The 104116-nt window shown below is 39.9% G+C and overlaps 2 protein-coding genes and 1 non-coding gene across 9 annotated transcripts; 1 reads left to right on the top strand and 2 right to left on the bottom strand.

Moving 5' to 3' along the window:
* Positions 1–24288: 24288 nt before the first annotated feature.
* Positions 24289–25161, top strand: OR2H10 (olfactory receptor family 2 subfamily H member 10). Its single transcript, NM_001389988.1, has one exon. The coding sequence runs from the start codon at positions 24289–24291 to the stop codon at positions 25159–25161; it is 873 nt and encodes a 290-aa protein (NP_001376917.1).
* Positions 25162–33652: 8491 nt separating this feature from the next.
* NLRP3 (NLR family pyrin domain containing 3) lies at positions 33653–83076 on the bottom strand. Of its 7 annotated transcripts, NM_001102219.1 has the most exon segments (11): positions 33832–34430; positions 37635–37805; positions 38263–38433; positions 58979–59149; positions 60180–60350; positions 67806–67973; positions 73585–75340; positions 75848–75952; positions 80322–80624; positions 80810–80871; positions 82836–82848. In NM_001102219.1, coding segments are annotated over 9 exon segments (3096 nt in total). In that variant the 5' UTR covers positions 80605–80624; positions 80810–80871; positions 82836–82848; the 3' UTR covers positions 33832–34330.
* A 4140-nt stretch (positions 83077–87216) lies between these two features.
* LOC112447650 (U6 spliceosomal RNA) lies at positions 87217–87323 on the bottom strand. Its single transcript, XR_003035830.1, has one exon. It is a non-coding gene; the product is annotated as a U6 spliceosomal RNA (small nuclear RNA).
* Positions 87324–104116: the final 16793 nt, after the last annotated feature.

The raw sequence follows: 104116 nt of genomic DNA, 5'->3' as shown, positions 1-104116 counted from the left end.
CAGCTGCTCCAGTATGCAACACTTGAAGAAGCAGACCTTCATATCCCTCTGGAACACCAACATCAACCCAGCAGCTCTCCTTTCTCAGAGGCTGAGATTCAACCCCATGGGACCCTCTTCCAAAGATCCAATAAATCCAACTCACCTGCTAACTGAAGTTGCTTCCCCCATGAAACCTTTGTTTTTCTCTCTCTTGTCAAGTGGACAATCACTAATCTAACCATTTGGTTTCTATCATGACTGTACTCAAAGGGGGCAAAGACAATACAAAGAGTGCATAGGGTCAGTGTAGAAAAAAGTGAAACCAATGTTAGTGGAGTGTAGACTTCATAATATGTCAAGGTTGGACATAGAAGCAAGTCAGTGGAGTAAAAATGAATCCTTGTTAATGCATTTCAGATCATTGCCCAAATGTCCATGAATATAATTCATTGTCATCCTCATCCATACTCAGTGTCAGCCATGCCACGGGGGAATGTCATCCCCCCACTGTGTCCACCAGGAAAGGCAGTAGTTTGAAGCAGTCTCTCCACCTGGAAAAATATTGCAGTCAACAGTTTACTGCATAACATCCATTTTTTTAAGGATAAAAATCTAAGCTTTAAAAAATCCTCTATAGTGAGAGAAAATGTCAAAGGACTAAATCTTCAGGAAAAACATGTAGCAAAATAACGCTCTGAGATATACTTTTATGTTTAAAGCCAATGGTTTTATTGAGGTGTTACTTCATATCACACAATTCATTCATTTATAATGTACAATTCAATATGACACCTAAAGCACAAGCTACAAAATTTTAAAAATAAACAAATGAAACTGAAAATGTTCTGCACAGCAAAAGAAACCACCAGAGAAATGAAAAGACAACCTAAGGAATAGGAAAAAATATTTGCAAACAATATATCTAATACAGGGTTGATATTCAAAACATATAGAGAACTTGTACAACTTAATAAAAAAAAAAACCCAATTAAAAATTGGCAAGAACTTGAGTAGAATATATGAAAGGCTAAAATGTACATGGAAAGATATTCGACATCACTAGTCATTAGGGAAATGCAAATCAAAGTCACGGGAAGCTATCACTTCACACCTGTTACAATAGCCATCATCAAAAAGCCAAGGGCTAAACACTGGCATGAATGTGGAGAAAAGGGAAGATTTGTGAACTATTGGTGGGATAGTAAATTTTTTCAGCCCCTACTGAGGTTCTTCAAAAACATAAAAATAAAACTACTATATGATCCAGAAACTCCACTTCAGGGATAGGAATATATCCAAGAAATGAAAACACTAACTCAAAAACATATTTGCAGTTATGTCTATAGCAGCATTAGTTACAATAGCTATGACTTCGAAACAGTCTAAGGGTCTATCAATGGAAGAATGGATAAAGAAGTTGTGACATAGATATAAGTATAGATAGAGATAATGAAATATTATTCAGCCATAAATAATGAAAAAGTCCTGTCAATTGTGATCTGAATGGACCTTGAAGGCATTATGCTAAGTGAAATAAATCAGACCAAAAAAGACAAACATTATATAATCTTAGTTTATGTGTAGAATCTAAATAAAAATAAAACCTCATAGAAAAAAGAGGTAAGACTTGTGTCTGGTGAGAAAGAAGGAGGTGAGAGAGGGAACTGGAGAAAGGAGGCCAAAAGACACAAAGCTCCAGTTATAAGATAAATAAGTAATAAGAATGCAATGTACAGTGGGATGATTTGAGAGAATAGCATTGAAACATGTATATTACCATATGTGAAATAGATCGCCAGTCCAGGTTCAATGCATGGGACAGGGAGCTCCAGGCTGGTGCATTGGGAAGACCTTGAGGGATGGGATGGGGAGGGAAGTAGGAGGGGTTTCAGGATGGGGAACACATGTACACCCATGGCTGATTCATGTCAATGTATGGCAAAACAACACTACAATATTATAATTAGCCTCCAATTTAAATAAATTTTTTAAAAAAGAATGCAAGGTACAACATGAAGACTACAGCTAACATAGCTGTATGCTATATAGGAAAGTTGCTAATAAAGTAAACCTTAGAGTTTTCAACACAATGATTTTTTTCCTTCTTATTCCTTCTTTTTTATTGTTTCTATATGAGAAGATGGATATTATTGAATCTATTGTGGTAATCATTTCATACATATATAAATCAAACTATAAAGCTGTACACCTTGAACTTGTATAGTGAAGTATGTCAACTATTTTCAATAAAACTGGAAAAATGGAAAATTCAATGGCTTTTAGTATATCTACAGATTTGTAAACTCAGCACAATTTTAGATTTCTTTTCTTCAAAGAATGCTCACTCTCCTTAGTCATCACACTGCTAAAAGTTCATTCCACCACACCCCTAGTCCTAGGCAACCATCTATTGTCTGTCTCTATAGATTTGCCTATTTAAGACACTCCTCTGAAATATTTGAGGTGCATTTTTTCTTCCCAGTGATTACTGGTACCCTAGAGTTTCCCCACTGAGGCTGAAGCATCTGCTGTTTCAGTGGTGTAAAGAAACCATTCTTAACTTTGACATTTATCTTTAAAAACCTAAAGGAAAACAACCCTGAAAATTCATTGGAAGGACTGATGATGAAGCTGAAGCTCCAATACTTTGGCCACCTGATGCAAAGAGCTGACTCACTGGAAAAGACCCTGATGCTGGCCAAGATAGAAGGCAAAATGAGAAGAGGGTGGCAGAGGATGAGATAATTAGATAGCATCACCGACTCAATGGACATGAATTTGAGCAAACTGTGGGAGATAGTGAAAGACAGGGAAGCTTGGAATGCTGCAGGCCATGGGGTCGCAAAAAGTCAGACACAACTTAGTGACTGAACAGCAAAATTCAGTTTCTCAACAAAATTTCCTGGAAATTGTTCTACCCTTTCCATATGGAATAGTTTTGGTACTCTTGTCAAAAATAACTTGACCCTATATGTGTGGTTTTATTTCTACATTCAATATTTTATTTCATTGTTTTATATAACATAATTTCTATATATGTGGAATAATTACTTGATAATTATGATTAAAACTTTAAGAACCATAGAGTCTATGTAAAAGAAAAAAAAAAACTAAGTGGAAAATGTGGCCATGATTATTTGAGGGTCAGGAATTTAGGCAGGACTCTACTGAATGGTTCTTCACTGACATCTGCATGGTCCCAAAGAATCAGAGTCAGGAGCTCTGGCTTGGTGTGGTGTTCCATAAGAGCTAATAGGAAAAGGATACACATTCAAACTTTCAAACTTAAGACTACAGAAGCAGGGACTTCCTGATTATCCAGTGGCTAAGACTCCATGCTCCCAATGCAGGGGAATTACTAAGTTATTAAGATCAAACCTGGGTTTGATCCCTGGTCAAGGAATTAGATACCACATGCTGCAACTAAAGATTCTGCACACCACAGTGAAGATTAAAGATCCCCATGCAGTCAAATAAATTAATTAATTAAAGTAATATATACTTTTTTTAAAAAGGACTACAGAAGCAGAAGTCAAAACTCAACAAGAAATGACCATTTTCCACCTTTTCCTCCCACATATAGTCATGCACTCCCTCATTCTCTTCATTACCTGCAAGGTATTTGTCTTTGTCCTTCTTACTTTCTTTTCAGTCTCCCCATGTAGTTTCCCAACTAAACAACTTCAACCTGAGAAGAGAATGCAACATAACCAAGCACTTTGGTGGTTGTGTTCTAGGATGTTGGTCTCTCTGCTGGTCAAGGTAAAACTCACCCCCCAGCCTTCCTCTCTAATCTACCTCCTAACCCACCCTTGTGGCAGGTGGCCTGACAATTTGGTGCATGAGAAGAGTTTCCCTAGTACTCCAGACTTACATATTTTTACAGAACCAAATGAAGGAGATGAAAATGGGTAGGCAGCAACCAGAAACAGCTATGTTGATAACTTCTCTGTTCTTCCAATAGATATATAAACCCTGGTTTCACAATGGTACCAAAATATGCATTCACTATTCAGAGGTGTTTTTATTTCAGGCATTGGCATCTGCATTATGTAAGTCATTGTTATTAGTAGTTACTTGATAGTGTAGCCATAACAAAATCTAAGTGGCAAAGGGAAGGTGCAGGCATCCTCTAGTCCAAGGCCACAGTATAAAGGAAGAGGAAATGGAGTGCCCCAAAATAAGGTAATATTCACAGGCTTCTAAATGATAACTAAGTGATAACTGATCTGAGATGGAAACTTAGGAAATATGTTTGTGCTTTTTAGAAACATGGCACTACCCCTCTAGCATTTTGTGGATTTTGGCTTTTGTAAAATTTTTTGTACTTTGTGCCATGAAGTAAGAGAAAGAGAAAACCTACAGATAGATCTTTCCCCCTTGATGTTTTTCAGCCTATCATTTTGTCTCTACCATAGGAAAAAAAGAAGCTTCTCTTCTCTGTAGCTCAGTCGGTAAAGCATCTACCTGCAATGCAGGAAACCTGGGTTCAATTCCTGATCCCCTGGAGAAGGAAATGGCAACCCACTCCAGTATTCTTGCCTGGAGAATCCCATGGACAGAGGAGCCTGGCAGGTTACAGTCAATGGGATCGCAAGAGTTGGACACAACTTAGCGCTATCTTTCTTTCTTAGGAAAAAAATATGTATATAGTTGGCTTTGCATTTGTCCTTATGTACATACATAAAACTATGATGGTGACTACTGCAGGAAAACAGAATGGAGTTAGAATGAGAAAGTTTAATGCTTCTTTTTACATAAACTCAGTATACATGAGGGGGCTTCCCAGGTGGCACTATCAGTAAAGAACCCTCCTGCCAATGCAAACGATGTGGGTTCAGTCCCTGGGTCAGGAAGATCCCCTTCTCCCCCTGGGAGAAGGACATGGTAACCCACTCCCGTATTCTTGCCTGGAGAATCCCACGAACAGGGGAGCCTGGCAGGCTACAGTCCATAGGGTCCCAAGAGTAGGACACAGCTGAAGCAACTTAGCACACATGCACGCAATACATTAATTTTCTTTTATAAGGACATATATAATTTATTTTGTGCATGTGTTCAACTGCTTTTCACATTTTTCAGTTTCCATATCAAAAATTTTAATTTACACTTAAAACAATTTTTGGTTACAAAAAAAAACTACTTGGTTGGCCAAAAAGTCATTTGAGTTTTTCCTTAACATCTTATAGACAACCTAGACAAACTTTTTTTTGCCACAGTAGCACTTTTCAGCTGACAGAATTTTTAAAAATATTTGGATCAGTATTATAAACACAAAGATGACCCACCAGTTGAAGGATACATATAATTTAGAATATAAATATTCTAATATAAATATTAGAATATATAGATACATATACATATACATAGAACATACATATACATAGAATTATAGATACATATAATTTAGAATATAAATATTAGAATATAATTTAGAATATAAATATTCTTTTATATATACATATAAAAGAAGTATTTTCTCCTGAATCCGAAAGTCTTTTCTGAGTATCTTTACATTTTTGTCCATGAGGAAGAAATCACTAGATTCTGAATCCAAACACCAGACTAGGGAAAGCATGAGAATGGGACCCAAACTGAGAAGGCTCCAAGGTCAATAGGATTTATTGAGTTTTCTGCTTACTGAATGGTTTAAAAACAGTAAAATCTAACTTAGATGAACAGAAAGACAGAGGGAAAGTCCCTTAAGGTGGATATCTATAAATTTTCCATCTCTAATAACTAGGAGCATATATGGTTAGGTCCCAAGGTGATGGAGAACTCACCATAGGAGACATTCAGACTCAAAGCTGATTTTCTTCTGGGAAGGGAGTCCCAGTTGCCTCATCAGTCTCAGCAAGCTGAGGCTTCTTGAAATAGGCAGGAAATTTCCACAGCACTAGTACTGTCATCTCTTCATGATTCTGTGCCCAGGATGCTAACAAAGACAGGTCTCTAATTTCAACCTTTCTTCAATGACCATGGTGTCCTGGAGGTAAGTCATTTATACCCTTGCTAAGGCTATGATCAAACTTGGGCTGAAATACTATAAAAAGCACATGAGAAGGGAAAAGGAACATGTGATGCCTTTGGGAATGGCTATGATTAGGTACATCGAGGGGAAAAGTAAACTTACTCCATGCACAAAGAACAATATGAGCAAATCACACTGGTAAAAATAAAAATAAGAAAACCAGAACTGTCTTACGAAGTATGAGGATGTGAAGTTCAAACATGATAGGATATTATTGAGTTATGAGAAAGAAGGAAATCCTACCATTTGCAACAACATAGATAGAATATGAGGGCATTATGTTAAATGAAATGTCAAGACAAAAGTAGGTAAATACTATATGATATCACATGTGTGGAATCTAGAAAAACTGAACTCACAGAAACAGAGTAGAGTGATGGTTGCCATGGGCTGATGGGTGCAGAAATCAGGGAGATGATCAAAAAGTACAAACTTACAGTTAGAAGGTAAATGACATCTTGGAATCTAATTTATAGCACAATTATAGTTAAAAGCATCATATTATGTACTTGTAAGTTACTAAGTCTGTAGATCTTAAATGTTCTCACTAAAACAAAAACAAAGAGTAATTATGTGACATAATGGACCTATTATTGAGGTTTTGGTGGTAACCATTCTCAATATATAAGCATATCAAATCAACACATTGTACACTTTAAACTTATACAGTGTTATATGTCAATTAAATCTCAATAAAGCTGGAGAGGCAGGGAAAAGAAGCAACTTCATCTGAAAAAAAATTATGCCCAGAGTACTTGAAGGCAGAACAGTTAGTCAAAGGATAAAAGCAAGATTTCTCTTTCTAAAAGACTAATTAACCTGGATTTAACAGTGGTCAGCTGAATGAGGAGAAGGCAAAGGCACTCCACTCCAGTACTCTTGCCTGGAAAATCCCATGAACGGAGGAGCCTGGTGGGCTGCAGTCCATGGGATCTCGAAGAGTCGGACACGACTGAGTGACTTCATTTTCACTTTTCACTTTCATGCATTGGAGAAGGAAATGGCAACCCACTCCGGTGTCTTGCCTGGAGAATCCCAGGGATGGGGGAGCCTGGTGGGCTGCCATCTATGGGGTCACACAGAGTCGGACACGACTGAAGCAACTAAGCACCAGCAGCAGCAGCTGAATGAAACCCAATGAGAATGATTACCATTTTTTGTGTGTGGAAGATAGCATACAAATATTTGTGGGAATGCTATTTTTTAATTAATAAAATTCATTTTCAGAGAAATTTTAGGTTTGCAGCAAAATGGAGGGTAAAAGATTCCCATATATTCACTCCCCCTATACATGAATAATCTCCCCACTATCAACATCCCACATGACAGTGGTACATTTGCTACAACTGTTGAATCTACAGTGATAAATCATTATCAAGAGTTTACCTTGAGATTCACTCTTGGTGTTGTACATTCTATAGATTTTGATAAATGTATAATGATGCATATCCACCACTATAGTATTGTACTATAATTTCACTGCCTTAAATATCCAATATGGTCTGCCTGAGAAAATGGTCTTTGTTTGAAAATTCTGTCAGTGATTTGTCTGTCTTTGCCTGGATTTATAAAGTGAGGAAAACATACAAATCAACATTTTCTATAATCATTTTGGACATTTTTACTACCAATTAGCTTGTGTTATAACCAAAAGTTTATCACAATAGATACAGTTTATCTGTGCTTCACAACATTATGATTTTTGTGTAATGCTTTGTATTCATTTTACATTAAATTATTTTCCAAATAAGTAGTAGAGATAGATGTGAATTCACCAAGGATGAGCCCAGTTCCACTCAAACCAATAGATTTTAAGACTGATGCTTTTGCATTGCAGTATTCTGACAATTCTCCCCAGATGATCAGCTCTACTGGTCATGCAGAGTATGTGGTCCAGGACGGGTGAATTTCTCAAAACCAAGAAAGGCTAAGGAGAGTTCATGGAGAATGGCAAAAAGTGGGGCTCCAGACTGCTAGTACATGGCAACTGAGAACCAGAAAGGTGATAAAGTCAATCGACATTTTCCACCTCCTGGGATCTGTTATTGCCCCTCACTCTCTATAATCTCTGCCCCGGTGTACATGCCAGCTTTCAGCATCAATGACGTCATTGTGTAATCGGAATACTTTATGGCAAGTGGATCTACATTTGTTCACTCAAGAGTGCTCTGGAAAAAACATAGGTTCTGGTAAGAACAAAACAAGTAAAAGAAGTTTCCACAAATTCTTGGGTCCTCAAGGATTTGTAATAACCAGTGTTGCGAAGATTGACAGGAATAGCTGGAGCTTTGATTAGAAGGGTCACAACATCTGTGAAAATAAAGAGTTTCAGAAGTTTATCACTGATAGACTAAACATTGTATGACTGAAGATTTGCCATTATAGAATAGGATGCTGCAACACAGATAATGGATGATGCTTTCTGAGCTTCAAGTACAAGGACCAGGGTTTCTAGAACAATATAATCCTAGACCTGGAAATATTATATTTCATTGTTTATAAATTATTGAGTTAGAGGCTACAGATAAAGTGAATATATTTCAAATAAACACATAGTAATTAAGTGTTACTCGCTCAATCATGTCCAACTCTTTGAGATCCCAGGGACTGTCACCCACCAGCTCCTCTGTCCAGAGGATTTCCCAGGCCAGAATACTGGAGTAGATAGTCATTCCTTTCTCCAGGAGATCTTCCCAACCCAGGGATTGAACCAGGTCTCCTGAATTACAGGAAGATTTCTTGACTGTCTGAGCCTCTAGGGAAGCCCCAAAATAAATAAACCACAAATAAACACATCAGTTCAGTTCAGTTCAGTTGCTCAGTCGTGTCCAACTCCTTGCAACCCCATGAATCACAGCACGCCAGGTCTCCCTGTCCATCACCAACTCCCGGAGTTCACTCAGACTCGCATCCATCGAGTCAGTGATGCCATCTAGCCATCTCATCCTGTGTCATCCCCTTCTCCTTCTGCCCCCAATCCCTCCCAACATCAGAGTCTTTTCCAATGAGTCAACTCTGCATGAGGTGGCCAAAGTACTGGAGTTTCAGCTTCAGCATCATTCCCTCCAAAGAAATCCCAGGGCTGATCTCCTTCAGAATGGACTGGTTGGATCTCCTTGCAGTCCAAGGGATTCTCAAGAGTCTTCTCCAACACCACAGTTCAAAAGCATCAATTCTTCAGCGCTCAGCCTTCTTCACAGTCCAAGTCTCACATCCATACATGTCCACAGGAAAAAACATAGCCTTGACTAGACGAACCTTTGTTGGCAAAGTAATGTCTCTGCTTTTGAATATTCATAGTGGTGAACAAAATAAACTCTTCATGGAGCCATTAAGTGATAGCTGAGTACTCCCCTAGAAAATAAAGTAGGATTACCACACAGATCTCATGACACCTAACATTAGAGACTTCCCCTATCAGAAGTGCAGAGCATGTATCAGTAGCATGTTATGTTGGAAAAGAGAAACTTGGAGCTACAAGGGAACAGAGATAATTTAGATGAATATATATATATATATATATATATATATACACACACACATATATATAGCTAAGGAGTCAAGGAATATGGTAAACGGAAGGCAGAATTCACCAGAAGGAAACTTAATCTACCTTTGCTACATCCCTACTATAGCATGGCCCAGAAACTACCTCTTCCCTTCATATATTTCCATAGTGCCATGTTAAGCTAGCACATTCCAGATTCAGCTTCCAGCTCCAAGTAGGTATCTCCTACCTGAATCGATCACAGGCTGGAGGGTAATGAGAAAATGAATGAAACATAAATTCCTCCTTGAAGAAAATTATATTGATACAGAAATGCATCATAAGGACTGTTTTGGGATAAATAATATCAGTTAGAAAGTAAATAAACGTAGTCACAAATATTGAGCAATAATTAATATCAGCATTATTACTGAAAAGTATTAATGAGAAACAGATACTGTTATGATGCCTGCTTTGAAAACCAGTGGTCAGAAATGGCGCTGTTGTCCTAAGTGTTAAAAAATGGGCAAAAAGAAAAGAAATGGCACCTTTTTAACTGAAGTTGCAAAGTGATAAATATTTAGTGAGTGCTTTACTTTGAAAGTCCCTTAGAGGGATGCTGAAATGAATTAGGTGAAGTTCTTGTGTCAGGGAAGTGAAAATCTCATAGGCATATATGACAACTTTCTTATTCAAAGGGCTCAAGCTCATTGTGTATATTTCCCCTAATTGAAAGTTCTATGCATTTTTGGAAGCCAGAGAAAGTAATATCTGTGAATAATGAGCAGAGCAATTTGGTATTTACTTGGAGTTTCTGATACCAGAGATTTGTCACAATATGTCAACATTTAGGACTGCTATTTAGAAGAGAACACAATAGATAATTGTCACATGAGAATGAAAATGAATCTAGTATGAAATTAGATGAATAAAAGTATAAATAGATAGGATGCATTTTTTTAAATTATCAACTATTAATGTAAGAGAACTACAGTAGGAGTGCTTGGGTGATACAAATTGAAATTGTCAGCAATCCAAGTATTTAAGATTTAGACCAGGATAGAAATGTGAATATATTAAAGTCTTTGATAGCAACCAAGATAACATTTTCCTAGATTTCAAGTAGCTGAAATAACACTAATCTCCATTTGGCCTCAGAGGTGGCAGGCACCATGATGATATGATCATCAGAGTAGCCAGAGGGCATCAGAAAGAAGCTCGCTGCACTTGTACAAGGACAGGTTCAGCATGATGCTAGCTAATGGCAGGGCTGTGGGGAGGTATCAGAAGATGGGAAATAATCAGAGATCCCTAGCAGGGTGAGGAGGGGACCTAGTTATGACTGTTCATCTAATTAATTAAATTTATGCTATGGGAAAGTGAAGGTCCTAAGCAGATGGAGGAGAAGGAGGATGAGAGAACAGCCATTTCCCAGAGGACTGTGTGTGAAGCTCAGGACTTGCTGCAGCATCCTAGCATGAGGGAAGCCGGACCTGCACTGCTAGTAGTGAGTAATGAAGAGGAAAATGCCAGGGAACACTGCCAGTAACACAAGGGAAAGTTTGGGCATGCACTTAGCTTATGTGTTTAGCAGGGAGTGGAAAAGCTTCATTATTTCTCCTATGCCATACTTTATATCATTATATTATATCCGACTCAGAAACACTTTATGATTCCCCAAAATATGCACAAAGTCCAGGTGAGACATTGCCCTTCCGTCAATGACTACCTCTTTTGTTGTTAGTTTTCTCTTTTATGTTTTCCTGGAGTATAGGATCATATACATGGATTCTCTATTCTTCTCCACCACCTGTAACCATGACTTCCTTTAGTTTAGGCCCTGAATGGGGTTTCCATGAATTATCAAGACTAGATAAGTAGAAAGACAGGGGAGGAAAGGCAAGTTAGGGACCAGCATCCTGAGGAGGAACCACAAAGCCGGCACCTCAGGGTTTTGGCGGAGGTTACATCCTAAGTGCAGCCCATTAGACCACCCAGTGCTGGTTAGAGAGGAAAGACCTGCAGTGAAGGGTAGGATGTCCTTACCCTTTTTCTGACCCACCTCTCACAAGCAACACCATCAGTAAAATCAATCCCTCCTAGCATCAGAGTCTTTTCCAATGAGTCAACTCTTCACATGAGGTGGCCAAAGTACTGGAGTTTCAGCTTTAGCATCATTCCTTCCAAAGAAATCCCATGGCTGATCTCCTTCAGAATGGACTGGTTGGATCTCCTTGCAGTCCAAGGGACTCTCAAGAGTCTTCCTCAACACCACAGTTCAAAAGCATCAATTCTTCAGCGCTCAGCTTTCTTCACAGTCCAACTCTCACATCCATACATGACCACAGGAAAAACCATAGCCTTGACTAGACAGACCTTTGTTGCCAAAGTAATGTCTCTGCTTTTGAATATGCTATCTAGGTTGGTCATAACTTTCCTTCCAAGAAATAAGTGTCTTTTAATTTCATGGCTGCACATAGACATGTATTATTAGGAAAAAATCACAGGCAGCTCCATGGAGTTGGGGGTAAAATGGGACAAGCATATCTTATAAGCTAAAATGTTTTGGAAGGAAGATCAATTAGCCAAGGCTTTTCCAGATGTGGGAAGAGAGTATCTAAGAGGCTGCTTGTTGCCAACCTCTGAGCACCTGCACACACACTGACAAAAAGTACGTATCAGCTCACAAAATCTTCGTGGCTTCATTACTGCTTGATGGAAATGCCATTCAGTGACACAACATTAGATGTCGAATTCTGCTCACTAGCAAAGAGTAGATATGCCTCAGGATGAGTACAGAAATGGATTGCTTTTGGGGGAGGGGGGTGGTAGAGGGAGTGGGATGGGTGCAGAGTTCCAGTTAGAGTAAACAGATTTCAATCAAAATCACTTACATAGAAGCTAAAGGGCAGCCTTGATTCCAAAGAAGAGATTAGAAGAATCATTTAATGCTACTACCAAAGGATGGCAAGGGTTGAGGTGTTTTGTGGAGGCTTTATTGCAGTTTTACTGAGTTATAGTTAACATACATCACTGCGTAAGTTTAAAGTGTACAGCATAATGGTTTGAGAGACATACATTATGAAATGATTACATGCTTCATCTCGTATAGATAGTATAAAAAGAAAAAGGGAGAAAAAAATCCTATCCTTGTGATAAGAACTCTTAGGATCTGTTCTTAGTAACTTTCATGTACATCATAAAGTGAGAGTCTAATTGCTCAGTCATGTCCTACTCTTTGCAACCCTATCGACTATAGCCCACCAGGCTCCTCTGTCCACGGAATTCTCCAGGGAGTGGATAGCCATTCCCTTCTCCAGGGGATCTTCCAGACCCACAAACTGAACCCAGGTCTTTTGCATTACAGGCAGATTCTTTACCATCTGAGCCACCAAGGAAGCCCATTATAAAACAATGTTAACTATACTTATCATGTTGTATTATATCCCTTACTATTCATTTATCTTATACTGGAAGTTGGTACATTTTGACAACCTTATTCCAATTCCTATTCCCCCAACCTCTGCCTCTGGTAACAACAAATCTGATCTCTTTTTATAGGAGTTGTGTTTCGTTCTTTTTGCATTCCACATTTAAATGATATCATACTGTATTTGTCTTTCTCTGTCTGACTTACATTCAGAAAACGAAGATGATGGCATCCGGTCCCATCACTTCATGGGAAATAGATGGGGAAACAGTGGAAACAGTGTCAGACTTTATTTTTCTGGGCTCCAAAATCACTGCAGATGGTGACTGCAGCCATGAAATTAAAAGACGCTTACTGCTTAGAAGGAAAGTTATGACCAACCTAGATAGCATATTCAAAAGCAGAGACATTACTTTGCCAACAAAGGTTCGTCTAGTCAAGGCTATGGTTTTTCCTGTGGTCATGTATGGATGTGAGAATTGGACTGTGAAGAAGGCTGAACGCCGAAGAATTGATGCTTTTGAACTGTGGTGTTGAGGAAGACTCTTGAGAGTCCCTTGGACTGCAAGGAGATCCAACCAGTCCATTCTGAAGGAGATCAGCCCTGGGATTTCTTTGGAAGGAATGATGCTAAAGCTGAAACTCCAGTACTTTGGCCACCTGATGTGAAGAGTTGACTCATTGGAAAAGACTCTGATGCAGGGAGGGATTGGGGGCAGGAGGAGAAGGGGATGACAGAGGATGAGATGGCTGGATGGCATCACTGACTCGATGGACATGAGTCTGAGTGAACTCTGGGAGTTGGTGATGGACAGGGAGGCCTGGCATGCTGCGATTCATGGGGTTGCAAAGAGTCAGACATGACTGAGCGACTGATCTGATCTGATCTGATCTGTCTGACTTATTTCACTTAGCATAATGTCCTCAAGATACAATGACATGCTGCAAATGGTAGGATTTCCTATATATATAGGAAATCCTATATATATATATATATATATAGGAAATCCTATATCACAGCTGCTTTATCCATTCATTCAACAGACAGGTTGTTTCCAGGTCTTGGCCATCATAAACTCTGCTACTATTAGCATAGGAGTGTAGATATCTTTTTGAGTTATTGCTTTCATTTCCTTTGGCTCTATTGCCAGAAGTGGATTTGCTGGATCATACGGTAGTTCTAATCTTAATTTTTTGAGGATCTCATATATGTTTTCCATTATGTCTGCACCAGTTTACAATCACACCAACAGTGCACAAATGTTCCCTTCTCTCTATATCTTTGTCAGCATTTGTTATCACTTGTCTTTTTGTGATGGTCATTCTAGCTGATGTAAGGGGATATATCATTGTAATTTTGATTTACATTTCCCTAATAGCTTGTGATGTTTAGCATTTTCTTGTGCTTCTATTGGCTTTTTGTATATCTTCTTTGAAAATATCTATTAAGGTTCATTCAGTTCAGTTCAGTTCAGTCACTCAGTCGTGTCCGACTCTTTGTGACCCCATGAATCGCTGCATGCCAGGCCTCCCTGTCCATCACCAACTCCCAGAGTTCACTCAGACTCATGTCCATCGAGTCAGTGATGCCATCCAGCCATCTCATCCTCTGTTGTCCCCTTCTCCTCCTGCCCCCAATCCCTCCCTGCATCAGAGTCTTTTCCAATGAGTCAACTCTTCGCATCAGGTGGCCAAAGTACTGGAGTTTCAGCTTTAGCATCATTCCTTCCAAAGAAATCCCAGGGCTGATCTCCTTCAGAATAGACTGGTTGGATCTCCTTGCAGTCCAAGGGACTCTCAAGAGTCTTCCTCAACACCACAGTTCAAAAGCATCAATTCTTCGGCCTTCAGCCTTCTTCACAGTCCAACTCTCACATCCATACATGACCACAGGAAAAACCATAGCCTTGACTAGACGAACCTTTGTTGGCAAAGTAATGTCTCTGCTTTTGAATATGCTATCTAGGTTGGTCATAACTTTCCTTCCAAGGAGTAAGCGTCTTTTAATTTCATGGCTGCAGTCACCAACTGCAGTGATTTTGGAGCCCAGAAAAATAAAGTCTGACACTGTTTCCACTGTTTCCCCATCTATTTCCCATGAAGTGATGGGACCGGATGCCATGATCTTCGTTTTCTGAATGTTGAGCTTTAAGCCAACTTTTTCACTCTCCACTTTCACTTTCATCAAGACGCTTTTTAGTTCCTCTTCACTTTCTGCCATAACGGTGGTATCATCTGCATATCTGAGGCTATTGATATTTCTCCCCGCAATCTTGATTCCAGCTTGTGCTTCTTCCAGCCCAGCGTTTCTCATGATGTACTCTGCATATAAGTTAAATAAGCAGGGTGACAATATACAGCCTTGATGTACTCCTTTTCCTATTTGGACCCAGTTTGTTGTTCCATGTCCAGTTCTAACTGTTGCTTCCTGACCTGCATACAAATTTCTCAAGAGGCAGGTCAGGTGGTCTGGTATTCCCATCTGTTTCAGAATTTTCCACAGTTTATTGTGATCCACACAGTCAAAGGCTTTGGCATAGTCAAGAAAGCAGAAATAGATGCTTTTCTGGAACTGTCTTGTTTTTTCCATGATCCAGAGGATGTTGGCAATTTGATCTCTGGTTCCTCTGCCTTTTCTAAAACCAGCTTGAACATCAGGAAGTTCATGGTTCACGTATTGCTGAAGCCTGGCTTGGAGAATTTTGAGCATTACTTTACTAGCATGTGAGATGAGTGCAATTGTGCAGTCGTTTGAGCATTCTTTGGCATTGCCTTTCTTTGGGATTGGAATGAAAACTGACCTTTTCCAGTCCTGTGGCCACTGCTGAGTTTTCCAAATTTGCTGGCGTATTGAGTGCAGCACTTCCACAGCATCATCTTTCAGGATTTGGAATAGCTCAACTGGAATTCCATCACCTCCACTAGCTTTGTTCGTAGTGATGCTTTCTAAGGCCCACTTGACTTCACATTCCAGGATGTCTGGCTCTAGGTCAGTGATCACACCATCATGATTATCTGGGTCGTGAAGATCTTTTTCGTACAGTTCTGTGTATTCTTGCCATTTCTTCTTAATATCTTCTGCTTCTGTTGGATCCATACCATTTCTGTCCTTTATTGAGCCCATCTTTGCATGAAATATTCCCCTGGTATCCCTAGTTTTCTTAAAGAGATCTCTAGTCTTTCCCATTCTGTTGTTTTCCTCTATTTCTTTGCATTGATCACTGAAGAAGGCTTTCTTATCTCTTCTTGCTATTCTTTGGAACTCTGCATTCACATGCTTCTATCTTTCCTTTTCTCCTTTGCTTTTCACTTCTCTTCTTTTCACAGCTATTTGTAAAGCCTCCCCAGACAGCCATTTTGCTTTTTTGCATTTCTTTTCCATGGGGATGATCTTGATCCCTGTCTCCTGTACAATGTCACGAACATCCATCCTTAGTTCATCAGGCACTCTATCTATTAGATCTAGGCCCTTAAATCTATTTCAGGTTCATTACCTATTTTTAATTGGATTATTTGGTGTCTTTTTGTTTGTTTGTTTGATTGCTTGGTTGGGATTTCCGGCGATGTTTTGCTCTTTTTTTTTTTTTTGATATTGAGTAGTATGAGTTTTTTATATATTTTAGATATTAACCTCTTATCAGATAAAGGATTTGCAAGTCTTTTTTCTCCCATTTTGTTGGTTATCTTTTAACTTTGGTGAACATTTCTTTTAGCTGTGCTGAAGTATTTTAGTTTTATGTAGTCACGTTTATTTTTTATATTGCTATTTATGCTTTAGGTGTCACATTTTTAATATTGCAAAGACCTATGGGGTTTTCTTCCCTATTTTTCCTCCAGGAGTTTTATGTTTCAAGTCTTACACTTAAATCTTTAATCTCTTTTGGATTAAGCTTTGTGAGCTGTATAAAAAAGTTTCATTCTTTTTACATATGAATATTCAATTTTCCTAGCACCATTTATTGAGCTCTCTTATTGTTGGCTCTCTTGGCAAATGTTAGTTAAAAGTATGTACTAAGTTTGTTTCTGGGCTCTGCGTTCTATTCCAATTATTCATTAGTCTGTTTTTTTGCCAGTCTCATACTGTTTAATTTCCTAATTTTATACTATAGTTTGAAATGGAAGTGTGAAACTTCTCACTTTGTTCTTTTTCCTCAAAGTGAAAGTGATAGTTGCTCAGTTGTGTCCGTACATTAACTTTGTATCCTGAAACTTTAATGACTTTGTTAATTTGATTGAATAGTTTTTAGATGGTGCTTTTAGGATTTTCTATACATAAAATTCCCCTTCATGGATCACTGCCTTGTTGTAGCAAAGGGGCTTGCATAACTCAATGAAGCTATGAACCATGCCGTCATGCAGGGCCATCCGAGATGGATGGGTCATAGTGGAGAGTTCTGACAAAATATGATCCACTGGAGGAGGGAATGGTAAACCACTCCAGTATATGTGCCGTGAGAACTCCATGAACTGTATAAAAAGGCAAAAAGATATTGTTGTAGCCAAACACCCCGGGAAACAAACTCACTCAGAAGGACAGTGCAGATAGTGGAGTGCAGTTTATTACACCAGCAGGTCCAGGGCAGAGTTTCCTCTTTAGCCAGGGACCCTGACCATTTTTTGTGTCTGCCTTTTATACCTAGTGTGTATGTACCCAAGCCCACATTCCCAGTTTTCTCAAGTCTGCTCTGGAAAATGTTAGAAGGAGATATAATTAAGTTACAGTCATGTTTCACATTCTGAAAGCCAACTAGCTATGCAGTGTAGCCCACATCAGTAAGTACCATTAAGATTACAGGAGGTATTCAATAACATAGTAAGCTATCGTATTTTTCTTCTCCTAAGGACTCTAGGTATGAGGTCAGCCTGGTCTAGTGTTCATCCATCCAGGAGGCCTGCTCGCCCATTGGTATATTATCTCCATGGTTACCAGATGTGTAGTCCAGAGTTCATTAAAAGTATAAGGTGGAGTTGGAGACGGCAATGGCACCCCACTCCAGTACTCTTGCTTGGAAAATCCCATGGACGGAGGGCCTCATGGGCTGTAGTCCATGGGATCACTAAAAGTTGGACACGATTGAGCGACTTCACTTTCACTTTTCGCTTTCATGCATTGGAGAAGGAAATGGCAACCCACTCCAGTGTTCTTGCCCGGAGAATCCCAGGGACGGGGGAGCCTCGTGGGCTGCCGTCTATGGGGTCGCACAGAGTCAGACATGACTGAAGCGACTTAGCAGAAGCATAAGGTGGAGTTAGTTCAGTCTGGGCGATCTGCTTCTTCCCTTCTTCAATATGATACTGAAAGATGAGCCATTCAGGTCAGAAGATGTCCAATATGCTACTGTGGAAGAACAGAGGACAAATACTGATAGCTCCAGAAAGAAGTGCCTGGGCCAAACTGGAAACGACACTCAGTTGTGGATGTGTCTGGTGATGAAAGTAAAATCCGATGCTGTAAAGAACAGCACTGCAAAGGAACTTGGAATGTTAGGTCTATGAATCAAGGTAAACTGGACCTGGTCCAGCAGGAGATGGCAAGAGTAAAATGACATCTTAGAAATTAGTGAACTAAAATGGATGGGAATGGGTGAATTTACTTCAGATGACCATTATATCTACTACTGTAAGCACGAATCCCGTAGAAGAAATGGAGTAGCAAGAGTCTGAAATGAAGTGCTTGGGTGCAACCTCAAAAATGACAGAATGATCTTGGTTTTTTCCCCAAGGCAAACCATTCCACATCACAGTAATTAAAGTCTATGCCCAAACCACCGACGCTGAAGAAGCTGAAGTTGATCAGTTCTATGAAGACCTTGGGCTTCTGTGATAGCTCAGTTGGTAAAGAATCCACCTGCAATGCAGGAGACCCTGGTTTGATACCTGGGTAGGGAAGATACACTGGATAGGGGATAGGGGCTCAGCTGGTAAAGAATCTGCCTGCAATGTGGGAGACCTGGGTTCTATCCCTGGATTGGGAAGATACCCTGGAGAAGGGAAAGGCTTACCCACCCCAGTATTCTGGCCTAGAGAATTCCACGGACTGTATAGTCCATGGGGTTGCAAAGAGTCAGACACGACTGAGTGACTTTCATTTCACTTCATGAAGACCTCCTAGAATTAACAACAAAAAAAATTTCTTATTCATCATAGAGGATTGGAATGAAAAATAAGAAATCAAGAGATACCTGGAGTAACAGGTAAGTGTGGCCTTAGAGTACAAAATTAAGCAGGGCAAAGGCTAACAGAATTCTGCCAAGAGAATTCACTGGTCATAGTAAACACCATTTTCTGAAAAGAGATGACTTTACACATGGGCATCACCAAATGGTCAGTACCAAAATCAGATCAATTAAATTCTTTGTAGCCGAAGATGGAGAAGCTCTCTATACAGTCAGCAAAAACGAGACCGGGAGCTGACTATGGCTCAGATCATGAACTCCTTATGGCCAAATTAAGACTTAAATTGAAGAAACTAGGGAAAACCACTAGACCATTCAGGTATGACCTAAATCAAATCCCTTACAATTATACAGTGGAAGTGACAAATAGATTCAAGGTATTAGATCTGATAAACAGAGTGCCTGAAGAACTATAGACAGAGGTTCATAATATCGTACAGGAGGCAGTGAACAAAGCCACCCCAAAGAAAAAGAAAGGCAAGAAGGCAAAGTGGTTGTCTGAGGAGTCTTTACAAATAGCTGAAGAAAGAAGAGAAATGAAAAGCAAGGGGAAAGGGGAAAATACACCCAACTAAATGCAGAGTTTCAGAGAACAGCAAGGAGAGACAAGAAGGCCTTCCTCAATGAATAATGCAAAGAAATAGAGGAAAACAGCAGAAGGGGAAAGACCAGAGATCTTTTTAAGAAAACTGGAAATATCGAAGGAATATTTCATCCAATGATGGGCACAATAAAGGACAGAAAAGGTAAAGTCTTAATAGAAGAAGAGATAAAGAAAAGATGGAAAGAATACACAGAAAAACTGTACCAAAAAAAAATCTTAATGAACTGGACAACCACGATGGTCTGGTCACTCACCCAGAACCAGACTTTCTGGAGTGTGAAGTCAAGTGAGCCTTAGGACATGCTGTCAATAAAGTGAATGGAGGTGATGGAATTCCAGCAGAGCTATTTAAAATCCTAAAAGATGGTGCTATCGAAGTGCTGCACTCAATATGTCAACAAATTTGGAAAACCCAGCAGTAGCCACGGAACTGGAAAAGATAAATCCTCATGCCAATTCTCAAGAAGAGCAGTATTAAAGAATATTCAAACCACCGGACAATTGCACTCATCTTCCATGCTAGTAAGGTTATACTCAAAATCCTTCATGATAAGCTTCAGTATTGCATGAACTGAGAAAACCAGATATTCAAGCTGGGTTTATTTTTTTTTTTCACCATATATTTAAGGTTTCTTTATTAAAAAACACATAGGGGATGCAAATAAGAAGATATACTTTGAATCTAAGCTTGCAGATTACACCTTTTCTTTAATAGCCTGATTTGCTGAAAAAGTATATGATAAATTGTTGAAAATGAAGGCTGTTTTTTCAGTAGTTACTGAGTTTTAAGGTTTCCTTGGTGATGGTAAATAATCTGCCTGCAATTCAGGAGACCCAGGTTTTATCCCTGGGTGGGGAAAGACTCCATGGAAAAGGAAATGGCTACTCACTCCAGTATTTTTTGTCTGGAGAATTCTATGGACAGAGGAGCCTGGTGGGCTGCAGTCCACGGAGTCGCACAGAGTTGGACATAAATGAGCAACCAACACTTTTACTTTTTCACTCAGTGTTAAATTCTAAGATGGATATTAACACCACATATACATACATACATATATGATATTAAAATAACAATTGATTCAGACTCATCAGATTCATACATACATATATTAAAATAACATTTGATTCAGATATATATATATTTATTAAAATAGCAATTGATCAAAATAACAATAGCTTAGACTCATTAAAACAACTTTCTTGTTAAGTAATAATTATTTTTCTTCCCTCACACAATTCATTTCTCATCTAGATTTTTCCAAAGAAGGCTATGTTATTGTCACAGACCCTTCTGTTATTAGAACTTAGGAGGTCATTTCTTATAGAGTAAAATGTCTCATACTTACATGGAGATTTCCAAAGATTTAGCATCTTTATTAGTTCTTAAGATCTACTATGATATCATTGCACAGAAAGTCAACTTCTAGTCAACAATTTTAAAATAATCTGACTCTGGATGTTCAGAACTTTAGTTAGCTCTCAATTGCTGTAACTGTGGATTTTTTTTACTCCTCTCTTGAAAATACATATCAATAAAACCAGAAAGCAACAGTCATTCACTGGCAAGTAAATAGCTGCCACATTGTATATGTTTTATTTAGAGCACCAGTGTTTTGGTCATTAAATGGAGGCAAAATGATTTGTGAATACTAAGTGCCCTGCAAACAGGTATTAGCATCTATGAATTTTGCATGCCACTTGGACTAGGCTGTTAATCAAGCTGGATTTAGAAAAAGCAAAGGAACCAGAGATCAAATTGCCAACATTTGTTGGAACATAGAGAAAGCAAGGGAATTCCAGAAAGACATCTACCTCTCTTTCATTGACTACGCTAAAGACTTTGTCTGTGTGGATCATAATAAACTGTGGAAAACAAAGAGATAGGAATACCAGAAGATCTTACCTGTCTCCTGAGAAACCTATATATGGGTCAAGAAGCAACAGTTAGAACCTTGTAAGGAGCAACTGACTGGTTCAGAATTAAGAAAGTAGTACGACAATGCTGTTTATTGTCACCCTGTTTATTTAACTTATATGCAGAGTACATCGTGCAAAATGCCAGGATGAATGAAACACAGGACGGAATCAAGATTGCTCAGAGAAATATCAACGACCTCAGATATGCAGATTATACCACTTTAATGTCAGAAAATGAAAAGGAACTAAAGAACCTCTTGATGAGGATGAAGGAGGAGAGTGAAAAAGCCAGCTTAAAACTGAATATTTAAAAAACCAAGATCATGACTAGAGAAGGAAATGGCAACCCACTCCAGTATTCTTGCCTAGAGAACTCCATGGACAAAAGAGCCTGGTGGGATACAGTCCATGGGGTCACAAAGAGTTGGACACAGCTGAGCGACTAACACTGAAGATCATGGCATCCAGTCCCATCACTTCATGGCAAATAGAAGGAGAAAGAGTAGAAGCAGTTCCAAATTTCCTCTTCCTGGGCTCTAAAATCACTGTGGATGGTGAGTGTAGCCATGAAATTAAAAGATGATTGATTCTTGGGAAAAAAGCTATGACAAAACTAGACAGTATGTTAAAAGCAAAGACATCATTTTGTCAACAAAGGTCCATATAATCCAGGCAATAGTCTTTCTAGTAGTCATGTATGGATGTGACAGCTGGACCATAAAGAAAGCAGAGCACCAAAGAATTGATGGTTTTGAATTGTGTGTTGGACAAGACTCTTGAGAGTCCCTTGGACAGAAAGGAGAATAAACGAGTCAATCCTAAAAAAAATCAACCCTGAATATTCATCAGAAAGACTGATGCTGAAGCTGAAACTCCAGTACTTTGGCCATGTGATGTGAAAAGCCAACTCTTTGGAAAAGACTCTGATGCTGGGAAAGATTGAAGACAGGAGAAGAGGAAAACAGAGGATGAGATGGTTGGACGGCATCACCAATTCAATGGACATGAATTTGAGCAGCCTCCAAGAGATGGTGAGGGACAGGGAAGCTTGGCATGCTGCAGTCCATGGGGTTATGAAGAGTCAGACATGACTTGGCAAATGAACAGCAACACAGAATTAAATCATCTTCGAATTAAATCATCTGCAAATTGGAATCCTTTCCAATTCTATTGCCTTTTGTATGTCTTTCATGCCTGATTCCTCTGGCTAGGACTTGTAGAACTATGAGTGGTAAGTGAGTGAACCCCCTGTATTATTCCTAATCTTAAAGAAAAAGCTTTCAAACTTTCACCATTGAGTATGATGTTAGCTGTGGACTTGCCATATATGGCCTTTATTATGCTGAAATAGGCTTCCCTGGTAGCTTGCTGGTAACCAATCCACCTGCAATACAGGAAAAGACCCTGGTTCAATCCTTGGGTCAGGAAGATCCCCTGGAAAAGGGATAGGCTACCCACTCCAGTATTCATGGTCTTCTCTGGTAACACAGATGGTAAAGACTCTGCCTGCAGTGTGGGAGACCTGGGTTCGATCCCTGGGTTGGGAAGACCCCCTGGAGGAGGACCTGGCAACCTAGTCCAGTATTCTTGCCTGGAGAATTCCCATGGACAGAGAGGCCTGGAAGGCTACAGTCCATAGGGTTTCAAAGAGTCGGAAATGACTGAGTGACTAAACACAGCACAGCATGCTGAGATACTTTCCTTCTATACCTAATTTGTTAAAAAGTTTTATCATGAACAGATGTTGAATTCTATAAAATGATTTTCTGTATCTATTGAGATTGTCATATGATTTATCATTTCATTTTATTAATGTGTTGTATCACACTGATTGATGTACCTATGTTGAATTATCCTTGCATCCCAAAGCCAAATTCCATTTTGTCATGGTGCATGATTCTTTAATGTGCTGCTGAATTTGATTTACCAGCATTTTATTGAGAATTTTTTAACCCATAGGTATCAGGGATATTGGTTTTAGTTTTCTCTTCCAGTAGCATATCTAGAATCTGACTTTGGTATCAGGGTAATGCTGGAATCATAAAGTGAGTATGGGAGTTTTTCTTCACCTTTGATTTTTTGGAAGAGTTTGAGAAGGTTTGGCATTATTTGTTCTTTGGGTATTTGATAAGATTCACCAGGGAAGCCGTCTGATTTTGGGTGTTTCTTAGTTGGGAGAGTTTTGATTATTCATTCAATCTCCTGACTAGTAATTGGTCTATTTTGATTTTCCATTTCTTCCTGATTCAGTCTTGGTTGTTTGTATATTTCTAAGAATTTTTCCATTTCTTGTAGGTTGTCCAGTTTTTAGCATGTAGTTGACTGTAGTGGCAAGGGTTAAATTTTGAACATTCACTTACCATATTCTTGGCTTCTAGGAAAATGCTAGAATTATCCAAGTTTGAAGAAATGAACAGATGAAAATATCCAAAAATTAACAGGATGAATAAAAGGTCAGCAAAACATCAGAAAAAATATTAATATAGGATAATAGAGACAGTTTTCTAAAATCACAAATCACTTTTCTCTGCTACCTCTAGGTGATATTCTAATTGATGTCTTGCTTCTTGCAGTCCCAGATGGGCACTAGATGGACATGTCAATGGCACCATCCCAGATGACTTCATCCTTTTGGGTTTTTCAGATAACCCCAGCCTTGAAATGACCCTTTTTGTGACTGTGTCTATCTCTTACATGGTCACCCTAATGGGCAACACCACAATCATACTTCTGTTCCACCTAGACCCCCACCTCCACACCCCCATGTACTTCTTCCTCACCAACCTCTCCCTCCTGGACCTCTGTTTCACCACCAGCTGCATTCCCCAGATGCTAGTCCATCTCAGGGGCCCAGACAAGACCATCAGCTACCTGGGATGTGCAGTCCAGCTCTATATCTTCTTGGGACTGGGAGCTGCTGAGTGTGTGCTGCTGCTGGTCATGGCCTTCGACAGATATGTGGCAGTATGCCGACCCCTACACTATACAGTCATCATGCAGCCTCGAGTGTGTCACAAGCTAGCATTTTTGGTCTGGACAAGTGGGATATTTGGCACCTTGGTGCAGTCACCCACCACCATGAAGCTCCCCTTTTGCCATCATCACCGGGTGGATGACTTTGTCTGTGAAGTCCCTGCACTGATCCGTCTGGCCTGTGGGGACACACATTCCAATGAGCTCCAGATTTCTGTTATTGGCTCTGTTTTCCTGATGGTGCCACTCCTGCTCATCCTTATCTCCTATGGTCACATTGCCCGGACAGTGTTGGCCATCCAGTCCCATGAAGGGAGGAGGAAGGCCTTCCAAACCTGTTCCTCTCACCTGGTGGTTGTTTTCCTCTTCTACTGCACAGTCACTGCTGTCTACATCCAGCCCCGAAGCCATTTTTCCCAGAAGGGAGGAAAGTTTCTAACTCTTTTCTACACTGTGGTGACCCCCACTCTCAACCCTCTCATCTATACCTTGAGGAACAAGGACATGAAGGGGGCTCTCAAGAGGCTATTTGGGAAAGACAGAACATCCAATGTGCAGTAAGCAAATCAGCTCAGATTCATGAGCTAATTTGTCAGCCTTTGTCCAGTTCAGTTGCTCACAGCATTAAATGTGTGGTATTTCTTTTGTGGGAACTCTCAATTGTCAACAAGAATATGAAAGGTCAAAAGCCTTGTTTGTCCAGACAGAAGATCCATCAATACTAAAATCTGATGCATCCTGCAATATTGTTCTTAAATTTAAATGGAAGTGCAACATTGTTCCCATCAGGTTACCAGCACATAATAGACACCATATATTTTATTTTTTTCAGTTTTTATTGGAGTATAGTTGCTTTACAATGTTATGTTAGTTTCTGCCATACAGCAAAGTGAATCAGTTATACATAGACATATATCCCTCATTTTTAGTTTTCCTTCCCATTTAGATCACCACAGAACACTGAGTAGAGTTCCCCGTTCTAGAGTAGCTTCTTATTAGTTATCTGTTTTATATATAGTGGTGTATATATGTCAATCCTGATCTTCCAATTAATCCCATTTCCTTTCTCCTTGGAATCCATAAGTTTGTTCTCTATGTCTGTGTCTCTATTAAAAGAGAGAACTTATTATAAGGAATTATTAACTAGCTATTGAAGGAAGGAAAGGCAAAAGGAAGTAGCTACAACCCCTAGCACTAAGGAAGCACAAGAAAATGACTGAAATTGCTAAATCTGACTATTGAAAAGAGCAACCTCAAGATGCCACCAAGCAACAAGCAAGGTCACCTGGACAGGCTTTTTCTACCTGCAAAGGTTTTCTTTCAATGGAGACCAGTTAGACCAACTCCCGCTCATTGTCAGCACCATTGGGTTTACCTTCTGTGCTGTTTCTTTTAGTAATACCTGGTTGGGAGACTGCCTTCGAAGGGATAGTATCTATAATAGTAAGTGGAAATCTTGACCAATTTTCACAGCTAATGACATCACCTCAGTTTTGGCCCTAAAAATGGATCTGCTGCTGCTGCTAAGTTGCTTCAGTCGTGTCCGACTCTGTGTGACCCCATAGATGGCAGCCCACCAGGCTCCCCCGTCCCTGGGATTCTCCAGGCAAGAACACTGGAGTGGGTTGCCATTTCCTTCTCCAATGCATGAAAGTAAAAATTGAAAGTGAAGTCGCTCAGTCGTGTCCGACTCTTTGCGACCCCATGGACTGCAGCCTACCAGGCTCCTCCGTCCATGCGATTTTCCAGGCAAGAGTACTAGAGTGGGGTGCCATTGCAGGCTGCATCAATTCTGGCTGATAGGTCTCTGGGCCAGATATTCCAGGACTGGGAACAATTTGAACAACAGGAATTAAGAAGGGAAAATCTTATTAAGTTATGTCACCCAGTTTGGCCACAATATCAGTTCGGAAATTGAAAATGGAATGAAGTACACTGTGTTCAAATTTTCATGGCCTTGCATTTAGGTAATAGAACCCAAAAAGAAGTTAAGGCATGTGTAACTTGGAGGGATAAATCCAGGAAGTACATAGAGGACATTTTAATAGACCCTCCCTACAGGACCATGCAGTCAGTATACTTAGTTGGGAATGAGGCCATCCGTGAGGGAAATCCACAATGGAATTACTTGGTGAATTCAATTGATAGAAATAGATGGGACCATATGATTACCCATTTAATAGAAGGTATGAAGAAACTTACAGTAAAACTTGTTAAATATGAAAAGGCAAAAGAGGTCCAATAAGGGTCAGATGAAAATCCTGTAGTATTCCAAAGGAGACAAGTGGAGATTTTTTAAAAGTATACAAACATAGATTCCTCCTCTCCTGAAGGACAGGCCCTTTTGGATTCCATAGGCCAGTCTTCCACAGACATCAGGCACAAAATTCAGAAAGTGATTTCTGAATCACTTCAGTGTGAGTTGTTCCAATTAGCTTATTCAGTTTCAATAATAAGCATATGGACTTAAATGCTGAATGCACCCAGAGAAATATTTGAAAGGCCCAAATGTTGGAAGTGGCTTTTTCTGCTTGGAGAGGCCCAAAGGGGAAGCTGGTTTTTCTGATCCAATCTGGCCCTGGCAGACCAGCCGGCTTACAAGTACCCAGGCAGGACTAGAGTACTCCATGCACATGAAAGGGGCACTGGATGAAGATTGCAATCAAGGAGACCCTGGCAAACAAGCAGCACATTGGAAGAAGGAATGCCCCAGATGCCAGAGAGTGGTGGGTGGCCCCTGGGCCATCGATAGTTTTGCAATCAGAAGACTGAAGGAATCAAAAAGTAGCTCTGACTAAAGATACCATCTACCTAAGTAATGTAAAGCCTTGGGTGGTCTATAGATTTTTTTATTTTATTTTATTTTATTTTATTTTATTTTTTAACTTTACAATATTGTATTGGTTTTGCCATATATCAAAATGAATCCACCACAGGTATACATGTGTTCCCCATCCTGAACCCTCCTCCCTCCTCCCTCCCCATACCATCTCTCTGGGTCGTCCCAGTGCACCAGCCCCAAGCATCCAGTATCGTGCATCAAACTTAGACTGGCGACTCGTTTCATACATGATATCATACATGTTTCAATGCCATTCTCCCAAATCATCCCACCGTCTCCCTCTCCCACAGAGACCAAAAGACTGTTCTATACATCAGTGTCTCTTTTGCTATCTCGTATACAGGGTTATTGTTACCATCTTTCTAAATTCCATATATATGCGTTAATATACTGTATTGGTGTTTTTCTTTTTGGCTTACTTCATTCTGTATAATAGGCTCCAGTATCATCCACCTCATTAGAACTGATTCAAATGTACTCTTTTTAATGGCTGAGTAATACTCCATTGTGTATATGTACCACAGCTTTCTTATCCATTCATCTGCTGATGGGCATCTAGGTTGCTTCCATGTCCTGGCTATTATAAACAGTGCTGCGATGAACATTGGAGTACACGTGTCTCTTTCAATTCTGGTTTCCTCAGTGTGTATGCCCAGCAGTGGGATTGCTGGATCATAAGGCAGTTCTATTTCCAGTTTTTTAAGGAATCTCCACACTGTTCTCCATAACTCTTTTGTGACCCTGGGGAATGTAGCCCTCCAGGCTCCTCTGTCTATGGGATTTCCCAGGCAAAAATACTGGGGTGGGTTGCCATTTCCTCCTGCAGGGGATCTTCCTGACCCAGAGATCAAACCCACCTCTCCTGCACTGGCAGGTGGATTCTTTACCACTGCACCATCAGGTAAACCAGTCTTTTCTGTAAATATTAGTAAAAAGATTTAGCCGTCTAGAAAAATGAGTTTGATTTGTTCCATCTGCCAGAAGCCTAATTGCAATCCAACAGTTTGTAGCTGATGAGTTTTATGATATTGTACCTGACTCAAGGCTGAAATTTTGTAATGGGAACTATGAGACCTCTGTGTGTGTGTGATTGTTAAGAATTTGTGTGTTACCGCTGCATGGTATTGCCAAAAATTAATTCAAAAGAGTTCTATTTAATTGGCTTAAAGGAAATTGAGTGCTTATACAAATACTCAGAAATAGAAAATAATCCAGCCAGAATAAATTTCAGGTTCATATCATCTGGAAAATATTCAGTACTAAACTCATATTTAGTACTAAATGTGGCTTAACCTTGTTGAATTAATATATACATGTCTTTAGAGTCATCAGTGTTAAGTACAGAACTTCTGTTGTACCTATATTTACTAGAGATCAAATAAGACCTTATTCTGTTACAAATTTGTTAACAGGAAAGGTGAACTTAATGTGGAAAAAACTTTTAAAGAAAGTAGAATGTGTGTTTTCAGTAAAGAAGATACAAGGAATGAAATTGTATTTTATTAAGGGAGAAGAAAGTAACTCTGTCTTAAAGCTGACTATTTCTGAAGAGAAAAAAATTAAGTGATATATATAGAAAATGATGGGAAGGTTTTTGGAAAGTGGGCCCTGAGGAAAGTGTTTTGTGCATTGTCAGGATTGACTGTGTTTAGGATAAATTTAACTGAGTAATGAATTTTAAAAGTAAGCTGATGTAAGACTTGAATGGGCTTCCCTGGTGGCTCAGACAGTAAAGAATCTGCCTGCAAATGCAGACCAGGGTTCAATCCCTGGGTTGTGAAGATTCCCTGGAGAAGGAAATAGCAACCCACTCCAGTATTCTTCAATGTGGCTTTTCTCTCTGTTAAGAAGACAGGAGACCCAGGTTTGATCCCTAGATAAGGAAGATACCCTGGAGAAGGGAATGACTGCCTACTCCAGTATTCTTGCCTGGAGAATTCCATGGACAGAGAAGCCTGGTGGGCTACAGTCCATGAGGTCACAAAGAGTCAGTTAGCAACTGAGCATGCACACATACATACATTGTGAAACAATCATCTCAATCAAGCTAACTAACATATTCATTATCTCACATAGTTGCACTTTTCCTTTTGTGTATACATGTGTATTTGCGTGAGCTGAGAACATTTAAAACCTACCCTCTTAGCAAACTTCAAGGATACAACTCAGTATTGTTAACTATAGTCACATTGTTGTACATATAGCTTTGCTTTTAAAGTTTGTCTTCATTACATTTGTAATTTATTTGTATTATATAAGGCAGAAATATAATGTTTCTATGTACATGGCTGCTTGTCCCAGTCAGGTTCATTGACTAGTCTTTCCTTTTCTCAACGTTTTTGGTGTCATAAATCATATTACCATGCATGCCTATGCTTGTGCATGAATTCTATCCTGTTTATATTACATCAGTCAGTTATTAATCTCTAGTGTGTCAAGTTCTGCTATGTTGTTGAGTTTCTTCCAGATATGCTTTGATTCTTATTTTTCATATTCATTTAAACATTATCTTGCTCAATTCTGTGGAAATCTCTGTCAGTATGTTAATAACAATTGCACTGAATTTTAGTTTGAGGGGAGGGATAATCAGCAGTGAATGCTGCTGAATCTTCCCATCCATGAATATGACATATCTCTCAATCTCTCCATTCATTCAGGTCTTCTTTTGTATGATTTTTATACAATTTTTAAGAAATTTATTCCAGGTGAATATTGACTGAAAGAAAAATATACAAGTTAAATTTTATTCAAGATCTTACTGAGGACTTTAGCCCAGGAGACAGCCTCTCAGATACCTCTGAGGAACTGCTCCAAAGAGGTAGGGGAAGAAGCCAGTATACATGAGATAAATCCAAGACAAATTCTTAAAACTGAAGGCCTTAGGGAATGAGTGTAGCTAAGAATACATCTTGGTAAAAGATTATTGCTAGTCACAAAGAAAAAATATCTCAAGTTAATGATTACTGTGCTTTTTTATGTAAGGTAAGATGAAAGAAACTGGGTTTATTAAAATTCTTCCTGAGATACATCTAACTAAGAAAACTGTTTGCCCACAACACAAAGCACCTTGTAGTCATCTTTAATTTCCTCTGTCTGAAGCACAGAGTGCACTGTTGGTCAATGACTACAGTGGATGTAGTAATTCAATTCAATTTAATTTGTAGACTTCAGTTCAGTCGATCAGTTGTGTCCGACTCTTTGCAACCCCATGAATCGCAGCACACCAGGCCTCCCTGTCCATCACCAACTCCCAGAGTTCACCCAGACTCATGTCCATCGAGTCAGTGATGCCATCCAGCCATCTCATCCTCTGTCGTCCCCTTCTCCTCCTGCCCCCAATCCCTCCCAGCATCAGAGTCTTTTCCAATGAGTCAACTCTTCGCATCAGGTGGCCAAAGTACTGGAGTTTCAGCTTTAGCATCTTTCCTTCCAAAGAAATCCCAGGGCTGATCTCCTTCAGAATGGACTGGTTGGATCTCCTTGCAGTCCAAGGGACTCTCAAGAGTCTTCCCCAACACCACAGTTCAAAAGCATCAATTCTTCTGTGCTCAGCCTTCTTCACAGTCCAACTCTCACATCCATACATGACCACAGGAAAAACCATAGCCTTGACTAGACAGACCTTTGTTGGCAAAGTAATGTCTCTGCTTTTGAATATGCTATCTAGGTTGGTCATAACTTTCCTTCCAAGAAGTAAGCATCTTTTAATTTCATGGCTGCAGTCACCATCTGCAGTGATTTTGGAGCCCAGAAAAATAAAGTCTGACACTGTTTCCACTGTTTCCCCATCTATTTCCCATGAAGTGGTAGGACCGGATGCCATGATCTTCGTTTTCTGAATGTTGAGCTTTAAGCCAACTTTTTCACTCTCCACTTTCACTTTCATCAAGACGCTTTTTAGTTCCTCTTCACTTTCTGCCATAATGGTGGTGTCATCTGCATATCTGAGGTTATTGATATTTCTCCCGGCAATCTTGATTCCAGCTTGTGCTTCTTCCAGCCCAGCGTTTCTCATGATGTACTCTGCATATAAGTTAAATAAGCAGGGTGACAATATACAGCCTTGATGTACTCCTTTTCCTATTTGGAACCAGTCTGTTGTTCCATTTCCAGTTCTAACTGTTGCTTCCTGACCTGCATACAGGTTTCTCAAGAGGCAGGCCAGGTGGTCTGGTATTCCCATCTCTTTCAGAATTTTCCACAGTTTATTGTGATCCACACAGTCAAAGGCTTTGGCATAGTCAAGAAAGCAGAAATAGATGTTTTTCTGGAACTCTCTTGCTTTTTCCATGATCCAGCAGAGGTTGGCAATTTGATCTCTGGTTCCTCTGCCTTTTCTAAAACCAGCTTGAACATCAGGAAGTTCACAGTTCACGTATTGCTGAAGCCTGGCTTGGAGAATTTTGAGCATTACTTTACTAGCAATTGTGCGGTAGTTTGAGCATTCTTTGGCATTGCCTTTCTTTGGGATTGGAATGAAAACTGACCTTTTCCAGTCCTGTGGCTACTGCTGAGTTTTCCAAATTTGCTGGCATATTGAGTGCAGCACTTTCACAGCATCATCTTTTAGGATTTGTAGACTTGGATGGTGACAAAAATTATCTTTGCTTTTCTTTTGCCTGTACACTTAATAACTTTTATTGCTATGATTAATAGGATTTTGTTATATTTTAAGTGGCAGGTGTTTAGAAATAGTATTTCTTTTTAATTATTTAAACTTTTTATTTGGAAATAACATCATAGGTACATAAAAGATGCATGAACAAGAACAGTTTAAAGGATAATTTAATAACTCCCCCACCCCAACATCTACCCATTATTAACACTGACATTGACATTCTTGAATATAGTCTCCTTTACCTTTTCATAGAACTTCCTCATTTGGAGTTTGTGTGGTGTTTGCTAATTAAATTTTGGGTTCTCAACCAGAAACACGCAATAATTGATATCAGTTTCTCCTCAAGTCATCTTACCTGAAAGAAGGCGTCCATCTGCCCTCCCTGATATTTTTTATTAGATGGTCAGGGTACTGTCTAGTTTCTGCTTTTTATATAGTTAGTATTTTTCTTTTGCAACTGATTAGCCAATGTAAAAAGATAATTTCAGACTACATAAGAATCCTGCTCATCATTTAAATTTCCTATTAGGTTTTAGCACCCATTGCTGCTTCATGCCTGACTTAATTTTTACTATGATGATTGGAAAGAATGATTTCTTTCCAACTGTTTGTATTGATGTTTGCATATTGATTTTCTATCCATCATCTTTACTTATTTTTTAGCTCTCCTAGTGAGGAAAACTTCATGGATTTTTCCAAGTTAATAGTTATACTGTGGGGTCTTTATTCAGATATTTCTCTTGACCTTTGAGAGGTAAAATCTTAATTCAATTTTGAGAGCCTAGTGCACAGAAATGTTTCTATCTTTCCAGCTTAACTGTGTGTTTCTAATTATATTTTATCCTGAATGTCAAGGTATTTTTAGCAGAGAGGCAGTCTGCAATACCTCACTTTACTAAGATGCAAAAATACAAATATTGAGACTAGAGTTACTCAAAAGCGCTGGTACTACAGACGACAAAGACAAAGACTTTGCATCAGAATATAAATCACATACTGCTTCCCTATTGAAAGAGTCTTACCATGAAAAAAAGTTAGCTCATCTAAAAAAGCAGTTTTGATCCCTGGGTCTGAAAGATCCCCTGGAGAAGGAAATGGCAACCCACTCCAGTATTGTTGCCTGGAGAATTCCATGGACAGAGGAGCCTTGAGGGCTATACTCCATGGGTTGCAAAGAGTTGGACATGATTGAGTGACTAATTTTCACTCTTTTCAGAAATCCAATGGCTACACTTTGACAAGCAAGGTCTAGATGACTCACTTGAAAAAGGAAATAGTATTTCTATCTTGAACAATTCCATGTGGTTCGAGAGTTTCTCCATGTGTGGAAAAGTAATTAATCAATACATATTAATGAGTTAATGCTGTGTGAAGTGTGATAGATGAAATGCTCTTGTGATGAGATAAATCCAAGACAAATTCTTAAAACTGAAGGCAAAATGCATTTTCTACATAATACTTCTGTTTATGAATATAGGCTCCATCTACTCTAAAATTTTCCTTTGCATGATTTTCAACCTCCTGTCTTACCAGAACTGAAATTTCAACCATCAGAGTTAGAGGGATTTTTTTCCTCATTCATTACAATTGAATCATTTAGCAAAGAGATTTTTTTAATACATGAAGCAATTTAATTTATCTTTAGTAGTTTAGATAAATAAGTAAAAGGCTTTCTAGGCACCCTCTCTTAAAACCAAGGAAAGGAAACAATTTAACTCAATAAATACAATAAAGATTTTTTTCTATTTTCAAAACTTCCAACCAGCTATAATACAATAAAAATCAGTTATTTTATTAGAATATATAACAGTTAAAAAATTAAAAATAAATAAGTTGCTGCCACAAAATTGCAGCATAATATATAGTTAACTCATTCTGTTATGGTCAGTTAAGAGAAAGATGGCAGGAAAGATGATATAGTCAAAGAAAAAAAGTGGGGAGAGGTACAAAGGAAAGGAGAGTTAGAGTAAAAAGAGAAAAAGAAAGAAAAAGTGTTTTCCTGAATGAGTTAGATACATGAGGTCACCAAGAGGAACACATCCTCTGACTGAGCCACTTCGGTAAGAACTGTATCATTTGATGATTTTACTGCACTGGTGTCTTCAACCTAGGGGTAAAGGAGATTCTCACATTCACCAAGCAGAAGGACCATCAGCAAGTTTTCACTCTTCCTCACTGGACCAGAAGAATTGCAGAGAGGTGATCTTAATGCTGAAGGAGGAATGCTCACTACCACTTGTCCACACCTGAATGGCAGAGTGCTTCCACCACTACCGAGAAGGCTCAAAGACAATGGTTAATTCAGGCTTTTCTTCTTGAAGTGTTTCTAGGGCACGTTTTGTGTCATAGTTGAAATACATTTCACACAACCTATAAAAGCAAAAAGAGAGCCTTGGATTACACTCTTCAAATGAACACTTTGAGAGTTTTGGGCTTTAAAAATCTGGTCTCCTCTCTTAACCTCATACTTCTAAGCTTTCCAGTGCTACATATCATGCCTAATGTGATTTCTGTTACATTTTTAACCTTCATGTTTGGAAATGTTTAAAAGTGCAAATATAAAGAGAATAGTATAATTAATCCTGCCATCTAGCTTTGACAGTTAACAACTCATGGCCAGTCTTGTTTCATCTATTACCCACCCAACTCCTCACATCAGTGGATTATTGTAAGCACAGCAGTTCAAGCATCTATAAATATATCAATGTGTGAAATGAAACAACTTTTAAAAGAGAATTACAATGCAATTATCATACCCATAAAGGTTAACAATAACTTTCACATATCAATATATGTCCAACCAGTGTTTCAATTTCCTCAATGGTCTGATAAAATTTTTATATTATGTTAATTTAATCAGGAGCCATATAAAGCCCACACATTGAGAATTCCCTGATGGTCCAGTGGTTAAGATTTGGTGCTTTCACTCCTGTGGTTTAGGTTCAATTCCTTGTCAGGGAAACAAGTTCCCATAAGTCACAGCCCACCCCTCCACTCTGCCAAAAAAAACCCACATATTGTAATTTCTTGGTACACCTATCAATGATATGAGTTCTTCCTCCATCTCTCTCTCTTTTTTTTTTTTAATCTCCCTTACAACTTAAGTAAGAAATTATGCTATTTGTCCTGTATCATTTCTAGTAATCTTGATTTGGGTATGTTACGGATGCTTTATGTTCCTCAAAATTCATATGTTAAAGCCTTAACCCTCAATGTGATGGTATTTGGAAATGGAGCCTTCAGGATGTAATGAGGGTTACATGAGTTCATGGGGATGAGTCCTCAAGATGGGATTAGTGCCCTTATAAGAAAAGATACCATAGCATGTACTCTCTATCTCTGTCTCTGTCTGTCTGTCTTTCTCTCTGTGTACCACATAAGGGCACAACAAGCCCAGAGGAAAGCTCTCTGCTGCTGCTGCTAAGTCACTTCAGTCGTGTCCAATTCTGTGTGACCCCATAGATGGCAGCCCACCAGGCTCCCCCGTCCCTGGGATTCTCCAGGCAAGAACACTGGAGTGGGTTGCCATTTCCTTCTCCAATGCGTGAAAGTGAAAAGTGAAAGTGAAGTCGCTCAGTCATGTCTGACTCTTAGCGACCCCATGGACTGCAGCCTACCAGGCTCCTCCGTCCACGCGATTTTCCAGGCAAGAGTACTGGAGTGGGGTGCCATTGCCTTCTCCAGAGGAAAGCTCTCACCAGAAACCAAATCAGCCAGCACCATGATCTTGGATGTTCCACCCTCCAGAACTATGAGAAATGAATGACTATGATTTGTTTAAGGCATATAGACTATTCTGTTTTGTTATGGCAGCCTAAGTTCACAAGGCAGGTTGACTGCATCCATGGATTCCCCAGTCTGCGTTGAGCTTATCCCTCATCTCCAGAGTGTCCTAAAGATACAGATAATAAGTAAACAAGCAAATGATATAGCTTATATGATGGTGTTCAACACAGTGGAGGAAAATAAGCAGAGAAGAGGAAAGGCATTGCTGGGTTGCTATTTTCATTAGGATGGTTATAGTCAGACTCACAGAAAAGACCTCTGAGCAAAGGATTTAAGGATTCACAGGAATAAGACACGTGGACATCAAAGTGTAAGAAGTCCTAGGCAGAAGGAACAGCAAGTGTATAGTGTCAGAGGTGACACTGTTTTTTGAAACAGCAAAGAGAACAGTGTGAATGGAGAAGGAACTAGGGTTAGAAGATGACTGCAGAAATAGCAGGATTATGTGGGGCCTTAGACACTGCCATGAGTTTGTGGCTCTTGCTTTGTGAAACAAGCATGCTAGTAGGAGTGATATGCTCTGACTCACATTTTAGCTATACCCTCCATCTGCAGTGGTAGATGCAGAATAGCCTAGTAGAATGCCATCAGGACAGTCCAGACAAGAGGTGACAATGGCTTGAACCAGAAAAGGACCTGTGAAGCTAGCAAAAAGTGGTCAATGAGTGGGCATGCTGTGAAAACAGAGCTAAAAGGACATGCCAATGGACTGGATATTCACATAAAGAAAAAGTGTCAAAGACAACACAAGGCTTTCTGTACCTGAACAGTTCAGACTGAGTTACCATTGACTGAGATGGGTGAGAAACGGATTTTACACAGAGGGGACAGCACAGGTTTGGGTTTGGACACGTCAAGTTTGGATGGCTTATTAGATATCCAAGCATAAAGGTGAGACAAGCATTTAGACATGGAATTCAGGGAGATATGAACTGGAGGGAGGGGTACAGCACATATGTGGTAAAACCAGAAGACTAGATGATATTTAAAAAAAAAAAAGCAGAAAGTATAGAGAAGAAAAATTAACTCAGATTGAGTTCTGGGTATTCAGCATGCAAAGGTCAAGATGAGGAAGAGAAACCAGAGGAGACTGAGCAGAAATAGCCAATGTAATAGGAGAAAATTCAGAGTAGAGTATGTCGTCCCTAAAACCAAGTGAAGGAAATGTCTTTCGTGAAGGATGTGATTACCAATGCTAGCAGAAGTTACGAAACTAATTAGGAAGCTCTTACTAGAGAGGTAATCAATGAGTGGCTTAGTGGTATCATTGATGATGGAAGGGAGCGGATGGTCCCAACACCCTGAAGATAGGCCAAATTTTATGAATTTGTTATCTTGATATTTCTGGAGCACTTTTCAATTAGAAATTCTCAGAAACAAGATGCACAACACCCTACTATGCAAGGACTTTTACAATAGATGGGTCTAATTTTACAAAGTACAATACCTTGTATAGAAATGTAATTCTATTTAGCTACTTTCTTTGCGAATTGTTTCTTTCAAGAATATGGATGGAAAGTCTTTTCACACCCAACTGAAATTTAGTTATTCCAAACATCTGGACGAAGTTGAATATGGAGTTCATGACTCACATACAGTATATAGTAAAAAAAAAAAAAAAATCTGCAATTGAACAAGGCTCAACCTTCAGACTGAGCAACTAAACTGAACTGAACTGAATAACCTTACCCAGAGTGCAAATGAAGCCATCCTGGATTTTGGAAACTGCAAAAATTTTTCTTTAGCACTGTGAGCCCTGCCATACAAATCTCTGCAGGGCACACTTACCTCAGGCTTTTCAGGAGGCAGCCCTGCTGTTTGAGCACTTCACAGAGAAGCATGACCCCCAGATCACCCAAGTCGTTGTTGCCTAGGCACAGCTTTCGCAGGCTCTGGTTAGAAGTTAGAAGTGTGGAAAGATCCCAGCAGCAGTGTGATGTGAGGCTGCAGTTGTCTAACCTGCAAGAAAGAAGGCGACTTTTTAAAAATGTCCCCTTAATTATCCTACACAGGTTTCCCAGATCTTAGCCTGTAATGTTTCAAATGTAGGAAAAGCTCAGGATTAACAAGCTTTGAACTGCTTTATGTGCCAAGAGTTATTCTCTCTTCTTTAAATGAGAATATTTTTTCCAATCTACTGGATTGTGCAGATCAAATTAGTAAGAGCAGTTTGTGAAACAATTCTTCCCAATTCTGTGCCTCCTCACAAATTTTCCTAAAACAAAAGTGCGTACCAACCCCAAGGAACTCTAGTATTCACCTTTACACTATCTAGAAGTACAGCTCCTCCCAGTACCATAATCCTGTAATAATCCAAACCCTAGGAAGACGTATCGCTTCTCATCATTCTCCCAAACTACCCCATTCCCTGGGGCCACTATGCATTCCCATCACCATAATAAGCTAAGAGACTTACTCCAACACCTGAAGCTTGCAGTTGCGGTGCAAGAGTCCCTCACAGAGTAGCTTGACCCCCATGTCTCCAAGAGCATTGCCCTGTAGGTAAAGGTGGGTGAGATTCTGATTTGTACTGAGCACTGAGGATAGAGCTGGACAACAACCTGATGTAAGGCCAGAATTCACCAACCTGTGGAAGGAATAAGGAAAAGAAAATTCAATGTGGGGTGGGGAGGATAAATCAGGAGCTTAGGATGAACATACACACACTACTATATATAAGATGATAACCAAAAGGACTATATAACACAAGGAATTCTACTCAATATTCTGTGACAACCTATATAAGAAAATAATCTAAAAAAGAATGAATATAGGTATATGTATAACTGAATCACTTCACTGTACACCTGAAGCTAACACATTGTAAATCAACTGTACTCCAATAAAAGTAAAATAAATTAAAAAAAAAAAAAAAAAGAATCCTCAATGCCCAACCTTTCTTGGACATCACACAGCTGTCTCAACATAGGAATATCATCTTATCTGAAAAGTTTCATCCCTCAACTTACAGACCAGAAGCCAGCATCTTGAATATAATCTGTAAACAGTATGACTCCTTATCTCTGGCCTCATAAAAGATACAGATGATGTCTAAGCAGATGCTTTCCTGGGGTCAATAGAAGAGACAGAGCAAAAGCAAACTGATTCACATTACCTCCACATTTCTCCTTCTTCATACATATATTCCCTCTGGCTATACATGTTCCTCACAACCACTTCTTCAAGAAAGACATCCCAGATTATCTCTTACTATTAATACTAATTCTCATTATTTTTATATTAACAGTGCAGAGACTACCTTATTTGATTTTTCTATCAACTGGGCAAGGGGGCAGTGTAGCTCTAACTGTAGAATATTTTTTTACAGATGAGAAAGCTGAAGCTCATCAAATCATGTTCCCCTTAAGGTCAAAGAGAAAGTATTTGGAAGAGAAGGAACCTATACTAACACCTTCTAGAATCATCCCCTGCTCCGTTGCCCCTTCTATCCACCTCATACTATGTTCTGCACTATAAAGGGCCTCTCAGAGCATAAAGCCTAGTTTTGCATTATACTCAGTAAAATTAAGACTGTTGATGTACGACTACTCTTGGGTCAAGTTGAGCATACACCATATATTTGTGAAATGTATACCATATGTTTGTGAAAAAGCATTTCACAAGCTGCTCAACTTTATAACTAGATAATATTATAATATAGCATTATCACCCAACAACATCATGAGGGCTCTGAAATAGAGAGCTGTGTCACTTCTGAAAAGAAGCTCAGAGGGTGGTATAGTACACAGAAAGTCACAATGTGAGACCTTGAACAAAGCCTTTATTTAAGAGTATCTCATGCAGGCACATTCCTTTCTGCCAGAACCCTTAACCATGATATGTTTTTAAATTCTAAGGTGTCTTGGAATCAGGAAAAATAGAAGAAAGTCATTCAAATAGTATAGCATGAACAGATGACCAAAAGGAAGCAGAAGTACTTACCCACCCACTGGTCTCCATCTTCCTAGTTAAGGATGAATCACAACAAAAAGACTGAGTAAGCAAGGCAACGAGGGAAATGAAGCCCGAGATGGTGAGCAAAAGAAACTGAGTGGTTTATAGCAAGTTTTATCTCCAGCTAAGAAGAATTTTATCAGAGGATCTTTAGTGAACATGCAGAAGGGTTTTTCAGGACTCCTGGCTGTTAAAATGAACGTTTGTAGTCCCTTACCCCCAAATTTCATACGTTGAAATCTTAACTCCCAATGTGATGGTATTAGAATGTGGGGCCTTTGAGATGTGATTAGGTCTTGAGGGTGGAGTCCTCATCATGGGATTAGCACCCTTATAAAAGAGACCCCAGAGATTTGCTTTGCTCCTAATACAATGTGAAAAAACCAGAGTGGCTGTATGTAAGGCAGGAACAGAGTTCTTATCAGGAACCAGGTGATCTACAGGCCTAACCCTAACCCTAACTTTGGATTTCCAACCACCAGAACAGTGAGAAATAAATATTTGTTGTTTGAGCCACCCAGGCTGTAGTATTTTTGTTATTGCAGTCCAAATGGACTAAGATACTGGCAAAGATGAAGAACGCTCCGGAAGTCTAGAGATAGTCATCAAAAACTAATACAATATTGTAAAGTTTAAAAATAAAATAAAATTAAAAAAAAAAAAGATTCAATGTGGGAAAAAAAAAAAAAGGAAAGGAAGAATATTTTGAAAGTTACAGAATAGTAATTTTTACCACTGTTTCCAAAAAAGCGTTGGAAGGTACTATACAACAAATGTCTGAGGAGAAGTACAATGAAGTGGCAGCAATTACCAGCAGATAGGGTGGTTTTGTTAAGAATAAGTCACATCAGGCTTATCAAAACCACTGAGATTGACTGAAGGGTACACAGAGCATATAGTGAAATGTTTAGAAAATCAAACCACCAAGCCCTACCAAACAATCTATTAGGTTTGAGGAATGTAACCAACATCCTATATCTTGGTTTCACCCAATCCATTCAACTCAGATCTACATTTACATTCACTGAACATAGATATTTCACCGTGTATTATATGGTGGTTGATTTTTTTAAAATTATTAATGATTTTGTGATTTATGTCACAAAAATGTCTCACAGAGAAAACTGAGGAAGAAGGTCTAACATCTACTGAGTATCTACTAAGTGCCTGGCTGTGTGACGATACATTTAAATAGAATTATTTCATTGAAGTATTATAAAACCAAGATGCAGGTGTTATTTTTAGCTTTATTTTTAAATAGAAAAACTGAGAATCAGAGAAATTAATTGAATAAGAAGGCGTTTTCTAGATGGATGGTGTGAATGGGAGAGTAAGGGTAACCCTTCAGGCAAAAGGAAAATGCTACACAAGGGTGAGGAAGGGTGAAAAAGTAGCCAGATTCTTAGAATTAAAAATTAATTTAGTATGACTCAAACCAGAGTGAAGGGCCTGGTAGGCAAGAGGGAAGGAGAGTGACCTAGGGCTGACTTCAAAGAAAAACTTCTGAAAGTTTTTTGAGCAAAAGTCCAATATTAACCAATCTGCACTTTAGAAAATTCCCTGCAGTGTTATGTAAAAGAAAGATGAAAGGCAGAGGGGATTGAAAGTAAAAACAAAATAAAAATTATCCTCTGTTTACTTGTCAGCCGCCTGGAAAGTCCCACTATTCAACAACATGGAATAGACAGGGCAAGAAGAGGGCAAAGGAGAGGGATGAGAAATAAGTTACAAGAAATAAAGATTTGCAAATGCTTAGTATGTGATGCTTGTGTAACACTGTGGAGGGGGCAGGGGCAATATACAGTCAGAAAGAAAGGTCTAAAGTTCAAAATAAGGAAATTTGACTGTATCTAACAAAATATAAAATGCCTAAGTTTTGCCTTATTAATTCTACTTATAGGTTTCTGTCTCAAAAGAAATATGCTTACATAAAGTATATACAAATATGCTTTTTTCAGAGTTATTTGTAACAGTAAAAAAGAAACTCATCCGATAGTACATCATTCAATGAACAGCAAACTACATTACTGTAATGAATACTACAGAGCATTACCAAAATCTGTAGATTTGTATATAGCAGCATGGCAATGTGTCCACAATAAATGAAAAAAGCAAATCATGGAAAAGTATCCACATACTGATTCCTGTTTGGACAGACATAGTGTTATGGGTTGAATCATGTCCCCCAAAATTTCGTATGTTGAAGTCTTATCCCCTAGTACTTCAGAATGTGACCTTATTTAAAAATATGGTTATTGAAGATGCAATTAGTTAAGATGAGGTAATTAAAGTAAGCTCTAGTCCAATAAGACTGATATTATTATAAAAGGGGGACATTCAAACACAGAGACAGACACACATCAGCACAGTTAGAATACCAAGTGCTGAAAAAACTAAGATTGAAGTGATGCGCCTACAAGGAATGTCAAAGATTGCCAGTAAACAATGAGAAACTGGAAGAGAAGTATGGAACAGATTCTTCCTCACAGCCATCAGAAGAAACCAACCCTGACAACACCTTGATCTTGGCCTTTTAGCTTCTGCTATTGAAATAAAATAAACTTTGGTTGGAACTATTTTAACAGCAGAATACACATTCATCTCAAGAGCACTTGAAATATTTTCTAGGATGGATCATATGTTAGGCCACAAAACAAATCTTAAAAAATTCAGTAAGATTGAAATTATGCCAAGTATCTTCTCTGACCACAGTGGTACAAAACTAGAAATCAATAACAGGAGGGTAACTGAGGAAACTCAAATACATGAAAATTTAAACAACACTCTTCTGAACAACCAATGGGTCAAAGAAAAAATGTTACAGGAAATAAAAAATAGCTTGACTTAGACAAAAATTAAAACACAATATACCAAAACTTATAGGATGCAGCAAAATCATTTCTGATAGGGAAGTTTCTAGGTATAAATGCACACATCAAGAAAATTGAGAGATCTTAATTAAGCAGCTGGACTACCCTGATGGCTCAGAGGTAAAAAATCTACCTGTCAATACAGGAAAAACAGGTTCAATCCCTGGGTCAGGAAGATCTCCTTGGAGAAGGAAATCCCAACCCACTCCAGTATTCTTGCTTGGGAAATCCCATGGACAGAGGAATTTGGCAGGCTATCGTCCATGGGTCCCAAAAGAGTCAGACACAACTTAGCTACTAAACAACAGCAACAATTAAACAACTAACTTTACACCTCAAGGAACTAGAAGAAGGGGAATAAAGTAAGCCCCAAAGTTAACAAAAGGAAGGAAATAAAAAAGATTATAGCAGAAATAAATAAAATAAAGAACAGGGAAATAATAGGAAAAATATTAGCCAATTAAGTAGGCCCTTAGACAATTTACAAACGTTTAGCTAGGAAAAAAAATAATAATAATAATAAAGAGAGAGAGAACCCAAATCAATAAAATTATAAAAAAAGGTGAGACATTAAAACTGATACCACAGAAATACAAAAGATCATAAGAAGTGCTATAAACAACTATAACCACCTGGACAATCTACAAAATCTGAAAAATTCTTAGAAACATGCTAAATACCATTGACTCAGAAATAGAAAATCTAAACAGACTAATCACTAATAAAGAGAATGAAGTAGTACTCAAAAAAACTCACAACAAAGAAAAGCCCAGGACCAGATGACTTCACTGATGAGTTTTAGTAAACATTTAAAGAAAAATTAATGCCAATTCTTCTCAAATTCTTCCAAAAATTAAAGAAAAAGGAAAAATCACTAACTCATTTTATGAGGCCAGTTACCTTGATACCAAAAAGGACACTATAAGAAAAGAAAACTAGAGGCCAATCTCTTTGATGAATATAAATTCTCAACAAAACACTAGTAAATTAAATTCAGCAACACATTATTAGGATCATGCACCATAATCAAGTGGAATTTATCTTCAGATGCAAGGACTGCTCAACATATGCAAATCAATCAATGTGGTATATCACATTGCTGCTTCTGCTGCTAAGTCGCTTCAGTCTTCTGTGACTCTTTGCGTCCCTATGGACCATAGCCCTCCAGGTTCCTCTGTCTGTGGGATTCTTCAGGCAAGAATACTGGAGTGGATTGCCTTGCCCTCCTCCAGGGGATCTTCCCCACCCAGGGATTGAACCCATCTTCCCCACCCAGGGACTGAACCCATTTTCCCCACCCAGGAATTGAACCCATATCTCTTGGGTTTCCTTGCACTGGCAGGCAGGTCTTTACCACTAGCACCACCTAGGAAGCCTGATATATCACATTAATGAAATAAAATTTAAAAATTAAAACAGACTTATGGACATGGTAGAGGGGAGAAAGGAGGGGGTGGGGTGTACGGAGAGAGTAACATGGAAAACATACAATACATATGTAAAATAGATAGCCAACAGGAATTTGCTAGCCAATGGGAATTTGCTGTGTGACTCAGGGAACTCAAACTGGGGATCTGTAACAACCTAGAGGGTGTGATAGGGAGGGAGGTGGCAGAAAAGTTCAAGAGGGAGGGGTCATAGGTATACCTAATGCTGATTCAAAAAGTTTCATTCTTTTACATGTGAATATTCAATTTTCCTAGCACCATTTATTGACAGACTGTCTCTTCTTCTTGAGTATTATTGGTTCTCTTGGCAAATGTTAGTTGAAAGTGTATACTAACTTATTTCTGGGCTCTATATTCTGTTCCAATTATTCATTTGTCTGTTTTTGTTGCCAGTGTCATACTGTTTAATTTCCCTAATTTTATACTATAGTTTGAAATGGAAGTGTAACACCTCTCACTTTGTTCTTTTTTCTCAGGCTGAAAGTGTACATGAAAGTTGCTCACTCATGTCTGACTCCTTGTGACTCCATGGACTATACAGTCTATGGAATTCTCCAGTTCAGAATACTGGAGAGGGTAGCCATTCCCTTCTCCAGGGGATCAAAGTATATTATAAAATCATAGTAATCAAAACAGTATGGCAGTGGCATAAAAACAGACAATAGGTCAATGTAACAGGATCAAGACCCAAGAAATAAATCCATAAATATGCAGTCAACAGATATTTGACAAAGGAGCCAAGAATATTCAATGCTGAAGATAATCTCGTCAATAAATGGTGCTGGAGAAATAAGACATTCATAATAAAGGGAATGAAGCTAGATCCCTGTCACACACTACTCCCCAAAATCAACTCAAAATGGATTAAATACTTAAATGTAGGGGTGTCCCTGGACTCAGTGGTAAAGAATCTGCCTGCCAATGAAGGACACAATGTTTTGAGCCCTGACCTAGGAAGATCCCACATAACATGGAGCAACTAAATCTGTGTGTCACAACTATTGAGCTTGTGCTATAGAACCCAGGAGCCACAGCTAGGGAAGCCCACATGCCCTAGAACCCGAGCTCCACCACAAGAGAAACTACCACAGTGAGAGGCCCATACACCACGACTAGAGAGTAGCCCCCACTCACAGCAACTGGAGAAAGCCCACACTCAGCAACAAAGATCCAGCACAGCCATAAATAAATAAAATTTAAAAAAAAAAAAAAAGATTGAGAGGGACACAGGAGGGAGTTTTTAAAAAAAAAAAAAAAAAAAAAGACTTAAATGTATGAAAGCATAGAACTCTTGAAAGAAAATATAGGAAACAAAACTTGACGTGGAATTAGTGATCATTTTCTTTAATATGACACGTAAAGCATTAGCAACAAAATTTAAAATAAACAAATGGGACCACGTAAAACTAAAAGCTTTCACTTATCAAAAGAGACAATTAACAGTGAAAAGACAACTTATAGAATGGGAGGAAATATTTGCAAATCATGTATCTGATAAGAGGTTAATAGTTATATCCAAAATGTATAAAGAACTCATACAACTGAATAGACAAAAACAAAACAATCCAATTTAAATATGGGCAAAGGACCAGAATAGATATTTTCCCAAATATATTCAAATAGCCAATGGGTACATGCAAAGTCATCTGGAGAAGGGAATGGCAACCCACTCCAGTATTCTTGCCTAGAAAATTCCATGGACAGAGCAGCCTGGAGGGCTACAGTCTATGGGGCCCTAAAGAGTTGGACTGGAGGAGGAAATGGCAACCCACTCCAGTATTCTTGCCTGGAAAATTCCATGGACAGAGGAGCCTGGCAGGCTACAGTCTACAGGGTCGCAAGAGTCAGACATGACTGAGCGACTAAGCACACACATACAATGCAAAGTCATACTGAGATATGACTACTCACCAGGGATATGTAAATTAAACCACAATGAGATATTACCTCATGCCTGTCAAAATGACCATCATCAAATGTGTGTGTGTGTGTGTGAAGCCACTCTAGTCATGTCCGACTCTTTGTGACCCCATGGACTGTTGCCTGCCAGGCTCTTCTGTCCATGGAATTTTCCAAGCAAGAATACTGGAGTGAATTTCCATGCCCTCCTCCAGGCAATCTTCCACATCTCTTATGTGTCCTTCATTGGCAGGTGGGTTCTTTACCACTAATGCCACCTGGGAAGCCCATCATCAAAGATGAGTGATAACAAATGCGAGGATGAATGTGCAGAAAGGGAACTCTTGTACACTGTTGATAGGATTGTAAATTGGTATAGCCACTATAAAAAACAGTATGGAAGATCCTAAAAAACTTAAAAATAGGACTACCATATGATCCAGCAATTTTACTTCTGAGCATATATCCAAAGGAAATGAAACCACTATCTCTAAGGACTTGAAATTAGTATGTCAAAGAGATATGATAAAAGTATAGATATCTACAATAGAATACTCATCAGCCATAAAGAAGAAAAAATGGTCACAATTTGCAACAATGTGGATGGATCTTGAGGCATCATGCTAAGTAAAATAAGTCAGACAGAGGAAGACAAATACTGTATGACCTCATTTAAAACAGAATATTTTAGAATTTAAAACAGAAATGGAAACAAAAAACTCAAACTAAATTCATAGAAAAAGAGATCAGATTTGTGATTACCAGAGGCAGGGGAATGCAGGAGGTGGGGAGGTGTAAGATAAATGAGTACTAGGGATATAATGTACACCCTGATGACTAAAGGCAACGTATCTATATGGTATATTTCAAAGTTGCTAAGAGAGTGATTCTAAAACATTTTTGTAGCTGAGGTGATAGATATTATCTATGGTAATCATTTTGTAATATATGTATATCAAGTCATTATGCTACACATCTTACAGTGCTGTGCATCAACTATATATCAAAAAAATTGAAAGAAAAAAAGCGAAAACAGAGACTTCCCTGACAGTCCAGTGGTTAAAACTCCACACTTCCCCTACAGGGGCTCGGGTTTGATCCCTGATTGGGGAACTAAGATCCCACATGCCACGCAGCACAGCCAAAAAAACCCAGTTTGTTAATTTTAAAAAGAGAATTTAAAAAACGATGTCTGTTGTTTAAGTCACTCCCTTTGTCATACTTTGTTACAGTAGCCCTAGAAATCTAACACCCACAATATATTAAAATAGGTGGGTAGATGGACAGATAAATGGATGGATAATTGCTCATTCATAACAAAATGTCTGGAAGTTTGCTCATCAGCCTGTTGCAAATAGTTCTCTCAGGAAGTGAGCTGAAAAGGAGCTTTCACTTCTTACTTCACATATCTTTATTATTTAATATTTTACACTAAGCATGTATTACTTTTGTAATTAAAAACTTCATAAGCAGGACTTCCAGTTTCCAGACCAGCATGTAGAAAGCTTAGAAGTTGCTGTTTCATCCTAACAATAAGTTAAAAGCTGAATAAGTTGACAAATCAATTCTTCTTAAATCCACAAAAGAAATGTGGTCACAGCACAACCCACTGACCCTAAAATGACACACAGGCAAATACAAAGAATCACAACTTCCTGGATCAGAAACCGATGAGCTTAAACCTCCATGGGAATCACTGGCCAGGTAAGAAAACCTGGTGGCTCAGTCAGTAAAGAATCCGCTTGTAATGTGGGAAACCTGGGTTTGATTCCTGGCTCAAGAAGATCTCCTGAAGAAGGGAATAGCTACCCACTCCAGTGCTCTTGTCTAGAGAATTCCGTGGACAGAGGAACCTGGCAGGCTAGTGCGCATGGACTCACAAAGAGTCAGATACAACTGAACAACTAACACTTTCACTTTACTTCAAAGGCTAGTTGTGGACAAGTCTAAGAGATTAAAAACATTAGGAGGACTCAGTCATAGAGGGATCTACATACTTCTGTGAGTTTTATTTCCAGGGGTGCTCAACCAGGTTTTCACACTAAATATAAGAGAAAAATCCCTCTGTGCTTCCAGCTGGGGAAGGAGTAAAGAACTACTTTATTTTATTTTGCCTTGCTTTGTTCTACTTTGTTTTATTTTTTAGAGAATGCCCAGTTTATTATTGGAAGGGAGTAGGGGAGAAGGACATGCACATGAGAACCATTTGTGGCTCAGACCTGGGACTCTGGGGGTGGACAGAGTTGTTCAAGGGTCTCTAGTCCTGAGTGTCCTCCTGAGTTTGGTCTTGCAGGCAAGACACTATGGTTCCAAGAATAAAAAGAATGGAGGAGAGAAGCCAGGTGCCCAGTCATAACCAATACGTAGAGCTGAGTGACAGGCACTGAAGGGCTTGGGATGGACTAGAAGCAGTACCCTTAAGACAAATTCCTCCAACTTATTTTTCCTTTTTGGCTATGCCACGTGGCATGTAGGATATTAGTTCCCCAACCAGGGATCACACCTGCACCCCCTGCAGTGGAAGCACAGTGTCTTAACCACTAGACAGTCAAAGAAGTCCCAGGAACATTTATAAATACAAAAATACTTCAGAGATACTGTGAGTTCAGTTCCAGACTACCATAATAAAGGAAATATCTCAAAAAAGTGAGTCACATGAATTTTTTGGTTTCCCAATCAGGAAGATCCCCTGGAGGAGGAAATGACAACCTGCTCCAGTATTATTGCCTAGGAAATCCCACAGGCAGAGGAACCTGCCAGGCTACAGTCTATGGGGCCGCAAAGAGTGGAACATGACTGAGCAACTGAGCACAACAGTAAGCGCATATAAAAGTTACTTTTACACTATTCTATAATTAAGTCTGAAATAGCATTATGTCCAAAAAAACGTGAATACTTTAATTAAAAAATACTTTATTACTGAAAAATGCTAACCATCATCTGAGCCTTCAGTAAGTCATAATCTTAGTTGGTAGGAGGCCTTGACCTAGTGTTGATGGCTGCTGACTGATCAGGGTAGTGGTTGCTGTGGGTTAGGGTGGCTGTGGCAATTTCCTGAAATAAGACAACAGTGAACAACAAAGTCCTACTGTATAGCACAGGAAACTATATTCAGTATTCTGTGATAAGCCATAATGGTAAAGAATATGAAAAAGAATGCATATATATGTATAACTGAGTCAGGTAGCTGTATGGCAGAAATTAAGACAATATTGTAAATTAATTATACTTCAATAAAATTTTTATAAAGAGACAACAATGAGGTTTGCCACATCAATTGATTCTTTCTCTCACATGAACACTTAGAAGAACTGTATGGTTATTAATTGACCTATTTCAATATTGTGTCTCAGGCCCATTGACAGGGAGAGACATGGAAACAACCAATTAGCAGAGCAGTCAGAACACATACATTTATTGATTAAGTTCACTGACTTATACAGATGTAGTCTGTGGTGCCCCCAAAACATTTCTAACAGAAACATCAAAAATTGCTGATCACAGATCACTGTAACAAATATAACAATCAAAAAGTCTGAAATACTGAGAGAATTTCCAAAATGTGACACAGAGACACAAAGTGAGGAAATGCTATTGAAAAATGGTATGAATAAGACTTACTCAATACAGGGTTGCCGCAAACCTTCAATCTGTAAAAAATGCAATGTCTGTGAAGCATAATAAAGCGGAGATAAAAAAAAAAATAGAGGCATGTCTATATACCAGAGTACTCTGTTCCTTTCATCTATACTTGTCCTCAGGAGAAACTAATTACCCAAAGCCTAACCTGCTGAGATAGTATTAGTCTAATTGATCTCAAGGAAGAGAAATATTCAGCTTCAGCCCTCTCTGGCCATCTTGTTCTGCTGAGAAGGGAGAAAAGAACTGAGATGCAGTTGAAAACCACTGAAAAGTCACAGTCCAGAGGTATAAATTCACTAAAACTGAGACCTAATCACAGGACTGCTTCCTCTCTGCTCAGCCTGCATTACCACATTATTGAAGTTCTATTTACAGTAGTTCCCTTTCCAGTACAACATGTTCAGTCTTCAAGAATAAGTTACAGGACATTTTAAAAGGCGAAAAAATAAAGTTTGACGAGACAGAGAAAACATCAGAACCAGAGTCTAAGATGGCAGGAATGTGAAATTATCAGACCAGGTATTTAAAATCATTATGATTAATACCCTAAGAGCTTTAATGGATTAAGTAGACAGTGTGGAAGAACAAACTGGCAAAGTAAGAAGAAAGATGGAAATTCCAAGAAGAAAACAAAAGGAAATACTAGTGATAAAATAGTAAATTATTTTTTATAATAATAATAAATAATACTATTTACTATAATAATAGTAAATAGTAAATTACTATTTACAAATAGTAAATTAAAAAAAACTGTAATAGAAAAAAGAATGTCTTTAATGGGATTGTTAGTAGTAGTAGACTGGACATAGCTGAGAAAAAAAATCTCTGAGTTTGAAGATATCTCAATAAACACCTCCAAAACTGAAAAGTAAACAGGGAAAAAAAAAAAAACAGAATATCCAAGAACTGTGAAATAACTATAAAAGATGTCATATGAGTATAAGATACACATAATGGGAATACTAGAAGAAGACAAGAAAGGAACAGAAGACTTACAGGGAAGGAGTATGACCAAGAATTTCCCCCAAATCACAGATCCAGGAAGTTCAGAGACACCAAGTAAGGTAAATACCAAAAAATGGAGGAGTGTGGGGGAATCCTACAGATTGGCATATCATTTTCAGAACACAGAAGATCAAAGGTAAAGGAAAAATCCAGAAAGAAGCCAGAGTAGGGGGAAGTACTTTATCTGTTTAGGAGCAAAGATAAGAATTACAACTGACTTATTATCAGGAACTATGTAAACAAGAAAAGAGAGGACTGAAATATTTAGTGTTGAGGGAAAAAAAATTCTAGAATTCTGTACCCTTTGAAATTAGCCATCAAGAATAAAAGAGAAATAGTTTCTCAGACAAACAAAAATTGAGTGAATTTGTTGCCAATAGAACACCTCACAAGAAATGAAATTTTCGTAAGTTTTTAAAGAGAAGAAAACAATATACAAAAGATGTGCAAAAAAAAAGGAAGAGCACCAAAGAAGAAACAAGTGAAAGTGAAATAAAAATTTACTTTTCTTATTTTTAATTGATCAAACAGATAGCATCATGTTCAAAATAATAGCAATAATGTATTCAATTATTTATATTTATGTGTATATATACACTCATAAATTGACTGAATGACTAATTATATAAGGATAGAAGGAAGGAATTAAAATTACTTTGTTATTATAAAATAGTTACATTGTAAATGTCGTTTAGGGTCATTTGAAAGTAGATTAGTTGTAAATATGTACTGCAAACTCTGGAGCAACCACTAAGAAAAGTTTTTTTAAAAGTAGGATGGAGGGAATTTCCTGGCCTTCCAGTGATTAGGAAGGTGCTTTCACTGCCGTGGGCCAACTTCAGTCCCTAGTTAGGGAACTAAGATCCCACAAGCTGGAGAGCAAGGCCAAAAAAAAAAAAAAAAGGGCAAAATGGAATTATAGTAAAGGTTCAATTAAAGTCACAAAAGGCAGAAAAGGAGATGAAAACAACAATAAGATCAAAGAACAAGAGCAACAAATGGAAAACAGGAACAAATATGAGATATTAGTTCAATTAAGTCGATAATTAACTTGATTATCAATGATCTAAATGAATCAATTAAAAAGCATGTATCAGAGAGCGAACAAAAAAGTAAGACACAACTGTATATTGTATATAAGAAATCTACTTTAAAAATAAACACATACAGTTTAAAAGCATAGGAATAGAAAATATAAAAAATAAAATAAGTGTAAAGGAATAGAGAAGGATATACCATGCTAACACTAACCAAAAGAAAGCAGGGGGAACAAAGGAAGCGGAAACTATGTGGTGTATATACACATATATATGCAATGTAATATTATTCAGCCTTAAAAAGGAAGAGAATCCTGCCATTTGTGACAACATGAATGAACCCAGAGGACATTATGCTAAGTGATAAAAGCCAAAGATCTTTAAAAAAAAAAGTCAGACTCACAGTAAACAGAGTAGAATAGAGAATGGGGGGATAGGGGAAAAAGGAAGATACTGATCAAAGGGTACAAACTTTCAGTCCTAAGATGAGTGCGTGCTGGAGACAATGTACAGCATGGTGACTGTAGTTAATATGTTGTGTGTTTTATATTTGCCAAGAATAGATTCAGACTGGGCTTCAGACCCAGGCTGTCCAACTTCAGAGCCCACAGTCATAACCACTCTTCTTCCAGAGTAAGGGGAGGGTCATCCTTCTAGCCGTAATTTAACAATCCTGAATACTCATTGGAGGGACTGAAGCTGAAGTTGCAATACTTTAGCCACCTGATGCAAAGAGCCAGCTCATTAGAAAAGACCCTGGGAAAGATTGAGGGCAGGAGGAGAAGAGGGAAGCAGAGGATGAGATGGTTAGATAGCATCACCAACTCAATGGACGTGACTTTGAGCAAGCTCTGGGAGATAGTGAAGGACAGGAAAGCCTAGTGTGCTGCAGTCTTTGAGGTTACAAAGAGTTGGACATGACAGAGTGACTGAACAACAGCAATGGACTTCTTCATCCAACAACAGAGGAATACACATTCTCTTCAGGTTCGCACCTAACATTTACCAAGACAGGCCACATTCTGGGTTATAAAATGTATCTTAACAAGCTTAAAAAACAGAAATCACACTGCAATCAAATGAAACTAGAAAAAATAACAGAAAAATAGCTGGAAAATTCCAAAATATGTAGACACTAAACAACACACTTTTAAATAATGTTTTAAATACTCAATACAACATACAAAACAAAGAGTGAACCTTAATGTAAACTATGAACTTGGGTGATTATGATGTGTCAATGTAGGTTCATTAGTTGTATCAAACAGCCACTCTGGTGGGACATGTCAATAATGGGGGAAATTAAGCACATGTGGTATGGGGGCATATGGGAAATGTCTGCATCTTCTTCTAAATTTTGCTGTGAATCTTAGTTGACTCTAAAAAAAATGCCTATTTAAAAAGAAAAAAGCACAAGAGCAATATCTAAGTTTGACGAGCCACCTGTATACAGGTTGTTTTCAAAGCTGAGGATCATAGGAGAATTCCCAAGGAGTGTGGAAACATTTAGTGAAAAAGAAAACCAACGGTGAAATCCCCAGATGACAGGAAGAGAAGTCAAGGCAAACCCGGAGAAGCAGAAGCTATAAAATTAGTAAGAAAGACTGCTGCTGCTGCTCAGTCAATTCAGTTGTGTTTGACTCTTTGTGGCCCCATAGATCACAACCCACAAGACTCCTCCATCCGTGGGATTTTCCCAGCAAGAATACTGGACTGCAAGTTCAATGCATGAAAAGGGGCACTCAAAGCGGATGCACTGGGACAACCCCAGGGGATGGGATGGGGAGGAAGGTGGCAGGGGGGTTCAGGATGGGGGACACATGTACACCCATGGCTGATTCATGTCAATGTATGGCAAAAATCGCCACAATATTATAAAGTAATTAGCTTCCAATTGAAATAAATTAACTAATTAAAAAAAAAAAAAAAGAATACTGGACTGGATTGCCATGCCCCCCACTCCAAGGGATCTTCCCGACCCAGGGATCAAACCCACATCTCCACAATGGAAATTCTAGGAACTTCCTAAAAATAAGAGAAAAGGATTTCAAGGAGGAGATAAACAGAATTAAAGGCAGCAGGTTTCAACTAGGATTAGGATTGAGAAGGATCTACAAGAGTCAGAAATAGGATCATTGAAGGTCAACTGAGAGTTTATGCTCTGAGCCTCTTTGCTTTGTATGGAGTGTTTTCCCCTGGCTTCTTCACGGATCCCATGTCACCTGCATGAGAGGCATTTACTGAACACCTGGACAAGGATGTAGCTCTCTCTGCCACTCCAGTTTTTATTATACTATATATATATATATATATATATATATATAATTTTACTTGTCTATTGTCTAGCATCTATCATCATTCCATATGAGAATGTTTGTGAAAACAAGGTCTTGGTTTGTTTTAGTCACTGCTGCTGTCAGCACCCATGACTGAGCCCCCAGAGTACCTAGAAAATAAAGTGACCAAATCATACCTGTTGGACAAACCAAGAGTGGCAAAAGCCAAATTGTTGTGGCAGAGCAATAATATAAGGGAAGGAAATGAAGGCATTGAATATAGCCTTTTTTACTAAATTGATGTGGCAATATCTGAAGAAGAGCAATGCGGAGAGGCTCAGGGAGGTAACAGGGCTTTGTTTTTATAGATTTTGATTATGGACTAACAGATTATTCCTCAGCAAAGACCCTTTCTGCTCCACTTAGTAATGATCTAGTTGGTATTTATGTCAGTAATGTGAATGAAGACATTTACAGTTTGCTTGTTATATGTCTGGGTAATATTGACAGGATCGTGATTCAAAAATGCCTAGACAATGAGTCAAAAGAAAGATAAGATGAAAAATAACAGACCTAAATGTGACAACCCATATAGTTGGATAGAGCAGGATATAGAAGCCCTTTAGACAGCCTATTGCTGCTGCTGCTGCTGCTAAGTTGCTTCAGTCATGTCCGACACTGTGCGACCCCATAGACTGCAGCCCACCAGGCTCCTCCGCCCATGGGATTTTCCAGGCAAGAGTACTGGAGGGTGCCATTGCCTTCTCCAGAGAGCCTATTAGCCAACTTATTATGAGGTTTTTCTGGAGTTAAGGGAGGATTTGGTGGATCACACTGGACTCTCTGCATTGGGTTCCACTGCCTTTTATCTGGGTGTCCTTGGACAAAGGTTTTAAACTCTTTGAGCCTCATTTTATCCTCTTTAAATTAGAGATACCGATATCTACTTGTCAGTTTTTATGAGGCCAATGGAGAATAAACCATGCAAAAAACACAGAAGGGCAGTGTTACATGGTCAAGTGCATGTAACAGAGGGTATTTCTGTGGTATAATAAGAAATATATTTGGTCTTTGTCCCTCACTCCTATCTCAGAGGTCCTAAAAACCTTGGAATTTCCTGGGGGCTTCCCTGATAGCTCAGTTGGTAAAGGATCTGCCTGCAATGCGGGAGACCACGGTTCAACTCCTGGGTCAGGAAGATCCACTGGAGAAGGGATAGGCTACCCTCTCCAGTATTCTTGGGCTTCCCTTGTGGCTCAGCTGGTAAAGAATCTGCCTGCAATGCAGGAGACCTGGGTCGATCCCTGGGTTGGGAAGAGCTCCTGGAGAAGGGAAAGGCTACCCATTCCAGTATTCTGGCCTGGAGAATTTCATGGACTGTATAGTCCATGGGGTCACAAAGAGTCAGACACAACCGAGTAACTTTCACTTTCAAGAGTGTCTATTGCTAATCAAAGGAGCCTCTTTTGATCACATTTGAGTTTATGTTAATGGGGTGACTTAAAGTGGGGCCCTTAGATTGGCTCAGGATAGGGCTAATCATCAGAAAGGCCAAGTGGTTAGAAAGTTGGAACTTTCAGCCCCACCCACTAACCTCCAGCAAGGAGAAGGAAGGAAGGCTGGAGATTAGGCTCTATAAAATCTCTTGAACAATGAGTTTTGGAGATCTTCTGGGTCAGTGAATCTAACCAACCTGGCATCTACATACCAGGAGGATGGAGCACCCCAACTCCATGGAGAGAGAAGCCCCTGGGCTCCAGACTCTTCTCTACCTCATCCTATGTGTCTCTTCATCTGTTTGTATACCTTATAACATCTTTTATTTAAAACTGTAAACATAAGTATCTCCCTGATTTCTGTGAGTCAATCTAGCAAAGTTTCACACCTGAATAGGGGGCTGTGGGAATCCCCAATTTGTAACCAAGTCAGATAGAAGTGTGAGTAATCTTGGGACTCACTACTAAAAATTGATGTCTGGCATTGGCAGGGCTAGGGAGGCAATCTTGTAGGACTGAGCCCTTAGCTATGGGGTTAGTGTCGAAATCTAACTGACTTGCAAGACACCCAATTGGTGCCTGCAGAGAATTGGCTATTGGTATTACAAAACATCCAAAGTTGTGTGTTACTATTTCCCACAGACTTCCAATAGAACTCATGATCTGGTGTGACTGCCAAAAATATAAGGAAACCTCAGTCCTCACCACTGACAACATAGTGCCCTACCATAAGAGGTGAAAGTTCCACCACACATCGTTAGGAGTGTCATGTTCAGGTCTGAGTACTGCACTTCAAATAGGGACATTAAAAGACCAACTCTTACCTAGGAGAGCATAACTAAATAGGTGAAAGTACTAAACCATGTCCTAGTTAAATATTTAGAGACATCCAAGTAAAAGATGAGAAGAACTAGAGTGTGAGTGCTGCCTCTAAGGAATCAAGATCAGCATCTCTTAGCAGACTCTGAGGAGCAGAACAAGGGCCAATGCACAAAACAATAGAAGGGGCTATATGGAAATAAGAACTGCAGGCATTGCAGCAATGACTAGCATGCTTAGAAGTTTTCACACATAAAACGGGTGAATGTCTTAGAAGCAAGTGTTCGTTCAATGATGAACTGGACTGTACGATTCCTAGGGTTTCTTTCGACTCTGAGAGTCTCCAGACTCTATATGTAATAGGAAAGAACAAATCTGACTCCATATTAGACCTAGTTCTTTCATTTTAACCTTGGGCCTTGTTGACTGTGCTTAGTCATGCTGGCTCTGCACCCTTGTAAAAGAATGTTCCTGGGTTTCCCTGGGTGGCCTAGTGGTTAAGAATCTGCCTGGCAGTGCAGGGGACAGGGGTTTGATCCCTGGGCCAGGAAGATCTCACATGCCTCAGATCAACTACTGAAGCCTGAGGATCTAGAGCCCATGCTCTGCAACAAGAGAAGCCACCACAGTGAGAAGTCCATGCAACCACAGTGAAGTGTAGCTTCTGCTCACCAAAAGTAGAGAAAGTGCTCACAACAACGAAGACCTAACACAACCAAAACAAACGAAAATTAATTAATTTTAGCCATTTGCAGCAACATGGATGGACCTAGAGAGTGTCATACCGATTGAAGTCAGATAGAGAAGGAAAATATCACATGATATCCCTCATATGTGGAATCTAAAAAGAAATGATGCAAATGAACTTACTTACAAAATAGAAAGAGACCCACAGACTTAGAAAACAAACTTATGGCTGCCGGGGGAAGGAGAAGTTAGGGACTTTGGGAAGGTCATGTACACACTGCTGATGCTGCTGCTAAGTAGCTTCAGTCGTGTCCAGCTCTGTGCGACCCCACAGACGGCAGCCCACCAGGCTCCCCCGTCCTTGGGATTCTCCAGGCAAGAATACTGGAGTGGGTTGCCATTTCCTTCTCCAATGCAGGAAAGTGAAAAGTGAAAGTGAAATCACGCAGTCGTGTCCAACTCTTAGCGACTCCATGGACTGCAGCCTACCAGGCTCCTCCATCCATGGGATTTTCCAGGCAAGAGTACTGGAGTAGGTTGCCATTGCCTTCTCTGCATGTACACACTACTGTATTTAAAATGGGTAACCAGTAAGGACCCATTGTATAGCACATAGAACTCTGCTCAATGTTATGTGCCAGAATGAATGGAAGAGGGGTTTGGGGGAGAATGGATACATGTATCTGTATGGCTGAGTCCCTTCACTGTTCATCTAAAACTACCCCAACATTGTTAATCGATTATACCTTAATACAAAATAAAAAGTTTAAAAAATAATAATAAATTAATTTTTAAAAATTATTGTTAAAAAATGTTCCTATTGCCTGAAATATACAGAATAGCCTATTCTCAAGGCTCTGATCTTTAAGAGTCATTTGGACATAAAGAGTTGCAGAACAGAGAATAACATTTATCTTGGAGGTTTACAAGAACAGCTTTACCTGCCCTACATGGACAACTGCAAGAACAGAGGATTCCAACACTAAGGAGTTTGCAACAACCAACCGCATCCCTCCCTCAACTTGCCTTTAAAAGTGCTTTGCTGAAACCCTTAATGGAGTGCAAGGTTTTGAAGTGCAAGAGCCACCGATCTCCTTCATGGCCCTGCAATAAATCTTTCTCTGTTCCAAACTCCAACATTTCGATTTGTTTGGCCTCACTGTGCTTTGGGCATAGGAACTTGCATTCAGTAACATGTAGACATAACAATTTTGGGGGGACCCAAAATCATTGCAGATGGTGACTGCAGCCATAAAATTAAAAGACACTTGCTCCTTGGAAGAAAAGTTATGACCAACCTAGAGAGCATATTAAAAAGCAAAGACATTACTTTGACATTACAAAGACATTACAAAGGTCTGTCTAGTCAAGGCTATGGTTTTTCCAGTTGTCATGGATGTGAGAGCTGGACCATAAAGAAAGCTGAGAGCCAAAGAAGTGATGCTTTTGAACTGTGGTATTAGAGAAGACTCTTGAGAGAACATTGGACTGCAAGGAGATCCAACCAATCAATCCTAAAGGAAATTAGTCCTGAATATTCATTGGAAGGACTGATGCTGAAGCTGAAACTCCAATACTTTGGCCACCTGATGAGAAGAACTGACTCATTTGAAAAGATCCTGATTCTGGGAAAGATTGAAGGCAGGAGGAGAAGGGGACAACAGAGGATAAGATGGTTGGATGGCATCACTGACTCAACGGACATGAGTTTGAGTATACTCCAGGAGTTGGTGATGGACAGGGAGGCCTGGCATGCTGCAGTCCATGGGGTTGCAAAGAGTCAGACATGACTGAGTGACTGAACTGAACTGAGACATAACAAACTTATTAGCAGTAGGTAGTATCTAGTACTTCAAACTACTTCAGATATTGTCTCTTCCATTCTCTACCCTCAACTCCATCTGATTAATCCTTTTTAGAGTAACCCCATTCATAGTTTCCAAATAATGTATCACTGAAAAGAAGTTGCTTTATTGCCGAGACGTTCATGAAGACTTACCCCAGTTTTTGCAAGTTACAGTGTGGATTCTTTACTTTTTCACACAAAATCCCAACTCCTGAGTCTCCCAGAGCATTTTCCCCCAAGTAGAGTCTGGTCAGGGAATGGTTGGTGCTCAGGACAGATGCAAGGTCCTCACAGCTTGCCGATGTGAGACAGCAACTGACCAACCTTTCAGAGAGATGGCAGATGGTCACAACACCTCTCTCAGCCCAGTCCACGCACTGCTGTGAGTCAAGACAGCACTTGTCCTGTCCTTGCCTATAGTCCAGTCCGCACATGAGAAGAGTATATCCAAGCTCTTTACCAACTTTTTGTTTCTTTTTCTGTTTGGTGAATTAGCAAGAAAACACCCTCAAAGCCCATGCAATGTTACATCTTCCTAGATCTCTACCTTTATTTTTATTGAGGCAAAATATGTATAGCATAAACTGTACCATTGTAAACATGTGTTCATTTATAAGTGTTACAATTTAGTAGCACTTAAGTATATTCACATAACTGCGCAACTATCACCAGAACTCTTTTCCATATTCCCAAACTGAAATTCTATACTCATTAAACAATAACTCCAAATTCCCTTCCCCCAAAACCCTGGAAACCACCATTCTACCTTTTGTCTCTATGAATTTGACTATTCTAGGTATTACATATAAATGGAATCATACAATATTTTCCCTTTTGCTTCTGGCTTATTTTACTGAATATATAGCCCTGTTGTGTTTTGCTTTTTTATAATAGCCACCCTAACAAGTATAAATTGGCCCTACCATTTTCAAGTGATTTTTTGTCTTCTTCAAAATTCAAGTCTCCCACAGGCATTCAGAGAAGATCTACATAGACTGTCAAGCAACTGCATTGCTTTAGCCCCATTTTTCCTATTTAACGTGAACCAGGGCCTTATCATCAAGTCCCAAAACTCTTCTAAAGCAAAATACATTGGTTTTATTTTCTTAGCTAGGTTGTAAATACCTTAAAGGCAAGCATAATATTTCTGATTTTTTTAAGTTCCCCTCCAGGTCTGACTATGTGACTTTTCCCACAAAAAATGCTAACTAAATTAATTATTGACAAACATGCAGAGATAAACACAAGGAATCCTCTAAGTAGCCCAAAGCCATTTTCACATTAAAATTCTAACACATCATGGCTCATTAAAGCCACAGCTATTACTTCATGAGGGAAATTAGTTCAGCCTCACCAGAGCTTCTTCAGATTGCAGAATAGATGCCTCAGTCCCACACACAGAAGTCTGATCCCGAAGTCTCCCAGGGCATTGTGGCTCAGGTCCAACTCCACCAGCTTCTGGTTGTTGCTCAAGACTGAGGAGATGTTGAAGCAGCACTGATGGGAAAGGCAGCACTGTCCCAACCTTCATGACAAGCACAGAAACAGAAAAATCTCAGAGCATAGGCCACTTTTCTGTCACTGCCTTCTGGCCTCTGCTGGGTTTTAGCACCAGGCAAGGGCACTGTGTTCACATGTTACAAAGAGAATTAAACTCAATTTATAATTAAATTTTCATGAAGGAAAGTATCATCTTGGGACTTCCCTTGTGGTCCTGTGGGTAAGGGTCTGTGGTCCCAATGCTGGGGGTCTGGGTTTGATCACTGGTCAGGAACTAGATCCCACACTCCACTCTGAATATCAAAGATCCTGAGTGCTGTAACTAAGACCCAATGAGGTCAAATGTAAAAATAAATATTTTTTTAAAAAAAGGAAAGTATCATTTCATCAGAAAATCCTGACTACAGCTCAAGACATATTGGGAAAACAAATTCGACTCAGTTCTAGTGAAGTGGATGAACCTAGAGATTGTCATACGGAGTGAAGTAAGTCAGAAACAGAAAAACAAGTATTGTATATTAACACATATATATATGGAATCTAGAAAAATGGTATTGTTAAACCTATTTGCAGGGAAGGGATGGAGACACAGGCATAGACAGCGGACTTGTGGACACAGTGGGGGAAAGAGAGGGTGGGATGAATGGAGAAATAGCATTGACATATACACACTCTGTTAAAGTAAATAGCTGGTGGGAAGTTGCTATGCAACACAAGGAGCCCAGACTGGTACTCTGTGATGACCTAGAGGGGTGGATTGAGGGGAGGAGAGGGAGGCTCAAGACGGAAGTGATATATGCATAATTATGAGTGATTTACTTTGTAATATGGCAGAAACCAATACATTATAAAGCAATTTTCCTTCAATTAAAAAATAAGTAAAAAAAAAAAGGCATATTGGGAAGATAGTTCTCAGGCTCTGTGGCTCACAATCTGTGACCATAGCTGCCAGGGAGCACCCTCTAAATAATGGGCAATTCTCAAGTATTTAAATGGCATGTTTCTGTTTCATAAATGAAAACAATGGTTAGCCGATGAGCTCCACGTCTTTACCACATGTTCCTAACAGCTGAAACTCCCTCAGATGGATACTGCTCTCTCTAGGGCTGTATGCATCTTCCTTTTCCCTTGGACAGTCTTGTCCCTGCTGTTTTGTTTGATGTTTTAATCCCAGCCCTCCATCTACACTGAAGGAGTGAGCATCTCTAATTCTTGATTTGCTTTCCACAGACACACACCATCACCATCATCACCACTATCAGCACCACCACCAAAACAATTATTGCTCTCCGAGAAGCAAGAACAGTATTCCAGCTCATTTCAAATGTCCTAGGAGCTTGTGGGACTACCTTTTCTGTCTCCATTTCCACACCAACTAGAAGCAAATAGATAACTAAATCTTTATCTGCAGAACATCTCATGCTCACACATGTCTCCCTGTTTGTGTCTCACTTTCTAGAATCACAGAGGGGCATCTCATCCACAGGGTGATGGAGAGAGCGGCATGGTATAAAGGTAGGGAGGAATGTTAAATGTTAAAATCAGCCAGAACCTCGAAGGCAAAAAGAACACTTTATAATTTACCAAAACAGGTAAGAAAAAGCTCTTAAGCAAGGAACTGCCATGATCAAAGCATAATCTTTTAAATATTAAGTAACCCTCTGTCTTCTGTACAGAGAATGAATGGTGGGTGGCGAAAGTAGATGCAGGGACACCAAACAGACAACATTCATCTGATACGTATTTTTGAGCACAAACAAATGGTAAGAGCTTGTCCAGACATTATGGAGACAATTGCAGGACAAACATGAATCGTGTCATGAGAAGTTAATGGTCTTGGAGGGCATTGCAATATCTAAGCAAATAATTGTGGTTGTTGGATCTGGGCTGCTGGAGTTGAGACAGGCTGGGACCTGGGACCCTTTACTGCAGTGCTTGCACCTGGATGAAAGTCTCCTCGGGCAATAGAATACAAAAGAAACTATAAGGGAGGAATTCCCTGGTGGTTCAGTAGTTAGGATTCCACAATTCATATGTAGGGGAAGGGGCCTGGCCACACAAGGTAGCGCAAGAAAAGGGATATTAAAAAAAAGGAAAGAAACTATAAGGGACTAAAAATAACTGCATGCACGCATAGTTGAGGCAAATTATGAATAAAAAGATACAAAAAGGCCCAAATCCCGACTGCCATTTCTGAAGTACCAGGAGCAAAAGTACGGTAACTGCACACAGTACTGCTGAGGGGGTGAGCAAACCACCTAAGCCATCCCTCCGGTCCAACCCACTGATCTGCCCCTACCCTCACTGCATTTAACAAACCAACTCACCCCACCTCAGAGAGCCAGCAAGGGTACCTTTTCTTGTTTTCACTCCCTCATGCTGCAACACTACCCCCAGTAAAGCCATGGCTTTACTTCCTTATTTACTTAAAGTTTCTTATCCGGCATTTTACTGATTTTTGTTGATTAAAGAGTCTATGGGGGGATTTCCCTGGCAGTCCAGTGATTGAGATTCTGCACTTTTAATGCAGGGAACATGGGTTCAATTCCTGGTCAGGGAACTAAAATCCCACATGCCCAGTGGTGTAGCCAAACAAAAGGCAAAAAGAGTCTAAGGGACTTGCCTGGTGATTCAGTGGTTAAGACTCCGCTTCTACCACAGAGGACATGGGCTCAATCCCTCATCAGGGAACTAAGACCCCATATACTGTGTGGCACAGTCAAAAAAGAAGTCTAAGGACCCTGGATGGATGGTAACAAAATAAGAATGAGGAAAAGTGGAAAATGGCTTGTACAAGGGTGAAATTAAGAAGACTGGTGATAGGGTGGTTATTAAGAGTAACACAGAAAGGTATGAAAATGTCCTGAGGTGGTGGGCTTTAAAACTGGCTGTGAAGTCCAGATTTGTGATGCAGGAGGGTTGCAGAGATGGCCCCTACAACTATGTACTTGATTCAGGGCATGTGAGTCTAATTCACAGTGTGGGCTCATCACTTCAGTCACTCAGTCGTGTCCAACTCTTTGCTTCCCCAAGGACTGCAGCACACCAGGCCTCCCTGTCCATCACCAACTCCCGGAGTTTATTCCAACTCACGTCCGTTGAGTGGTGATGCCATCTAACCAATCTCATACTCTGTTGTCCCCTTCTCCTCCCGCCTCCCACCTTTCCCATCATCAGGGGTCTTTTCCAATGAGTCAGTTCTTCACATCAGGTGGACAAAGTATTGAAGTTTCAGCTTCAGCATCAGTCCTTCCAATGAATATTCAGGACTGATTTCCTTTAGGATGGATTGGTTGGATCTCCTTGTGGTTCAAGGGACACTCAAGAGCCATTAAAAAGAATACATTTGAATCAGTTCTAATGAGGTGGATGAAACTGGAGTCTATTATACAGAGTGAAGTAAGCCAGAAAGAAAAACACCAATACAGTATACTAATGCATATATATGGAATTTAGAAAGATGGTAACAATAACCCTGTATGCAAGACAGGAAAAGAGACACAGATGTATAGAACAGTCTTTTGGACTCTGTGGGAGAGGGACGGGGCGGGGGGGGGGATGATTTGGGAGAATGGCATTGAAACATGTATAATATCATATAAGAAACAAATCGCTAGTCCAGGTTCGATGCAGAATACAGAATGCTTGGGGCTGGTGCACTGGGATGACCCAGAGGGATGGTACGGGGAGGGAGGTGGGAGGGGGGTTCAGGATTGGGAACACATGCACACCCGTGGTGGATTCATGTTGATGTATGGCAAAACCAATACAATATTGTAAAGTAATTAGCCTCTAATTAAAATAAATAAATTTAAATTAAAAAGAACACTGAAACTGATTATAATTTGATCAGCTAATGAGTTATAATAAATGCAATCCAACTGAAAAAAAAAAAAAAAAGAGTTTCCTCCAACACCACAGTTCAAAAGCATTAATTTTTTGGCACTCAGCTTTCTTTATAGTCCAACTCTCATATCCATACATGACTACTGGAAAAACCATAGCTTGGACTACACGAACCTATGTCACAAAGTAATGTCTCTGCTTTTTAATACCCTGTACCTGGGATTTCTTTGGAGGGAATGATGCTGAAGCTGAAACTCTAGTACTTTGGCCACCTCATGCGAAGAGTTGACTCATTGGAAAAGACTCTGATGCTGGGAGGGGTTGGGGGCAGGAGGAGAAGGGGACGACAGAGGATGAGATGGCTGGATGGCATCGCTGACTCAATGGACGTGAGTCTGAGTGAACTCCGGGAGTTGATGATGGACAGGGAGGCCTGGCGTGCTGCGATTCATGGGGTCGCAAAGAGTCGGACAACTGAGTGACAGAACTGAACTGAACTGAACCGGTTGGTCATAACTTTTCTTCCAAGGAGCAAGCATCTTTTAATTTCATGGCTGCAGTACCATCTGCATTGATCTTGGAGCCCAAGAAAATAAAGTCTGTCATATTTCAAGTTTCCCCATCTATTTGCCATGAAGTGATGGGACCGGATGCCATGATCTTCAGTTTTTGAATGTTGAGTTTTAAACCAACTTTTTCACTGTCCTCTTTCACTTTCATCAAGAGATTCTTAAGCTCTTCTTTGCTTTCTGCCATAAGGGTGGTGTCATCTGTATATCTGGGGTAATGATATTTCTTCAAACACTCTTGATTCCAGCTTGTGCTTCCTCCAACCCAGCATTTCACATGATGTACTGTGCATAGAAGTTAAATAAGCAGGGTGACAATATACAGCTTTGACTTACTCCTTTCTCAATTTGGAACCAGTCTGTTGTTCCATGTCTGGTTCTAACTAATGCTTCTTGACTTACATACAGATTTCTCAGGAGGTAGGTAAGGTGGTCTGGTATTCCCATCTCTTTAAGAATTTTCCACAGTTTGTTGTGATCCACACAAAGACTTTGGCATAGTCAATAGAACAGATGTTTTTCTGGAACTCTTTTGCTTTTTCTATGATCCAACAGATGTTGGCAATTTGATCTCTGGTTCCTCTATCTTTTCTAAATCCAGCTTGAACATCTGGAAGTTCACAGTTTACATACGGTTGAAGCCTGACTTGGAGAATTTTGAGGATTATTTTGCTAGCATGTGAAATGAGTGCAGTTGTGCAGTAATTTGAACATTCATTGGCATTGCTTTTCTTTGGGATTGGAGTGAAAATTGACCTTTTCCAGTCCTGTGGCCACTGCTGAGTTTTCCTGATGTACTGAGCACAGCACTTTAACAGCATCATCCTTTAGGGTTTGAAATACCTCAATTGCAATTCCATCACCTCCACTAGCTTTGTTTGTAGTGATGCTTCCTAAGGCCCACTTGCCTTTGCATTCCAAGATGTCTGGCTCTAGGTGAGTGATCACAGCATCATGGCTATCTGGATTATTAAGATCTTTATTGTATAGTTTTTCTCTGTATTCTTACCACCTCCTCTTAATATCTTCTGCTTCTGTTAGGTCCATACCATTTCTGTCCTTTATTGTGCCCATCTTTCCATGAAATGTTCCCTTGGTATCTCTAATTTTCTTGAAGAGATCACTAGTCTTTCTTGTTTTACTGTTTTCCTCTATTTCTTTTTTTATGATTTTTTTAATTTTATTTTTTAACTGTACAATATTGTATTGGTTTTGCCATATATTAACATGAATCCACCACAGGTATACACGTGTTCCCCATCCTGAACCCTCCTCCCTCCTTCCTCTCCGTACCATCCCTCTGGGTCATCCCAGTGCACCAGCCCCAAGCATCCTGTATCCTGCATCAAACCTGGACTGGTGACTCGTTTCATATATGATATTATACATGTTTCAATGCAATTCTCCCAAATCATCCCACCCTCTTCCTCTCCTACAGAGTCCAAAAAGACTGTTCTATATATCAGTGTCTCTTTTGCTGTCTCATATACAGAGTTATTGTTACCATCTTTCTAAATTCCATATATATGTGTTAGTATACTGTATCAGTGTTTTTCTTTCTGGCTTACTTCATTCTGTATAATAGGCTCCAGTTTCATCCACCTATTAGAACTGATTCAAACGTATTCTTTTTAATGGCTGAGTAATACTCCATCGCAGCCCTGTTTATAATAGCCACAACATGGAAGCAACCTAGATGTCCATCAGCAGATGAATGGATAAGAAAGCTGTGGTACATATACACGATGGAGTATTACTTAGCCATTAAAAAGAATACATTTGAATCCTCTACTTCTTTGCATTGATCACTGGAGAAGGATTTCTTATCTCTCCTTGTTATTCTTTGGAACTCTGCATTCAAATGGGTATATCTTTCCTTTTCTCCTTTGCCTTTAGCTTCTCTTCTTTTCTCAGCTATTTGTAAGGCCTCCTCAGACAACCATTTTGCCTTTTTGTGTTTCTTTTTCTTGGGGATGGTCTTGATCCCAGACTCCTGTACAATGTCACAAACCTCTGTCCATAGTTCTTCAGGCACTCTGTCTATCAGACCTAATCCCTTGAATATATTTCTCCCTTCCACTGTATAATCATAACAGATTTGATTTAGGTCACACCTGAATGGTCTAGTAGTTTTCCCTACTTTCTTCAATTTAAGTCTGAATTTAGCAATAAGGAGTTCATGATCTGAGCCACAGTCAGCTCCTGGTCTTGTTTTTGCTAACTGTATAGAGTCTCTCCATCTGCGGCTACAAAGAATATAATCGATCTGATTTCAGTACGGCCATCTGGTGATGTCCATGTGTAGAGTCGTTTCTTGTGTTGTTAGAAGAGGGTGTTTGTCACAGTGTGGGCTCATAGCAAGCACTTTATTATAGACCCACAAGATATGCCCTGTGACAATTTAATCCACGCAAAATATTTTAATGGGTTCCAGGTCAGGTAGCCATTTCTGTATCTGAGGAAACTCTTCTATTCTCATCTATAAGCATGACTAATGAAGAAATGGAAGACACTAAAAGTCATGCCCTTTCCTTCAACAAATGACTTATTTTCAGTTCCCCTTTATTCTTCCCCATCTGAAACTTCTCAAATAACTGTCCTCCAAACCATTTGGCCTTCCCATTTGTAATAGGCTGAGCTGCGTCCCCCCAGAAAAGTTCATGTTGAAGTCTCAACCCTTAGCACGTTAGAATATAACTAAATTGGATTTTTAAAAGGTAATTAAGTTAAAATGAGGTCATTAGGGCAGGCCCTAACCCAACATGACTGGTGTCCTTGTATGAAGAAGAGATCAGACACACACAGAGACCATGTAAAGACACAGGGAGAGGACAGTGATCTACAGCCAAGGAGAGAAGCAGCAGAAGAAACCAACACTTCTGACAACTTCATCTTGGACTTGCAGCTCCCAGGATTGTGAGAAAGTTAATTTCTATTATTTAAGTCTCGCACTCTGTGGTACTTGGTTATGCCAGCCTTAGAAAATTAATAAACTGCTAAAATGGTCCTTCTCCCTTTCTCTCTTTCTCACATACACATACACACATATACACACAGATTCTTACCACAATCTACGAATGTTACAGCCAGGTTGTTGGAGTGTTTCACATAACACGTTCATGCCTGGGTCTCCCAGGGTATTGCCACTGAGGTTCAATTCAGTGAGATTCCAGTTATTGCTCAGGACTGAGAAGATGCCCCTGCAAATGCTGGAGGTCAGATAGTTCACCAATCTAGAAATTGGAAGGAAGGAAGAAGAGAAAACAAAGTGAATCTCTAAGAATAGCAAACTGAAGTTGGAGCCAGGAGTGGATGACACTAGTGCGAAGGCATCCTAGGAATTAAGAAATGTGTCACAGAACCAAAGACTGGGCTCTGAGGAATGCAAAAGGCCAGAGGAGTCCTGGTAAGGCTATTCTGCACATTTTATGATTAAAAGAGTCTGTGATGCACCAAGGAAACCAGAATTGAAAAAGACACGTGTACGCCAATGTTCATAGCAGCACTGTTTACAAAAGCCAGGATATGGAAGCAACCTAGCTGCCCATAGGCAGACCAATGCATAAGAAAGCTGTGGTACATATACACAATGGAATATTACTCAGCCATTAAAAATAATGCATTTGAATCCGTTCTAACGAGGTGGATGAAACTGGAGCCTATTATACAGAATGAAGTAAGTCAGAAAGAAAAACAACAATACAGTATACTAACGCATGTATATGAAATTTAGAAAGATGGTAACGATGACCCTATATGTGAGACAGCAAAAGAGACACAGATGTAAAGAACAGTCTTTTGGATTCTGTGGGAGAAGGCAAGGGTGGATGATTTGAGAGGGTAGCAGTGAAACATGTATATTATCATATGTGAAGCGCATCACTGGTTCAGGTTCGATACATGAGACAGAGTGTTCAGGGCTGGTGCACTGGGATGACCCTGGGGGATGGGATGGGGAGGGAGGTGGGAGGGGGTTCTGGCTGGGGAACACATGTGCACCCATGGCTGATTCATGTCGATGTATGGCAAAAACCACTACAATATTGTAAAGTAATTAGCCTCCAATTAAAATAAATTAATTAATTTTAAAAAGGAAAAGAGCCTGTGATGAATAGATAAAAAAGGTGTGATATATACATACACAAACACAAACACACAACAGAATACTACTCAGCCATGGAGACTCAGACACAGAGAATGGACTTGTGGACACAGCAGGAGGAGAGGGTAGGACAAGTTGAGAAAGTAGCATTGACATATCAGTTCAGTTCAGTTCAATTGCTTAGTCAGTCATGTCCGACTCTTTATGACCCCATGGACTGCAGCACACCAGGCTTTCCTGTCCATCACCAACTCCCAGAGCTTGCTTTGACATATATACACTAACACATGTCAAATAAATAACCAGTGGGAAATTGCTATCTAACACAGGAAGCCCAGCCTGGCACTCTGTGACAACCTAAAGGGTAGGATGGGAGTGAGGAGGCTCAAGAGAAAAGGGATATATATAGAGAGAAAGAGGCAGGATTGATTCATGTTGATGTATGGCAGAAACCAACACAACATTGTAAAGCAATTATTTTCCAATTGAAAAATACAAAAATAATGAAAATTTGTCATTTGCAACAACTTGGATGGATTTAGAGGGTATTATAGTATATGATATCACTTATATGTGGAATCTAAAAACTAATACAAATAAACTTATTTGCAAAACAGAAAAAGACTCACAGACATAGAAAACAAAATTACAGTTATCAAAGGGGAAGGGGGAGGAGGGATAAATTAGGAGGTTGGGATTAACATACACATACTACTATATATAGCTTCCCAGGTGGCTCAGTGGTAAAGAAGGCCCCTGTCAAGCAGGAGACATGCGTTCGATCCCTGGGTCGGGAAGATCTCCTGAAGAAGGAACTGCCAACCCACTCCAGTATTCTTGCCTGGAAAATCCCATGGACAGAGGAGCCTGGTGGGCTAAAGTCCATGGAGTCACAAAGATTCAGACACGACAGTAACTAAACCACCACCACTACTATATATAAAATTGATAACCAACAAGGATCTACTGTATAGCACAGGTATACAGTATTGTTACAACAATAACTTGTAACAACCTATTAGGAAAATAATCTGAAAAAGTATATGTATATATACATATATATAAAACACACACACACACACATATATATATATATATATATAACTGAATCACTGTGCTATAGATTTAAAAATATGACATTTCAAATCAACTATACTTCAGTTTAAAAAACTAAAATGGGAAAAGATGAGGGGAGGGAATCATTTGGGAGTTTGAAATGGACATATACACACTGTTATATTTAAAATGGATAACCAAGAAGGATCTACTTGCATGGCACATGAAACTCTGCTCAATGCTGTATGAAAGCCTAGATGGGAGGGGAGTTTGGGAGAAAATGGACACATGTATATATATGGCTGAGTCCCTTCTCTTTTCACCTGAAACTATCACAGCATTGTTTGTTAATTAGCTATATCTCAATACAAAACAAAAAGTTAAAAAAAGAAGTACACATTACTATGTGTAAAATAAATAAAATACAAGAATAAGTTGTACAACACAAGGAATATCACCAATAGCTATAAACGGAATGCAACCTTTAAAAATTGTGAATCACCATATGTAAAATAGGTAGCCAATGGGTATTTGCCGTATTACTCAAGGAAATCACACTGGGGGCTCTGTGACAACCTAGAGGGGTGGGATGGGAAGGGAGGTGAGAGGGAGGTTCAAGAGGGAGAGGACACATGTATACCTGTGGCTGATTCGTGTTGATGTATGGCAGAAACCAACACAATATTATAAAGCAATTTTCCTTCAATTAAAAAAATTTTTTAATTTAAAAAAAACAATTTTTTAAAAATTATGAATCACTGTGTTATACACTGGAAACATTGTATATCAACTATATCTCAATGAAAAATAATAATAATATTTTTTAAATTACAAAACAGCCTGTGACTTTGGCTGACTGTGAAGAGCCTCTGGTTCCTCCCTCAGGAATCCTTCTCCTCCTTCATCAACTGGCTACCCTGCCCATGGCCCTGGACACTGCTAAATGACCCAGAGGCTGGTTCTTACATTAGCTGCATAATAGCGTCAGTACTGGTCACAAAAATCCCTATGCCAGGCCATGTCATAGGAATAAAGCCAGAATCTCTGAGGTAGAACCAAGCATACTGATATTTTTAAGACTTCCAGGTGATTCCAAAGTGCTACTCCTGTTAAAATGAAGATCCCATGGGTCTAGGATCAGACCTGCGGTCCTTCACTTCTAACAGGCACCAGGTGGGTGCTCATGCTGCTAGTCCTTCGAAGGCTCTACAACACACTAGGCAAGCTCCTGTCTGCAGAAGAAGGTAGCTGTCATCTACCATGATGGGCATCAGGCTTTTTCTTCAAGGTTTTAGTCTGAGTTTCTGCCAGCCTTCTTCACAATCCTGTGATCGTAGGTGTCTTGTTTTCTGAGCCTCATTTTTAGTGCCCTAGTGAGATCTTATCTCAAAATATGGTAGCAGATGGGGCTGTATAGTTTGAAAAAAAAATCAATATGTAAAAAAGCTAGAAGTCTGGGACCTTGAGGAATTCAGACTGCTCATGTCCAGGTTGTCTTCAGAACTGAGCCCTTGGTGGCACAGTACCAAATCTACCAAATCTTCTTTCTCTCGACAGGTATCAACTGGTATGCTTCTAAGAATGAGATACTGCCAGAAAGCCTTCACATTCAGTTGCATTAACTGAGAGCACTGAAAGGCCATCTCTTGTAATAAGTGACAAGTGGAACATCTACAGAGATTTTATTTATAAGACTGAACAAACTAAGCAAAAATCTTTCTTGCAGTCATAATATGCATGCTTATTTCTAAAGACTGAAAATGAAAGTTCACAGGATTTGCAAACTATATTAGGCTCTTTCAGAGGTGCTGTAGTCCCCCCTGTTCTCGCTCTCTCCCTCTTCCATCTTCTTTCTAGCTATTCTGAACTATTTGCCATTGTTAAAATGTACCCTGCTTTCCCATCCCATCTTTGAACCCACCATCCCCTTGGTCTAGGCTGCCCCTTGCACATTCTTGGCTCTTTCATACTCCATGCTTCAGGATCCAGCTGGTCAAGGGCTCCCCCTGTGTGCTTCAGATGCACTCCACCAATATTCTTACCAAAGCCCGCCCCCTCTACCAACAGCCCTGGTTTCCTTCCTGGCCCCACAACCCAACTGTAAGTTGTTGTGAACAGGACCTGGGTCTTAGCCACTACTGAAGCCTCAGCAGGTAGTCCTTGATGACCAAAAAATAAATAGAAAAGTCATCCTGGTAGCGATGCCAAGGAAAAGAGAGGGAGCTAAAAGCTTATTGCTGCCAGTGAAAGGGCCAGCTTCTTTTCTCCTTAATTTTGTCCCACGTCAAGTGTCCTCTATAGAGGTCAAACCCAAGCATTCACAGAGCAGACAGCTCCCCACAGCCACTGAAGCTGTAGTAGTTTCTGCCCAAAGATTTAGAAGTCAAGGAACTCAACCCTTTCAATGAACACACACAACTGATTTCCACCCCTCTAGCAACTGAGTAAACAGACCTTGAAGTGGGTGCTGTTGACAAACGACAGTGTTAGTTCTTCAGTCATGTATAACTCTTTGCGATCCCATGGACTGTAGGTCACCAGGCTCCTCTGTCCACTCTCCTGGCAAGAATAGTGGAGTGGGTTGCCATACCCTTCTTCCGGGGGTCTTTCTGACCCAGGGAACAAACCAGGGTCTCCTGCTTTGCAGACAGATTTTTTGCCATCTGAGCCACCAGGGAAGCCCTAGCTGTTGACAAATGCCTGGTTGCAAGCACAAAGTGAGGGCCTTGGAGCACTCTATCCTTTCCAGCCCTATTTCCCTTCATTGCTTGTTCCAGTGAAGCCATGTCCCTCCCCATTTTCTCCTACGTAAATGCTCTTCCTCAGACCATATCCATGTCTCCTTCATATAAGACCCCACTGCCAGGACTTTTCTGGTGATCCAGTGGTTAAGAATCTGCCTGCCCATGCAGGTGACATGAGTTCAATCCCTCTTCCTGAAAGATTCCATCTGTACAAGCCAATTAAGCCCACGTGCCACAACTACTGAAGCCTGCATGCCTAGAGCCTGTGCTCTGTAACAAGAGAAGCCACCCCAGTGAGAAGCCTGTGCACCACCACTAGAGACTGGCCTCTACTTGCAGCAGCTAGAGAAACCCCACACACAGCAAGACCTAGCATAGCCAAAAATAAATTTTTTTTTTAAGAGATTGTCTAGGTAATAAAAATTTCCTTTTCCATCTCTGCCACCCACCTACATTCTCTCAATCTTTCAAGGCAAGCTCAAACTTCACTCCTCCAAGAAATCTCCCCCAAGCATCCCACACTGAGGTCCTCTGTCCTCTGTGTTCCTGGGCAGAATCATACTGGTTGTTCTGCCCCTTAGGTGACAGGCTATTAAGCAATAAAGTCCCAAGTAAATTACAAGCAATTTGAGTTTATGAACATTTTCTTCCATTATTTTTTTCACATAACACATTGTGCTAAATTGGCATCCACCAAACATTTGCTTATTGTTTCATTGGCTTTTTTCTCATGTCATTTGTCCACCTACTCTTCCTCTGCTAGTCAATATCTGCCAATGAAGGGGTCTGGTAGAAATAAGTAATGCTGGCATTGTTTTGTAGCTATGGAAACTGCATTTGCAAGACTGTTGAAAACAAAGGAAAGAGAGCAAGTGCCAAGAATCAGATGACTAGAAAGTAGAAGACATATAGTACCAATTGCCTGAAGCAAGATCTCCTTACCCCTGAGAATATGCCACCTCAAAATCAGAGAGAACAGAACGGTCCATATGAGAGTGTCTAACTTCCTCCTCTTCTTCCTCCTCCTTGGGTGAGTTATGGAGCAACCTCAAGGAAAGGGATTCCACATGGCGACAGTTCTCAATACAAAAAGAAGAAACCACATGGTCCATTCTGGTGGACAGCTTGATCTCAATTTTGGGGAAATGGCTCATGGCCCTTTGCACAAAGTCCTCCTCCTGCATCTCATACAAACAATAGAACAATTCCAGCTGGCTGGGCTCAATCTGTAGTGTCTTGGCATTGGCTTTTGCTTCAATCCATTTCAGCAGCTCCAGCCTGATTTTCTGAGAGATCTTACAACTCAGTTTTTTCTCTAAGTAGGAGGTTCTCTCCTGGTTTATAAGGCCAAAGAGGAAACGGACAACAAAAATCAGATATCCCTTTTCGAATTTGCCGTAGTTTTCGAGAAGGACCTTCACATCTCGGTTGGGAAGCTTTGAACAAGCCTGAGGCGTGTTCCTCATCTCCCCATGATTATCTTCTTCCAGCAGGTAGTACATGGCAGCAAAGAACTCCTGGAAAGTCATGTGGATGAAGCTGTAGAATTTCTCGCAGTCCACTTCCTTTTGGAACAGGTTCATCCTCAAGAAAGCAGACACATCTGCCTTCTGCAGGCCATGATTTCTGAGATCACACTCCTGAAATAGGATTTTCTGGTTCCAGATTCCATCTGCAGCCAGTGAGCAGAGACCCCAGAGGGTAGCAGAGTTGTGGTTCTCCTGGCTCCCTCCCTGAGATTGCAACAAACTGGAGAGGAAGAAGATATACACTGCAGTGGTGGTCTTGGATGTCCGAGCAAGACTCTTACCACTATCCATCTGCTGTTTCAGCCCAGTGCACACAATCCAGCAGACCAGAGGAATAAAGCACATGGTGAAGAGGATCTCATTCTCCTGAATCAGTCTGAAGGCTTCCCTTGCTTGCTGCTCATCTGAGAAATACTTTAAGAAATATTCCTTCCTCCTGGCCTCTGAGAAACCCAGGATCTCCACATGACGAGCCTGGCCCAGCAAGTGCTGAAGTTTCTCCAGGGCCACGGGTCTTGTGGTGATGAGGAGGGAGGCCTCAGGAAGCAGTCTTTTTCTGATGAGGCTGCTCAGGAGAATGTCTCCCCGCTCCACCTTCCGCCAGTTTGTGCAGAGTGCTTCTGTGTGCTCATCAAAGGCACCTTGCAGCTCATCAAAGCCGTCCATGAGGAAGAGGATCCTGGAAGGCTTGCTTACAATCTTGCCTATGGGTGGGTTTGGGCCAGGGCAGCAGCTGGCGATCAGGTCCCCCAGACTCCTCTGCGTCCCAAGGCTCACCTCCCGGCAGTGAATGTAAAACAAATAGTCAAATCTATCCTGGTAAAGTTTCTCTGATGCCCAGTCCAACATGATCTTCCTAGCCAGTATTGTTTTCCCAATGCCCGCTGCTCCCTGGAATACCACTGTGTGCACAGGCTCAGAGTGCTGGTCCTCAGGATCAAACAGCAATTCCAAGTTCACAGAACTCACAGGGCTATCCTGTATCTTGGCCCAGGTCCTACCAATGGCCAGGAGCTCATGCTCCCTCTCCTGTTGGCTCCTGTGTTCCTTGATGAGACGCAGCCTGGTGAAGCGTTTGTTGAGGTTCACGCTCTCACCCAGACGGGCATTCCTGTCTTTAATACACTGGAATTTGCTTCTCACATATTTTCTGTACTTCTTACAGTAATCTGTGTCAGAGACAGAAAGTTAGACTTCAGAAGAAGCTTGATCACATCCACCAGAGACAAGCTATCAACAGGGGCTGGTGGTCTCTAAGGAATGGAAACTGATATTGAAGAATGGGAGTTGCAATTTCTCGCCACTGCCTGGGGTATGGATAGCCCCAGAAAATGTAGGGTGTCGAAATCTTCCTAGACACAGTTGAACAGAAGAACAACAAAGTGCCATATGCATTGGCCCTGGCCAGAAAGTCTTTCTTCATTCAATCTTACTCCTTTACATAGTCTGCAGCTCATGCCCTATAAAACCTGAAACATTCAGTTGCCCACCCACGGTTCTGGGACTGCAAGGAGGGAAACATGCATCTATTTCTTAAGCTAAAGTGGATTTCCTAAGACAGACCTTTTCACCCCAAGGAACATGTTAGGATCACCAAGTTATCCACCTTCTGAGCTTCAAGTACCTACAGAACCAGGTCTCTAAACCCAATCAGAAATACCAACTACATTGCTTACCTTTTTTTTTCCTACAAATAGAGATTCTGGAAAGGTATCCCAGTAAACCCATCCATTCTTCTTCAAGGCTTTCCTCCTGACTTAGCACAGAAATATTTGCATTCTCTGAGAAATAAAGGAAGAAAATACAAAGTGTCAAAAACCAGGACTCCTGATTAAGGTGATGTCATTGAAACCTAATGACAAAGGTCCATCTAGTCAAAGCTATGGTTTTTCCAGTAGTCATGTATGGATGTGAGAGTTGGACCATAAAGAAGGCTGAGCACCAAAGAATTGATGCTCTCAAACTGTGGTGTTGGAGAAGACCCTTGAGAGTCTTGTGGACTGCAAGAAGTTCAAACCAGTCAATCCTAAAGGAAATTAACCCTGAATATTCAATGGAAGGACTGATTCTGAAGCTGAAACTCCAATACTTTGACCACCTGATGCAAAGAGCCAACTCATTAGAAAAGACTCTGATGCTGGGAAAGATCGAAGGCAGGAGGAGAACGGGATGACAGAGGACAAGATGATTGGATGGTATCACGGACTCAATGGACATGAGATTGAGCAAGCTCCAGAAGATGGTGAAGGACAGGGAAGCCTGGCGTGCTACAGTCCATGGGGTCTCAGAGTCAGACACAACTGAGCGACTGAATAGCAAAAACAATTGAAATCCAATAGCCAGCACCTGGCACAGGTCAAAGCCACCTGCCGTGAACATCTCCCAAACCAAAATACAGCTCAGTTGAATGTCCAGTTGGAGGCATTCCTGTACTCCTAATTTCAAAGCAATGGATACCAACTAATATTGTGTCCTCATTGTATCCAGGCTTGGAACCTATCTCCCAAGCTTGGAAATCAGAAGGCAAACATATGAGGCATCAAAGTTTCTCATCCTTATTTAGCTTTGGCAGACTCCCTCCCTTGTGCTCTGGTTTTGAGACCATCCCCACACTCTCAGGTATCCCCAGGATGGCCAAAGGCCAGCAGTATCATCTATCCTTGAGCCCAAATGCCTGGAATTCATCTGACCCATATTTGGAATCTTCAAGAGCAAGAATAACCCATCTGACTTATATCTAATTCAGAATTCTTCAAGAGCAAGAGTAACCCATCTGACTTATATCTAATTCAGAATTTTGACTAACTTTAGATTCACTTAGAAAGTTTTAAAAGTATTGATTCTAGGACTCTACTCCTAATGATCCTTCTTCAGTTCTCTGAGGTGGAGCCCAGGCACCATTATATTTATCTATTTTTAAAATAATTTTTACTGGAGTACAGTTGATTTACAATGTTGTGTTAGTTTTCTGCTGTACAGAAAAGTGAATCACACTTTTATATATATGTGTATATATATATATATATATATATATATATACACACATACACACTCGGTTTTAGATTCTACTCCCATATAGGTCATTACAGAGTATCAAGTAGAAGGCACCTTTTTATTTTAAAAGCCCCACATGCATCCACAGTTGAGAATTACAGACCTAAACAATCAATAAATTACACATCCAAAAGAAGTATCTTATAGGAGAAATTAGACACAGCAGAACAAGAGATAGGTACCAGGGAAAATGCATGGGACAGGTAAATTTAGGTGGGCAGGAACTCCAGAGCTATATAAAAGATTCCTGAGGTGTCTACTTATTCTGAATGCAAATGCTCTTAACCCCCCACACACAAAATCACAAAATAAAATCTAAACATTAACTCAAACCAAGAGCAAAACTTAATTTTTACCTAAAATATAACACTAGCCAACCCCCTGAAACAAAAAACAAAAACTTCTAACCCTAGGTATAATTCTTTCACCCCCAAAACCTATGCCAAATGGTATAATGGTTATTCGACCAAAGAGACTCTTGGCATTGAATCCAGGCTTGGCTCTGGTTAGAACACAGCTATGGACAACTATAACTTTTTCCAGGCTCATTTCACATGGTTTTGCAACCATTCTCCAGAATTATTTTTCATCTGGTGAAAATGAAATTCTTTATATCCATTAAACAACAGTTCTTCATTCCCTATTCATTGCAGCCCCTAGAAACCATCACTTTGTCTCTATGAATTTGTCTACTCTAGGTACTTCTTATAATGGAATCACAGAATATTTGTCTTTTTGTGATTGGCTTATTTCACTTAGTATAATGAAATTGAAAACTTATTTGAAAAAGCACAGGGTTATTGTGAGGAATAAATAAAATCCATAAAATCTGCTTAGTGAACTACTTCTGCAACCACGATTGCAAGTGAAAGTCTCAGTCCCTCAGTCTTGTCTGACTCTTTGTGACCCCATGAACTGTAGCCTGCCATGCTCCTCTGTCCATGGAATTCTCCAAGCAAGAATACTGGAGTCGGTTGCCATTCCCTTCTCCAAAGGGTTTTCCCAACCCAGGGATCGAACTCAGGTCTCCCACATTGCAAGAAGATTCTTTACCATCTGAGCCACCAGAGAAGCAACCTTGACTATTACACTTTAAAATGGTTATTGAGAATGTCAATACTGACACAATTATAATTAAGCCATTATACACAATTTGTTTATAACATCACACTGATAAACACACCTGCCTTCATGCACCTATTTTTTATCTCCCTCATTAGATCCATATTTCTTCCCCACCTCACTCTGCTTGTGATCCGCTGATCTATTTTATATTTGCCAGTATAAATACTTTTTAATTAACTTTAGATATGCCAACATGGACAAAACAAGGTTAGAAGAAAAAACAGGGTAATCCGAAAATAATTCATTAGAAAACAGAAGTTTAAGTCTATAAAACTGACTTCAAATGGCATAGAGGTACTACATATACACCACCATTTTTGTCTGTTTCAGAAACATTGATTCATTTTTATTACTCTTTTTTACTAGCTCAACATCATCATCTTGTGATTTTCTAGGTTCCTCTGAGCCCTTTCTTGTACCCTTCCCTTGCTCACCCAAGCCAGAAGGAAGAACCTCACCATATGTCCACAGAGATGAAGAGGATTTCTTTCACTAATTCCAACGCCCAAATTAATGGCCATAGGAAAAGCTTTTCTGCAGAAATTACATACTTCTATAAGCTGAGAGATTGCCCCCAAGCCATGGGAAACAGAGATCCAAGTCTGTTGACCATGCAGGTAGATACTTAGATGCTAGATGAAGACTTGGAGAAAGTCCAGGCCCAGGAGAGATGTGAATCAAGTGTAACTAATTAAAGAAGGTTCTTATGGGTATGTGAGCCCTGACAGGTTTTTAAAGGAGTTAGAAAAAAGAAAACTGCTTTCCTCCATCTTCTCATAGCACTATCATGAGAAGAAAAAATAGATGATAAAGCCAAGATAATAAGTGATTAAAAAACAAACATATCAGCTTTGATTTGTCAAAGGATACCATCAACAGAGTGAAAAGACAACCCTCAGAATGGGAGAAAATATTTCCAAATCATATATTTGATAAGAGGTTAATATCCAGGATATATATATATATATAAATGAAATGAAAATGAAGTCACTCAGTCATGTCCAACTCTTTGCGAGCCCATGGACTGTAGCCCACCAGGCTCCTCGGTCCATGGGATTTTCCAGGCAAGAATACTGGAGTGGCTTGCCATTTCCTTCTCCATATATATATATAAAGGACTCCTAAAGGTCAACAGCAAAAGACAAACAACCCATTTAAAACATGGGAAAGGAATTGTATAGACATTTCTCCAAAGATAAGCAAATGACTAACAAGCACATGAGAAGAGGTTCAATATCACTAGTCAATAGGGAAATACAAATGAGATACCATCTCATGCCCATTAGGACGGCTACTATTAAAAAAAGAAAACATAAATGTTAGTAAGGATTTGAAGAAATTAGAACCCTTGTGCACTGTTAGTGGGAATGTAAAATGGTGCATCTACTGTGGAAAACATTATGGCAATTCCTCAAAAAATTAAACTAGAATTTACCATATAAGCCAGTAATTCCACTTCTGGAAATAAACCCAAAAGAATTGAAAGCAAGATCTCAAAGAGATTTGTACAACCATGTTCATAGAAGCATTATTCACAATAGTCAAAAGCTAAAAGCAATTAGAAAGTCCATTGATGGATGAATGAATGAACAAACTGTGGTATACACATATCACAAAATATTATTCCACCTTAAAAAAGAATGAAATCCTGACATATGAGACAATGTGAGTGAAGCTTGAGGAAGTTTATGCTGCTACACAAAAAGACAAATAATCTATGGTTTCACTTATAAAAGGTACTAGAATAGTCAAATTCGTAGAGACAGAAAGTGGTTGTCAGGGGCTGAGGGGAGGGTAGAATTGTTTCATGGGTACAGAGTTTTGCAAGATGAAAAAGAGTTCTGGAGATTGAACAACTGTGTGAATGAGCTTACCACCACTGCATCATACACTAAAAATGGCTGATAGTAAATTTTATCTTATGTATATTTTATCATGATTTAAAAAAAGTACTGTCTTCATTCCACTCACCCCATTCTGGCTCTTCCCTCTTAGCTTTCTCATAAAGGTCTCTCCTGTTGATTGCAGCAAAAATCCACTTGGCCATGGCCCATGCCTTCTCTTCGCCGTTGAAATCAATCATCAGAGTGGCTAGATCCACGTGATCTGCTTTTTCTGTCTGACCCCGAGGAATTGAGGTGCAGCCCTTCTGACTGGGATAGTCTTCTAAATGCATCTTGAATTTCTTAAAGTCTATGTCTTCCAGGTCCTCCAGGTAACGAGCCAGCTTGCAGCGGACACTTACCATTCTCATCTGCACACCCGGTCAGAGTCCTTGGGCATAAATCCACACTTGGAAGTTAGGTGGTGCAAATAGCATATGGTTAAGAAGTCTTTTCAGAAATTTACCCTCAGAAAGAATTAAAGTATCAAAAACCCAGAATATTGAAAGGAAAAAAATATCACTGGATTCGAACAAGTTGCCATCTTTAGCTTTTAAAAATGAGTCAAATTCTTACCAGAAAGTCTTTCTATTGGCTCAACCCAGGTGTGTGTCCTGAGCCATGGAAGAAAGGTGCCCCTATGGAGAGAAACAAAATCACCAACACAATCACATTAACAGTGCAACGTAGTCTTAAAGCGCTTCCTGATGCCGTCTTGATGTATCACCAAGAGAACTTTGATCCCACTGATTACTGGCTATGTATGACCCTGGGCAATCTCTCCACTATTTTTCAACTTCAGTTTCCTCATCTATAAAATGGCAGAGTGGAAAAGATTTTTTTACCTTCCTCCCAACTGAAAGACTCTGGTTTCTTGTTTCTGTTTCGAACCAAGGAAAGATGAATAAGGGACAAGAGAAGAAAGAATACTAGGAATGAGTAATTATGGTGATAACAGAACAGCATATGTCTAGAGAGAAGGAAAGAGAACATAGAAGCATGCAGAGGAAGGCATAATCTGCAACAAACCCTTTATCAACACATTGATTGATTAAAACTGAAATGGGATGGAACTTGGGGTAATAAGGAAGAATGATAAATATATACATTTCTTTAATGTCTCCTTGCAAAATTCACAATTATAATAATTATTAGAACTCACATTTATTGAGAGCTTCCCATGAGTTAGGTGCTATACTGATGTACAAAACTGAAAAATTATATTCCTAGTTCCATGGTATGGAAGTAGAAACTGAGTCTTAGGCTAACTGACTTGCCCAGAGTTTCACAGCCAGGAGGGACAAAGCCAGGATTTACACTAGGGTCACTGATTTCTGAGTCATGCCCCTAACATTGCATTTTTCTCTGCATAAAAAGTGTGAGACCATTTCTTCCACCATTTAGGTAGGTATCTCAGTCACATAGCAGGAAAAAATGGTTGAAGATGATAACAAAATATAGATGAAAGTGAAAGTGTTAGTTGCTCAGTTGTGTCCGACTCTTTGTAACCCCGTGGACTGTAGCCCACCAGGCTCCTTTAAAATTCTCCAGGTAAGAATACTGGAGTGGTTTGCAATTTCCTTCTCCAGGGGATCTTCCTTACCCAGAGATCGAACCCATCCTGCATTGCAGGCAGATTCTTAACCGTCTGAGCCACCAAGGAAAACCAAAAATCAGATTGTTAAAAAACAAAAGCACTTTCCCAGGTTTTATCACACAATCTCATTGTAATGTTCAATGTCTCGGTTTCCTAACTAGACTTCAAGTTCCACAAAGACTTGAAATCAGCGGCTATATCTCTTGATCATACACAATTTCTAGATTTTGGATGGATAAGCACATTGGCTTTGTTTGGAATTGAACTCTTCATATTATTGAACTTAGAAAAGAATTATAGGAAGGGAGAAGCCCTATGAGCCCAGGTCTCCTGCATTGCAGGAAGATTCTTTGCCATCTGAGCCACCAGGGAAAGCTTATGAAGCTTTCAAACTCTCCAAACTGGAATTCGTAAAAGCCCAGTTTTAATGTTCAAGACATTTTAAACATGTTCAACACTCCTGTCTCCATTCCTGCCTCTCCACTCCTTGCATCATGCATCGCCCACCCCTCGCTGCCCCTGTCAAGTCCATCCCCTATGCATTTGGCAGGTGGCAGGAGGAGAGGGGTTACCAGACAGATCCACCAGCTCTGCCAACCCTCTCAGGTCCCATTGCATCAGTCTTTCCATCCACATCAGGACTCTGCCTCTCCTCTGTGCTACCGTATCCCTAACCTTAGTGCACCCCCACCCTGACCCTTACCTTCTCTGTCCCTTGGTTTCTAAATATGCTCATTTCCTTATATGCATCCCATCTATCCACTTCCTAGGGGAATGAGTGTGAGCCATGGTCACTGTTCCTGACCCCCACTCCCCACACACATGCACTGGCACACATAGCGACCAAATATTGATAAACGTAAAAGAAACATTCCAGAAACATTGTTGAAGGATAGACTTGAAGGCTGGCAGAAGGAACCTCTAGTCAAATTCTGCCCCTTGAAACAATTTCCCCACTCTTCCCCAGGCTATTTCAGCCACCCGGCTCCACAGAGCTGGACTCACCCAGACGTCAGCCTCGGGAACAGCCGGAGAAGAAACTAGATGAATTTATAGCAGTCACAACCCAGCAGGAAGGATGTGGTCTCAGTTTGGAGCAAACAGGCTTGCATCACAGGCAAAAGCAGAGACTAACGGTTACTCACATCACTGGATTTTCCAAACTGAAGCTCTCAAAGCTGAGCCTGCTTGCAGCCAGAGATACCTGGCCTCCCCTCAATGGCCACTGGGGTAGAAAAGGGGAGGAAATTCAACTGCTGCTCAATGAATGTTCCCTCTGACTCTGACAGCAGCCATGTGAGTGTTTTGATGACACAGAGGGGGCTGTGATGGGGAATACCATAGCAGCATAAACAGACAATTAAAAGCATAACCTGGCTATCAAACTGCAGATCCCATCCACTTTCAAGCTGTCACATGGAGGAGGTCAGTAGACAATATAGTAACCACTGACTGTTATTTTTCTTCACCACTTAATTGAGGTAAGTATATACCTGTGAAACCATCACCACCATCAAGGCTATAAGCATATTTATCACCTCCCAAAGTTTCTCCCCACCCTATTATATGGGGAAAACTGACTCTGTGTGTGTGGTGAGAACACAATATAAGATCTACCATAAACAAATATTAAGTACACAATTTAGTATTATTAGCTACAGGCTCTATGCTATAGAGCAGATCTCCGGGACTTATCCAACTTGCATAATAGAAACTGCCCACTTTCTGACTAACATTTTCCTCTTTCTGTCCCTCCCCAGCCCCTGGAAACTGTCATTCTACTCTATTTCAATGAGTTTGACTATTTTAGATCCTACATGAGTGATTTCATTTGGTATTCATCTTTCCTCTCATTTATTTCATTTTGTCATCAAAATCCATTCATGTTGTTGCAAATAGTAGGATTTCCTTATCTATCATGGTTGAATAACATTCCATTGTGATATTTTTCATATATGTATATGCTAATATACATATGAAATATTCATATGAATATATGAAATATTCCATATATATAGAATATATATAGTTCAACATATATTCCAATAATATATTCCAATGTATTCCAACATTCTAAATATATATTTATGTATGTATATATATATCACATCTTCTTTATTCATTCATCTACTGATGGATGCTTTGGTTGTCTTTATTCATTCTTCTGATTATGAACACTTATGCTGTTTCTGTGTCTTGGATATTGTGAATAAAGCCACAGTGAGCATGGAAGCACATATCTCTTCAAGATCAGATCCTGATTTCAATTCTTTTGGATAGGCACAAACTCTACTCTCCCACTCACTGACTTATTTGTTCAACTAAAATTTATGGAGTACCTAGTGTGTGTCAAGCATGAACACAAAGCTGAATAGCAGCTTGCCTTACCCAAGAAGAGCTAGAGAAGATAGATACACCCAGACCTGCTTTTCTAATGTTACCATGTCTGCAGGACCACAGTCCAATAATAGCATGAGTTCCATGGAACGTGGTAAGTGAGAGGCACTCAGCACCCCAGGGGATGCAGGAAACTTGGAGCAAGAAGAAAAAGCATTCAAGTCTAACCTAAGGGTACAGAGGCATTGGTGGATAACTTTGTCTCCCTGTGTCTCAGTTTCCTCATCTGTAAAATGGGGATAACAATAGCACCAATCAGAGATGGTTGTCATAAAAATGAAGCAAATGGGTAAATGTGAGGCCTTTGGAACAAAGCCTGAATCACAGAAACTGGTATCAGTGGTTAGCTCCTCCTCCTACTGTTGTTACAGAATGGTGTGCAAAATGCCCTTGAGAGAGTCAGTTCCTAGGCAGGTTGATAAGAAGTCCGGGGTCCCCTAGGAGGAGAGAGGGGTCTGGGGCTCCCAAAGAGTAGATAGGGATCTGGAGTTCCCAGGGAGGAGAAAAGGACATTTTTTCTACATTCCTTAGTCACATAAAATGTTTTTTTCTTTACGCCCAGAGCTGATGATTACACAATAAAACAGCTCAGCTTAAACTCTGTACTAAGGATTATATAACAACAATATGTCCAGCTTGAGGACAGTTTCTCCTAGTTGAAAACCTTCTGACTAATCCTGTTATCCTAAAATGTATATTATGCGAGTGAGTCTGGTAAGATCTTTCTATTGTTAGTTCTAATTCTGTCATCTTAAAATGTAAATTGTGAGAGTGGGTCTAGTAAGACTCTTAAAAGCTTGATACATTCTTCTGATTTACTGTAATAATCAATTTAAAAAGTATATAACTCCCTTGCTAAGACTAGGGAGGGGGCATTCTCCATCCCTCTTCTGATGTCTATTTCAGAAGCTTTCTCTGTCCCTTTTTATACTTTAATAAAACTCTGCTATACAAAAGCTCTTGAGTGATCAAGGCTGGTCCCTGGTCCTGAAGCTAAATTTTCTCTGGAGATCACAAATCCGACATTGTTCACAGTAAGCTATCACTCTGAGAGATGAAAGAGAGACATCTACTCCCACTGAAGCAAGGGCAGGATAGCAGACCTGAGTCTCAAGCTCTGCACGTTGTTAAAGGCCAGGGTGCATGCAGGAGCTGTGAGAACTCCAGATGCTGAGGCTACAGAGAGAGACAGCAGATCAATCAACCAATAACTGAGAGGGAAATGCAAAGTAGAAAGCAGAGTTCAAATGTCATTCCAGAATTTTGAAACAATAATCATGTATAAAAACTAATCAAGAAAAAGAAAAAAAAAAAAAAAAACACCATGCTTTGCCTGCCTGTTATTCTGCATTCTGAAAACATTGTTTCAGATATGGGACTATCAAAATCAATACAAATAATAAACAAAGAACGCCATAAAAATAAAATACAACAATTCTCTTCCTATCTATTCATCACTCCCTTCTAAAACCTTGGTGAATAACAATGAAATATTGTGTACCAAAGAAAAACAAGTATACCCACGAAACACCTGCAACTCACTTCTGTAAAGCAGAGTTGATTGGAGTTCTGGGTATTGCCAAATTTGCCACAAACTCTTTCTAATTGAATAATCTACAGGAAACCAAACCAAAATGAAAGTAAATCCACATGTTGCCCCAACCCACTTCCAAGTACATATGAGCCATCCCTGATTGTACAGGTGGGAGCAAAATGAGGAAATGAGATAGGGGTTTTTTTGAACAACAACAACAACAAATCCAGACATGAGACATAAAAGTATAGGCATGGTGACAAAGATCTAAAACATATAAAGTCAAGATTCTATTGAAAAGTCCAAAGCAAAACAGCAATAACAGTGAGAAAAGGGAAAGCGAAGTTGCTCAGTTGTGTCCGAGTCTGCAACCACATGGGCTGTAGCCTACCATGCTCCTCCATCCATGGAATTTTCCAGGCAAGAGTACTGGAGTGGGTTGCCATTTCAAGTTACCCTAAATACTGCATGTGTCTCTGGGCCTGAATGCTTCCAAATCCTCACCCATCTTGCCCTTCCCTCGACCTCCACACAGTTAACGTGATATGCTAATTGCCCTTCCTGAGCCTGTGGGGAAAGTAGTTTCAGTTCTACAGAAGCCGGAAGGCACATTGCTTTCCTGGCAAAGATACTCTTTTTTTTTTTTTTTTAAACTTTAAAATATTTTATTAGTTTTGCCAAATATTGAAATGAATCCGCCACAGGTATACCCGCGTTCCCCATCCTGAACCCTCCTCCCTCCTCCCTCCCCTACCCTCCCTCTGGGTCGTCCCAGTGCACCAACCCCAAGCATCCAGTACCGTGCATCAAACCTGGACTGGCGACTCGTTTCATACATGATATTATACATGTTTCAATGCTATTCTCCCAAATCTCCCCACCCTCTCCCTCTCCCACAGAGTCCATAAGACTGATCTATACATCAGTGTCTCTTTTGCTGTCTCGTACACAGGGTTATTGTTACCATCTTTCTAAATTCCATATATATGCGTTAGTATACTGTATTGGTGTTTTTCTTTCTGGCTTACTTCACTCTGTATAATAGGTTCCAGTTTCATCCATCTCATTAGAACTGATTCAAATGTATTCTTTTTAATGGCTGAGTAATACTCCATTGTGTATATGTACCACAGCTTTCTTATCCATTCATCTGCTGATGGGCATCTAGGTTGCTTCCATGTCCTGGCTATTATAAACAGTGCTGCGATGAACATTGGGGTACACGTGTCTCTTTCAATTCTGGTTTCCTCAGTGTGTATGCCCAGCAGTGGGATTGCTGGATCATAAGGCAGTTCTATTTCCAGTTTTTTAAGGAATCTCCACACTGTTCTCCATAGTGGCTGTACTAGTTTGCATTCCCACCAACAGTGTAAGAGAGTTCCCTTTTCTCCACACCCTCTCCAGCATTTATTGCTTGTAGACTTATGGATTGCAGCCATTCTGACTGGTGTGAAAAAAAATATGGAATGCTTCATGAATTTGCGTGTCATCCTTGTGCAGGGGCCATGCTAATCTTCTCTGTATGGTTCCAATTTTAGTATATGTGCTGCCGAAGCGAGCACCAAAGATACTCTTTTAGGCTGTAGGCATTGCAGTCACTTTCCAATCATCAACACTGCACTAACCAATAGAGTAGCTACTAGTCTAGTCACACATGGCTACTGAAATGTAAACTTAATTAAAATTAATGATTCAGGGGGGCTTCCTTGGTGGTCCAGTGGCTAAGACTCCACACCCCCAAAGCAGGGGGTTTGCTCCTTGATCAGAGAGAACTGATTTGGGAACTAGATCCCAAATGCCACAGCTAAGAGTTTGCATGAGGCTTCCCTGGTGACTCAGTGGTAAAGAATCCACCTGCTGATACAGGAGACACGGGTCTAATCCTTGATGAGGGAAAATCCCACAAGCTGTGGAAATACTAAGCCCATACTCCACGACTATTGAGTCTGTGCTCCAGAGACCAGGAGGCACAACTACTGAGCACACATGCTGCAACTACTGAAGCCTGTGCTCTACAAGAGAAGCCACAGCAATGGGAAGCTGGTGTCCTGCAGCTAGAGAAACACACGCGGCAATGCCAGCTGGCAAAGCGTCTGCCTGCAATGAGGGAGACCCAGGTTCAGTCCCTGGGTCAGGAAGATCCCCTGGAGAAGGAAATGGCAACCCACTCCAGTACTCTTGCCTGGAAAATTCCATGGATGGAGGAGCCTGAGAGGCTATAGTCCGGAGTGACTTCACTAATGAACACCCAGCACCATCAAAAATCAATCAATAAATCAACATTTTTTAAAAAAGAGTTTGAATGCTTGAGTCCTAACGGGGAGGCTAACTAAAAACTGAACATGCTGCAATTAAGACCTGGCACAGACAAATACATAAATAAATATTTTTTAAAAATCAATTCAGTTCTGGCTGCACTGGTGGCATAATAAGGGCTCAGTAGCCACATGTGGGGATGGTACAAAAGAGTACACGTATATCACAACTGAGTTTTAATGGTCAGCCTTGGTCTGACTCGAAGGCTAGAAGGGCATCCTTGAGCTTAATTCCTAATGCTTGGAAATCTTAAATTATTTCCTGCTGAATATTATTCTATCAGACATTACATTGTTGAAGATATATATAAATATATATATGATTACTTATTTTTTAAATATATATATATGCACTTAGCACTTATTAATACATGGTATAGACAAATTTGGAAGACCTGTATCTGAAACTACAAACATGAAGTTAGAACACAGAGAGAATTTTTATTTTTTGCTTTAATACAGAGGACTTTCATTGAGTATGTTGTACAATATACATTTCTTCATTGACTGGCTTTTTCCCAACAAGCATATGTAACTTTGCAATTAAAATAGGAAAAAAAAAGAATGCTACCTAGCACAGCTATCAAGTTGGTGGGTTTTGATGGCCTTGAAATAGGATAGCAGTGACAGTTGGGCTTCCCTGCTTTTCCAGCCTCCATCAGTACCCCAGTCCTCTAACTGATAACACTCCTTTTATTGCTTCTCCCCTATTAGGTGCTGATTCTTTCTCCTATGCCTTCTAATCCACGTCAAGACATGAACTGCAAAAGGCTAAACATGCTGTGATGAGTGTAGAATTTCACAGAAGTGAAGCAGATGCTATAGATGGTCAGACCACCATCCAGTGGCCACCTTCTTTCTTGCTCAAAGGAACTCAATTTTGCGCAAGAATTCACCTCTTCCTCACAGAACTTGGGAAAATTTAACTCTCCTCCAATTTAAGGGGTGTATTCTGGTTTATATAACTCAATCACTAGATCCTGCTCTCCTAGTAATTATTGTTTAAGGAGTGGGCTGGTAAGTTCTGATTAAAAGACCCGGACTCCACAGAAAAAAGTCTGCTCTAAAGATTCTCCATATTTGCTGCCAGTAGATGTGGTCACATTGGGATATGATGCTCCAAACTGCATGAGGGAGCACATAACACACTAAGGATGGCACGGCTGGAGATGGAAGGAACATGTCCGCTGAAGCAACCAGCCCAACAGTGCAAGGCCCGTTTAATATGAGTCTTCTGCTCCTTAGATCCAAAGGCAACTTACACTTACATGCCTTTGTTGAGGCATGATTGAGTTCTCTGTGAGTTTTGATTTCCCTGAAGTCAACACTGAACTAATACTCACTACTTACAGACATAGCATGGCTGAAAACCTGTGCATGGGCTCACAGGTGGGCATCAGTGCCCTAAGAACTGTTAAATTGTTCTAAAAATAACACAGTTGCCAGCCACTACCGTTTCCTCACCGTTTGCTACTCAATTGAAAAAAAGTAACGAAGTCATTTATATTTTATTATATTGATAAAATACAAACACTTTTACATATAAAAGGGTAAATCCAATCTGTCCTAGAATTTTTTTTCTTTTTGCATAATTTTGGTGCCTTTTTCCATTTTATCTCCTTTAAAATAAGTTTGTTTTTTTTTTTTTTTTGGCCATGCTATCCAGCTTGCAGAATCTTAGTTCCTCAACCAGGAATCAAACCCATGTCCCTTGCAGTGGAAGCACTGGAGTCCTAATCACTGAACCACCAGGAAATTCCCTAAAATGAATGTTTAATTAGTTCTTCCTTAGGAAAAGAAGGCAAATCCTTAGCTGTGAGGGTTAGAGGCAAAACTTTTAGCCTCACAGGATATTTACATTTTAAAACTGGTTGCCAACAAACAAAATCAGAGGTTTTCCATAAAACAGATGTCAGCTTTGTGTCTAAAACTTGGAATTCTAGAACCAATCCAAGCAGCACTCCTTCAATATGGAACCAGGAGCTGGAAAAGGAAGCCACACTGAGCTAACTTCAGTTTTCTGCAGTCTCTGTCACTCCCTCCAACCTCTTAGATTCAGCCCATACCTCCTTTTATATTTGCTTGCTTGGAACTTGAATTTGAATTCCTAATTCCTCAGTCATATCTTCCCCACCCCCACCCCCAGATTTATTGAGATATAATTGACGAATAACACTGTGCACGTTTAAAGTGTAGAACATGATTTGGTACACATTATATATTGTGAAATGATTACCATAAGATTAGTTAACACATCCATCACTTAACATAGTTACCTTTGTGTGTTTGTGTTGAGAATTGTGTGTGTTGTGTGTGTGTTGAGAATATTTAAGATTACTCTCAACAATCAAGTATAAATACATATTATTAACTCTTAGTCATCATGCTATATATGAGGTCCCCATAAGTTAACTCATCTTATAACTGAATGTCTTATCTTTAAACAAAGAAAATAAACATTTCAAGTTTTTTCATCAGAAAGAAGGGATATTTGGTAAGATTCAGTTATATGTATTTTAAAAGTCATTTTAATATACCTGTGTTTATAGCCAAAGGTGGAAGCAACCCAAGTGTTATCAACTAGTGAATGCATTAACAAAATATATTATATATATACCATGGAATATTATACAGCCTTAAAAAGGAAATTCTGACATATATTACAACATGAACCATGCTGACATTATGCTAAGTGAAATAAGACAGTTACATAAAAACACATGCTGCTGCTGCTGCTGCTAAGTCACTTCAGTCATGTCCGACTCTGTGCGACCCCATAGACAGCAGCCCACCACTTAATATAAGATTCTTAGAATAGTCACATTCACAGAAACAGAAAGAATGGTGGCTGGAAGGGATCCAAGGCCGGGGGTGGGTGGTGGGGAGGGGGAAATAGGGATGCATTTAATGGTGACAAAGTTTCAGTTTTGCAAGATGAAGAATTCTTGGAATTCCCTGGTGGTCCAATGATTAGGACTCTGTGCTTTCATTGCCAAGGGCCTGGGTTCAGTCCTTGGTTGGGGACCTGAGATCCCACAGGCGGCATGATAAGGCCACATAAAAAAAAATGATGAAATGTTCTGGAGATGGGTGATGTTAATGGCTGCACGATGATGTGAATGTATATCACACTGCTGGACTGCACACTTAAAAATCATTAAAATGGAAAATTGTGTGTTATATATATTTTCTACAATAAAAAAGAATATCAATTATGTTACACATTTCCACTCCTCATTTTCTTTCTCTCTCATTTAACCCAGAAGAATAAAGAAGTACAAACGCTACTCCTAGCACTCAGTTAAAAATAAGCAATTATATTTCGCTATACCAGCTACCTCTCTAGCTGGTATATTGCAATTGTGGATCAATTGCAATACTTAAAATGTTTATATAGAGACAGAGAAAAGATGAAAACAGACACACACCACATTTTTGCTTCCCCCAAAAGGTTATTGTGTGGGAAGAAGAAGACATTCTCCTTCGTGCAGTTCTGTATTGTCTCTATCATAATGAAGCCCCCATCGACCGAGGAGCCTGGCAGGCTACAGCCCATGGGGTCACAGAGTTGGACAGGACTGAGCAACTGAGCACGTTGTCCATAGAAGGCAAGGACATGATGAACCTTAGAAACCTTTTAAAAGTTATGGGAAAAAGCTAAAAAGATTTCCTATTAAATAGAGAAGGAAGAGAAACCTCTAACCCTTGTGTCTCCTCTGAAATTAATCCAGAACAACAGAGAAAAAAAAAAAAAGAACTTCCACTTCTATGAAGTCACCAATCATGAGAGGGCCCAGGGCTCTTGAAGCCTAGAACTGGAGTGAGAAGGGACATAATGAGAGAGACCATCTTCAGGAAAATAAAGAGAATCCAGAGTTTTCCAGAGTAGGGAACACACACTAGTGGGAAACAGCAACCCCAGTCCCACCCTCCTTGCAATTTCAAGGTCTGAGTGTTTGGGCAAATCACCAAACATTTTTGAACCCTGTGGACCACAGTAGTGGCAGGATGTTGGGATATTACGGGGACATACATTTTCAAGAGTGAGTGATTATGTGCTACTAGTGTGGGGAGAAACTGTGAGTGAACCAATAGAAGACTGATTCTTTTTTTTTTTTTTTTAATTTTATTTTATTTTTAAACTTTAGAAGACTGATTCTTGCTGACACTGGTCAGCTAAGGAGAAATCCAAGCTAAATCACCCAAAATCTGTGATGTGCAGAGTTTTGACACATGTCAAGGAACTTCCTGTTTTTTGGAAGGGGCCCACACCCAGCTGAGAGGAACAGCAAGAATGGGACAAAAGGCAGGAATGTTGTACTCATGCTGCAAGCCTGCTGATGTGCATGGGTCCCTTCTCAGAAGAATATATTCAAATGCATAAAATAAAGCACATAAGATCACAAAGGAAGACGTTGAAATAGAGGTACCAAAATACTTTTAAGTTTGTGGTATTTATGCCCAATAATTCATAATTTGAAAGAAATGATGAGAGTAACTGGTATGTCAGCCTTTCTGTAAAGTGATATGAAAATAACTCTAATTTCCACTGGTGACAAATGTGTAGGATACATGGGCTGTGTTGCCTGCATTAGAGAAAAATCAAGATCAAAATTTTTCCCATCCAAAAAAAAAAAAAATTTTTCCCATCCAAGTTAACAGACCCCACCAGACGACATCCACAGAAGCCTCGGGGATATACGCTACCTCTTCCTCCAATTGAAGTGAAGTGAAGTGAAAGTCGCTCAGTCATGTCCAACTTTTTGAGACCCCATGGACTGTAGTCCATGGAATTCTCTAGGCCAGAATACTGGAGTGGATAGTCTTTCCTTTCTCCAGGAGATCTTCCCAACCCAGGGATCAAACTCAGGTCTCCTGCATTGCAGGCAGATTCAGTTTTTCCAAAAAAGCTGTTCAGGAAAAACTCCATTGTTTTAAAGAAAAGTGATATTTTTTTAAAAAAGAATGATCATGAAAACTATATAAAGATAACGCAGGAGGAAAAAACAAAAGAAGTAAAGGCATCTGGCAAATAAAAGATAATGACAAACACTTGAATATAGTAGCATGGTGGAAGTTAGTAGCATTCCAAAGCAAGGAAGGGGAAGTTAGTGGGGCAGGCACAATAATGCACTCCCTCCCAGCTTATCCACATGCTAATCCCCATAAATCATGAGTATATAACCTTATATGACAAAGGGGAATTAAGGCAGCAAATAAATCAAGTTTGCTAATGAGGTGACAAAATTGAGGAGAGTATCCTTGATCATCCAGGTAGGACTAATATCATCACAAGGGTCCTTATAAGTGGAAGAGGAGTGAAGAAAAATTCAAAGTGATCTGATGCAAGGACACAGGGAAAAAGAGACATCTGCTGCTGCTGCTGCTGCTGCTGCTGCTAAGTCGCTTCAGTCATGTCCGACTCTGTGCAACCCCATAGACAGCAGCCCACCAGGCTCCCCCGTCCCTGGGATTCTCCAGGCAAGAACACTGGAGTGGGTTGCCATTTCCTTCTCCAATGCCTGAAAGTGAAAAGTGAAAGTGAAGTTGCTCAGTCGTGTCTGACTCTTAGCGACCCCATGGACTGCAGCCTACCAGGCTCCTCTGTCCACGGGATTTTCCAGGCAAGAGTACTGGAGTGGGGTGCCATTGCCTTCTCCGAAAGAGACATCTAGAAGCTGGAAAAGGCAAAGAAACAGATTCTTCCCTAGAATCTCTAGAAAGGAAGGCAGCCTTGCTGACACCATGATTTTAACACTGCGAGACCCATATTTGAATTCAGACCTGCAGAACAGTAAGATAATCATTTTTTATTGTTACAAGCCAATAAGTTTGTGCCAAGTTGTTATGGCAGCCACAGAAAATGAATACAATTAAGAACCCCTACTTCTGGGACTTCCCTGGTGGTACAGTGGATAAGATTCCACCTGCCAATGCAGAAGACACACAGGTTTGAACCCTGGTTAGGGAAGATTCCACATCATGGGAAACAATTAAGCCCCTGCACCACAACTATTGAGCCCTCAATCTAGAACCCATATAACACAACTGCTGGAGCCTGTGTGCTCTAGGGCCTGTGCTCCCCAACAAGAGAAGCCACCATGATGAGAAGCCCGTGTAACACAATGAAGAGTAATCCCCACTCACTGCAACTAGAGAAAGCCCGTGTGCAGCAATGAAGACCCAGCACAGCCAAAAATAAATAAAGAAATAGATAACCCCTAGTTCTCCCAGAATAGAGAAATAAACTCACATACCAATTACTCACATATCACATATAAATAAACCCACATATCAATTAATCTTTGGGGACTTCCCTGGTGGTTCAGTGACTAAGACTCCAGGCTCTCAATGCAGGGGGCTTGGGTTCGATCCCTGGCCAGGGAACTAGATTCTACATGCTGCAACTAAGACCCGGTGCAGTCAAATAAATAAAATTTTTAAATTACTTAACTAATTAATTTTAAAAATTCATCTTCAGCAAAGGAGGTAAGAATATACAGTGGAGAAAAGAGTCACTTCAGCAAGCAGAATGGGAAAAATGGACAACTGCATGTAAATCAATGACGTTAGAACACTTCGTCACATCATATAAAAAATAAACTCAAAACAGCCTAAAGTCTCAAATATAAGACATGGTATTGAGCTTCTCTGGTGGCTCAGTGGTAAAGAATCCATCTGCCAATGCACGAGACAGAAGTTCAGTCCCTGGTCTGAGCAGATCCCACATGTCACAGAGCAACTAAGCCCATATGTCACAACTATTGAGCCTGTGCTCTACAGCCTAGGAACTGCAACTGCTGAGCCCACTCACCCTAGAACCATACTCTGCAACAAGAGAAGCCACCACAATAAGCTTTTCGCTTTGGTTCAGCCTCTTCATTCCTTCTGGAGTTATTTCTCTATTTTTCTCCAGTAGCATATTGGACACCTACCAACCTGGGGGGTTCATCTTTCAGTGTCCTAACTCTTTGCCTTTTCATACTGTTCATTGGGTTCTCAAGGCAAGTATGCTAAAGTGGTTTGTCAATTCCTTCTATAGTGGACTATGTTTCGTCAGAACTCTCCACCATAACCTGTCTGACTTGGGGGCCCTATATGGCATGGCTCAGAGTTTCATTGAGCCATGAAAGGCTCCTGGGTTTCCTTATCACCTCCTACATATCCAGGAAGGGCACTAAAGACTCCTGTGATGAAACTCAGTTCATCCTCCCCAAAATGTAGTACCTTGGTATATTGAATATTTTGAGCTGAAGAAATTTAGAAATGGGATGTGCAGGAAGGACTTTCTGACCTTTCCTCAAAGCACGTCATGAAATCCTCAGGTAAGAGGACCTTCCCTATACCTGGTAGAAAGGCAAATCCTCATCCTAAAGGGATACAAAGAGGAATCAATGAACAGGCCTTGCTAAGTTCCCCCTAGTTTACTGCACTTAGCTCATACCCTTTTTCTGTCTGATCACATCTTTCCATGACTTTCCACTTTTCAATAAATCTATCATAATATTTATGTTTAATTGCCTTTTCAGGTCTTCATTTCCTTATGAAGGCTCTTATGTCATGTAAAATGTTAGTCATTCAGTCATGTCCAACTCTTTGCAGCCCCATGGACTGTAGCCCACCAGGCTTCTCTGTCCATGGAATTCTCCAGACAGGAATACTGGAGTGGGTAGCCATTCCCTTCTCCAGTGGATCTTCCCAACCCAAGGATCATTGCAGGCAGACTCTACCATCTGAGTGCCAAGGAAGTAAAATTTGCATTAAATAAATCCATACACTTTTCTTGTGTTAACCTATCTTTAGTTACAGGGGTCCCAATCGAGAATTTAAAAAGTTGAAGGAAAAAGTGTTTTTACTCCCCAACATCTCCAACCCAGAACCACCAAGAGCAAAGATAAAAAATGTTGCAAGAAAATAAAATTGCTAGAGGCAGAAAAGGATGGTTAGTTCAGTTCAGTCTATCAGTCGTGTCTGACTCTTTGCGACCCCATGGACTGCAGCAGGCCAGGCCTCCCTGTCCATCACCAACTCCCAGAGTTTACTCAAACTCATGTCCATTGAGTCAGTGATCCCATCCAACCATCTCATCCTCTGTTGTCCCCTTCTCCTCCAGCCTTCAATCTTTCCCAGCATCAGGGTCTTTTCAAGTGAGTCAGCTGTTCACATCAGGTGGCCAAAGTATTGGAGTTTCAGCTTCAACATAGTCCTCCAAAAATATTCAGGACTGATTTCCTTTAGGATGGACTGATTGGATCTCCTTGCAGTCCAAGGGACTCTCAAGAGTCTTCTCCAACACCACAGTTCAAAAGCATCAATTCTTCAGCTCTCAGCTTTCTTTATAGTCTAACTCTCACATCCATACATGATTATTGGAAAAACGATAGCTTTAACATCCCCTGGAGAAGGGAATGGCAAACTACTTTAGTATTCTTGCCTGGGAAATCCCAAGAACAGAGGAGCCTGGCTGACTACAGTGGGGTCGCAAAGAGTCAGATATGACTGAGCAACTAACACACACAAGGTGATAAAAGGACTGAACACCAAAATCAACTAATTGGATTCAGTTGACATATATAGACCACTCTACCTAAAAACAGTAGAAAACAAATTTTTTTCAGGGGAACACTGGAACATTTATCAAAGTATACCATGCCCTGCACCACTGAGGGAAAAAAAACAAACCCTCAACGTATGATTTAAATTCTTTGAATTACATTGAGGTTTTTTTTTTTTTTTCCTCAGTGGTTCAGGGCATGGTGAAGTGAAGTGAGTGACTGTCATAAGTGAAGTGAGTGACTCACTTCACTTCACCATGCCCTGAACCACTGAGGAAAAAAAAAAAAAAAAAAAACCCTGAATGCAATTCAAAGAATTTAAATCATACAGAGCATGTTCTCTTGTAATAATGGATTAAACCTAGACAACAGGAAAGTTGTAAGACAATGGGAAAATCTCCATGCTCTTTTCACTAGCATGAACCCAAATGACATCTACAAATGTCAGTAGAAGAGAAACAACAGGGCCTCATGCAGGCCAGCCCCACATCCCACACACTCCATATGAGTAGGCAAAACAGGAATATTGGTAAATATCCATTTAAAAAGAGCAAAATCCCCAGGAAGAGATTCAAACAGGATGTAGTAAACCATATGTTAAGAACTGAAAGTACATTTCTTGTTAGTAACCTGAGAATAAAGCCAGTTAGATACTATATATGCTTTAAATTTTTGTAAAATATTAATAATAAATTGTAGACAAGTAAGAAATACCATCTAATACACAATATTGCAAAAGAGATTGAAGCTTCCTAAAATATGTGAAAATGTCACTTGTACAATTTTGGAGCAAATGTAATTAAACATTGGGCAAACCAGTGTTAGATGAACTGACTTTGGGGCAACTGATTTGCTTCCAAAAGCAGGGGCACTAGGGAAGAGTCCCAGGCTTCTCAGTTCACATGCAGAATTGTCTGTTCACAAAACAAATCATTTTACGTCTTGGAAAAAATGTAGAGGCTTAAATTTACTTTACTTAGGTGGCCATCAGCACCACCTCTGAGGACAGATGTTGGTAAAGAGGAGGGCAGGGTTTTGAGTTTGGAAGAAGAATCAAGGTGAATAGAGAGAGTTAGAAAGAAGTGTACACTAAAAGCACCTCCTTGGCCCCTATTGTCATGTCACCCACGATTAGCCTTGATGAGGGGCAGAGACAGGTCTCAGAGATGGAGAAGAACATACATGGAATTATTATATTTTTCAATATATAAATGTATCAAAGCAACATGTATATTTTAAACTTCCACAGTGTTATATGTCAATTATATCTCAATAAAGCTACAAAAAATAAAGCATTCAAATATATAATTTGAACTATATTTGATATACATAGAGATGTCTGTGTATGTATACCTCACTCATTCTCCAAAGAACTCAACAAGGAATTCCCTGGCAGGGCTATTATGATAGTTCTAAATAAAGTCTCCCTTACCATTTTAACAAATGTCAGAACAACTATTTAACAACAGCTATTGCTCACGTTCCTAATAGTATAACGTAATCCACTTTGCCTAGAGTCCCAAAGTGAGATCTTTGTGCTAAAAAGAAAAATTTCAAAATTTTACATCAGGTCAAATATTTCCTTCATTCTTTTTGTGCACAAAATAAACCTGTCATAAGACATTTGCAAATGACATATCCAGTAAGGGGTTGATATACAAACTATTAATATAAAACTCAATATCAAAATTTTTTAAAGCATTAAAAAACAGGCAGAGGATCTGAACGCTTTTCCAAAGACATACAGGTGGCCAGTAGGCACATGAAAAATACTCAATATCACCAATTGTCAGGGAAATGCAAATCAAAACCACAATGAAATTTCACTGCCAAGGGTGCAGATTTGATCCTTGGTCTGGGAACTAAGATCCCACCAGTCACATGGTGTGGCCAAAAAATAAATAAATTTAAAAAGAATTTAGCTACAATGAGTTATCACTTCATGCTTGGCTACTATCAAAAAGACAAAAACAACAATTGTTGGTGAGGATGTGGAGAAAAGGGAACCCTCATGCACCACTGGTGGGAATGAAAACTGATGCAGCCACTGCGAAAAATAGTATAGAAAAATTAAAAATAGAATTACCATACAATCTAACAATTCTACTTCTGGGTACCTATTCAAAGAAAACAAAGACACTGATCCAAAAAGATATGCATCCTTATATTCATTGTAAATTCCAAGATATGGAAGGAACCATCAACAGATGAATGGATAAAGAAGATATGGTTCACATATACAATGGAATATTATTCACCAACAAAAAGGAACAAATTTTAGTCACTTCTAGTGAAGTAACTTCGGAGAAGGCAATGGCACCCCACTCCAGTACTCTTGCCTGAAGAATCCCATGGACGGAGGAGCCTGGTGGGCTGCAGCCCATGGGGTTGCTAAGAGTCGGACCCGACTGAGCGACTTCACTTTCACTTTTCCCTTTCATGCATTGGAGAAGGAAATGGCAACCCACTCCAGTGTTCTTGCCTGGAGAATCCCAGGGATGGGGGAGCCTGGTGGGCCACCGTCTATGGGGTCGCACAGAGTCAGACACGACTGAAGTGACTTAGCAGCAGCAGCAGCAGGGAGATAACATAGATCCTCTCATACATTAATGCACATATATGGCATCTAGAAAAATGATACAGATGAACCTAATGCAGGGCAACTATAAAGATGCAGATGTAGAGAACAGACTTGTGGACACAGCGGGGAAGGAGAGAGTGTGATGGATTGAGAGAGTAGCATTGAAGCACAATGCATTACCATATGTGTAGTAAAGAACCAGTGGGAATTTGCTGTATGACACAGGGAGCTCAACCTGGTGCTCTGTGACAACCTTGAGGGGTGGGATGGAGTGGGAGATGGGAGGGAGGGGTTCAAGGTGGAGGGGATATATGTAAATCTATGGCTGATTCATGTTTATGTATGGCAGAAACAGCCACAGCATTGTAAAGCAATTATCCTCCAAATAAAAATAAATTAATTTTTAAAAAGAAGATATGGTATATATACATATTACTCAGTCATAAAAAAATAAAATAAAATCTTACCATTTGTGACAATATGGATGGACCCACCAAGAGGTGAAATGTCACACAGAGAAAAATAAACACCATATTTCACTTACGTGTGGAATCTAAAAACAAGAATAGATTCATAGACACAGAAAAAACTGGTAGTTGCAGGGGAAAGTGAAATAGGTGCAGGTGATTAGGAAGAACAAGTTTTCAGTTATAAAATTAATAAATCAAAGGGTGTATTATTCAGGATAGAAAATACAGTCAATAATATAATAACTTTAATAGTAACAAATGGTAACTGGACTTAGTGTGGCAATTACTTCATAATGTATAAAAATATTAAACCACTATGTTGCACATATGAAACTAATATAACAGTATATGTCAAACATAACTTAGTCCTTTTAATGAAAAAGTGAAAGTGGAAGTCACTCAGTCGTGTCCGACTGTTTGCGACCCCATGAATTATACAGTTCATGAAATTCTCCAGGCCAGAATACTGGAGTGGGTAGCCTTTCCCTTCTCCAGGGGATCTTCCCAACCCAGGGATTGAATCCAGGTCTCCTGCATCACAGGCAGATTCTTTACCAACTGAGCCACAAGGGAAGTCTTTTTAATAAATAACTAATATTTTTAAAAATTTTTAAATAAAAAGAACCTATCATTGCACTGGACCTTCAGTTTTCTGTAAATGGGAGGTTTATTCAAGGTAAATATTTAAAACACACCACAGTTTCGTAACCCTGCTTTGTCACTTCTTCTTTTTTTAATTTACAAGGATTCTCAAAACAAAAAAGGAAAGGAAAAAAAAAAATGGAAGTGGCCTGGAACTGCTGTCACAACGCTTTTCCTGCCCACATTCTGGGCACTTCTCCTTTCCAGAACCTGGCTCCAGCTGCGTCCTGGACAGGGGTGAAGGGGTCTCAACACTTCTTAGGTTTAGCCTCTGCTCTCCTCTTTAGGGTTTTAAACAAAACCGGCCACCTGGCCTGGCGTAGCCAGGTCTACAGTGGGAACAGCTAACCTCATTGCTTAACTAGAGTGGGAAAAGCCTAGTAAGTTTGCTTCTGCTATTCTCTGCTACCCTCTGCTGGTTATGATTGTTAGTAGCACTAACCCTTCCACCTTCCTCCTCCTTAGCTAAGGAAACTAAGATCAGAGAGTGCAGCAAGGATCACAGAGTGCAGAGAACAAGAGAAGGGAGAAAGCTAGTCACGGAAGGAAAGATTGTGCAAGGTATTGGAATTTCCAGGAGAGAGGTGAATGATAGGATACTGGAGAAAGATGTTATTTTTCTAGATGAACATAATATAGTTACTTAAAGGGACTTTCCAGGAGGTCCATGGATTAAGACTCCGTGCTTCTATTGAAGGGGTCAAGGGTTCATTCCCAAGACAGGGGAGTTCCGTGTGCTGTGTAGTAGACAAAAAAAAAAAAAGTTACTTATAGGAAGTAGGGGAGAAATCCCCCTTGTTGTAACCAAGAGCCCCACATGGTAAAGCATTCACCATAATGGGGCATCTCCCTCCTCCCCTCTTGCTTAGGGTGACCAAATGCCCTTCTGTGCATCCTTCATCAAAACCTTTTCACAAGAAAAGCTCTTGTGAACAGGCAGGAAAGCCTTTTTCAATTGTTTAGAAATAAAAAGATACTAGAAATCATCCAGTCTAATACTCTTACTTTATAAAAGGAGACACCAAGACTTAGAAAGATCAGCTTGCTCAAGCTTTAAAACATTCTCAAGCCTACAGCAGCAGTTCTCAAAAGAGAACCACTAAAGACCCCTTTACACTCTCAAAAATAAGAATCCCAGGGAACATTTATGGAAGGAGCGTATATATTGGTATTTACTGTGCTGTGTGCTGTGCTTAGTTGCTCAGTCATGTCTGACTCTTTGCGACCCCATAGACTGTAGCCCACCAGGCTCCTCTGTCCATGGGATTTCCTGGGCAAGAATACTGGAGTGGGTTGTCATGCCCTCCTCCAAGGGATCCTCCCAACCCAAGGATGGAACCAGCTCTCTCACATTGCAGGTGGATACTTTACCATCCGAGCCACCAGGGAAGCCCGGTATTTACTGTATCAGAAATTAAAACAGAGAAAAATATGTTCAATAATCAGTAATTTATTGAAAGTCGCAATAATAAACCTATTTTAATAATAAAACTATTTTTCATAAAAATGACTATGTCCTAAAACTAAAAAATGTCTAATGAGAGAAGTAACATTGTTTTATACTTTGCACATTTCATTGCTGTCTGATTTAGTACAGAAGAGCGGAATTCTCAAATCCACTTCTGCATTCAGTCTGGTACAATATTATACATCATGTTACCTGCCAAAAATTCCACTGTACCCTTATGAGAGTGAAAATAATAATGTCTCAACATTATTATGAGCATGGTTTTGACCTTGTATATCCTCTGAAAGGATGCCAGGGTTCCACAAGGATTCCCTGACCACATTTTGAGAACTGTAGGTGAACACCTGTAGTCAATGTCTCTCAACTCTCCATCTGCTACCTTTACATCCTAGGACACTATTATAATTATGTTGCTGCTAAGTCACTTCAGTCGTGTCCGACTCTGTATGACCCCATAGACGGCAGCCCACCAGGCTCCACCGTCTCTGGGATTCTCCAGGCAAGAACACTGGAGTGGGTTGCCATTTCCTTCTCCAATGCAGGAAAGTGAAAGTGAAGTCGCTCAGTCGTGTCTGACACTTTGAAACCCCATGGACTGCAGCCTACCAGGCTCCTCTGTCCATGGGATTTTCCAGGCAAGAGTACTGGAGTGGGTTGCCATTGCCTTCTCAGATAATTATGTTATCCTTTACCAATTAAAAAAAAGTGAAAATTTCTGTTAGAGCATTATAGAAAACTCTGAAGACTACATTAGGGATGTCAGACTTGTAAAAAGAAGTTGCATGAGTCACTTCAAAAGGTCAGTTTTCTCTTCAGGGAAGCTGAACTAAAATTATGAAACATATAGGCAAATGTTGCTGTGGGTAGTGAAAACAAGCAGTGGTTTCTAGCACTTGGCAATCCAGATAGGAGCTATTATTTGGCACTGAACTGTTTTTCGCTAGGAAACTATATATGACCCAATATAGGGTGAAAAACAGTAGTGCTGCCAATTAATTTAACAATAGTTTATAGCTTAAGTCATAAAGTTTAGGACAATAAGTGAGTTTAAGACTTTTAAAGTCTTCATCCCATGATTAGGAAGACAACAAAGGTTACTGTGTGGAGGAAAGTTTCAGTCCTAAGACCTACAGAATGAAGAAAAGGCTCTGCAAAGCCAGGTATCTGCCTGTCTCCTGCTTCTTCATAGCTCTCAGCTCTGTTTAGCTCTGCTTGGCTCCACACTCTCCTACCTATGCCCTCTGTTTCATGACCCCAAGAAAGGTATCCTTTTTTCCAGATTTAATCCAGACAAGGCCCCAGGTTCCGAGCACAGCAGGGTGGGAGGTCCCAAAGCACTGCACGCACCCCTCAGGGCAGCCAGACTCGCTGGACCTGGACAATGAGCTGCAGAGAAAGAGGAGAGGAAATGCGGGGCCAGAACTCTGCTGGAGGCAGGCCATGGGGGTGGCAGATCGACCCCAGGGCATCCAGAAGCAGCAAGGCCAGGAAGCCAGGCATCCTAGAGTGTGAAATCAAGTGGGCCATAGAAAGCATTCCTAGGGATGAAGCCAGTTGAGGTGATGGAATTCTAGCTGAGCTATTCCAAACTCTAAAAGATGATGCTCTTAAAGTGCTGCACCCAATATGCCAGCAAATTTGGAAAACTCAGCAGTGGCCATAGGACTGGAAAAGGTCAGTTTTCATCCCAATCCCAAAGAAAGCAATGCCAAAGAATGTTCAAACTAATGTACAATTGCACTCATTTTACATGCCAGCAAAATTACATTCAAAATCCCCCAAGCAAGGTTTCAGCAGTACATGAACTGAAAACTTGCAGATGTACAAGCTGGATTTAGAAAAGGCAGAGGGACCGAAGATCAAATTGCCAACATATGCTGGATCACAGAAAAAGCAAGGGAATTCCAAAAAAACATATACTTCTGTTTCACTGACTATGCTAAAGCCTTTAATTGTGTGGATCACAACAAACTGGAAAATTCTTAGAGATGGGAATACCAGACCACCTTATCTGTCAAACCTGTATGCAGGTCAAGAAGCAACAGTTAGAACTGGACATGGAACAACAGAATGATTCCAAATTGGGAAAGGAGTACCTCAAGGCTGTATGCGTCACCCTGCTTATTTAACTTATATGCAGAATACATCATGTGAAACGTCAGGCTGGATGACTCACAAACTAGAATCAAGATTGCCAGGAGAAAGCTAGAGCACTTTCTAACACCATACACAAAAATAAACTCAAAATGGATTAAAGACCTAAATGTAAGACAAGAAACTATAAAACTCTTAGAGGAAAACATAGGCAGCATACTCGCTGACAT

The sequence above is a fragment of the Bos taurus genome, chromosome 7 (assembly GCF_002263795.3).
Source record: "Bos taurus isolate L1 Dominette 01449 registration number 42190680 breed Hereford chromosome 7, ARS-UCD2.0, whole genome shotgun sequence".
Classification (NCBI taxonomy): Eukaryota; Metazoa; Chordata; class Mammalia; order Artiodactyla; family Bovidae; genus Bos; species Bos taurus.
The sequence above is the reverse complement of the archived record's forward strand: the minus strand, read 5'-3'. Positions and strand labels throughout refer to the sequence as shown.

What these genes read in the sequence shown, in the direction of transcription:
- OR2H10 (NM_001389988.1), top strand. Translation starts at nt 24,289, where the DNA reads ATGACCCTTTTTGTGACTGTGTCTATCTCTTACATGGTCACCCTAATG.
- NLRP3 (XM_010807177.4), bottom strand. Translation starts at nt 80,604, where the DNA reads ATGAGAATGGTAAGTGTCCGCTGCAAGCTGGCTCGTTACCTGGAGGAC. An exon ending in TATTTGTAGGAAAAAAAAAG is followed by an intron (nt 75,341 to 75,847) that starts GTAAGCAATGTA and finishes TCTCTGACACAG; the next exon opens with ATTACTGTAAGAAGTACAGA. An exon ending in TGCAAGCTTCAGGTGTTGGA is followed by an intron (nt 37,806 to 38,262) that starts GTAAGTCTCTTA and finishes TCTTTCTTGCAG; the next exon opens with GTTAGACAACTGCAGCCTCA.